The sequence below is a fragment of the Artemia sp. Qi Xiang Cuo genome, chromosome 20, assembly GCF_049724085.1.
Source record: "Artemia sp. Qi Xiang Cuo chromosome 20, ASM4972408v1, whole genome shotgun sequence".
In the NCBI taxonomy this organism is placed as follows: Eukaryota; Metazoa; Arthropoda; class Branchiopoda; order Anostraca; family Artemiidae; genus Artemia; species Artemia sp. Qi Xiang Cuo.
In genome coordinates, this window is record NC_142813.1 from 7055176 (window position 1) to 7199354 (window position 144179).

General features: G+C 33.9%; 2 protein-coding genes across 2 annotated transcripts in view; one reads left to right on the forward strand and one right to left on the reverse strand.

Annotated features, from left to right (window-relative positions):
- The first annotated feature begins 6419 nt into the window (after nt 1–6419).
- Nucleotides 6420–118278, forward strand: LOC148939823 (uncharacterized). Its single transcript, XM_089106278.1, has 17 exons — nt 6420–6524; nt 17782–18502; nt 23117–23263; nt 41693–41913; nt 45855–46607; nt 56710–56915; nt 58447–58628; nt 61681–61750; nt 72013–72214; nt 93287–93459; nt 98774–98930; nt 100548–100712; nt 102787–102908; nt 106121–106233; nt 109303–109494; nt 114943–115125; nt 118117–118278. Exons 2-17 carry the CDS (start codon nt 17792–17794, stop codon nt 118231–118233), a joined length of 3714 nt encoding a protein of 1237 aa, XP_088962404.1. The 5' UTR covers nt 6420–6524; nt 17782–17791; the 3' UTR covers nt 118234–118278.
- Nucleotides 118279–123987: 5709 nt separating this feature from the next.
- The window catches only part of LOC148939824 (activating signal cointegrator 1 complex subunit 2), a 44625-nt gene continuing 24433 nt past the window's right edge, over nt 123988–144179 (reverse strand). The window contains exons 6-8 of the mRNA XM_089105850.1: nt 135010–135107; nt 133468–133706; nt 123988–125715 (exon numbers count right to left, since the gene is read on the reverse strand). Coding sequence (XP_088961976.1) covers nt 125606–125715; nt 133468–133706; nt 135010–135107 — 447 coding nt within the window. The 3' untranslated portion in view covers nt 123988–125605. The remainder of the gene's footprint in view (nt 125716–133467; nt 133707–135009; nt 135108–144179) is intronic.

The following is a 144179-nucleotide window of genomic DNA, read 5'->3' on the forward strand; positions in this document are numbered from 1 at the left end:
ATTTTAGCTTAAAAATTACATTGCAATGTCAGATGTCAGAGAAATCCGGCAAATGAATCGAGAGGTTTTTTGGTTAAACATTAATTATCGTGAGTAGCGCGAAAAGTCAAAACCTTCTAACTGAGGAAAAGGGTTGCTTACATATTTCCCGTAGTAAAACGAGGGTTTTTCGCCAAATACTATTCAGCTTTTATGGATTTTCAAGAGTTTAAGTTGACGCGATAATGAAAAAAGGTTTGTTCTATGTACGTTAAATGACTGGGTTTGTGACTGTTTTTTTTTAAACAGTAAATACAGATAGTTAAACAAGTGTCTTTTTGAATATAAACACGATTAGAAATATTGTGTAAGGCCCCCAGGATAGCCCATCCTCTTAAAGTTTAAATCACTTTTAGAGCAAAGGAGTTACACAACATGAGACGGAAGGGACCAATGGGGATGGGTTAGTCGAATCAAATTCAAGGGGGACACAATACATATGACTTAATTCCGTATTTTATTCATTTTTTTGTTGATATTATTTTCTCCGCTGCTCCTTTCTGGTCATGTAACCTTACGAGGGAGACTATGCTGAAATTTCCTCATATTTTCTCTCTAGGCCTGTAGTGGCATACGTGGCTTTCGACAGATCATTCAAAATAGACTACCAAAATATGGTTTCAGATAATATCCGATTATATCTTTAAGTAATATTATAAAATATTGTATATTTTTAGACCTGTAGCGGCATACTTGGCCAAACAATTCGATTATGTTATATTTTGTTTTTATTGTAGATACTACATAGATAGCTTTTAAGATGATAGGACTATATGCCACTTAATATTTTGGCTTGAAATCGTCATCTTGTGGAATTATATTTGAATTTGAACTTTTATATTATATTGAACTTTTATATTATAACTTTTTTATTAATATAATTATATTATATTGAACTTTCTTATTGACTGTGGTGCATGAACATTGACTATTATCACTGGAAAGTGAACTATAATAGGTTTGATAAAAACTTATGGAGTACTACATTACGACATATGAACGGACTGGGATTTTATGACCGAGTGATTACGCCATCTAATAAAAGTGGTAAAAAAGTGAGTACTAATCAGGAAGCAGTCAGAGAAATATGCATTTTTTCAGAGTTGAAGCGCTGTATCTGAATGGTAATATGTCTACAGATAAATTTTTAATCCAAAAATGAGACCCCAGAATTCCAATTTTCAATTTAGAAGAGATTAAATGCCCCAAATTTGAAAGGCCCAAAATTGATCGTGATAAGTGCATGCGACACAGTAAAAAGTAAATGAACACATCTTTATATTGGCCAATTAAGAAACCAATGAAAGTAAGGGTACCCTTGCCACCCAAAAAGAGATCAAAAACACAACGAAGCTCTTGGAAAAGGAGCTACACTATACTAGAAAGAGTTCACGAAGCGCGAAATAAAATGTCAATGAAAGTCAAGTCCTCCTAAAGGAATTCTTCACGTTCCTTAAGAAATGACAGAGAAGATTCGTATAAAAGAAATAAATCATACAAAGATTCACTATCGTTCAGGAAGAACCCCAATTTTCAATTTAGGCCAAGTATCCTTATTCATGGCTCTTATAAGAATATTTGTTCCTTTACATACGCAATAAATAATTTTTTTCAAATTATGTCTTAGAGTTTCAATATAGCAGAGTTAAGACGTTAAAATAAATAAAAGTAATTTTTCTAATGGTCAGAGATGTAAGAGTGAGCATTTTTAGAAATATAAGCCATTACTACCGAGCTCATAGGGAAGATGTACTAAAGTCTCAGATAGGTGAACAGGTCTTATGACTCTTCCAACCAAAGTCATAAACGAGCGAATGGAATTTGTTTCAAAGAGTCACAGACATGTCAATTGGAATTGAAACAGACTTTTTCTAATGGTCAGAGAAATATGAACAGAAATTTTCAGAGACATAAGGCACTACTACTAGGGGGGATGTACTAGAGTCTGAAACAGGAAAATAGGGTTTTAACCAAAGTCTAAGAGATATGAACCGAATATTAATCTAAGATAACACACGCATAACATATTTTTTTAAATGATGGTGATCCAAATGATCATCCGTAACTAGTCGTTTTCGATGACCAAGTATACCTAGAAGAAGAAATCTTTAAGATGAAGGCAAAGACTTTTATTATACATACTTTTTATTAATAAACAAATTTACAAACATTATTAAAACATTTTATTCTTAGAGCATTGAAACCAATACTATACAGGTAGGAAAGGATATTATCCACTATGAAGTCATTCAGTCAAGGATTGTCTACATAAATGCTGAGAAATTTACTGTAGATATATCCATGACATCAAAAAATAAAATATAGGAGTATATGAAAACCCCAGCTTAGGTGCAGTGACTTGCAAATAGTAGCTGAATTTAAATTTTTTTTTTTTTTGCAAGCTATTCATACAATACCTTAAACTTTTTATATATTTTCATGATAAAGCGTAGCTGTGTCGACCTCAAATGGCTTGATGGTACTGTCAGCTGTTAGTAGTCATAGTAGTATTAGGAGATAATAGGCTTTTGAATGTTGCATATAAAATTCTCCAATAAGAGTTCCATTCTAAGCAAAATTTTCTTATAATGCTAGCTATCAAGCTTGAGTAGTAATGGTATTTTCTTGCTTTTGCAAGTCACTCATACGATATTTAAACATTTTCAGATATTTTCTTGATAAAATATAGCAGTTTTGACCTCAGGCGGCATGATGGTGCAGTGAGTTGCTAGTAGTAATTGTATTTTCGTTTTTTTTGCAAGCCATTCATACAATACCTCAAACGCTTGAGATATTTTTATGACAAAACATAGTTTTACCGCCTTTTATTTGATCTCAAATAGTACGGGACTTTTAGATCAAATTCAGCGGTAGCAACACATTTTAGGGCGAATGCAAGGACCATAGTAGTAAAAGTGATCCCAGTCCCAACTTTTCGACAAGAAATTAGAGTGCCTCCGTTCACAAATACAAAGAGTTCTTAACAACGCAGTATTGGATAAAAAATCAACTCAAAGTAAAGAGCGACATTAAAACGAAAATAAACTATTTCCTACACAAGGAGGGGCTGCCCCTCCTAAGCTCCTTACTCTTTACGCTAAAGTTTGAGCTTTTTAAAACACTTGAAAAACTTCAGCGTAAAGAGCAAGAAATTGACAGTTGGCAGCCTCTAACTATTTTCTCTGGTGCGTGGTGTAATTTCTGGTTGGTTTTGTTTTAAATCTGTTCGGAAATTAAATTCCTGATTTTTCAAATTTTTGCCGTGAAAACTCTTTTTGCTCCTCAGAGAATTTCCCTCTACAGCAAATACCACCCAGGCAATTCTCTCGTAAGATTTCTACTCACTTTCACTTGAAAAAAAATTCTGACTGTTTATCAAATTATGCCAAAAAATTCCTCTACCCCAATAGAAAATTTCTACCACGAGAAAGCCCCTAGGCAAATAACTCCCAGCAAAAATGAAAAAATGAGCAGCCAAAGCGAAACAAATATCTTTTAGTATGATTTTCGGAAAACTCGTATAGTGAAGAGTTTCCTCTAGAGAATTCCTGAGTTTAAAATTTTCCATGGAGAATTTTCCTGGTGAAAGTGTTTCCCTGCAGAATTCCCCCCACCCCCACCCCTTTCCCCGAAAAATGTACTTACATTGCTCAATAGCCAATTACAATATGCAAACAACGGGAAAACTGCATCAGTTATATCTCTTCTCCTGTGTCCTGGGGGAAGGAGAAAATTATATAATTCCCAAAGGCAGTTATTGGACTTTTCAATTATGTTGAACCAAATGGCTATTTCAAATTTTGATCAGATTTCTGGGGGAAAAGATGTAGGGTAGGAGAGGGTCTAGTTACCCTTAATACCTTTGGTGACTTAAACGGAACGGGAACTTTTCATTTTTGTTTGAATAAATAAATTCCTAATATTCTAGGACCATCGGTTAGATACGACGACCTTTGTAAATAAATAAAAACAAACATTCTGCGTGACATAATTTCGGGAAAAGGAAAAAATCCACATTGTTGTACAGAGAAACTTGAAACCTCTTCAGCAGAGTATCTGATATGCTAAATCTGATCGTACGAGTTTCATGAAGAATGCTTGACTTTTTTGGGAGGGTTTCCTCTTTTTTGCTAAAATTGGAGAATATTCTCAGCTCCTTAAATTTAGATGGGTAATATCAAACTCAATGAATTTAATATACTTAGAATCAGTACAAAAAGCCAATTCTTTGGATATATCAATTGCTATCAAAATTCCATTTTTCTAATTTTGGTTATTATTGGGTCGAGGAACTCCTTATTTATAGTAAAAAAAAAACAATGGACCACGCATGGCACAGTTCCACCATGCTTAACCAAATGGTGGGCACGGGATTTCTGAAAGTAGGTGACCCATTGTTTTCTAATATACGGTGTTCATTGATCCCTATAGGTAAGGTTCAAGGTCTTCAATTCATTTTCTCTCTTTTCCTTGAGTTTTGACTTCATATACATTGTATATGTATATTGCTTTCTAGAAACAAGTTTTTGTTTGATTGACGGATTGTTTTCAGAGCCTATTCAGTTTCAACACACCAAAGCTGAAAATGTACGCCTTCTATTTACTGAGTAAAGCTATTATAGCATATCGTTATTTCCAAACAACCTTACAATTTTAGAAATACTACCAAATGTATTCATCATGCTTATAGTGATATATAATTAAAACAAAAAGACAACACAAAAATCTTATTTTTTACTACGGCCAATGGCAAGGTTTTCGAACAAAAACTGCTTAATATAACTCAACGTCATCTAGTGTCAAAAATACAAAATCGTCATCTAGCATCAAACTACTACTACTACTACTAACAACGCACCGCAGCTCCAAGCCGCCTGAGGCCAATACAGCTACGCACGCTCCTCCTTCCCCCCCAATCTATTCAAAGCCTCTCTTTTTACACCCTCCCACGAATTTCCCATTTCCTTTAAATCTTTCTTTATGACGTCCTCCCTCCCCCAAGACAGGGACGAACTGTTTTCCATTTAGCCCTAGACGGTTGGCCAAAAAGAACAATCTTCGGCAATCTGTCATCCTTCATCCGCAAAACGGACCCTAGCCACCTCAACCTATCTTTCATTATAGCCCTAAAGAGCGGTATTGAATCATATTTTTCGTATAGCCTATTATTTGAAATACGGTCAGTCAGCCGGGTACCCAAAACAATTTTTAAGCAATTTCTCTGGAAAACATCTAGCAAATCTTCAACCGCTTTTTGGAGCGCCCAAGCTTCAGAGCCATATTTGACCACTGTCATCACTGTAGCTTCTAATATTCTAATCTTGGTTTACAGACTTATCTTCCTATTTTTCCAGACTTTTTTTAACTGTGAAAAAACACCCTGAGCCTTAGAAGCATTAAAAGTGTAAAAAATCGACATCATCTAGCGTCTGACAACATACAAAAGTTTCACTAAAAGTTTTTGCTATAATTAATAAATTTGACAAAGAATAAACAGCAATAACAATACATTAAATTCGAAGCTGATAGAACCAGCAAGTACCAGAGATGAAGAAAAGAGTAAAACCCCTAATAAATCTGAATGAAGCTTTTCGGTATAATTAGGCAGTCGAATTCTGAGCCTCAGTACTAAAGATTACCTAAACATTTAAAAAAGTGCCCTCAAAAAGCAGACAATAACCTACACTAGCTGAAAATGTAAGGTTAAAATAGGTAGTTGCAACTGAATAAGTGTCAACTGATAATGGTGTCTAAGACAAACCACAGACTTACCTCGGTAGTTGTTAATATAGATAAGAGAGATATTTATTGGCAAAAAGACTATCACAAGCCCTAGTGGGCCGAATTCGCATTTGTTAGTAAAAAAAAACATAATAACAGAATAATACAATAACAACACATAAACAGCACTGTAACAAAACAACAGGTAACCGTCAGAAAATACAAAAGTCATAAATATAGGTCATAATTATAAAATATTTTATAGGTCATATTATAAAAAGAATAACAAATAAATAAATATATAGACATAATAATTAAATAAATTAATTGAATTTATTTAATTAAATAAAACCCTCAAGAATCACGTTTAGATTGGATCTGAGAAAACTAGTTTTATAGCCTCAAAAATAAGTGACAGAATAGATGGGAAATATGTAATTTTTGATATGTATTTGCGCATTAGGAGGTGATCCTAAGCGGGTTGGCCAATATTTTAAATTTGAAAAGGTTGTTGGTACCAGTGCGAGCGATGCGAAGCATCGATAGTGGCAAATTTTTGGATAATGACAGTTTTTATACGAAATTGACACTATTTTGTCACCGAGAGTGGCACCGAAAAACCTGCTGATTGGCAACCCTGTCATAACCAACCGTAAAATTTAAACTTGGCGGATAAATGAGTTTTTAGCTTGGTGTTTTTTTCAATAGACTCATGAAAAGTGCAAGATTTGAGAGCTTAGGCCTTATAGATAGGATTTAAAAAAGTAAATGGCTTTAATTACTAGTAATGATCCTGTTTTAGGGGCTTTTTGTTATTAGAAAGTAGGTTAGGCCTAGTCTAGTTGAGTTAGGTGAAAGAAACTTTCAGGTGTGCATCCATATCCTTTATGAAGACCCTGGAGGATATTTTAAGTATTCAAAGTGCACTGACCTTTGATGACCTATATGAATGATTGTGTTAGGCTATACAAGTAAAACCTAGCAAAATAGATCTTCTGCTCAAATGAAGCAGGGGAAAAGGGTTTTGAGTCTCCTGTACTTTTGCTCAAACCCAATTTGTAAAACCATTAATATGGTTTAAAATTCAACTATAAAACTAGGTTAGGCTAGAACTGTATTTTCAAAGGTAAAATTTTAACAGGGCTAAAGGGGTTTCTCTATCTTGGAAAATATGCCTAGTTGAGTTTGATGAATGAAATTCAAGAATGCATCCAGAGCACAAAGGATCTCTTGGGAATCTTCTGTTAGGTATCAAATAGCCTAGGCTTTTCAGTCAAAACTATTAAGCCCTTTTCCTTCTGACTTTTATATGAGGGTGTTAGCCTAGAACTATTGTGGGCAATTGCTAGCTGTTAGGTCTAGTCTTGAAATGGGTTGGTTCTAATTGTATTCGTACAGTAGCCAATCTCTTTTTATTTCAGAAAATAGATGATCAAGATAAGCTATGTATTTTCAGTACAGGACAACTCTCCCCCTTGAACTTATATCCCTTATATATTCAGGGGTTACCTACATATGACAATATAGAAACTTTTTATATCTGAGTAATAGAATATTGTCATTTACTCTTATATAGAATGCAGTATAAAGTCAAACAGAAGACAATATCATGCTTTTTCCTGTTATGTAGAATGATAAAAAGTCATACAGATTACTTTATGCCTCATTCTTTTATTGAGCAAACATGAATAAAGTAATGCAGTTGAAATTTTATACCTTGTACTATTATATGGCAAACATGAACAAAGTCCTACAGATAACTTTTTAAACTTCATACTTTTATGGAGCAAACATGAATAAAGTCATACAAATGACTTTTTATACCTTGTATGTTTGTAATTATATATTTCTATTTCTAGAGAAAAGATGGAGAATGATATGAAGTCTTCTGTATGACTCTTTAAACATCAAATTATTGTAGTAGATAATTTTGGAGACCAAGCTGCCTTTCCATGATGATAAATAAAAGTTCAAATAGGGATAAAATCCTTTTAATAGACAGTGATGATGATAACAGTGATAGAAATTCACAAAAATACCAGATATTTTGGTCACATATACAGTGACCATCATCAAGGAGGCACACTTGTGCCTCTATAAAGAGGCGACCCACCACAATGTTAAGCGATTTCAGGTCCTAGAGGTCGCAGAGAGACGGCGGTAATTGCATTTTGTAGCCCAAGCTCAAACTAAGAAACTTGCAAAATTTCATCCTCCTCCGACTTTATCTTCATGGGGTAAACTGGGCCGGAAGTTTGGACCCTCTAACCACAGCTCCCCTTTAACGTTGTCCGATTGGGCTGAAATTTAGAGGTTAAGCTTTCCTAGGGACCAGGAACTTATCCTCAAATTTTCAGATCAAACCAATCACTCCTTCCCTTTTTTCAAAAAACCAAATATAGCCACTTAAAGTTCATCTCTTTTTTTTTTTGTTAGCCACGCCTACAGGCCACAGTTGGCAACGGATCCGGTTGAATGAGGACTCATTCGAAGCAGAATTTGACTTGTTAGGGCCTTTTGATATTTTCAGACCGAAAAAATTATCCCCCGAATTTACATTTACGAAAAACCTCGTTGTCCTATATTAGCCAATGTTATTTGTTCCCTCCACAACCCCCCCTTGAACGGTGTCTGATCGGGCTGAAATTTAGAGGATAAGCTTTCCTTGGGCCTGGGAGCTTATCGTCGAAATTTCAGCTCAATCTGATCACTCCTTCCCTGTTTTCCAAAAACCACATATCAAGATTTTTGGGAATTTGCTTGCGTCGAAAATACCTTCTATTTGCTAAACAACAATTACTATTGTGTTTGTATAGTCCAGCGGCTGAGACTTCAGACTTTCACGCGGAAAACTCGGGTTCGATTCACCATCAGAGCAACTTTTTTATATACTTTGAAAAGAAACTCAGTTTCTTTTTTAAATTATTTGAAAAAAATTACGTTTTCTAAAGAGTTAAAGAGGCTGAGTTACAAGGTCGACCCTTAAAACGTACAGGGATTAGGAGGCACAGTTGGGGGGCTGTTAAAGAGGCTGAGTCACAAGTTCGAACCTTAAAACGTACAGGGATTAGGAGGCACCCTGTACGACGTGATTTGAGTATTCAGGAATTAAAAGCCTTAACACAAGAATGTTCAAGAGCGGGGGTTTGGGGGCGGAAGCCCCCCAACTTTAACTCCTGACACGATCAGCTAACAGTTAGTCAAGCAATAATAAGTAATAAACTGTACAAAAACGTGCAGAAATTATTTGAAAAAAACTACGTTTTCTAAAGAGTTAAAGAGGCTGAGTTACAAGGTCGAACCTTAAAACGTACAGGGATTAGAGGCACAGTTGAGGCTGCCGCCCTCAAACTCCCGCTTTCGCAGCCTTTAAATATAAAAAAAATTTCTTTAAACTGAAAGTAAGGAGCAACATTAAAACTTAAAACGAACAGAAATTATTCCGTATATGAAAGAGGCTGTGCCCTCCTCAACGCCTCGCTCTTTACGCTAAAGTTTGACTTTCTCACAACTCTTTTTTTAAACAATAAAAACTTTAGCGTAAAGAGCGAGGCGTTGAGGAGGGCACAGCCTCTTTCATATACGGAATAATTTCTGTTCGTTTTAAGTTTTAATGTCGCTCCTTACTTTCAGTTTAAAGAAATTTTTTTTTTATATTTAAAGGCTGCGAAAGCGGGGGTTTGGGGGCGGCAGCCCCCCAACTGTGCCTCCTAATCCCTGTACGTTTTGAGGTTCGAACTTGTGACTCAGCCTCTTTAACTCTTTAGAAAACGTAGTTTTTTTCAAATAATCAGTAGTAAAACTGATGACAGTAGTAAAAGTAAAACTTTTACTACTGATGACGGTCACTGTATATGTGACCAAAATATCTGGTATTTTTGTAAATTTCTATCACTGTCTATTAAAAGGATTTTATCCCTATTTGAACTTTTATTTATCGTAAATTATTGTGGAGAAGTACAAATAAAGTTATACAGAAGACTTTTTGGTTTTCTTATTTCATATATGATCCACTAAAATGTCATACAGAAGAAATTATATTACCCCCCTGATACATAGAGAAAACAACAAAAAATCATATGTAAGAATTTATTCATTTTTGCTCTATATTATTATGAGGTATAAAAAGGCAATACCACCAGATGGCTAATTTGACAGTGTATATATATATATATATATACAAATCTTTAGATTACCCAACCAGTATTTTAAGCCTAGGAGTCCAGCTGGACAAAAGGAAACATATTAAGAAAACAATTCTTACTCTATATTATGTAAAATAATCCTAGTTGACTTATTTTGCTGGGGGAGAGCCTTTATCTCCACTTCTTTGCTTGTTTTTCCAGTTTTTCTAAGAAATTCCTGAATTTCTTAGAGCCTATATATTCACAGAATATATACCCGCACCCCCCTAATGTGTAAATATATACCAAGAATTGCATCCTCAATCTAAATATAACATCCATTTGCATCACAAATGAACTTTACTCTCATATTAGCCATGTGGTGGATGTCCTATAAAAATTCATCTGTAAGACTTTTTTTTATGTTTGCTCTATAATAGTATGAGGCATAAAAAGTCATTTGTAAGACTTTAATTTTTGTTTGCTCTATAATAGTAGGAGATATAAAAAGTAATCTGTATGACTTTATTTGAATTTGCTCTGTAATAGTATGAGGTATAAAAAGTAATCTGTATGACTTTATTTAAGTTTGCTTTATGATAGTATGAGGTATAAAAAGTTATCTGTGTGACTTTATTTATGTTTGCTCTATAATAGTATGAGGTATAAAAAGTCTTGTAAGACTTTATTTTTGTTTGCTCTATAATAGTATGAGGTATAAAAAGTCATCTATAAGACTTTATTTTTGTCTGCTTTATAATTACAGGAGGTATAAAAAGTAATCTGTATGACTTTATTTGATTTTGCTCTGTCATAGTATGAAGTATAAAAAGTCATCTGTAAGACTTTATTTATGTTTGCTCTAAAATAGTATGAGGTATAAAAAGTCACCTGTAAGACTTCATTTTTGTTTGCTCTATAATAACAGGAGGTATAAAAAGTCATCTGTATTACATTATTCAAGTTTGCTCTGTAACAGTATGAGGTATAAAAAGTCATCTGTATGACTTTATTTAGGCTGCTCTATATATGAAATCCTGTAGGCCTAGGCTATAAAAAGCCAGTTGTTTGCGCTATGTATCAGTAGGGTAGGCTAATATAATTTCTTCTGTAAGCTATGACATTTTAGTGGATCATATATGAAATAAGAAAACCCAAAAGTCTTCTGTATAACTTTATTCATACTTCTCCATAATAATTTGTTTTTTTTAAAAGTCATACAGATGACTATATCTCATTCTCCATGTTTAAAGAAGACACAATATTGTCTTTTGTTTGACTTTATAGTACTTTCTTTATGAGAGTAAATGACAATATTTGTTGCTTAGAGTATAAAGAATCAATGACTTTAATTGTCAAACATTGCTCACCCTATATTCAGACATTAAAAAAAATAACATGGTAAAACAAAAACAAATTTAAAACTTACTTTCCAGCTGTCAAATTGAGCCTATCTCTTTTTATTTTTATTGTCCTTTTCAACTAAAGAAAAATGAACTGGTTAAAAAAAAAAAAAATCACAAGGTAATCTTATCAAATTGTTTGTGATAAAAAATTAGAAGTAAAAAGTGACTTGGCCAATATTCACCAAAACTAAAAATGGATTCTTCTTGACAATTACTACATCAAGAGTATTGGCTTTTTATGCTGATTCTAAATATATAAAATTTGGTAAATATTTACCAAATCATATTATTCTTGACAATTACTACATCAAGAGTATTGGCTTTTTATGCTGATTCTAAATATATAAAATTTGGTAAATATTTACCAAATCATATTATTCTTGACAATTACTACATCAATATTCTTCTTGACAATTACTACATCAAGAGTATTGGCTTGTTATGCTGATTCTAAATATATAAAATTTGGTAAATATTTACCAAATCATATTATTGACTTATGAATACAGTGGATATACCACTCGATTCCTTTTTTTGCACTAGATGCTCTTTTCAAATATAAGAATCATTTTTGTCAGAAATGAATTTTACCCCCACCCCTATATATACCAATTCAGATTATATATTTGCACATTAGGGGGGGGGGGCAAATTTTATTTCTGAGGTAAATAGGATTTCAGTTTAGACTTTACCCCCACCCCCCTAATCTGTAAAAATAGACCATGAACTAGTATATATAGGGGGGGGGGTAAAATCTACTTCCGACAAAAATGATTATTATATTTAGAAAGAGCATAAAAAAAGGCATCGAATGGTACATTCACTTGATTCATAAGTCAGTAATATGATTTGGTAAATATTTACCTAAAATGCTTTCAGTTTACTGTTACCCACCCTAAACCAAAAATTTGCCTGATTTTTTAAAAAGGAGAAATATCTCATAAAAAGAAAGCAATCTTATTGAAAATCCCTTTATTATATACATCATGTGAGATAACCTTATTGTAGAGGTTTCAAGCTCCAATCTTCAAAATATGGAATTTTGCTTCTTTTTTTTCAGAAGAAACATCCTTGATGCATGTTTAGTTTTTTCCCCCTGGGGTGATTGTATCAAACCAAAGGTCCAAGATAATTTGGAGGAAGCTCATTCAAATGTAATTTTAAAGCTTTTTAAAGTGACCATTCAGATAGGGCCAGGGGAAAGTCTTTTTTTTACCATTTTAGGGCACCATACTATGACTTTAGCCCAAAGAGGACAAATTTGCCATCAAATTAAAATTCTGAGAAGCTAATTTATTTAAAGGTATCAATAACTATATTTTAGACTTCCAAAAATAAGTAATGCCACACAGTGGCAGTACTGGATTCAACCAAGTTTATTAGCTTTATTTGTAATGAAATTAGGCTACATTTGGGACCAGTACCTCAAATTATATCTTGGTTAGGCCTGGGTATGATGTGGAAAACAATCAGAAACTAAATAAAAAAAGAGCTTTTGAAATGAAAGCAAGGAACAGATTTGAACAGGTTATTCTTTATATGAAAGGACTTGTCTTCTCCTTAGCTCTTTACTGTGAAGTTTGGCTTTTGTTGAAATATTTTAAGAAAATTTGCAATTGGAAAAAAAAAGATTTTTCAAAGCACTAAAGAGCTTTTATTTAATAAGCAAGGTGTTGAGAAGAGGGCAGTCCCCCTTATATATAGAGTAATCTCAATTTGTTTGAAGTTTTAAATTGCTCCTTACTTTAGTTGAAAAACCTTCTCTATTTGGGTAATTAAATTTTATGAAACTGTAAAGTTTTATGAAGACAATACTTTTTGTAATGCAGAAGAAAAAATCAATATTTCAATGATCTCTGTTTCGATTTTGATGGGTAATCCAACAGTTTGTGGTAACAAACTGTAAGTAAGGAGTAACCCAGCTTAATAGTAACCTAAATCCTAAAAAACAGAATTTTAATACTAATTGATATATCAAAAGAATGGGCTTATTGTGCTGATATCCAAATAAATAAGTTTCATTAAGTTTCGTTTTACCGATCAAAAGCTACAAGCCTGAGAAAACTTGTCTGATTTTCGAAAAAAGGGGGAAAGACCCCCTAGAAGTCATAGAATTTTAATGAAAATCCCACCATCATATTCAGAGCATCAAAGAACCCTGCTGTAGAGGTTTCAAGCTCATATCTGCAAAAATATGGACTCAGAAAGATCACAGATGTGTGTTTATTTTTATTTTTTTCCCATGGGTGATTGTATTGACCCAGTGGGCCTAGAACAGATGGAGAGGGCTTATTTTAACTGAAAGGAAAAGTTCTAGTGCCCTTTTTAAGTAACAAAGAAATGGAGGGCTAATAGGCTCCTCCCATACAACGTTTTTCCCAAAAATCATCTGATGACAATTTTGATATATCTATTTTGCTCAGCATAGTTAAAAGGCCCAATAACTATGTCTCTGTGTATAAAGTGACCCCCTACTCCCCCTGGGGAAAGATTTTAAGTTATAAAATTTGCCCATCGTTTATTTATAGTATTTGTTATTGGGAAGTACACATTTATTTTTTTGGGTGGGGAGGGAAGGACAAATTTTTTGATGGGAGGACTATGCATGGGGAGAATTTTCCATGGAGAGGGAGGCTTCCAGGTGGTTGACCTCTTCAAGGGAAACATTACACTGGGTGAATTTGCCAGAATTCCTATATGAAATTTCATTATATGTCTTGCTTTCTCTTCACCAATTCAATTTTACATGTGAAGATGTTAAGGGTAATTGTCTGGGGTAAATTTTCACCAGGATTGAATTTTCCAGAAGATATTTCCGTGGGGAGGGGATTTTTCCGTGAAGGTGGAGCCAGATTTCCTGGTGTTATTTAAAAAATGAACAGAAATTAAATATAAAAAAAACAAGTTTTTTTTCAACTGAAAGGAGCAACATTAAAACTTAAAATGAACAGAAATTATTACGTAAATGAGGGGGGGTTGCCCCCTCCTCAGCACCTTGCTCTTTGCACTAAAGTTTAAATTTTGTCCAAATTCATTAAAAACGACTTCTGGAAGACAAGGGTCGTTTAATTAGAACAATAAGTAACTTTTTTTAACATACTGAAAAACTGTAGTTTGGAGAGTGAGATGTTAAGGATGGGGCAACCTTCCTCATATAAATAATAATTTCTGTTCGTTTTAAGTTTTTATGTTGCTCCTGACTTTTGCTTGAAAAAACATGTTTTTTTTTGTTATTTAATGAAGCTTAGAGACAAACATTTTCTAAAGGCAATGGAAAAAGTATGTCAATTAAAGTGAAACTTTATAAAAATGAAAAAAGTAAGTAATTACAGAAAATACACAAAACAATAGCCTACTTACAAAAACTAAGATATGAACTCCCATTATTCAGTTCTGTTGAGCAATACCAAAGCATTGGGTGTATATTTTTTAACAAAATTGACAGTTTTGAACTTGATTATCAAACACCAAAATATTTAATACCTTTGGACTCAGTATTTTTTTTTTTTTACAAAGTAATGCATTATCAAAGTAATATGTTCAAAGTAAAACATTAAAACTAAGATTAAGAAAATCAAATAAAAATTTTCGAAGTGGCAACTAGATAAATATAATCACTCCTGGAAAACAAAATGATAATAAAAAATAAAAAACGTATCCGTTAAAGGGAAAAATACAGCAATTCCCAGCATTATATTTAAGGGAAACATTTCTTATTATGATTATAGTGGCTTCATATATCAGCTCATGGGTACCCCTGCAATGCAAACAAAAGTTGATAGCATGTTTTTACAAAATTGCCCCTTTTTAATTTGCTTTCCTTGTGTTTTTTTTTTATAATTATATGAACTTTCTTATGTACTAAACAAATTTATGTCTAGGATCATCACAAAAGGCTGATTTTTGATATAATGTCATCAATAGTTAGGCTTCTATATCTTTTTTTTGCTCCAGCCAAATCATATAGAAATAATGTTTGTGGAAAACTCGAAAGGGGTCACTCAGTCACAAATTAGAACTTATATTTTCCTTATTAAGGGTCAAAATCCATTGGCAGGCAGCCAACAATGGAGCAGCATTCATTTCTTCCATGGTTTTTACCTATTCTGCTCTCTTTCCTTTGGTTTCCTTATAATTACTTTATAGTCTCAAATTTCCCGGGGGGCATGCCCCCCCCCCTGCTGGTGCCCATGTAGCCAATGGTCAATTGTTTCATCTCATATATTGCAATGTCTATAAAGTGGGGAGAAGAGGGTTAGACCAGTAGAATTTGACAGCTCATAGTAGAAAGCCTGTAGGTTTGGCCCATTTGACTGTAGTAGGTTTAGCCCTTTGTAGGTTTAGCCCAACAGATTGTTTCTATGACACATTTTGGAGTGGTACTTATTGGTAAAAAGAGATAAATTAGGTTTAGCTTTGAAGATAATTTTTAACTTTGGAAGGTTTTTTCAAGCTACTATCTCTACTTCTTTCCTGTAGTAGGATAGGTTAGGATCTAACCTGCATTAACTTTAAGGACAAGCAAAATATTTGTATTTTTTCCTTTTTTCATGGCAGTAGTCTACAATTACTAGGCCTACTCTTCTGGAAAAAAATGTTAATAAAATAAAGATAGTACCATTAGATTTCTTGTTTCTATCTCCTGCTAAATATCATGGTTGCTTTTCAAACAATGCAGCCCCTCCTCCCTGCCTTGATGATCCAGATAAAGCCCCCCCCCCCAAAAAAAATACAAAAAACACAAACTATTGAATTCAACTTTATAGTATGCAGCATGTTTCTATTAATCAGATTACCATGTTTAATTCCATTGTTATCCACTTCCTAAAATTGTTTCAAATGATATGGTAAATATTTCACTCAATCGCAGACAAAGATAGATTCCAGCTTATAGAAAAACCTAGTTTAACCTTAGAGTGTGTGACACATGAGTAGATTGAAATAATAAAATAAATTATTAATAATTTATAATGGTAAAATAAATTATTATAATATTATAATAAATTATTATAATAAAATAAATAAAAAAAGAAAAATAAATTATTAAGGGATCATTTGAAGGGGGCATGGATTTTCAGGGAAGTGAATGCAAAAGGGAATTTATTGGTAGGCTACTATATTTTTTAGGATGTTTCCTTCAGAAGAGTGGCAGTTCTATATTATTACCTTTTTCACTGGTTAGGAGTCAACTACTTTTTCTGCATTTTCTTGTTTTGTCATGCTTCACCAGTATGGTTTCAGGAAATATCTAATTTTGGACCTGATTTTTGAAAGCCTAGTCTATATTTTACACAATTTGTTAGATTTTTATGCTTATCATTTTACGAATGTAGAGCTTTTTGAAGGGGGATGAACTGGGGCAGCTACCTGGTGTCGTGTGGCTGGAGAGGGGGCATAGCTAGGGGTTGTCCATGTTGATCAAATTTTTCACTTTAATTTGGATTTTTTTTCTTATCTTTGATTTGGGAGGGGGCACAGTAATTAATTTTTCTCTTAGATCGATCAATCACAGGAACAGCTCTGTATATATGATAAATTTCTTTTTCAGTTAGTCTAGGGTTTGTTTGTTATTCTCCATTGTTTCCATTTTGTTTGATTTTGAGACTAAAGTATTGAATTGGCTCTTTTGAGCTAGTGATAAACTTTTTCAAATAATTACTATATTATCTAACAGTAGCCTCTATAAAGTTTAAATGTGCACCAGAAAATTATTCTCGTTTTAATAATAAAACATTTAGACTTCTTACATATTTTTGGTCATCCAAGAGGTAAGGGGCAATGCTTGGTCCACCCCTCTCTTGTCTGCCCTCTTTACAGATGCTCTCTTTTGAAGTTTAAAGTATTGGTAGTCACGATATGTTGAATAATACTTAGTACAGTATGCTTAGAAATAAAGACTTCTCATAGGTTTTTGTTTTTGAAGTTACCATTGTACCATCTTTTCTGTATTTGCATTTCACAATACAAAAAGTAAAGGGCTGGGCTGGGCCAAGTTCAGCCCTTAAAATTTGCAGTCCAATAAAATGTATTAAGAATGTGCAAGACCACCCCATTTTTACTTAGCTACAACCAAAAAAATAGATGCATTTTTCATAGAGGAGTGAGGTGTGTACATCAAAAGGAATATTTTTTTAATTATATTTCTCCAAATTTCCTTGGGAAGGCACATGCGTTCCTCCATTTATTTACTCTCATTTATGTGATTTATTTTATCCAGCCAGTTATGCTAATTTATAAAATGTTAGAAGGAGGGGTGAAACTATTTTTTTTTTAATTTACAGGGGGATTTTATCAACGAATTTTCCTAAAAGGAAAATTTTTCAATGAAAAACCCAAAAAGGTGCTTGGTGCCACTGGGGCCCCTTTATAATATCTGTACTTGCTGTATATGTTTGGCCCTCCAACAGGGAAGCAAATACCTGGTTTTCCCCTCCTATCTGGTGGAATGAGCATAAATTTTTTTTCTTTTTTACTTGTTTTGTGAATTACAGGTGTTCCGTAATGGCAAGTCATATTGAGATTCAAAATATTGGTGAAAGTAATATGACACACAATGGTTTATTTAATAGAATGCCTATCCAATTTGACAGTGAAATTAGTACTACAACTGTTTTAAATGACAATGACAATGAAAATGACAATCGTGAATTGCAGTCTAGAAATGAGAAAGATGCTAATATAAGTGTCCTTAAAAGTAGCTCTGTGAATGATGAATCTGAAATGTTTATGCCAAAGAAAAAAGCCAACAGGAGAATTATACTAAGTGACTCTGAAAATGAAGATGTTATCTCAGAATCAAAGAGCAAAGAAGATCATCTAAGTGATATAAATCATTTTCAAGGAATTAGGACTGAAAACATTTTGACATCACAGAATAAAGTTATATTGAGTGATTTAGAAAGTGAGGATGAAACCCTTATTTTTCATAAAAAAAGAGATAAAGCAGATAATGAAGGTGGATTATATTTTAATGCTCAAAGTGAGTCTAAACAAAGAAAAAGTAGAATACTTCAATATGAAAGTAGTGAGTCTGGAGATGATTGTGGAGTCAACTTAAAAAAATCAATGAAAAGTGATAGTTCTGATTCTGCACACAGACTGGATGTCAGTTTTGCAAAGAATAAAAAATATAGTAAGAAGGTTAGAAAACAAGCAAAAAAAGCAGACAGTCCAAATCCCAAGGATATGAACAGATCTGATGTCCCAACTTGGGTAAGTTAAATATTTTGTTAATTATTTTGAAATTAGATTTATTAAGCACATTCCAATAAAGCCTTCTGTGAAAATTTAGATGCATAGTGAATTATATTTGTTTGTCTAAGTTTTATTAAAAGGACTGTTTACATAGGTGATGCTAGATTGTTGCTGGGGATATTTATTTATTTATTTTATTCAATAAAGGAGAAAGCCATAGGCTTGTCGCAATACAAACACAAGAAATGACAGCTCAAACAGCAACACTGCAAAACACAAAACAAAAAATATTCATCAGTAAAAAAAACTATATTACAGAAACTGTTTTCTGTAGAACTCAGTTTCATTGAGAGCACTCTTAAATGTTTGCACTGTTTGTGCAGAAACTACGGTATCAGGTAACAGGTTATTCCAAAGTTTTGTTGCTCGATTAATAAAGCTACATTGACCTATTTTCTTGTGCACTCACAGCTGATACAGTTTATACAAGTTTTGTCAAGTGGCTCAGTACTGATTAAGTCCACATTATCGACACCTTTCGTAATACAGAACGTATGGATCAGGTCAATCCTGTCCCGTGGAAACTCCAGAAAAGGAAGTCCCAAACATTGCAGTCAATGCCAATGTGGTAAATGGCTCAAACTTTGACGCCCGAAGTTGAACCTTTTCAATTTGCTGCGAGTCACATTTCCATGTCAGATACCACGCAGAGGAACAATATTCTACCACTGGGTTTAGTACTGTCTTGTATTGTGTCATAAAAATGTGAAAGTTATATTTCCTGAAACTTCTCTTAATTTGAAGCAGACTGTAATTAGCAATTTGCGAAATTGTTGACACATGCCTGTGAAACTTGAACTAGTTATCAAAGTGAATACCTAGATCCCTTACTGAATCTGCAGATGAAACATGTGTAACATGAAGAAAATAATGATAATGATAATGATAATAATAATGGTAAGTCGAACTTTTCGAAAAGTAATGAAGTGCAAAACATTTTTGATGGTTTACAAACATGGAGTTCAATTTACACCAATCATTTAGGGCATTCATATCCTCTTGAATAAGGGTGACATCTACCGGGGAAGTAACACTTTTATACAGTTTTACATCGTCCACAAACAGTTTGACAGTGGAGTGACGAAATACTTCAAGCAAATCATTGACAAACAAACAAAATAACACTTTGCCCAAACACCTGCCTTGTGACACACCACTCAAAATCGGACTGCCATTTGAAAGTGCACTACTGACTATAACTTGCTGGTAACGGCCTGATAAGTAATCTGTAATCCACGCTAAATTTCTACTACCTAGCTCATACTTTTCACATTTTTCAAGCAACAAACTAACTGAAACTTTGTCAAACACTTTACTGAAGTCAATAAACAAGCAATCAAACCTGAAACAAAAATCAGCCATATCTTGGATCTTTTACAACTTCTAACAACTGCTTATTGCATGACCTGTTTTTTCATCCATGTTGTTATAGATGCCATAATTTATTTTGCTTGAAGTAGTCCTGTATCCGATATACAATAATCTTTTCAAGATCTCTTGAAAAAATTGGGGTGTTTGAAATTGGATGATAATTTGCAAATTGGGACTTAGATCCTCCTTGATGGAGTGTCTTTTCAACTGCTTTTTCCATGCTAAGGGGCATTTACCACTCAATAAACAATGGTTAAACAAAAATGCAAGAGGTTCAGCTAGATATATACATGTCAAGTTTGCCTTGGCCTAACTGAGGGAACATAGCATCAAAGAAATTAGAAAGATAGTTCACAATATTACTTTGAAAGTATAAATGTCTTGTGCTTATTAAAAAAAACAAAAAAAACAGCAGGTTCAATCAGCCTACATGACATATGGAGGCTTGTTATATCAGCTTGGCCTGAATGGATTTAGCTAATTCCCAGAACCAGGAACTGACCCCCCCTTTCCCCAAAAAACACATAATAAGCAATTGTATTTCAAGAGAGAAATACCAGAAAGTCCCCACTGTCACTGTAATGTTTTTCAAGATACAAATGAAGAAGAGAATTCTTTTTGATGTGTTCTTTTTATAATGCTAATTTTACTAATTAGGCCTATCTAATGATCTAAAGCATTTTAAATTGCTTTACTTATGCTATTTTATGTTTTGTGTGATTTTTTATCATTCAACAATTAGTGTATATTTTGGATTTTTATCAGATTACTTCATGCTTTTAACCCATTAATGCTGATTCCTGGGAGGTAACCATAGATTGATAAAGTTTCTTTACTTAATAGTGCCTGCATTAGGGATATACTTTCTTCTTGAACATCGTAGATATAGATGATAGGATGTTCCCAAGTGGAAACATTTAGCATTAGCCTACAAATATATTCAGTACTAAAAACCAATATATAACACTCTAAAGACACAAAAAAGTATTTTAGAGTGAAACTTCTCAAGGCAGATTTGTAAATAAAGCTGAAGACAATAGTCATGGGACTCACATCTGGTGCTCTTTATGCAAGTATTTTGGAGTGAAAATCCTCAAAGCAGATTTGTATATGAAGCTGCATACATCAGTCTTGGCACTCAAATCTATTGCTCTTCATACAAACCTTGCATCTCTATTGTTTCAGGGCAATCTCAAGGACATGAGTTGCCACCTTTTTTAGAAACCCTTTAATTGTACCCTAGGACACAATAAGTTTTGTTTTTCACTAATCCAATGAATATTTTCCCAAGGAAATCTTGTTGTTGGATCTTTTCTTCAGTGTTGTTTATTTAAAATTGTCTGTATATTCTCCACCCTGCTACAGCAAATGTACCAAGTAAATTTTGCCAAATGATCCAGAAACATTTCTTGCTTGTAACTATTGGCTGGTAGTTTGACAGTGCATTATCTAGGAGGTTAATGCCTCCCATTCCGCTCTATAGTTGCTTATTATTAGTTAATAAGCAACTATAAATAAGCAACCTGTGGCTGCTTGATTGTTGCTTCCTTTTTTCGGCTGAACTGTAGTGTTTCACGAGGTGAATACTATTGTGATATGTAGCAACGGAGACAGCATAAGCATCTTGCCACTTCATCACAAGTGCTATCATCGATAGTATCATCAATAAGTACTATCAACTTCTATTATCTGATTTGAAGTCATAGTCACCCCTCTGTTTTGTCTGAAACGATTTGTCCTCTTCTGATTACAAGACTTTTAGATCAGTATCCACCAGTGCGAAGTGTTACTAGAAAGTCATAGATGCTGAAGTAATTGTCAAAGTAAAGGGTGTGCTAGGACAGGGTTTGGGTCTATGTTTAGAAGATTGGTCATAATTTTTGTTCCCAAGGGTTCACTTTATCTGCCCTGTTCACTTAACCTCTAAATATTCTCAGTATTGAAAATATAGCTACAGGAAAATACTGAGACCAATACTTTATATCCAAATCTTGTCAGCTTTCCTCTGATAAAAATCTTACATCCATGATGACCAAAAAAAAGTGATCTGTTTTTCAGTAGATAAATCCTTGAGGAATGAACCAAGCTGTTGAAGTTGCATTGATTTCCTTTAGAAGTAAAGATTGAACCTTAGCCATTTTGTTGCCTTTGTCCAAAAATCATTGTTGGCAAAAAAGCAGGTATTTTTAAGATGTAATTAGATTTTTTTTATATTAGGATTATATCTATTTTTAGATGTTTAGAACTTCTTGTCTTACTGACTACTGGAACAAGCATATTGTCAGGTTCAAGCATAAAAGTTCATACCACCACTCACTTGGAAGTTGGTGACACCTGGTTACTCATATAATGGCAAGAAAACATTCAAGGTCCTCAAGACTGCATCGATACTGTATTGTTTATTTGACTATTAAGTCTCAGATTTGGTTGCTGTAGAAAAATGTAAAAATTTGGTAGTGGTCGAAATCTATTACTCTATTTAATTTTTTCTAAGTTGGTATCATCTCCACTGAATCAAGATTTCCTGAAAGCGGTATCATTTCCACTTTCTCAAGAGTACCCAAGATCGGTATCATCTCCGCTTTCTCAAGATTGCACAATATTCGTATCATCTCCACTTTCTCAAGATTACCCAAAATCGGTATCTTCTCCACTTTTTCAAGATTACCTAAAATCATCTCCACTTTCTTAATATTACCAAAAATCGGTATCACCTAAAGTTTCTCAATAGTACCCAACATTGGTATCATCTCCACTTTCTCAAGACTACCCAAAATCAGTAAGTTCAACAGCAACCAGAGAATGAAAACTATTTTTCATTGAAATATCTTTTAGCACAATCATCCGAAATTTCCCTATATAGTTCAGAAATGGAGAAGAGGTCCCCCTATTAACAACCACCCTTGGATTTCCCCCCAGGGTTATGTTGTAGAGAGTATGTTAAAGTGTAAAATATCAGGAAAGTTTGACCAGGAAAATGTACTTGTCATGTGCCAATTCCTGATATTTTTTTGACTGCACAAGACTCGAGAAATCCTCTAATTTCTTCGATACAGACTTAATTCTATGTGTGCATTTATTGACTTTACTCTTAATCTGCATCTAAAATAATTCCTTCATTGCTGCTCTCAGGAACTAAGATTTAACACCATTTTGTATAACCATAAATGCAACAGTTTGAACATATCATTGGTATTGCAGAAACAATCTCTTGATCCTGGCGTGTTTTCATCTGGTAGCTCCGAGGAAGAAATGGAAAATAGACCAAATATATCTAATGAGGAGCTTGAAGACATTAGTGCAATTAAGAATAAGATGAAAGGAAACGGAATGCCCAAGAAAAATGTTGTGAGTATTTTTATAGCTGCTTTCAATTGGGGTGGGAAACAAGATAAAATTGAAGCCCTTATATTGAAACAGAAGTGTATTGTCCATGCCTTTAATTTCATAGCATTTTAGCAGCTGAGATAATGATATGGGTGATCCCTATTGGAGCTATTATTCTGCGCAGTTTCATGAACACAGACCATCCTTGTAGCATTAGCTTCAATCAGTGTTGCAACAGTAGCTGCAACTAGTAAAGAGTTAACCACATCCTTATGTAACCGAAAATTGAAAAATGGACTATTAAGGTTGATCAATTTGAAAAAGCTTTTCGCATAAGAAGTTTTTTAAAGAAAAGTTAAGAGCTACATTAAGCCAAAGACGAGCAGAAATAAAGTCAGATAATTATTTAAATTTAAAACGACTATTTAACTATTTAAATAATTGTAATTATTTAAATAAAAATAATCATTTAAATTAAAATTATTTAAATTTAAAATTAAATTTTATTTAGATTTATTTAAATCTAAGTAAATTTAAATTTAAAAATTATTTAAATTTAAATTTAAAAATTGTTTAAATTATTTAACTATTTAAATTTAAAAACTATTTAAATTATTTAACTATTTAAATTTAAAAAGCACTATCAATAAGTTACAAACAGGAGTAGGGCTGACGCCCCCTATGTCTTAAAGACCAGAACATCCATTGCAGTCCACTGAAAAAACGATAATTTCGAGCCATGTCTTTTGTTTGTCATAAGATCAACAGAAAAGAAAGAGAATCTTCAAGATAACCAAGGAATATAAATTGACAGTTTAATATTTTGTGATGTTCATTCCTGAAAGTCTTGGCAACTTTGGATTGATTAACCTTATTTATTAATAAGGCAACTTCGCTATGGCAACTTCGGGTTTATAAAAAAGATAGGAAATCATCATAATAACCAAGGAATATAAATTTATAGTTTAATATTTACTGATATTCATTCCTGAAAGTCTTGGCAACTTTGGATATATTAACGTTGTAGCTACTTCGGGCTTATAAAAATAAAAGAAAATCCTCCTACTAACCAATAAATATAAATTGACAGTTTAATATTTTGTGATGTTCATTCCTGAAAGTCTTGGCAACATAGGATTTATTAAAGTTATGGCAGCTTTGGGTTTACAAAAAAGAACGAAAATCCTCATAATAACCAAAAAATATAAATTGACAGCTTAGTATTTTGTGATGTTCATTCCTGAAAGTCTTGGCAACATAGGATTTATTAAAGTTATGGCAGCTTTGGGTTTATAAAAAAGATAGGAAATCATCATAATAACCAAGGAATATAAATTTATAGTTTAATATTTACTGATATTCATTCCTGAAAGTCTTGGCAACTTTGGATATATTAACGTTATATCTACTTCGGGCTTATAAAAATAAAAGAAAATCCTCCTACTAACCAATAAATATAAATTGACAGTTTAATATTTTGTGATGTTCATTCCTGAAAGTCTTGGCAACATAGGATTTATTAAAGTTATGGCAGCTTTGGGTTTATAAAAAAGAAAGAAAATCCTCATAATAACCAAAAAATATAAATTGACAGCTTAATATTTTGTGATGTTCATTCCTGAAAGTCTTGGCAACATAGGATTTATTAAAGTTATGGCAGCTTTGGGTTTATAAAAAAGAAAGAAAATCCTCATAATAGCCAAAAAATATAAATTGACAGCTTAATATTTTGTGATGTTCATTCCTGAAAGTCTTGGCAACATAGGATATATTAAAGTTATGGCAGCTTTGGGTTTATAAAAAAGAAAGAAAATCCTCATAATAACCAAAAAATATAAATTGACAGTTTAATATTTTGTGATGTTCATTCCTGAAAGTCTTGGCAACATAGGATTTATTAAAGTTATGGCAGCTTTGTGTTTATAAAAAAGATAGGAAATCATCATAATAACCAAGGAATATAAATTTATAGTTTAATATTTACTGATATTCATTCCTGAAAGTCTTGGCAACTTTGGATATATTAACGTTATATCTACTTCGGGCTTATAAAAATAAAAGAAAATTCCTCTTATTAACCAATAAATATAAATTGACAGTTTAATATTTTGTGATGTTCATTCCTGAAAGTCTTGGCAACATAGGATTTATTAAAGTTATGGCAGCTTTGGGTTTATAAAAAAGAAAGAAAATCCTCATAATAACCAAAAAATATAAATTGACAGCTTAATATTTTGTGATGTTCATTCCTGAAAGTCTTGGCAACATAGGATTTATTAAAGTTATGGCAGCTTTGGGTTTATAAAAAAGAAAGAAAATCCTCATAATAACCAAAAAATATAAATTGACAGCTTAATATTTTGTGATGTTCATTCCTGAAAGTCTTGGCAACATAGGATTTATTAAAGTTATGGCAGCTTTGGGTTTATAAAAAAGAAAGAAAATCCTCATAATAATCAAAAAATATAAATTGACAGCTTAATATTTTGTGATGTTCATTCCTGAAAGTCTTGGCAACATAGGATTTATTAAAGTTATGGCAGCTTTGGGTTTATAAAAAAGATAGGAAATCATCATAATAACCAAGGAATATAAATTTATAGTTTAATATTTACTGATATTCATTCCTGAAAGTCTTGGCAACTTTGGATATATTAACGTTATATCTACTTCGGGCTTATAAAAATAAAAGAAAATCCTCTTACTAACCAATAAATATAAATTGACAGTTTAATATTTTGTGATGTTCATTCCTGAAAGTCTTGGCAACATAGGATTTATTAAAGTTATGGCAGCTTTGGGTTTATAAAAAAGAAAGATAAATCATCATAATAACCAAAAAATATAAATTGGCAGCTTAATATTTTGTGATGTTCATTCCTGAAAGTCTTGGCAACATTGGATTTATTAAAGTTTTGGCAGCTTTGGGTTTAAAAAAAAGAAAGAGACTCCACATAATAACCAAAGATATAAATTGACGGCTTAATATTTTGTGATGTTCATTCCTGAAAGTCTTGGCAACATTGGATTTATTAAAGTCATGGCAGCTTTGGGTTTATAAAAAAGAAAGAAAATCATCATAATAATCAAAAAATATAAATTGACAGCTTAATATTTTGTGATGTTCATTCCTGAAAGTCTTGGCAACATAGGATTTATTAAAGTTATGGAAGCTTTGGGTTTACAAAAAAGAAAGAAAATCCTCATAATAACCAAAAAATATAAATTGACAGCTTAATATTTTGTGATGTTCATTCCTGAAAGTCTTGGCAACATAGGATTTATTAAAGTTATGGCAGATTTGGGTTTACAAAAAAGAAAGAAAATCCTCATAATAACCAAAAAATATAAATTGACAGCTTAATATTTTGTGATGTTTCTTCCTGAAAGTCTTGGCAACATAGGATTTATTAAAGTTATGGCAGCTTTGGGTTTATAAAAAAGATAGGAAATCATCATAATAACCAAAAAATATAAATTGACAGCTTAATATTTTGTGATGTTCATTCCTGAAAGTCTTGACAACATAGGATTTATTAAAGTTATGGCAGTTTTGGCTTTATAAAAAAGAAAGAAAATCCTCATAATAACCAAAAAATATAAATTGACAGCTTAATATTTTGTGATGTTCATTCCTGAAAGTCTTGGCAACATAGGATTTATTAAAGTCATGGCAGCTTTGGGTTTATAAAAAAGATAGGAAATCATCATAATAACCAAGGAATATAAATTTATAGGTTAATATTTACTGTTATTCATTCCTGAAAGTCTTGGCAACTTTGGATAAATTAACGTTATAGCTACTTCGGGCTCATAAAAATAAAAGAAAATCCTCCTACTAACCAATAAATATAAATTTACAGTTTAATATTTTGTGATGTTCATTCCTGAAAGTCTTGGCAACATAGGATTTATTAAAGTTATGGCAGCTTTGGGTTTATAAAAAAGAAAGAAAATCATCATAATAACCAAAAAATATAAATTGACAGCTTAATATTTTGTGATGTTCATTCCTGAAAGTCTTGGCAACATAGGATTTATTAAAGTCATGGCAGCTTTGGGTTTATAAAAAAGATAGGAAATCATCATAATAACCAAGGAATATAAATTTATAGTTTAATATTTACTGATATTCATTCCTGAAAGTCTTGGCAACTTTGGATAAATTAACGTTATAGCTACTTCGGGCTCATAAAAATAAAAGAAAATCCTCCTACTAACCAATAAATATAAATTGACAGCTTAATATTTTGTGATGTTCATTCCTGAAAGTCTTGGCAACATAGGATTTATTAAAGTTATGGCAGCTTTGGGTTTACAAAAAAGAAAGAAAATCCTCATAATAACCAAAAAATATAAATTGACAGCTTAATTTTTTGTGATGTTCATTCCTGAAAGTCTTGGCAACATAGGATTTATTAAAGTCATGGCAGCTTTGGGTTTATAAAAAAGATAGTAAATCATCATAATAACCAAGGAATATAAATTTATAGTTTAATATTTACTGATATTCATTCCTGAAAGTCTTCGCAACTTTGGATAAATTAACGTTATAGCTACTTCGGGCTCATAAAAATAAAAGAAAATCCTCCTACTAACCAATAAATATAAATTGACAGTTTAATATTTTGTGATGTTCATTCCTGAAAGTCTTGGCAACATAGGATTTATTAAAGTTATGGCAGCTTTGGGTTTATAAAAAAGAAAGAAAATACTCATAATAACCAAAAAATATAAATTGACAGATTAATATTTTGTGATGTTCATTCCTGAAAGTCTTGGCAACATAGGATTTATTAAAGTTATGGCAGCTTTGGGTTTATAAAAAAGATAGGAAATCCTCATAATAACCAAAAAATATAAATTGGCAGCTTAATATTTTGTGATGTTCATTCCTGAAAGTCTTGGCAACATAGGATTCATTAAAGTTATGGCAGCTTTGGGTTTATAAAAAAGATAGGAAATCATCATAATAACCAAGGAAATATAAATTTATAGTTTAATATTTACTGATGTTCATTCCTTAAAGTGTTTGGCAACTTTTGATATAATAACATTATAGCTACTTCGGGCTTATAAAAATAAAAGAAAATCCTCCTACTAACCAATAAATATAAATTGACAGTTTAATATTTTGTGATGTTCATTCCTGAAAGTCTTGGCAACATAGGATTTATTAAAGTTAAGGCAGCTTTGGGTTTATAAAAAAGATAGGAAATCCTCATAATAACCAAAAAATATAAATTTACAGCTTAATATTTTGTGATGTTCATTCCTGAAAGTCTTGGCAACATAGGATTTATTAAAGTTATGGCAGCTTTGGGTTTATAAAAAAGAGAGAAAATCCTCATAATAACCAAAAAATATAAATTGACAGCTTAATATTTTGTGATGTTCATTCCTGAAAGTCTTGGCAACATAGGACTTATTAAAGTTATGGCAGCTATGGGTTTATAAAAAAGATAGGAAATCATCATAATAACCAAGGAATATGAATTTATAGTTTAATATTTTCTGATATTCATTCCTGAAAGTCTTGGCAACTTTGGATATATTAACGTTGTAGCTACTTCGGGCTTATAAAAATAAAAGAAAATCCTCCTACTAACCAATAAATATAAATTAAACATTAATATTTTGTGGTATTCATTCCTGAAAGTCTTGGCAACATAGGATTTATTTATGTTATGGCAACTTTGGATTTATAAAAAAGAAAGAAAATCCTCATAATAACCAAAAAATATAAATTGACAGCTTAATATTTTGTGATGTTCATTCCTGAAAGTCTTGGCAACATAGGATTTATTAAAGTCATGGCAGCTTTGGGTTTATAAAAAAGATAGGAAATCCTCATAATAACCAAGGAATATAAATTTATAGTTTAATATTTACTGTTATTCATTCCTGAAAGTCTTGGCAACTTTGGATATATTAACGTTATAGCTACTTCGGGCTTATAAAAATAAAAGAAAATCCTCCTACTAACCAATAAATATAAATTGACAGTTTAATATTTTGTGATGTTCATTCCTGAAAGTCTTGGCAACATAGGATTTATTAAAGTTTTGGCAGCTTTGGGTTTATAAAAAAGAAAAAAAATCCTCATAATAACCAAAAAATATAAATTGACAGCTTAATATTTTGTGATGTTCATTCCTGAAAGTCTTGGCAACATAGGATTTATTAAAGTTATGGCAGCTTTGGGTTTATAAAAAAGAAAGTAAATCCTCATAATAACCAAAAAATATAAATTGACACCTTAATATTTTGTGATGTTCATTCCTGAAAGTCTTGGCAACATAGGATTTATTAAAATCATGGCAGCTTTGGGTTTATAAAAAAGAAAGAAAATCCTCATAATAACCAAAAAATATAAATTGACGGCTTAATATTTTGTGATGTTCATTCCTGAAAGTCTTGGCAACATTGGATTTATTAAAGTCATGGCAGCTATGGGTTTATAAAAAAGATAGGAAATCATCATAATAACCAAGGAATATAAATTTATAGTTTAATATTTTCTGATATTCATTCCTGAAAGTCTTGGCAATTTTGGATATATTAACGTTATAGCTACTTCGGGTTCATAAAAATAAAATAAAATCCTCCTACTAACCAATAAATATAAATTGACAGTTTAATATTTTGTGATGTTCATTCCTGAAAGTCTTGGCAACATAGGATTTATTAAAGTTATGGCAGCTTTGGCTTTATAAAAAAGAAAGAAAATTCTCATAATAACCAAAAAATATAAATTGGCAGCTTAATATTTTGTGATGTTCATTCCTGAAAGTCTTGACAACATAGGATTTATTAAAGTTATGGCAGGTTTGGGTTTACAAAAAATAAAGAAAATCATCATAAAAACCAATAAATATAAATTGAACGATTAATATTTTGTGTTTTTCAGTCCTGAAATTCTTGGCAACATAGGATTTATTAAAGTCATGGCTGCTTTGGGTTTATAAAAAAGATAGGAAACCATCATAATAACCAAGGACTATAAATTTATAGTTTAATATTTACTGTTATTCATTCCTGAAAGTCTTGGCAACTTTGGATAAATTAACGTTATAGCTACTTCGGGCTCATAAAAATAAAAGAAAATCCTCCTACTAACCAATAAATATAAATTTACACTTTAATATTTTGTGATGTTCATTCCTGAAAGTCTTGGCAACATAGGATTTATTAAAGTTATGGCAGCTTTGGGTTTATAAAAAAGAAAGAAAATCCTCATAATAACCAAAAAATATAAATTGGCAGCTTAATATTTTGTGATGTTCATTCCTGAAAGTCTTGGCAACATAGGATTCATTAAAGTTATGGCAGCTTTGGGTTTATAAAAAAGATAGGAAATCCTCATAATAACCATGGAATATAAATTTATAGTTTAATATTTACTGATATTCATTCCTTAAAGTGTTTGGCAACTTTGGATATAATAACGTTATAGCTACTTCGGGCTTATAAAAATAAAAGAAAATCCTCCTACTAACCAATAAATATAAATTGACAGGTTAATATTTTGTGATGTTCATTCCTGAAAGTCTTGGCAACATAGGATTTATTAAAGTTTTGGCAGCTTTGGGTTTATAAAAAAGAAAGAAAATCCTCATAATAACCAAAAAATATAAATTGACAGCTTAATATTTTGTGATGTTCATTCCTGAAAGTCTTGGCAACATAGGATTTATTAAAGTTATGGCAGCTTTGGGTTTATAAAAAAGATAGGAAATCATCATAATAACCAAAAAATATAAATTGACAGCTTAATATTTTGTGATGTTCATTCCTGAAAGTCTTGGCAACATAGGATTTATTAAAGTTATGGCAGCTTTGGGTTTATAAAAAAGAAAGAAAATTCTCATAATAACCAAAAAATATAAATTGACAGCTTAATATTTTGTGATGTTCATTCCTGAAAGTCTTGGCAACATAGGATTTATTAAAGTTATGGCAGCTTTGGGTTTATAAAAAAGATAGGAAATCATCATAATAACCAAGGAATATAAATTTATAGTTTAATATTTTCTGATATTCATTCCTGAAAGTCTTGGCAACTTTGGATATATTAACGTTGTAGCTACTTCGGGCTTATAAAAATAAAAGAAAATCCTCCTACTAACCAATAAATATAAATTGACAGTTTAATATTTTGTGATGTTCATTCCTGAAAGTCTTGGCAACATAGGATTTATTAAAGTTATGGCAGCTTTGGGTTTATAAAAAAGAAAAAAAATCCTCATAATAACCAAAAAATATAAATTGACAGCTTAATATTTTGTGATGTTCATTCCTGAAAGTCTTGGCAATATAGGATTTATTAAAGTTATGGCAGCTTTGGGTTTATAAAAAAGAAAGAGAATCCTCATAATAACCAAAAATATAAATTGACAGCTTAATATTTTGTGATGTTCATTCCTGAAAGTCTTGGCAACATAGGATTCATTAAAGTTATGGCAGCTTTGGGTTTATAAAAAAGATAGGAAATCCTCATAATAACCAAGGAATATAAATTTATAGTTTAATATTTACTGATATTCATTCCTTAAAGTGTTTGGCAACTTTGGATATAATAACGTTATAGCTACTTCGGGCTTATAAAAATAAAAGAAAATCCTCCTACTAACCAATAAATATAAATTGACAGTTTAATATTTTGTGATGTTCATTCCTGAAAGTCTTGGCAACATAGGATTTATTAAAGATTTGGCAGCTTTGGGTTTATAAAAAAGAAAGAAAATCCTCATAATAACCAAAAAATATAAATTGACAGCTTAATATTTTGTGATGTTCATTCCTGAAAGTCTTGGCAACATAGGATTTATTAAAGTTATGGCATCTTTGGGTTTATAAAAAAGATAGGAAATCCTCATAATAACCAAAAAATATAAATTGACAGCTTAATATTTTGTGATGTTCATTCCTGAAAGTCTTGGCAACCTAGGATTTATTAAAATTATGTCAGCTTTGGGTTTACAAAAAAGAAAGAAAATCCTCATAATAACCAAAAAATATAAATTGGCAGCTTAATATTTTGTGATGTTCATTACTGAAAGTCTTGGCAACATAGGACTTATTAAAGTCATGGCAGCTATGGGTTTATAAAAAAGATAGGAAATCATCATAATAACCAAGGAATATGAATTTATAGTTTAATATTTTCTGATATTCATTCCTGAAAGTCTTGGCAATTTTGGATATATTAACGTTATAGCTACTTCGGGCTTATAAAAATAAAAGAAAATCCTCCTACTAACCAATAAATATAAATTGACAGTTTAATATTTTGTGATGTTCATTCCTGAAAGTCTTGGCAACATAGGATTTATTAAAGTTATGGCAGCTTTGGCTTTATAAAAAAGAAAGAAAATTCTCATAATAACCAAAAAATATAAATTGGCAGCTTAATATTTTGTGATGTTCATTCTTGAAAGTCTTGGCAACATAGGATTTATTAAAATTATGGCAGCTTTGTGTTTATAAAAAAGATAGAAAATCCTCATAATAACCAAAAAATATAAATTTAAAGCTTAATATTTTGTGATGTTCATTCCTGAAAGTCTTGGCAACATAGGATTTATTAAAGTTATGGCAGCTTTGGGTTTATAAAAAAGATAGGAAATCATCATAATAACCAAAGAATATAAATTTAAAGATTAATATTTAGTGATCTTCATTCCTGAAAGTCTTGGCAACTTTGGATAAATTAACGTTATAGCTACTTCGGGCTTACAAAAATAAAAGAAAATCCTCCTACTAACCAATAAATATAAATTTACAGTTTAATATTTTGTGATGTTCATTCCTGAAAGTCTTGGCAACATAGGATTTATTAAAGTTATGGCAACTTTGGGTTTATAAAAAAGAAAGAAAATCCTCATAATAACCAAAAAATATAAATTGGCAGCTTAATATTTTGTGATGTTCATTCCTGAAAGTCTTGGCAACATAGGATTCATTAAAGTTATGGCAGCTTTGGGTTTATAAAAAAGATAGGAAATCCTCATAATAACCAAGGAATATAAATTTATAGTTTAATATTTACTGATATTCATTCCTTAAAGTGTTTGGCAACTTTGGATATAATAACGTTATAGCTACTTCGGGCTTATAAAAATGAAAGAAAATCCTCCTACTAACCAATAAATATAAATTGAAACTTTAATATTTTGTGGTATTCATTCCTGAAAGTCTTGGCAACATAGGATTTATTAAAATTATGGCAGCTTTGGGTTTATAAAAAAGAAAAAAAATCCTCATAATAACCAAAAAATATAAATTGACAGCTTAATATTTTGTGATGTTCATTCCTGAAAGTCTTGGCAACATAGGATTTATTAAAGTTATGGCAGCTTTGGGTTTATAAAAAAGAAAGGAAATCATCATAATAACCAAAAAATATAAATTTACAGCTTAATATTTTGTGATTTTCATTCCTGAAAGTCTTGGCAACATAGGATTTATTAAAGTTATGGCAGCTTTGGGTTTATAAAAAAGAAAGAAAATCCTCATAATAACCAAAAAATATAAATTGACAGCTTAATATTTTGTGATGTTCATTCCTGAAAGTCTTGGCAACATAGGATTTATTAAAGTTATGGCAGCTATGGGTTTATAAAAAAGATAGGAAATCATCATAATAACCAAGGAATATAAATTTATAGTTTAATATTTTCTGATATTCATTCCTGAAAGTCTTGGCAATTTTGGATATATTAACGTTATAGCTACTTCGGGCTTATAAAAATAAAAGAAAATCCTCCTACTAACCAATAAATATAAATTGACAGTTTAATATTTTGTGATGTTCATTCCTGAAAGTCTTGGCAACATAGGATTTATTAAAGTTATGGCAGCTTTGGCTTTATAAAAAAGAAAGAAAATTCTCATAATAACCAAAAAATATAAATTGGCAGCTTAATATTTTGTGATGTTCATTCCTGAAAGTCTTGGCAACATAGGATTTATTAAAGTTATGGCAGCTTTGGGTTTATAAAAAAGAAAGAAAATCCTCATAATAACCAAAAAATATAAATTTACAGATTAATATTTTGTGATGTTCATTCCTGAAAGTCTTGGCAACATAGGATTTATTAAAGTCATGGCAGCTTTGGGTTTATAAAAAAGATAGGAAATCATCATAATAACCAAGGAATATAAATTTATAGTTTAATATTTACTGATATTCATTCCTGAAAGTCTTGGCAACTTTGGATAAATTAACGTTATAGCTACTTCGGGCTCATAAAAATAAAAGAAAATCCTCCTACTAACCAATAAATATAAATTGACATTTTAATATTTTGTGATGTTCATTCCTGAAAGTCTTGGCAACATAGGATTTATTAAAATTTTGGCAGCTTTGGGTTTACAAAAAAGAGAGGAAATCCTCATAATAACCAAAAAATATAAATTGAAAGCTTAATATTTTGTGATGTTCATTCCTGAAAGTCTTGGCAACATAGGATTTATTAAAGTTATGGCAGCTATGGGTTTATAAAAAAGATAGGAAATCATCATAATAACCAAGGAATATAAATTTATAGTTTAATATTTTCTGATATTCATTCCTGAAAGTCTTGGCAATTTTGGATATATTAACGTTATAGCTACTTCGGGCTTATAAAAATAAAAGAAAATCCTCCTACTAACCAATAAATATAAATTGACAGTTTAATATTTTGTGATGTTCATTCCTGAAAGTCTTGGCAACATAGGATTTATTAAAGTTATGGCAGCTTTGGCTTTATAAAAAAGAAAGAAAATTCTCATAATAACCAAAAAATATAAATTGGCAGCTTAATATTTTGTGATGTTCATTCCTGAAAGTCTTGGCAACATAGGATTTATTAAAGTTATGGCAGTTTTGGGTTTATAAAAAAGAAAGAAAATCCTCATAATAACCAATAAATATAAATTGACAGCTTAATATTTTGTGATGTTCATTCCTGAAAGTCTTGGCAACATAGGATTTATTAAAGTCATGGCAGCTTTGGTTTTATAAAAAAGATAGTAAATCATCATAATAACCAAAAAATATATATTTAAAGATTAATATTTTCTGATCTTCATTCCTGAAAGTCTTGACAACATAGGATTTATTAAAGTCATGGCAGCTTTGGGTTTATAAAAAAGATAGGAAATCATCATAATAACCAAGGAATATAAATTTATAGTTTAATATTTACTGATATTCATTCCTGAAAGTCTTGGCAACTTTGGATAAATTAACGTTATAGCTACTTCGGGCTTACAAAAATAAAAGAAAATCCTCCTACTAACCAATAAATATAAATTTACAGTTTAATATTTTGTGATGTTCATTCCTGAAAGTCTTGGCAACATAGGATTTATTAAAGTTATGGCAGCTTTGGGTTTATAAAAAAGAAAGAAAATCCTCATAATAACCAAAAAATATAAATTTAACGATTAATTTTTTGTGATGTTCATTCCTGAAAGTCTTGTCAACATAGGATTTATTAAAGTCATGGCAGCTTTGGGTTTATAAAAAAGATAGGAAATCATCATAATAACCAAGGAATATAAATTTATAGTTTAATATTTACTGATATTCATTCCTGAAAGTCTTGGCAACTTTGGATAAATTAACGTTATAGCTACTTCGGGCTCATAAAAATAAAAGAAAATCCTCCTACTAACCAATAAATATAAATTGACAGTTTAATATTTTGTGATGTTCATTCCTGAAAGTCTTGGCAACATAGGATTTATTAAATTTATGGCAGCTTTGGGTTTATAAAAAAGAAAGAAAATCATCATAATAACCAAAAAATATAAATTTACCGATTAATATTTTGTGATGTTCATTCCTGAAAGTCTTGGCAACATAGGATTTATTAAAGTCATGGCAGCTTTGGGTTTATAAAAAAGATAGGAAATCATCATAATAACCAAGGAATATAAATTTATAGTTTAATATTTACTGATATTCATTCCTGAAAGTCTTCGCAACTTTGGATAAATTAACTTTATAGCTACTTCGGGCTCATAAAAATAAAAGAAAATCCTCCTACTAACCAATAAATATAAATTGACAGTTTAATATTTTGTGATGTTCATTCCTGAAAGTCTTGGCAACATAGGATTTATTAAAGTTATGGCAGCTTTGTGTTTATAAAAAAGAAAGAAAATCCTCATAATAACCAAAAAATATAAATTGGCAGCTTAATATTTTGTGATGTTCATTCCTGAAAGTCTTGGCAACATAGGATTTATTAAAGTTATGGCAGCTTTGGTATAAAAAAGAAAAAAAATCCTCATAATAACCAAAAAATATAAATTGACAGCTTAATATTTTGTGATGTTCATTCCTGAAAGTCTTGGCAACATAGGATTTATTAAAGTTATGGCAGCTTTGGGTTTATAAAAAAGAAAGAAAATCCTCATAATAACCAAAAATATAAATTGGCAGCTTAATATTTTGTGATGTTCATTCCTGAAAGTCTTGGCAACATAGGATTGATTAAAGTTATGGCAGCTTTGGGTTTATAAAAAAGATAGGAAATCCTCATAATAACCAAGGAATATAAATTTATAGTTTAATATTTACTGATGTTCATTCCTTAAAGTGTTTGGCAACTTTGGATATAATAACGTTATAGCTACTTCGGGCTTATAAAAATAAAAGAAAATCCTCCTACTAACCAATAAATATAAATTGACAGTTTAATATTTTGTGATGTTCATTCCTGAAAGTCTTGGCAACATAGGATTTATTAAAATTATGGCAGCTTTGGGTTTATAAAAAAGAAAGAAAATCCTCATAATAACCAAAAAATATAAATTGACAGCTTAATATTTTGTGATGTTCATTCCTGAAAGTCTTGGCAACATAGGATTTATTAAAGTCATGGCAGCTTTGGGTTTATAAAAAAGATAGGAAATCCTCATAATAACCAAAAAATATAAATTGACACCTTAATATTTTGTGATGTTCATTCCTGAAAGTCTTGGCAACATAGGATTTATTAAAGTTATGGCAGCTTTGGGTTTATAAAAAAGAAAGTAAATCCTCATAATAACCAAAAAATATAAATTGGCAGCTTAATATTTTGTGATGTTCATTCCTGAAAGTCTTGGCAACATAGGACTTATTAAAGTCATGGCAGCTATGGGTTTATAAAAAAGATAGGAAATCATCATAATAACCAAGGAATATGAATTTATAGTTTAATATTTTCTGATATTCATTCCTGAAAGTCTTGGCAATTTTGGATATATTAACGTTATAGCTACTTCGGGCTTATAAAAATAAAAGAAAATCCTCCTACTAACCAATAAATATAAATTGAACTTTAATATTTTGTGGTATTCATTCCTGAAAGTCTTGGCAACATAGGATTTATTTATGTTATGGCAACTTTGGATTTATAAAAAAGAAAGAAAATTCTCATAATAACCAAAAAATATAAATTGACAGCTTAATATTTTGTGATGTTCATTCTTGAAAGTCTTGGCAACATAGGATTTATTAAAATTTTGGCAGCTTTGGGTTTATAAAAAAGAAAGAAAATCCTCATAATAACCAAAAAATATAAATTGACAGCTTAATATTTTGTGATGTTCATTCCTGAAAGTCTTGGCAACTTTGGATATATTAACGTTATAGCTACTTCGGGCTTATAAAAATAAAAGAAAATCCTCCTACTAACCAATGAATATAAATTGACAGTTTAATATTTTGTGATGTTCATTCCTGAAAGTCTTGGCAACATAGGATTTATTAAAGTTATGGCAGCTTTGGGTTTATAAAAAAGAAAGATAAATCCTCATAATAACCAAAAAATATAAATTGACAGCTTAATATTTTGTGATGTTCATTCCTGAAAGTCTTGGCAACATAGGATTTATTAAAGTTATGGCAGCTTTGGGTATATAAAGAAGAAAGAAAATCCTCATAATAACCAAAAAATATAAATTGACAGTTTAATATTTTGTGATGTTCATTCCTGAAAGTCTTGGCAACATAGGATTTATTAAAGTTATGGCAGCTTTGGGTTTATAAAAAAGAAAGAAAATCCTCATAATAGCCAAAAAATATAAATTGACAGCTTAATATTTTGTGATGTTCATTCCTGAAAGTCTTGGCAACATAGGATATATTAAAGTTATGGCAGCTTTGGGTTTATAAAAAAGAAAGAAAATCCTCATAATAACCAAAAAATATAAATTGACAGTTTAATATTTTGTGTTGTTCATTCCTGAAAGTCTTGGCACCATAGGATTTATTAAAGTTATGGCAGCTTTGGGTTTATAAAAAAGAAAGAAAATCCTCATACTAACCAAAAAGTATAAATTGACAGCTTAATATTTTGTGATGTTCATTCCTGAAAGTCTTGGCAACATAGGATTTATTAAAGTTATGGCAGCTTTGGGTTTACAAAAAAGAAAGAAAATCCTCATAATAACCAAAAAATATAAATTGACTGCTTTATATTTTTTGATGTTCATTTCTGAAAGTCTTGGCAATATAGGATTTATTAAAGTTATGGCAGCTTTGGGTTTATAAAAAAGAAAGAGAATCCTCATAATAACCAAAGATATAAATTGACAGCTTAATATTTTGTGATGTTCATTCCTGAAAGTCTTGGCAACATAGGATTTATTAAAGTTATGGCAGCTTTGGGTTTATAAAAAAGAAAGAAAATCCTCATAATAACCAAAAAATATAAATTGAAAGCTTAATATTTTTTTATTTTCATTACTGAAAGTCTTGGCAACTTTGGATTTATTAACCTTATATATTAATAAGGCAACTTCGCTATGGCAACTTCGGGTTTATAAAAAAGATAGGAAATCCTCATAATAACCAAGGAATAAAAATTTATAGTTTAATATTTTGTGATGTTCATTCCTGAAAGTCTTGGCAACTTTGGATATATTAACGTTATAGCTACTTGGGGCTTATAAAAATAAAAGAAAATCCTCTTACTAACCAATAAATATAAATTGACAGTTTAATATTTTGTGATGTTCATTCCTGAAAGTCTTGGCAACATAGGATTTATTAAAGTTATGGCAGCTTTGGGTTTATAAAAAAGAAAGAAAATCCTCATAATAACCAAAAAATATAAATTGACAGCTTAATATTTTGTGATGTTCATTCCTGAAAGTCTTGGCAACTTTGGATTTATTAACCTTATATATTAATAAGCCAACTTCGCTATGGCAACTTCGGGTTTATAAAAAAGATAGGAAATCATCATAATAACCAAGGAATATGAATTTATAGTTTAATATTTTCTGATATTCATTCCTGAAAGTCTTGGCAACTTTGGATATATTAACGTTGTAGCTACTTCGGGCTTATAAAAATAAAAGAAAATCCTCCTACTAACCAATAAATATAAATTGACAGTTTAATATTTTGTGATGTTCATTCCTGATAGTCTTGGCAACTTTGGATATATTAACGTTGTAGCTACTTCGGGCTTATAAAAATAAAAGAAAATCCTCCTACTAACCAATAAATATAAATTGACAGTTTAATATTTTGTGATGTTCATTCCTGAAAGTCTTGGCAACATAGGATTTATTAAAGTTATGGCAGCTTTGGGTTTATAAAAAAGAAAGAAAATCCTCATAATAACCAAAAATTATAAATTGATAGCTTAATATTTTGTGATGTTCATTCCTGAAAGTCTTGGCAACATAGGATTTATTAAAGTTATGGCAGCTTTGGGTTTACAAAAAAGAAAGAAAATCCTCATAATAACCAAAAAAATATAAATTGACAGCTTAATATTTTGTGATGTTCATTCCTGAAAGTCTTGGCAACATAGGATTTATTAAAGTTATGGCAGCTTTGGGTATATAAAGAAGAAAGAAAATCCTCATAATAACCAAAAAATATAAATTATCAGTTTGATGTTTCCTGATATTCATTCCTGAAAGTCTTGGCAACTTTGGATGTATTTATGTTATCGCAACGTTGGATTTTTAAAAAAGGAAAAAAAAATAGTCTTAATAACCAAGAAATGTAAATAGACAGTTTATTTAGTGATATTCATTTCTGAAAGTCTTGGCAACTTTGTATTTATTAACGTTATGGCAACTTCGGGATTATAAAAAAGAAAGAAAATCCTCATAATAACTAAGAAATATAAATTGACAGTTTAATGGTTACTGATATTCATTCCTGGAAGTATTGGCAACTTTAGATCTTTTAACATTATTTGTTAACGTTATGGCAACTTCGGGTTTATAGAAAAGAAAGAAAATCCTCATAGTATGCAAGAAACGAAAATTGACACAAACAATCTAAGTAGTACCCTTAGCCGTGCCTTGGATTTTGTACAGTACCCTGTTGACAATCTGGATATACATAAAATCTATTAATTTAAATCTCAACCCCTCTTTTTTTCCTCTAGAATTTCAATTTAATAATTTATTCCATTTCTGAAATGTTGTATCTATACTATTTTTACAACCAGGGTACGCATAAAACTCTCTTTGTATAGTTCAATGATTGAAAATTAGTAGTTGCAGTAGCATTAAAAGTAACAGTATCATTTGTAGTAGTAATGTCACTCTAGTAATGTCACTGTAGTCACTGTTGTAGTCGCCAGTTGTTGCATTCGTAAGAAGTTTCTCTTTTCTTTCGCATTTAGTTGCAGTCGTAGTCGTAAGAAGTCACATTTATATGTAGTTGCAGTCACAGTTACAAGTAGTTGCAACCACAAGTAGTCACAGTTGCAATCGCGAGTAGTCGCACTCGCAATCACATTCGCAAGAGATCGCAGTCGTAAGTAGTCCCAGTCGCAAAGAGTCACAGGAGTATTTGCAAATAGTAGTAGTAATACTCGCTATATAATTGTAGTAACGGTAAGAGAAGTAGTAGTCACAATTGTAGTTGCAAATAATCTCTGTCTCACCTTTCTACTATTTTTAACAAAATGGCTATCTAAACATTTTGGGCAATGTTGAGAAGGGGGTATCTAAAAAGAGAATGGGGGGCTGGTTGCTCTATAATCACTTTTGACTCTTTCTAGGACAGCTCATTCCGTACGAAGTGAGCTTGGGGAAAAAGAACAAAATGAATAATACATAGCAATTAGCTCTTTACTTAGGCAGCACTCTGCTGCCTATGATCTTGTGCCAAATATAGTTTAAGATTTAACTTAAGTGTAATTAGTAATTGCAAAAATAACTGTTTTTGTATTTTAAAAAAAAGTAACAAAATTTGAATTATGAGTAAAATTTGCTCTGTAAAATAACACAACACATGGTAACGTCTTAAGTTGTGCTAGTGTGAAAAGTTCTATAGCACAGATTGAAGCAACCTGTATGCCTGTACATTGGTATCTAGCTGAGGTTGTGTGGGTATTGTACATGGATGTGTGGGTATTTTGTAGGTATTGTAAGGATGTGTGGGTACAGGGTTACACCACAGTGTGTTTGCTTTGAAGTATTATTTTTTTTAAGGGTCTTCCTGGGACGAAAAAACAATTAGAAAAAAGAAAGGAAGAGACTTTGAAAGTCTACAGTGAGTCACAGAAGCTGCAAAGACAAGCTCCATTGTCTGTGCCTTACCACAAACCAAAACAGAGGACTCTTCAGGAATTTCTCAGTATGAAAACATGGAAGCTTAAGCCTAAGCTTGGCACTTCATTGAGGCTTGATGAAGAAGATTTGCGACCAGTGTTGTAAGTATTATATTCTTCTTCTTCTTGAAGAATGACTAGTGTTTTATCCATTTGTCATAACTGCTGAAAGCCAACTAAATAACGTCTCTTAAGGGATGAATGTAGCTAGTGCTTCAAATCTGAACTTTTAGTTTTTAATGGTAAAATGCTAGTGTTTCAACCCATTTCCATAACTGCTGAAAACGCCAAAAAAGTGTCTATTAAGAGATGAATGTAGCAGGTGTCAGTAGCAAGAAGTTTAATGTTGTATTAAATTTGAGTTGTCTTTCTAATGATAAAATGCTAGTGTTTCAACCATTTCTCATAACTGCTGAAAGCCACCAGAAAATGTCAATTAAGGGCTGAGTGTTGCTGGTGCCACAAGTAAGACGTTAAGTGGTGTTTTAAGTCTAAACGTTTTGTTTCTAATGATAAAATTCTAGTGTTTCAACCATTTCTCATAACTGCTGAAAGCCACCAGAAAAATGTAACTTAAAGGCTGAGTGTTGCTGGTGCCACTAGCAAGAGGTTAAGCAGTGTTTTAAGTCTGAACGTTTTGTTTCCAATAATGAAATGTTAGTGTTTCAACCATTTCTCATTACTGCGGAAATCCGTCAGAAACGTGTCACTTTTATGGACTGAATTGGATTAATCACTCCCGTTTGTTATTTGAGCCCGAATAGATGACCAAAAGCCACACTCTTGTAAATGGTATAACGTATAAAATTGGTATAACGTGGCCTGGCCATCTTAATTTTTCTTTCATCACTTTCAGCCCTAAAAAGTTGTTTTTGTATATTTTGCTTTGACAGCCTTTTTTTAAATCATAGCTTAACTCCCTAACCTGGTGTATTTATGCGTTTTTTTTTTTTTTTTTTTTTTTTTTTTTTTTTTTTTTTTTTTTTAAGGGCGTCATTCTTACCTTCTTATTTCTTTTCGTTAATCAAATTACTGGCTTAGCTTTTGATGAAGACTACTAAAAACTGATAAGACATAAAACTGTATCCAGGAGGGGTACGGGGTTTACCACTCCCCCCCCGGAAATTTTGTCTGACTCGTAAAAACGTAACAAAAATGCATTTGAAAACATTTTTAGTCGTTTTTAAAAGTCTTTTTTTTTGTAACTCTAGATTTTTCTCTTCACTTTATTGCCGCTAATAATAATTTTAGAAAGCCATTCGTAACTAATAATAATTCAGTTGATCTTTCGTATTTGATAAACTCATTTTCTTATATTCCATGTAGTTTGGTTTTCGAGAAGTCTGAGCAAACCGGAAAGCCGCTCCACTTTAGTCACTCCCGATCCCTAGTCACGTCTATAAACTGTATTATAGTCACTTCCGATTCATATTCGCCTTTAAAAACTGTTTTACAGTCACTCCCGTTTCATACTCACCTTTTAAAACTGTTTAATTGTTATTTCTTTAATCATACCCAGCTCATTTATTCATGAAACCCGGTTCTGAAACCGAGTCTATACAACTTTAAAAAAGTACGCTTAAAGTATGTAAGCTATTAGGGTTATTCTGACTTAGAAGTCAAGGAGGCACACTTGTGCCTCTATAAAGAGGCGACCCACCACAATCTTAAGCGATTTCAGGTCCTAGAGGTCGCAGAGAGACGGCGGTAATTGCATTTTGTAGCCCAAGCTGAAACTAAGAAACTTGCAAAATTTCATCCTCCTCCGACTTTATCGTCATGGATTAAACAGGGCCGGAAGATTCGACCCAACCACCACAGCCCCCCATTAAATTTTACCAAATTGGCTGAAAATTATAGGTTAATCATTACAGGTGCCCCGGAGCATCAAAACCAAAATTAAGCTCAATCCCATCACTCCTTAACTGTTTTCAAAAAACCAAATCTCGCCACTTAAAATTCCTTTCGTTTTTTTTTTCTTAGCCATGCCTACAGGCCACAGTTGGCAACGGAGCCGGTTGAATTAGGACTCATTCGAAGCAGAATTCGACCTGTTAGGGCTTTTTGATATTTTAATACCGAAAAAATTATCCCCCCAATTTACATTTACGAAAAACCTCGTTTTCCTATATTAGCCCATGTTAATTTTTCCCTCCACAACCCCCCTTTAACGTTGTCTGATCGGGCTGAAATTTAGAGGATAAGCTTTCCTGGGGCCTGGGAGCTTATCGTCGAAATTTCAGCTCAATCTGATCACTCCTTCCCTGTTTTCCAAAAACCACATATCAAGATTTTTGGGAATTTGCTTGCGTCGAAAATACCTTCTATTTGCTAAACAACAATTACTATTGTGTTTGTATAGTCCAGCGGCTGAGATTCAGACTTTCAGGCGGAAAACTCGGGTTCGATTCACCATCAGAGCAACTTTTTTATATACTTTGAAAAGAAACTCAGTTTCTTTTTTAAATTATTTGAAAAAAATTACGTTTTCTAAAGAGTTAAAGAGGCTGAGTTACAAGGTCGACCCTTAAAACGTACAGGGATTAGGAGGCACAGTTGGGGGGCTGTTAAAGAGGCTGAGTCACAAGTTCGAACCTTAAAACGTACAGGGATTAGGAGGCACCCTGTACGACGTGATTTGAGTATTCAGGAATTAAAAGCCTTAACACAAGAATGTTCAAGAGCGGGGGGTTTGGGGGCGGCAGCCCCCAACTTTAACTCCTGACACGATCAGCTAACAGTTAGTCAAGCAATAATAAGTAATAAACTGTACAAAAACGTGCAGAAATTATTTGAAAAAACTACGTTTTCTAAAGAGTTAAAGAGGCTGAGTTACAAGGTCGAACCTTAAAACGTACAGGGATTAGGAGGCACAGTTGGGGCTACCACCCCCCAAACCCCTGCTTTCGCAGCCTTTAAATATAAAAAAAAATTTCTTTAAACTGAAAGTAAGGAGCGACATTAAAACTTAAAAAGAACAGAAATTATTCCGTATATGAAAGAGGCTGTGCCCTCCTCAACGCCTCGCTCTTTACGCTAAAGTTTTTATTGTTTAAAAAAAGAGTTGTGAGAAAGTCAAACTTTAGCGTAAAGAGCGAGGCGTTGAGGAGGGCACAGCCTCTTTCATATACGGAATAATTTCTGTTCTTTTTAAGTTTTAATGTCGCTCCTTACTTTCAGTTTAAAGAAATTTTTTTTTATATTTAAAGGCTGCGAAAGCGGGGGTTTGGGGGTGGCAGCCCCCCAACTGTGCCTCCTAATCCCTGTACGTTTTAAGGTTCGACCTTGTAACTCAGCCTCTTTAACTCTTTAGAAAACGTAGTTTTTTTCAAATAATATTCCAAAAGGGCTATGGAGCTTCGTTCTAATAGCTATTAAACCGAACTGAGGGTTCCTGCTTGATCATTTAACGCCTTGGGCAAATTCTAAATGGGCATATGTATTTTTTTTTTGTTGGGAGTTTTAGTTCCAAATATGAAATATGATCAGTAAGGGCAAACTTCTTGTAAGGGAAGTTGTGAGGGTTTAAGTTTTCACCTAAAATTGAGTAAGCCACCTAAGTTTGCTTGCTTTTCGTTTTTACTCTCAAATATTTTCTACTATGATTTAATATTAATTCTTTGCTAATGTTTGCACAAAAGATGGATCAAGGGGATCCACCAAGGATGGATGGATCAAGGGAATCAGTAAGAGCAAACCTTAGATTAACTTCTGCTACGGGAAGTTTTGAGGGGTTGAAATCTTCACCTAAAATTGAGTAATTTCGGCTTGCTCTTTGTTTTACTCTCAACTATTTAATTTAAAGTTTAGATTTTCTTTGCTAATGTTTACACACTATAAAGATTCGTTTCTGTGATAGAAAGCATCAAACTTTATGACGGTTTTCACATAAACCCATACAGCAGTTTTTATCAAGCTATTTGTGCTTTATAATTTAGACATAATATAATATTATACAAATATTCAGTACATTTAATACAGAAATAAAGTACTAAATCACTAAAATAAAATAATATAAAAGACTATAAAAGATTTTATTTTAGACAGCAGCTTCAACAAAGAGATAAGGAAATAGAGCAATTTTTCAAACCGGATATTGAAGAAGAAGAAGACGAACCAAACGAAGTTGCAAACGTTGTTGAGAATCCAAAACTCAATATTGAAGTTAAAGATCCAAAACCTGGCAACCGTGCTGATATAGAATTGCAACTAAACCATGAAGAAACTGAAAACAGTCCCTTCGATGTTGATACTGAAGTGGTTAAGGGCATTAGTGAGAGATCAAGCCCAAATGTTGCTAACGATCTTGATATATCCCCTGATAAGAGTTCACTTCTTAACTCGAATGGAATTGGGGTAGAGAGTCTTGACCTGTTTCTTGACACAGATGACCCTACTATCTCAAACCAATTAAATGGGTCTAATCTCGAAGTTTTACCCGAAGCACAAAACACAAACGATGGAAGTAATTTAAATACAGATGATCTGGACAAAGTTGTAGATAATGATAGCAATGATGATGATTTTCGTCTTGTGATAGAAAGCGAAACAATAATCCCTGACTCAAGTTTGAATGAAGAGTCATGTGTTCTCTTAACGCCAAGCTTAGAACCAAACTTGTGTAACGCGAAAAATAGGAAGCTTAATTTAAGTTCAACAAAACCCAAACTGAGTGGGAGACCTGGTGAGGAGATTGATTTTGATGAAGATTTTGTAGATTTGAAGGAGCTACAAGAACGCTTTTTAAAACATGCTTCTGCCAAAACGTCTCCAAAGAAGAAGGAAGTTGTTTTGAAGTAAGTCTGGTTTTCTGTTTCTTCCTTCTTCTTCTTTATTAAATCTTTTCTTACTGTGAATTTGAAGGAGGTACAAGAGTGCTTTTTAAAACATGCTTTAAGATTTTTAAAGATAAGTCTTGATTTTTTTTTCAAGTTCTAGTTTATTTTCAATGAAAGGTATCTCATACCTTATAAAACGTAAAATATAACATAACACATAAAATAAAATAATTAGCATAATATAAAATTGAATCAAACAGTTCGTGGTAACGAACTGTAAGTAAGGAGCGACCCGGCTCAATGGTAACCGAAACTCTAGAAAACGGGTTTTTGATACCAATAGATATATCAAAAGAATCAGATTTCAATGCTGATTTCAAATATATAACTTTCATCAAGTTTAGAGCTACCCATCAAAAGTTACGCGCATGAGAAAATTTGGCTTATTTTCAAAAAAAGGGGTAAAGACCCCCTAAAAGTTATAGAACCTTAATGAAAATCACAACATCATATTCAGCGTATAAGAGAACCCTACTGTAGATGTTTCAAGCTCCTATCTGCAAAAATGTGGAATTTTCTATTTTTTGACAGAAGAAAGATCACGGATGCGTGTTTATTTGTTTGTTGGTTTGTTTTTTTGTTTTTTTTGTTTTTTTTCCCAGGGGTGATCGTATCGACCCAGTAGTCCTAGAATATCGTGGGAGGGCTCATTGGAACGGAAATTAAAAGTTCTAGTGCCCTTTTTAAGTGACCAAAAAAAATGGAGGGCAACTAGGCCCCTCCCACGCTTATTTTTTTACCAAAGTCACCCGATCAAAATTTTGAGATAGCCATTTTGTTCAGCATGGTCGAAAATATGATAAATATGTCTTTTGGGATGACTTAATCCCCCGAAGTACCCAGAGGGAGGGCTAAAAGATATGAACTTTACCCAATGTTAACATATAGTATTGGTTATTCGGAAGTATACAGAAGTTTTCAGGAGGTTTTTTTCTGCTAGTGGGAGGGAGGGGTGGGTCGGGGGGTATGTTGGAGGATCTGTTCATGAAGGAAGTTTTCATGGGGGAAGGGAAAGCGCCATGAAGGGGGCGCCGGACTTGCCAGCATTATTTATTGGTTATTGGGAAGTATACAACCATTTTCAGGAAGGATTTTGTCTGGAGGGGGGGGCTAGAGGCGGGAGTTACTCTGGAGAATATTTCCGTGGAGGATGTTCCTTTGGGGTAAGGGACATTTCTATGAAGGGGGTGCCGGATTTCCAAGCATTATTTAAAAAACGATCAGAAATTAAATAAAAAAAAACCAAGTTTTTTCAACTGAAATGTAAGAAGGAATATTAGAACTTAAAACGAACAGAAATTATAACGTATGTGAGGGGGTTCTCCCCAAGTCAATACCTCGCTCTTTACGCTACAGTTTTTTTTAGTGCTTTCAAAAGAGCTATCTCTTATTATTAAATGGACTTTGTGATTAAGTTTTTTGTAAATAAATTTTTTTTTTAACTTTTAACGTAAGTAGCGGGTCTTTGACTAAAAACTGACCCCCCTCATATACGTAATAACATATAAGTAATAAAAAAAACAATAAAAAAGCAAGCGATACGGCTCAATAGTAATCGAAACTTTTAAAAACGGAATTTTGATGTCAATAGATGTATCAAAAGAATGTGTTTATAATGCTGATTCTAAATATATAAATTTTATTAAGTTTAGTATTACTCATCAAAGGCTACAAGCCTGAGGAAATTTACTCGATTTTTTAAAGAGGGGGAAACATCCCCTACAAGTGAAAGAATTTTAATGAAAATCACAACGTCAGATTCAGCGTATCAGAAAACCCTATTACATAGGTTTCAAGCTCATATCTGCAAAAATCTGCAACTTTGAATTTTTGCCAGAAGAAAAATATACGAATATAGAAGTTAGTTACGTAAGTTAATTTGTAAAGACATTCATTTAGCAAAAGAAAAGTAAAATTTTTATGCAAATAAAAGCTGCATTAACTAAAAAACGATCAGAAATTAAATAAAAAAACAAGTTTTTTAAACTGAAAGTAAGGTGCGACATTGAAACTTAAAACGAACAGAAATTATTCCGTATATGAAAGGGGCTGTCCCCTCCTCAACGCCTCGCTCTTTATTCCGTATATGAAATGGGCTGTCCCCTCCTCAACGCCTAGCTCTTTACGCTAAAGTTTTTTATTGTTTTAAAAAATAAAGTTGTGAGACAGAGTCAAACTTTAGCGTAAAGAGCGAGGCGTTGAGGAGGGGACAGCCCATTTCATATACGGAATAAAGAGCGAGGCGTTGAGGAGGGGACAGCCCCTTTCATATACGGAATAATTTCTGTTCGTTTTAAGTTTCAATGTCGCACCTTACTTTCAGTTTAAAAAACTTGTTTTTTTTTATTTAATTTTAATATATAAAAATAATATAACATAACATATAACAAAAATAATTTCGTAAACCAGGTTGACCTGCCATCATAAAGAACAAAAAACAAAAGCGAGAATGGGGCTTTATGAGGTCAAAGAACATACTGGATGAAACAAAACGTATATATCGGGAGCAGGGCCGTACCCAGGATTTTTTTCGGAGGGGGTTTTACTAAAAAAAAAAATTTTTGAGGGGGGAGGGGTACACAAAAAAAACGTCAAAAAACGCGTACAACATTTGTTTATGTCCATTTTTGTTACGTTTTTACGAGTCAGACAAACATTTCGGGAGGGAGGGGGGTCCAAACCCCCTACACTCCCCCCCCCCCCTGGATACGGCCTTGATCGGGAGGAGAGCAACTTCCATATTTCAGTAATGCTAGAGAAATATCTTAAGCAATAATGTCAATATTTCCACATTGTTATGTTTTTAACTCTTTCAATTTAAATTATTATTGAAATTTTTTTTCAACGTAATACCTTTAATTAGGTGTTGTTTTCTTAGACCACACTGCCGTTCTACGACGAACAAATAAACTTTCAATCGGGGATAAATCCATTTATTTAGATAGTGAAAAACAGGTACAAAAGTCCAGATATTTCGATCACATATACAGCGACCGTCTTCAGTAAAAATAATAAAATTGAAACTAGCATATTTATATACAAAAAAAATAAATAACTTTTCGGATCGTTCACAAAATAACGAACTTCCGGATTATTCACTAGATTATTTTCAGAGAGTTCATTGACAAAGTTCATTCAAAGTCTTGATGTAAATTTCCTTCTTTAATCTTGTCCAAATATAAAACAAATTTCCAATGAAGGTGGCAAAGACTTTCGTGTCTTCTAATTGCAAACCAAAAAAGTTACTTATTTTGTTTTGTATAAATATGCTAGTTTCAATTAGATTATTTTAGTATTTCTGCTGAAGACGGTCGCTGTTTATGAGATCGAAATATCTGGACTTTTGTACCTGTTTTTTTCACTGTTTTTTCACTGTTTTGTACCTGTCATAAATGGATTAATCCCCATCTGATTGTTTATTTATTTCATTTATTCTTCACATTGTCTGTTTTTTTTTTATCTGGTCTATATCGGTCACATTTTCACTCAGAAAATTTGAACTTGATTTTTTTAAACTTTCCCTAATACTGCTGAAAAAGGGAAGCAGCTGTCCTCCCGAAATATCCGTTTTGTTTCATCTAGTATTTTCGTTGGCCTTATGAAACCCCATTCTCTCTTTAAGGTAATATTAATCTAATCTAATACTGATTAAGGTAAGTATGCTCACCTATTTCAACGCGTAATACAAACTTTTCACCCTTTAATACAACTGAGGTTAGAAAAAAAACAGAGGGTCCTAAGTAGAATAAGCAGGGATAGTAAGAAGACATGAAATTTCATGGGATTGAGTAAGAGTAAGCTTTGAATAGAATGGGTCGAAGGAGCAGTGCACGCGGGTGTGCTAGTTTTAGGTGGCATAGTGCTGTGTTGTTTTGCAATGAAGTGTTAGTACTAGCGGTAGTAGTGTGTGTGTTATCGAAACTAGATTTAACAACTCTGTCTTTTTCAATGAGCTAATTTAGGTGCTGCTGCTAATTTAGGGGGCTGCTGCAAATTGTCACCTTTCAAAAATTTCTACTATTTAAAATATTCTTAAAGAAAAAGGACACTGCCTAAATGAAAATTTGATGTTTTAAATTTGGATATAGATACCTATCAGCTGTAATAGTAGCCAGAGCCCCTCCAAAGGGTTAGATTTCTTCATATTGTTCTGCTGTGTTGTTCTGTAACGAAGTGTTAGTACTAGCGGTAGTAGTGTGTGTCTTATCGAAACTAGATTTAACAACTCTGTCTTTTTCAATGAGCTAATTTAGGTGCTGCTGCTAATTTATGGGGCTGCTGCAAATTGTCACTTTTCAGAGATTTCGACTATTTAAAATATTCTTAAAGAAAAAGATCACTGCCTAAATGAAAATTTGATGTTTTTAATTTGGATATAGATACCTATCAGCTCTAATAGTAGCCAGAGCCCCTCCAAAGGGCTAGATTTCTTCATATTGTTTTGCTGTGTTGTTCTGTAATGAAGTGTTAGTACTAGCGGTAGTAGTGTGTGTCTTATCGAAACTAGATTTAACAACTTTTGTCTTTTTCAATGAGCTAATTTAGATGCTGCTGCTTATTTAGGGGGCTGCTGCAAATTGTAAGCTTTCAGAAATTTCGACTATTTTAAATATTCTTAAAGAAAAAGGCCACTGCCTAAATGAAAATTTGATGTTTCTAATTTGGATATAGATACCTATCAGCTCTAATAGTAGCCAGAGCCCCTCCAAAGGGCTAGATTTCTTCATTTTTACTTAGCGTTATTGTTTTAGATTGATTTGTTGGAATTGCAGCTTTGCTTAGTTCTATTTTCACTTTTCTTTTCACAGCTATTTTACTTTTTAGTATTACTACTCACATTTCGTTTTATAGTTTGAATTATTTGCCTAGGTTTAAGTTGTGTAACTTTAAATTTATTTTTGCCCTGTTTATTTTACAGGGTGAAATCAAAAATTTAAAAAGTTTTTTTGGGTTTTAGGGATAATTGACCTATTGGATGTTGTACAGGATGTTCCTCTTATTCCAGGATAAAAATTGTGCTTTAATATCATTTATTTAAATTTGTGTTGTGTATTTGTAAGTCAATCACATTATTCGTTAGTTCACATAACTCTGCCCTTTTAAAATGTGATTAGTTTAAAAATCTCTGGTATGAAACTTAAAGCCATTAAAAGAGCGGAAATATTCTCCGTTTCAAGATTCTATACGAGTAGCCCATCTTGTCACTGCAAGGCATATTTCTTTGCAGTCGGTTGAAATATAAAAACTTCAAGTCCAGTCTTCAGTGGCTAAAATTTGTTTGTGTGTGCAATCTTGTTATCTTCATCATAATTAAGCTGCAATTTAAGTATTAAGCTGCAATTAAGCTGCAAAATGGTCCAAAATTGGTGTAATTTTGGTGTAAACTGACTTAGCAGTCTGTTGAAATATAAAAACTTCAAGTCCAGTCTTCATTTGTTTGTGTGTGCATCTTGTCAAATTCAAAATTCAGTGTGCATCAATCAAAATTCAAAAATTTGTTTGTGTGTGCAATCTTGTTATCTTCATCATAATTAAGCTGCAATTTAAGTATTAAGCTGCAAAATGGTCCAAAATTGGTGTAATTTTGGTGTAAACTGACTTAGCAGTCAGTTGAAATATAAAAACTTCAAGTCCAGTCTTCATTTGTTTGTGTGTGCATCTTGTCAAATTCAAAATTCAAAATTCAGTGTGCATCAATCAAAATTCAAAAATTTGTTGGTGTGTGCAATCTTGTTATCTTCATCATAATTAAGCTGCAATTTAAGTATTAAGCTGCAATTAAGCTGCAAAATGGTCCAAAATTGGTGTAATTTTGGTGTAAACTGACTTGCCAGTCAGTTGAAATATAAAAACTTCAAGTCCAGTCTTCATTTGTTTGTGTGTGCATCTTGTCAAATTCAAAATTCAAAATTCAGTGTGCATCAATCAAAATTCAAAAATTTGTTTGTGTGTGCAATCTTGTTATCTTCATCATAATTAAGCTGCAATTTAAGTATTAAGCTGCAAAATGGTCCAAAATTGGTGTAATTTTGATGTAAACTGACTTAGCAGTCAGTTGAAATATAAAAACTTCAAGTCCAGTCTGCATTTGTTTGTGTGTGCATCTTGTCAAATTCAAAATTCAAAATTCAATGTGCATCAATCAAAATTCAAAAATTTGTTTGTGTGTGCAATCTTGTTATCTTCATCATAATTAAGCTGCAATTTAAGTATTAAGCTGCAAAATGGTCCAAAATTGGTGTATGAGGGTTTTTAGAGGCGGTATGATTTTAAGAGGCCGTATATAGGCCTACAATAGGGTGCTACTAGTGGTTTTTCATATCTAAGCCTCAATTTAAGTAATATTTATCAAGCCCTTGGAGCTTCTGTTCTAAAATTGGCGAATGAGGGTTTTTAGAGGCCTTGTGATTTTAAGAGGCCTTAATAGGTTGACACTAGGGGTTTTTCATAGCTAAGCCTCAATTGAAGTAAGATTTATCAAGTTCTTGTAGCTACTGTTCTAAAATTGATGGATGGGGTTTTTAGAGGCCGTATGATTTTAAGAGGCCTTCTTTAGGCCTACAATAAGTTGCTACGAGTGGCTTTTCATATCTAAGCCTCAATTTAAGTAAGATTAACAAGTTCTTGGAGCTGCTGTTCTAAAATGGATCGATGAGGGTTTCAAGAGGCCGTATGATTTTAAGAGGGCTTATTTAGGCCTACAATAGGTTGAAACTAGAGTTTTTTCATAACTAAGCCTCAATTTCAGTAAGATTATTAAGTTCTTGGAGCTACTGTTCTAAAATTGATGAATGGGGGTTCTTAGAGGCTGTATGATTTTAAGAGGCCTTATTTAGGTCTACAATTGGTTGGCACTAGGGGTTTTCATAACTAAGCCTCAATTTAAGTAAGATTTATCAAGTTCTTGGAGCTACTTTTCTAAAATTGGCGTATGAGGGTTTTTAGAGGCCGTATGATTTTAAGAGGCCTTATTTAGGCCTACAATACGTTTCTACTAGTGGTTTTTCATATCTAAGCCTCAATTTAAGTAAGATTTATCAAGTTCTTGGAGCTACTTTTCTAAAATTGGCGTATGAGGGTTTTTAGAGGCCGTATGATTTTAAGAGGCCTTATTTAGGCCTACAATAGGTTGCTACTAGGGGTTTTTCATATCTAAGCCTCAATTTAAGTAAGATTTATCAAGCCCTTGGAGCTTCTGTTCTAAAATTGGTGGGTGAGGGTTTTTAGAGGCCCTATGATTTTAAGAGGCCTTATTTAGGCCTACAATACTAGGGTTTTTTCATAACTAAGCCTCAATTTAAGTAAGGTTATCAAGTTCTTGGAGCTGCTCTTCTAAAATTGATGGATGAGGTTTTTAGAGGCCGTATGATTTTAAGAGGCCTTATTTAGGCCTACAATAGGTTGACACTGGTGGTTTTTCATCACTAAGCCTCAATTTAAGTAAGATTATCAAGTTTTTGGAGCTACTGTTCTAAAATTGACGGATGAGGGTTTTTAGAGGCCGTATGATTTTAAGAGGCCTTATTTAGGCCTACAATAGGTTGAAACTAGGGGTTTTTCATAACTAAGCCTCAATTTAAGTAAGATTATCAGGTTCTTGGGGCTACGGTTCTAAAATTGATGGATGAGGGTTTTTAGAGGTCAGATGATTTTAAGTGGCCTTATTTAGGCCTACAATAGGTTGAAACTAGGGGTTTTTCATAACTAAGCCTCAATTTAAGTAAGATTTATCAAGTTCTTGGAGCTACTTTTCTAAAATAGACGTCTGAGGGTTTTTAGATGCCGTATTATTTTAAGAGGCCTTATTTAGGCCTACAATAGGTTGCTACTAGTGGTTTTTCATATCTAAACCTCAATTTAAGTAAGGTTTATCAAGCCCTTGGAGCTTCTGTTCTAAAATTGGTGGATAAGGGTTTTTAGAGGCCGTATTTAGGCCTGCCATAGGGTGGTACTTGTGGTTTTTTCTAACTAAGCCTTACTTGTGGTTATAAGTAAGATTTATCAAGTTCTTGGAGCTACTGTTATAAAATTGGCTGATGAGGATTTTTAAAAGCCGTATGATCAGTCTTGAGTTTGATTTTGAGTGGCACACCAAATTTTCAGATTTCTGCCTCCAAGTGCTATCTCAAAGACATAGTCTGAGAAGATTCTGAGGACTAATTTTAGGCTCGATGAAGCCATCACAGAGGACATAATAGTCTTTCCTTAGGTGGTGATTGACTTTATATTATGCTGCAAGGAATTTATGGAGGTGAATTAAGTTTAATTAATTAATTAAAGAATTAAATTAATTCTCAACTAAAAGTTTAAGTCTCCAATTTAGGCTTGTAATTCTAGTCAGTTAGGCTTCCAGTTAGTAAGTCTGAGTCTCAATAAAAATTAAAGTTTCAATTTTAGGCTTTTATTTTTATTCATTTAGGCTTTCATTATTTTGTTTAGTCCCCATTAAAAACTATCCTGTACTTAGTCGGTCTTGGCATGAACGAATCAGTTTTCAAGTAGAATTGGGCCCGGCCCACAAAGATTGAAAAAATATCAGCACTATCCATGAGAATCCATTGTCAATGATTCTTAAATAATCAAACTTCCTGTATGCTTTAGGAAGTCTTAATTTTCTATGCCAGTCTGAGGGGTTCTCTCTAAAGTAAGGGATTTACATGTTTATATGAGTTTCGTGCTTTCACACTAAGTCATTTTGTATGGATCTTTTTCGTTTTCATTATATGTGGTGTTAACTGGTCGCTTTGAAAGGGGCTTACAAAGCGCATTCTGGTCAATAATACAACTTTTTTTTTTTTTTTTGTATGTGGAACATTGTATTTTATGATTATTTTTTTTCTCTTGTTTATTTTTTTTTTATTATTTTTATTTTATTTTTTTTTCTTGTGTTGAGTCTCTTAAAGGTGTGAATGTATGATGTTGAAAATGTTTTTGTTTTTATGTATTTGTTTCATTTTTGTTTCTCCCCTGTTTTTTTCCTGGCCATAGAGCCTTACGGGGAAGTTTATATTGAAGTGTATTTTGTTACGTTTGTTGATTGAATAAATTGATTAATTGATTGATTGGTGAAAAAAATAAACTCTGGTTTTTAGATATCAAGATGGACATATTTTACGTAAAAATGACACATTTTTCGATGCTCAGGGGACACATTCATAAACCAAAAATTTGGCAACTCTGGTACCAAATAAATAAAATTATGACTCCCACAAGAGTTATTATGTAACACATTTTATTACACCAACATTTACATTCATGGTCTTTCATATGGTTTAAAGTCGTCTGAGTACATGCCTGGCCCTTCTTACTCGTTAGATAAGATACTACCAGCCTCTATAATGACTGCAGTGTATGCTTTAGCAAAAGCTAGAACAGGAATGCCTTCTTTTAGGGGAGGGGGTTTCAAAGATTTGTGTGCAGAAGCGGGGGTAAATTCGAAGCAAGGGTTAAGTTCCTATATTTCAATGTTTCTAGGTCAGGAGGACTTTCAAACTAATCTTAGTTGCCATTCGTGGTTTGATATCCTCCGCCAGTAGAACTCAGTGTGTTTTTGTTTCCTCCATGGTTTTTCTCTGTTGTTTCCTCTTTTGTTTCCTCTACCAGTCTTTTCTTGCTAGTAAATATTACATTATGTCTAAAACTTGTATTTTTATGAAATTTGTTTTGATCGTGTATATTTGTCTTGTTTATCTTTTTCTTGTTGTATTCCGTCTCTTCTGTTTGATTTTGACGGGTAATAAAGTATTATTATTATTATATCTGTCTTTCCCCCTCCCTGTATAAAGACCATGGTAACATTTTTAAAGTCTTGGTTAGCATTTTTTAATTTTTTTGGGGGGGGGTCCTGGGTTTTCTGAATATTTTCCTTATATTTTGTCTAGGAATATGATATTTCTAAATAATGTTTCCGCTTATTTTCTAATGTCTATAAGATGTGACATTTTTTAATTTGGGGGGGGGGGGGGTCCTGGGTTCTCTGAATATTTTCCTTATATTATGTCTAGGAATATGATATTTCTAAATAATGTTTCCGCTTATTTTCTAATGTCTATAATTTAAGTATCGTAAAGAAAGAGGTGACATCCGACGGGAAGGAAGTATTGCTGCGAGATGTTGTCACATTCAAGCCAGAAGAAAACCAGGAGACTCGAACCAACTTATGGCAATTAAAAGGAACGCTAAGAAGACAGCTTGATATTAAAAGGGAAATAGAAATGAAGAAACTGTTAGAAGAAAGGGGAAAAGAAATGGATGAAAACAATGAAGGTAAAATAATCAGCGTTAATGTATATGTAATCAACCTGTATCTACGAGGAAGGGCTACCCGAGAAATGAGCATGGTACATACCTCTAAAAACTTCAGTTTTAGACAAAATATCTTGTTTTTTACACTTTTTATGTGTTTTTACTAAAAGCTCCAGAATGGTCGGGTTTTCTTCTGACGGGCCAGAGGGAGATTCATCATTTTAGGGCTATTAACATAAGCAGGCCGAGAAACTGGAGAGGACTCCCGCCTTCTCTTCCAATATTTGTCCCAAGGGCTGTCCAAGGAATTCAAGGTCTGTCCGGGGACTCTAAGGTCAATTGTAAAGTTTACGTGTACCAGAGCATTCACCTTTTTGCCATAAGAGCCAGATAATTCTATCTTTATAAGGGATTTGACAATCTTTTTAATCTTTTCAAGTATTTTGGAGGGTCCTGATGCTTGAAAAAGTCAATCATTTGGCACAACAATGTGAATTTTAGTCCCATAATCCCCCCTCCCCCAATTGTCCACAGATCTTCCATGGGATGAATATTATTCTTTGGCCTAATATGGGGGGGGGTCCAATATCACTATGCATTTACGAGTAATGTGGAATTTGAGTTTACAATTTAAAGCACACATTGAACAGTCTTAATATTAGGGGAAAGTTCTGACAATTTTTTTTTTAAATATTTTTTTGTTCTCAAAGCTTATTTTTAAGGTAAAATATACCTGAACACAAAGAAAGGAAGGAGGATAAGGGAATCCCCTGTCTCTGAGTTTGATAGAAGGCATTTCTGCAGAAAATCAAACGTTGGTTACTTAAAATGCACCTTTAACATCCACTCTCTCTCTCTTCCCCCCAAGGGCTAGAATTCTATGCCCGCATGGATCAAAACCTTTTGATTTTTTTTTTTTTTCATTCTTGGATGTTTAATTAATTTATTCAGAGCTCAGTATAAGGATTTTTTTTTTTTTAATTATTGCTTTTCCTTCAGAAATTGTCGATTTAGCAAATCGCAACTGTATTTCCATGAACAAGATATATGGCTTTACTTTTATATTTTAGAAAAGATAATGAGCATGGTTGTTTTTTTTTTTTGGGGGGGGGGGGAGGGGTGACGTTTACTAGCTCACACCTTTAGAGGAGAAATCATAAGAAGTTTTCGAGAGAGATGTTTGCTGTATATAAGTCGGTTTTTAGACCCTAATATTTGGATTCCTTTCAACTTTTAGACGTTCTTACTTACTTTTAGGGGGAATAGCCCCTTCATTGAATCATTTGGGGGGGGATTTATTCCCTAAGTCCTCTGTCTGGTCTTTAGGAAATACTTGGTTATTCAGTGGTTTTCTTTAGGTAGAAATTATTTTTTTTATTATTATGATTATTATTTCCATAACAGTTTAAACGCATGAAATGTGTTTTATATAGAAACTTAGTGTTTAGGGATGTCTAGAATATTAAAATTATGTTTGAAGAATTTCTAGTCTGAATAAGAAAAACTCCAAGCTGTCCTATTTGTTTATTTTATAAGGTTTGTTCTATTCTAGGAGGGAATACTGAGCCGGAAGATAATATTCTTGATCTCGACGAAGAAGAAGAGTTTTCGGATAAAGACTCTTCAGAAGAAGAGGAAGAAGAGAATGAACATAAAAATGATTTTATAGATGGTGAAGCTGAAGAAGACGAAGACATAGAAGCTAAAGAGGGGAAAGAAGATTCGCAAAGAGAGGTTTGATTTTACTCTGATACAAAAGGCCAGATGTGACGAAGTAGGTTGGAACAAGGTTACAAAAGTAAATCTAAATTTTTTGAGTCGCTTTGATAGCTGTTCTAAGCTAAACTTGTAAATATGGGTAGATAGAGGAGGGGTGAACACAGAACACACTTCGATGTTCTATTCTGCAAATTTGATTTGCATAGCCATAAGTTAGTAGGTGATGCAGTGCTCCATATTTTTATTTTGTTGGCTATAATGACCATTAATGGCTTTTAATGCGCGTTGCTGTCAGTTTTTCCGTTTTAAATTAATTACTTATTAGTCATTAATTCGTCATTTACATTAAATTGTCATTAAATACTCAATATTAATTTATGCTCAATAACATTAATTGCTCATGAAACTAATTTTTGTTTTGTTTTAATGATGGAAAATCTCTTTAATGATCAAATTATTGAATTAAATTTATTTTTAAAGATTAAAAATGATCAAATTAAATTTAAATTATTTTTTTTTAATACCTTTCCTAAAAGAGTTAGATGTACCTATTCATAAACGTTCAAATGGGGATAAGTCCATTTATTTAGACAATGAAGATAGTGAACAAAAGTCTAGATATTTCTAGCACATATACAACAATCTTCATTAGCAGAAATACTAAAGTGTTAAACCATACCTAAAGTATACCTAGTTTAAGGCATTACGTCGAGAATGCGTCGTATATATGGTTGATGGTTCGGTTACACTGTTTGGTCCTAGGTAGTTGGATAGATGAGTAAGGTCAAAACCTCGTTCAAGTGCACGTTTATCTCAATTGCTGGATTAGGATGACAGTCTTTTTCTTCTTCTTCTCTCTCTCTCTCTCTCTCATTTTATTTTTTTTTTCTTGCCAAGTAATTACCTCTAAAACATTATATGGGGAAATGAGACCAAACAAGTATACAATTTTAAATTCAACGTTTATTTAGCAATTAGAAGACATAGAACACTTTGCTACCTTCATTGGAAATTCATTTTACATTTAGTCAAGATTAAAGAAGAAAATTTACATAGACTTTGAACTCTTTTTTACTCGAGACTTTGAATGAACCCTGTTATTGAACTCTCAGAAAAATCTAGTGAATGACCCAGAAATTTATTATTTTGTTTTGTATATAAAATGTTAGTTTTAATTTTAACACTTTACTTTTTCTACTGATGACGATTGCTGTATGATCGAAATATCTAGACTTTTGTACCTATTTTCACTGTCTTAATAAATGGACTTCTCCCCATTTGAAAGTTTATTTTTTTATCGTGAAAAGGCAGTGTGGTCTGGAAAAAGCATACCTAATTTAAGGTGTTATGTCAAAAATTAGATATACCTTTGCTGGGAAGTGATTCGATACAGTGGCTCCACTTTTGAAAAAGGCCTAAAAGTCTTGGGAAGATGAATGAAATACCGATGTTACATTCAGGGAAGAAAAGGAATAGGTATTCTTAGCCATAATGTACAGCACACTTTTTAACTAGTGAATTTACACGTTTGTCACCACGAAACTTGGAAAGTTGTTGATTGCACATTTGAATTACACTGAAATAAGAGGCCCCTCAATACAAATACAATTTTCTGCCACTATGTCGCTCTTTGGCTCAAAATTGATTGTACTGTCGTATTGTAAATGACGCGACGCCGTTTTGAACAATAGCAGAAAGAAGTATTGACCAAAGAGTAAATAAGATCTAGGGAAGAATTCAAAAGGAACATTTTTTCCTTTTGAAACAAACGAACATTTTTTTCCAAACGCATATTTTTACCGAATATGAGTTGAAAAGACATAGATATGAGAAAAGATATGAACAACCCCTACAACAAAGAAGAGAAAAACTAACCCCTACAATACCATTGAAAACAATATTTTTAATTTTTTAATTTTAAATTAAAATATATTTTAATTTTTTTATGTTTGTTATATCCAGTATATCGAGTTCATGTTTCTTATGCGCTTAAGAACGCTTAAGAGTTCTTGTTCTTAAACGCTTTTGTATGCTAAAGCATTAGAAAAATTTATACATTTCAAAATTTAATGTAAATTTAAATTTAATTCAATTATAATATAAAATTTAATGCATTTCGAATCTGATTTGTGAGATTCCCTTATTTTTTTTCGGGGGGGGGGAGGGGGTATACGGATGTTTCGTATTTAGTATATGCCGATAACTTCCTCCTTTTAGTTGTCCTAAATGGCTAGAACAGAATGTCAGCTTGGTGGGATCTATGCTTAACAAAATAGGTCTATCGTTTAATACTTCGGAATATGAATGTTAACTTTTTGGCGCTGTTAATCGTGCTATTTTCCTAGTTTGCAATACTTTAATGAAACCTAATGTCAGGGCCATTCAATGGCTTGTTCTATATGTGAACCCGCTGGCAGCATCTAGCATAAATCTATTTGTGATTCCGAGGTTTTACGTCAGTTTTCTGAGGGTAAGCGGAAAACCGGTTACCGGCTTTACCTGACCGGTTACCGGCTTTATCGGTTACCTGATTCACTGCTTTCAGCCGGGAGTTCAGTGTGTGGTTGGGGGGTAAATTCATCTAACGTTTCCCTTAATTTCCCCCCAGATTTTTCCAGGTACAGATTTTTCCAGGTACAGATTTTTCCAGATCATTAAGTTCTGGGTAGACTCTGGCTGAGCTTGCAGAGTCACACCATTACCCCCATCCCAAACCAAATAACCAGTGACACCAGGACTCGAACCTTTGTCCTCAAAGACCTTTGAGTGACCTCAAAGACTCTTTCAAATCTTTTAATTTCCAATCAAATGAGCCCTCCTGAAGTTTATACGAGCGTCCCTTCCATAAGAGCCATATATGCCCTAAGGGCATAACTTACAACGCCTGTCCAGGGGAGTGTGTCGACATCGGAGTTTTTGTTATCTTACTTGAACTATTTAAAACAGTGAAAACAATGGCCCTTACAGCATCATTAAAAACAAGAATATGGTGCTCTTTCTTAATTTTCTTTGATGCGTGTCTTTATCACATCGGGCACTAGAAAGCTTAATATTAATTTTTTTGCAGGTATGGGATATTGAAAGCCAACCTCTGACAGATGAATCTTTCCGCCTGACTCTGGAACCACCTAGTCCAAGTATGTATTAATTTCATACGTTCAAAAAACGTTCAAAGAACGTTTAAAGCTGAACAAAGTCTGAACTTGATGCACTTGACGTAGAGATCTAATCAGACTAAACAATACCAGTACATTAAACCAGGCCGATACGAAGTTAGAAAGGGTGAGATTATTTGGGGCCTCACTTTTATATATATATATATACATATATACATATATATATATATATATATATATATATATATATATATATATATACATATATATAAATATATATATATATATATATATATATATATATATATATATATATATATATATATATATATATATATATATATATATATATATATATATATATATATATATATATATATATATATATATATATATATACATATATATATATATATACATAAATCCCACCTCCTCTTCTCTCGGTGACATAATAATCTTTTTCACTTAATTTCAAACTTTAATGCCACCTACACGAATTTAAAAACATCTTTTATTTTTTAATTTGGGTAGCCAAACATAGTTGATGAAGACATGGTATCCTACTATAAATTTAAAAATCACAAAAAAATACGATTCTTGGTTTTGCAGGGTGCCCTTCCGCCATAGGGCGGAAGTTAAATCTTTCAATGTTAAATCTTTCTTGCGAGGAAAGCAGGTTGGAAAAATTGATAGGAAGACGAAAGTTTGTACGAACTACGCATCTATGTCTCTTCCGTTGGAGCTGCTGAGAAACGGACTTCCCGCAATATATGAGAGGGCTTTCCGCTTTAAGATAGATGTAATGTCACAGTAGCCGAATTTTCTCCGTTGGCAGACGATTCTTTGCAAATCCTATTAACAAAGGGAATTTATAGGCCATTATTAACAAAGGGAATGTTGAATTTATAGGCCAACCAATGAAAATGGTTTGTTATTAAAAATTTTCCCACCGCCCTAACAAATAACTGTGGCCTAAGAATTTTAATAATAGCTATGCTATTAGTGTAATATTTTAAATACGTTCATCGAAGCACCAAGACGCAGCAAAAACATATGGACCTGCTCTCCCTTCGAAATATCAGAATTTTTATAGTTTTCCCCGGAGTTTCGATAATTATCGTTTAATTCATCTGTTATTTTTGTAGGTTTAAACCCTCCCAACAAAATAAATATCTAAAATAAATATCTAAAATATAATATTAATATATAATAAAATATAAATATTTTATATTATATAAAATATAAATATTTTAAATATATAAAATAAAATATAAATAAAATGTAAATAAAATATAATAAAATATAAATATAAATAAAATATCTAAAATATATAAATAGGCGCCTGACTTGCACCCAAGTTGCCATAATAAGAGGGTGTTCACATACCTGTCTATTTTTTTATTTATGACAACATTCATGGCACCAGGCTACTAAAACTTGGGACCTGACATGCCACAAATCAACCGTTTACCTAGGTTTTCTTTCTAGACATGTTATTTCCTAGACACAACGTTGGATTTCTTTTTAAAGGAATCATCAGATGGGTTTTCAGGGATAACATCCCTCGGAAGGCCATTCCAAATGGAGATACAGTGTCTAAACAGTGGCCATTTTTTTTTATAACAAAAGTAACTTTTGCAGCTTTTATGGGAGAAATAATATATAACAAAAGTATATTAAAAATATATTTTTTTATAACAAAAGTAACTCTTGCAGCTTTTATGGGAGAAATAATACATAACAAAAGCATATTAAAAATATATTTTTTATAACAAAAGTAAGTATAACGACCCAGAGATGTGGCATTGTCTGAAAAAAGAGATGGAAAAATAGAAAATTAAATGGCTAAGAGCGTTACTATGATCACGACTAGCACCCCTTTCACTGTGGAAATACATTAATAATACACAAATATTTTTCTTAAACCCTTATTCTCAATCAACTATACATCATCCTCCATCCTCCCAACCTTCCCTCAACCCCATAACAAAACTAGGAGGAGTAGAAAACTCCTCCTAGTTTTGTAGATTACTCCTTCTAGTAGGAGTAGATTACTCCTCCTTACAATACCTTTAGCCACGCCATTCTAATCCTTCTTTTATAACACATAAATAAACTACTAAATTCTTTTTAATACCCCTTTGGCTACTCAAAATTCATATATTAACCAATAAAATATAATTTAAAATCTTTTATCATAATGCTAAATTTATTTCCTCATTTTTTTTTTTTTTGAAATCTACAATTTAAAACTATTTTTACTTTATAAGATTTAAGTCAAAATTTTCAAGTTTAAAACTCAATTTTACTCATCCATTCGACATATACTCTCTCCCTCCATACTCGACTCCGTCTCAAGTCATCCACATAACTTTCAAGCCAAACATTCGCCAAAAGAATTTTGACTTGCTTTTGACGTTTTTGCATTTTCCACACATGCATGCTAACACTTTTCACTAACAAATATAATGCATAATTCCTTGGCTTATCTTTAACACAAAAGGACAGCTTTAGAGCTGTCTTCTTTTCTTCTACAGACGTTGTTTTATTCCTTTATTTTCTAATATTTCCAATAATCTTTGGGGTAATCCACCGTTCGAGGAGCATTGAATCAATTCGTGCATCAGTCCGTCAAGCACTTCGTCTCCACACATTGACCAAGTAGGCGTTTGGGTTTTCGATATGCGACTCACTCTGTCACTAAAGGGCAAGAAATCATGAATCATGCAGTACACAAACTCTTTCTGTTCATAACTAAACAGCAATTCACTTTGGTTTTTAAAAGATAACTGAAAATCAATCGGTTATTTCTCATTTCTAAAAACGTCCCGCGATACCTTCTTTAGTTCTTCCTTTCCCAAGTCACATCTCAGTGCTCCCAATTCCTTTCATTTCTTCAGGGGGCTGACAATCCACCGCAAAGGGTTAGGAATTTTTTTGCTTAATTTTTTTTCACCTTCTCTTCTGCATCTTCATTCACTATAGGGAGAAACCACTGCCTCATAATTGCAGTTGATGGCTCCTTTTTAACCACAAGTTCACAAATGTTTCTCAGGAAGAGCGTCTTACATATTACCCTGAAATCTGCCACCCCAGTTCCGCCCGATTCCACAGGAAGGTATAGCATTTTCATCTGTAACTTTTCAAGTTTCTCCGTCCAAACAAATCTCCAGATGGCTCTTTCAATTTGTTTGGTAAGGTTTTCTGGTAATACGAAAACAGGAGTAGTGTAAAATAATAGCGTGAGGCAATAATCTCCCATATTTTTTGCTCGCTTTTCTCCAGTGTTTTAGACCATACTTTAGTACATATTCTATTGTCGCAGTTTGTTTAGGAAATTGGTCGTCAGTTTTGCAGGTCTTTTCAAGGTCCACCCTTGTGTAACAGGAATATAATTAACACTACACTTTTAGGGTATGGTGTTGACCCAAATTTATTTAGAACTTTTATTAAAAACTCTCCGATTTCGCTCCACGTTAACTTATAAAAATCACAGCTTAGCCCGTCAATTCCTGCCGATACTCCATTTATTAACCCGGATATCACTTTTTACTTCATGTCTCGTAATTTCTTTTCCTATTTGTAAATTTTCTTCTTCTTTAACCTGGTATCTAGGTTTTTTATACAACACCCTGTAAAAGGAGGCGATTTCTTTTTATATTTTCGTTTGATCCGATGTTGTTTCACCGTTTTTGGTTCTGATAGTCTCAATTTGGTATTCGATTCTCTTTGCATGCAAATTAACCTATTTTGACATCATAGCCTGTCTTAATCTTTCTAACTATTGTAGTCTGTTTTATATTTTGCACGTCTAGAACTCTTTTTCTTTAATATGTCTTATTTTCTATTTCATTTCGTAATACTTTCGTAATAATTTCGTAATATTCGTAATGCTTTGCCCCAAATCCATTTCTTCCTTTAGGTCTGTTAACGTCCTATACAGATGGCGTTTGTGAGCTTCTGTCTCTCTTCTCTGTTGCTTTTCAAGACCTCTAATGAAATAAACAATTTTTGCTTTGAACGTAATCCAAAACTGACATACTTCTGTTTCTTCAGCGTAAACTTCTAGTAATTCTTTTACTTTACTTTGAATTATTGTTCTGGTCTCTTTTTCTCGTTATATATTTGGGCCCATTCTCCATAATGCTTGTTTTTTTTACGTTGATTCTACGATCTTTTCTGGATCGAAGTTGACAGTCGTAACTAAAGCCGTGTGATCTGTGAAAGGTGCCACAACGTTTCAATCTTCGTCACATTTTTCATGAGGTCTGAAGTGCAGTAAATCCCGTCTATACGGCTTACACCTCTTGCGTCAAGACGTGTCTAAGACGTGTGTAATACACAAGGCGTGTGTTCTTCTCGATCCAGACATCTTTCAGTTCCCAAACACGTACAAATTCTTGTAGTTCTTCGCTTAGTTTCCTCTTGTCATTGTTTTTGGCTTTACTTCTGATGTCTGTTTGCTGTAATACACAATTGAAGTCACCTAAGACAATCATTGATTCTGCAGTGAGATGCTTGATAATTTTCCTTCTGAGGACTTCTTCGCGTTGCTCAAAATTATTTGTGCCAGAATTGTGCCGGTAATTCTATGTGTAATAAGTGTAAGACGGTAGGTGATATTTTGCCACTTGATGCTGCTCACTTTTCCATCGGTTTCATATTTCAGGCTCTCTTTATTTATGTTTTCATCATTTCGAAAAACGAAACCTCTGTCAAGTACCAGCCCTGCTGATATAAACTTATAACCTTTCTCTCGAAGGTACCTTATATTCGTAGTTTCTACCTCCTGGGCGCACAAAACATCCAATTAATTTGTTAAAATAAAATCTAGTAGCATTTTTTGCCTTTTATCCTGTTTTAGACAATTTACATTTAGAGTTCCTATTCTGAAAGCCATATTTTTGTTAGGGTCTCTTTTAAAAAAATTTCTGTTTTAATTCCCATTTTTCTTTTCGCTTGGCTTCGCACCTTTTTTCTTCTCACTGTTTGACTCCACCGAATCTTGCGAGACATTGCTATACTGTCTTTTGGGAGTGTCTCCCGGCTTTCTTGTTTCTAGCTTTTTCTCGAAAGCCGTGCCTGGAGTTGGTATCTGTGACTGTTTGCTTTGCTGATCGACGCTCCTTCATTTACTTTGTGCCGAGTACTCCCCTCTCAATTCTTTTCATTGTTAGCGCACTGAGTTTGATCCAGTTGGTTGGTGGCTTCTGTTTCTGGATTATTTACGAGCGGAGATGTGGTATATTGTTTCGGATTCTCTGGTTGATAAATTTGTGATGTGGCTGTAAAAACTAAGTTGACTGCTTCTATGCTGCTAAGCGATACAATAGCCTGTAGTACTGATTTTGGTTTATCTGGCATCGCTGGTTGCGCCGGCGTGGCTAACCCGGCCGTTCCCCAAGGATAGTGACTTTTTCCTGTTATACCCCTTCTCTGGTTTGGATTTTTTATCGGGCAGTTTGCAGCATCATGGTCGTCGTTGTGGCAGATCAAACAAATCATGGGTTGGCCATCGTAGGATATAACAATCTTTTCTTTTTGGTTTGTCATAATCGCCGGTGGAATGTGGAATTTGATATACATAAGCGCTGAAGCTTGGTCTGTGGCTACCTCAATAAAATCTTCCCCTTCGAACATCTTTCGACGCCTGTTCAAGACCTGCCCTTAGCGTCGGAATTTTATCGGCTGAACATTCGCCGGGGATTTTTCGGAGATAAACGACAATTGGGCATTTGCCATATTTTTCCACAAACACTGGGTAAACAACTTGATCAAAATTTATCTTCAGCTCCATTTTCTTCCATTTCTCGACAAAGTCATCGGTGGCGACAGCAGAACTAAGTGTAACCTGCACGATTACAAATTTCCACAGATCGTCTGTATATATCGATCGGACATGTGTTGCATTGAGATTCAGCCCTTTTAGGAAACGATTGATGTCTATATCTCGAACGGTTTTCAGAATATCCTCTGGGATTGTTCTGAAGTTGAAGTTAACTGTACTCCTCATTTTTTTTTTTTTTTTTTTTTTTATACCCAAAACTACACTTTTTCAAAATGAACCAAAAATGTTTTTGCTGCCCTTTCAGGGTGAGGCATGCACAATTGTGCATGCCCCTAGTTTAAGTTAGTCTACTCAGAGTGTCACTCCTTACACCCTCCCATGAAGTTTCAATTTTCTTTAAATCGTTCTTTATGGCCTCCTCATATCTATTCAGGGATGACCTGCTTTTCGTTGCTTTTGACCTGCTTTTGGTCTGACACATTACCCTCCCCTCCCCTCTTACCCTTCCCTCTACAATCTGTAAATATGGATGAAGAAATTGTTCACTAGCAAGGCATCAAGAGATTCTGAATGTAACAATATCATTGTAATTTCACATACGTGGCATTGGCTTAGGACAATAATTTGTTTGTGATTTTAGTTTGACGAAAGACAAAAATTTCGCATTGTAATAAGTTTTGGCAATGTTCTCAAATTTGGCAAATATTTTCAAATTTAGCTTATGATAGTTGTTTTTAAATAATAATTGATCTTGTCTTATTAGTTCAAAAAAATAATTTCATGACCCCGGTCTTCTACTTCCAGATAGTATGTCTTTATGGAATATATTAATTAAACAATGGTTTTTATGCGTATATTTACAGGCAGATTGTAAAGTAACTCCTTATATTAAAGTTAGTATAATTGATAAATAAATCGATTTCAGGGTTGCCACCTGTAGCATGGAATTTCTATTTGTTGACATCAGAGCAATAATGCAGTCGACCTTTCCCCGTTTAAAAGACTGAAGATTAACAAAAAAAATCACAACACTCTAAGCGAAGTTTTTTCTAGTTTTTTACCCCTTGTCTTGAAAGTCCCCTTTTTTCTTTAATATTTTTCTAAGCATCGACTTTATAACTAACGGAGTAAAAGGTTTCAAGTAGTAGCAAAAAGATCTCTTAGTCTTTACTCATGCATTGATATCTTGATCAACTATATCTAGCCACCTCCCCCCATAGCTCTGATAGCCGCCCAACTTATTATCCACGGTTTGGAGGGACATCCCTGTTAACGGAATACCTTCCAACAGATTAGCAGCTTGACTCCCTAAGAAACGGAAATTTTTGGCCTCAAAAGACTACTTTTTCTTCTGTAAGGCACCACTTGGTAAAAAAACAAAAAACAGTGCGCAATGTATGTAGCCTATCGTTGCATTTTTCAATTTACTGCTATGAATAACTCATTGCAGCATCAAATCATTTAAGGCCAGCACAATTACGCATACTTCTCCTCCATCCTATTGAAAACCTCTCTTTGTATACCCCCCTTTTAGTTTCAGTTTTCCTTCAATATTCCTTATGACCTCCTCCCACCCTATTTGCGAACGACCTGCTTTTTTTTTGTTCTACATGGTTTGTTGAAAAGGATGATCTTTGGCAATTCGTCATACTTCGTCTGCAGAATGTGTCCTAGCCATCTCAACCTTTCTCTCAAGATAGCCCTGGAAAGCGAGATGGAATCACATTTTTCGTACAGCTTTCTGTTTGAAATACATCTAGTTTGAAAAATATCTAGCAAATCTTCAACCGTTTTTGGAGCGCCCATGCTTCAGAGCCATATTTGACCACTGTCATCACTGTAGCTTCCAATATTGTAATATTCCTCCTCCATCCCAATCTATTCAAAGCCTCCCCCTTTATATCCTCCCAGGAAGTTTCCATTTCCTTTAAATCTTTCTTTATGACATCCTCCCAGCCCAACCGCGGACGATCTGCTTTCCGTTTAGCCTTAGACGGTTGGCCGAAAAGGACGATCTTTGGCAATCCGTCATACTTTGTCTGCAGAATTTGTCCTAACCATCTCAACCTTTCTCTCAAGATAGCCCTGGAAAGCGGAATGGAACCAAATTTTTCGTACAGCCTACTGCTTGAAATACGGTCAATCAGCTGGATAAAGTCAGTCAGGAAGTACGGTCAGTCAGCTGGAAAACATCTAGCAAATCTTCATCCGCTTTTCGGAGCGCCCATGCTTCAGAGTAAATCCTTCTGTTTGAAATATGTTCAGACAGGCGCGCACCGAAAAGAATCCATAGACAATACCTCTGGAAAAATCTAACCAGTCCTACGTGTGTCGGAGCGTCTACATTTTAGAGTCACACTTTACCGCTGTTATCACTGTAGCTTCCAATATTCTAATCTGGGCTCGCAAACGTATCTTCCTATTCTTCGAAACGTTTTTCAATGGTGAAAAATATACCTTGGTCCTTGTAAAAGAGGCGTATCTGCGATTTGTCTCTTACTATGCCTCTGGCTGTTACTATAATTATTCTACTTGCTATATAAGTATTTTGAATTTACTGTAAAAGGCAACAATTGAAACATTTCTGAATAATTTGTTTTATAATCCAAGTAATAGTATTTCATAAAAGTATGGACAAATATATATATATATATATATATATATATATATATATATATATATATATATATATATATATATATATATATATATATATATATATATATATATATATATATATATATATATATATATATATATATTTATATGTGTATATATATATATGAATCGTGATTGATATTGACATATCAGTCATGATTCTGTAGATTTCTTTAACTTGGATTTAATGAGTTTGATTAAATATCCTGAAAATTATTGTTCGAGAAATGATTATTTTACCGTGCTCAAATTCAGAATTAGAAATTAGAAGCCCAGGGCGTATCCGGAATTTTTTTTTGTTGGGGGGGTGGGGGCTACAAACAAAATTATTGAACGCATCAAAAATCTATTTATATGAATTTTTGATACTGTTTACGAATTGGGATTTTTTGGGGGGGGGGGGGGCAAACTCGGTAGACCTTTCTGGATTTAATTTAGATAAGAAGAAACTGAAAATCGTACGAGAATTGAATAGGATCCAGACGACCAGTGTCAATTAACGAAAATTTATTTTTCGGGGGGGGGGGGGGCAAAATTTATTTTTCCAAGAGGTTGATGTTTTTTTTTGTAATGAAACCACTATGGAAAATGCACTATTCATTGAAAACACCACGAGAAAAGTTTTTTCAAAATCTGGGGGGGGGGGGTCAAATATCCAGAGTGGCACATGCCCCTACCCCTCTCCCCCACCATTTGATGCTACTTCTTTAAAGCTTTGGATGTGAATCTAGAGCTCAATACGAATCAGAATACTTCATTTGTTCATATGATAACAAACTTACTACGAATGTGGAGCCAAGTTTAATGTTTAATGAAGTTCAATTTAATTTAATTTTACGAATGTGGAGCCAAGTTTAATGTTTAATGAAGTTCAATTTAATTTAATTTTACGAATGTGGAGCAAAGTTTAATGTTTAATGAAGTTTAATTTAATTTAATTTTACGGATTTGGAGCCAAGTTTAATTTAATGAAGAATTATGAAAATAGGGGCCTTTATTTGATATAATAAGATTTAGTTTTGCACACAAATTACTTTTTTGCCTCTGATCATGATATCTAAGCAAGAGAACTGCCTTATTCATCTTATTTAGTGTATTTTTTATACAAGTTTTCTTTTTTCATTTAATTTTTGTAGCTACTATTATTACTTAACTATAGTTAATTTGTATCATAGATAGTATAATTAATATATAATTGCATATTATTTAGGTAGAAGGGCTTCCGCTTGGCACGCTTTCAGAGACCCAGGGGGAGGGTTGGTGTAGTTATAACAGTATGAAATTTAAACCTAGGGGCAAATAGCCCTCTAGTTTCCAATATGCATAAAACCTCAAAACTTTACTTACTGAAGAATGCTAAACCTTGGCGGTGAATATGCTCATCTATCAACCAACTGCTACCTAACTTGTTGCCTCGCTAGCTACTGTCTCATCTCCTTACTAGAATGTAAGGAAATATATAACACTCACGTCTCTATTCGACGCCCAATTACTAGCAAGTGAAAAATACGTCACCGGGAAAAGCTACCACGCTGGGAAGATAGGTGAAGTGTGTCTAAGTCCTTGTAGCCAGTCCTTGTGACCAGTCCTGTGAGTCCTAGTGGAGTAGCCAGTCCATGTGACCTTTGTTGGAGTAACTCATCAGTCAACTACACAGGCAATTCTTCAGAGGCTGACAGTTTGGATGAAAAACGCTTAACACAAAGGTCATCTATGTGCTAATATGAGTCCACTCTGGGCCACGTTAATACGTGGTCCACCACCTTGTGATTTCCTTCAAGGAATTTATGGATTTTTTTTCTGAAACTTATGGGATTTATAGATTGTCTCCTTTCAGTTATTCCTGGATTAAGTCAACTGGTTGATAAGTCAATGAATGAAAATGTAAATGATGAGGAGCTTATGGCCTTATGCTCTGGTAAGTTTGAAACACAGAAAGCACTTCTCAACAATTCTCAAGAGGAGGAAGACAACAATTCTCATGAGGAGGAAGACAACACTTCTCATGGGGAGGAAGAGTATAAATCTTCCATTTCAAGGTAATTATGTTATTAAACTGTTTATTTAGTGTGCATTTTAAAATTGTAATAAAATTTGCAACTCTGAAATAAAACTACAGAGTTGCAAATATAAATTCTAGCCCACTTACTCCCCTCAGGTAAAAAAAGTAAAGAATATGGCACTGGACTTTACAGTCCCTACCTGCGGTGCTGATCTCCGTTTCCGTTTTCAGCTGATGATTCGTTTTGGCCAGTTTTTATTGTCTAGTCCTGTACATCGGACAATATTACCACCTGAAATGCCTGTCCGCGCTAATACCAGAAGCAAGAGCAAGCTTATGCCCGTCTCGTGCCGCACAAACAGACTCAGTAACTCCTTTGTTCCTTTCCTTGTAAGTGCTTTTAATAAAGTGTAGTGAAGTGTTTTTCATGTAAAAAACAGCGCCTTTTAGTGCATTTTTTTAGTGTGTCTGTGACAGCTGTTTTCATTAAAGTGATTCTGATTCATGGCCCTTCAGCCAGGATATGTCATGGGAGGCTACGGGCCAGCCATCCTGTGCTTTCACACACCCTTCCTGTTTACCTTCCCCATATTTCTCCAGGTACCCATATAGAGCTGGGTTGACTCTGGATGAACTTAAAGAGTCACGCCACTGAGCCCCATTCCAAAGAAAATAACCGTCGACACCAGGACTCGAACTCCTGTCCTCAGGGGCAAAGGACTTCAAGTCTACTATGCCAACCACTCGGCTAGGAAACTCTAAAAACTGAGGGTTATCACTGAAAAGGACGATAAACAAGTTCGCAAAAATAAACATAAAGAAAATAAAAAAATAAAGAATCTTGTACAAGCAACGCTTAAGTGTACCTGGGCATATTTTCCGTAAATGAATTGACAGACTTCGTCTTTTCTTCCTGTGTTTTAGAGCATGGGAGCTAGAGGCCAGAATTTTTGTCTCCGGTCTCCGTAAAAAGGACTCGGCGACTGAAACTTTGATTCAAAGCCCTCTGCACCATCAGTGGCCCTGGATGTTCTTATTCTGTCCTTTTGTCCTTTCTTATATGACACAACCATTTCTCTTTTGCAATTTAACATGACCCAGTTAGAAGTAAAATCGCTTTGGTCGCTTTACATTTCCTGACATTTTAAGTTCAAAGTAAATACGGAATATTCAACTTTATGCTTCAGGGTTTGGACTCGCCTATAAATTCCAATAAATTCCTATATTTTAATACACTCCTATAAAATGTCTATATTTTGGCTAAAATCCTACCTATATTTTCGGCTTAAGAGCACCAAGAACATTACTCAGGATTTGCAATTTTCACTGCTCGTTAAGTAAGCCAAGATGTGCTTTTCTTTGCTTTTGACTCTGCTTGTAGACTGTGCTGTCTTTCGCTGTAGATCGATAATTAATTACAACTGTTGAGCTGTTTGAACTTAACTAATCTTTTGTGCTGGGATTAGCACGCTGTTTCTGCTTGGCTGTGCTGTTGTGTTGACTTAGTAGCCTATGTCTTGTTTTTTGTCATGTTGGGCCTGTCCGAAATGAGCAAAGATCAGTATATAGGCTAGCAGTCTCCGCTTGATGAGACTGTGAGTTCTTGCGACTTATGCGTTTCCTGGCTGAACGCTATAAAAGGCTGATGCAAATACGGCCCAGTTTTGGATATATCCACATTTTTTCTTTTTATGGCCTTTTAATCGCGGGATGCTATTCTGCAGGTGATGCTTGGTAATTAAGCATGGGGCATACCAAGTTCAATAGTTCATGGCAGAAAGATTGGCGAATGGTGTAAGACTGGGAACGACCAGTACTCGTTCTTTTGCAAACTCTGCTTGAAAAATCTTGGTTACACAGCTGGGGTTGCTCAGCGAAACCAAGATGTGCGATCTGCAGAACAAAAAGCCGCAGTTACTGCTCAACTACATCCACTACAGCTTCATCTGATCGGACAATCTCGAGTTTATGAAACAACCAAGGATAAACCATTAGTTGGTACAAACATTTTTTGTGAGCGTGATGTCGCTTATAAAGCTGAGTTAATATGGGCATTTCAGACGGTACAGAGTTCCATGTCTGCTAACTCTTCAGACCATATTGTCGCAACCTTCCTTGCGATGTTCCTCGGTAAGATTCCCGACGGAATGTCCCTATGTGCGAAGAAACTCACGTATCTGATCACCGATGCGCTGCATACTTAGTGTAGGCAAGTGCTTGTGAAGGACATTCAGTCATATTTTGTACTAGAACATGACGAGACAAACAACAACGCTGGTATGAAGGAGTTACAGATATATTTTTAATATTGGTCCTCATACGGAAACAAAATTCAGAGCAGACATGTATGTACTATTTGTATTGGCCATGTGACAAGTGATGACAAGTATTGGAAGGTCATATTAGCCATTGATCAGATACAGTTACCACTTGAAAAACTAATAATGCTGGGAAGTGATAGACCAAACATCAACAAAAGCCTTTGGAAAAAGTTTAATCCCAAAAAAAAAGAAAGTGACAGGAAAGGGAATGTTGAACGTTGGTACTTGCAACATCCATATAATTCATAACGCTTTCTTGAAAGGTCTTCAGGTGTTCGGAGAACTTTGTTATTCTTGTGCTTTCATTTTTTGACGGCTGGCCTGCAGGTTGTGAAGACTATCGGAAGTACCAAAAGAAAGTGGGAGTGCCAGAGAATGCTTTTAAAAATCATGTCCTAAGCCGCTGGCTGACCATCGGACGTGCCCTCGCTAGAATCATGCAGCAGTGGCCGGCAATCTTAGAGCACTTCCTGAACTTCGTGCCGAGAGAGAAAAAACTGAATAATCTTCTGTCCACTCCCAATTTTATGAAGATTGTGGCTTATATCAAAAGTGCGACGATAAAGGCCCAACTCGAGTTTTTTCTAGCCTCAGCAGAACTGTTCATGAGTTTCACACAACTGTTCCAGAAAGAAGAGCCTCTCATTCATATTCTGCACTAAGAGATCAAAAGACTAGTTGTGACGCTTTGCGGACGGGTCTTTACTCCAGATTTCGTGACCGAGACTGAAATTTTCTCATCAGAAATGTTGAACCTTGCTGAAAAATTTGAAGAAAAGCCCATAGTTTCTAAAAATGTGGAACGAGCTTTCGGTGAGAAAGCACCACTGAAAGACAAGGCCATTTTCTATGTCAATGTGCAAAAACATTTTATCGAGGGTATTCGCCATATTTTGAACAAATGTCCTCTGGAAAAGGATGGTTTTCTAGAGGCTATACGGTGTTTGAGTCCGATCAACATGAAGGATTCAAGAAGCATTGCAGACATAGCGGTTGTGGCACGCATGATTGGGATTGGAGTAAGTTCAGACGTCGCCCATGCTGAGTGGCTGCTTTTGCGAACGAAAACTGGACCCCATGAGGACATTACTCGGATCGATCATTTTTGGAGCCATAATTCGGGACTGATGAATGAGTGTAGGGGTAGCAAGTACCCGGCATTTACCAAGCTTATCAAAGCGGTGCCGATGTTATCGCATGGCAACACATATGTTGAGCGTTGCTTCTCGCGTTCTGGTAGGATTCTCGGCGAAGACCAGGGCTTGATGTCTGAACGCGTCCTCGATGCGAGACTGATGGTATATGACACGTTGAGACTTTATGGAGGAAAACCAGAACGGTTTGTTATTACAAACGAGCTGTTGAGTCTTGCATGTTCCACATGGTCTCCGTATCAACAATATCTGGATGAAAAGAAAAAAGAAGAGCTATCCGAGAAGGAAAAAGCAGCTTTCGAAGAGGACAGCAAGCGGAAGTTGCAGGGGGTCCATGACAAAAAGAAAGAAATAGAAGACCTGGAAAGCAAAAGGAAAAAACTTACAGTATCAGAGCAAGAAAAGAGAACAGTAGCAGATACTCAACTTCAGGAAGCGACGGACAGAATGAAGAAGGCTGCCGAGTCCAAGAGTTCCATATACATTGCCCTAGCTGTTTCTTTGCTCGAAGGAGCTGTGAAGTACAGAACAAGTGAAAGAGAGTAGATGGTGGGATCTGCGAGAATGGAGCAGTCTCTGAAAAACTGACCTCATATCGAAATTGATGCCCAGGAAGCAGCAAGAGTGATTCCAAATGTTTTACCTGTATCAGTCAATCGTGGGCACAGTATGTGTATCTGATTTTTTACTGTTTTTTAATATTTGTACAGTTCGTATTTGATATAAAAAAAAATAATTGAATGCAAAAACTCGGGAAATGACGAATTTATGTGACCAGGCATCCCACGCCATCTACCACAGATCTGATCCCGAGTACTTCCGAATTCTATATTTGGCCTATATTTGGGCCCGGGAAATCCTATAAAAATAGGACATAGCCTATAATTTGAAACGAACCGACCTGTCCGAACCCTGATGCTTTTGTAAGGAATTTCCCCCCCAAAAATAGAAAAATAAATATTTTTCTACAAAGAATAAAAAACATAAGTTACAGAAAAACGCGTTCTGTATAATGAACAAAAAATATAATATAAAAACACGGAAATACATTCTTGAAAAAGAGCTTCTTGACAAGCAATATAAATAGGCTTTTTGAGAACACATCTATAAGATCACAAAACACATTCTCTATTCAGGACTTAATTATGCATTATAGGAACACATCTATAGGATTACAAAACACATTCTAAATTAAGAACATATGAACACATTTATAAGATCACAAAATACATTCTCTATTAAGAATATAGGACCGCATTATAGAAACACATCTATGTGATCATAAAACACATTTTTTATTCAGGACGTAAGTATGCATTATAGGAACACATCTATAGGATCACAAAACACATTCTTTATTAAGATTAATTAAAAAAACTTTTTCTACAAAATAAGTTTTTCACAGAAAAGTAAAGAACTCCATTAAGCAAAAAAAGAGCAAAAATAAAGTCAAATAATCTACCAAGCGTGAAACTACCTCAAATCAGCATTGATAAATAAATGAAACCCAGAACGAACAGAAATTAAAATAAATAACCGAGTCAAACTCAAAACGAGCAGGAATTAACATAATTTGGGAGCAAAAACCCTACGCCTTCCCAAGGCCAGAACATAATTTGCACTTTCCTAAAAAAATGCAAATGAATGTGTATTGTCAGTTTAATATGCATATACTGATATTTAGTAATCAAAATGTTAATATTATTTGATTTATTAAAGTTATAAAAGTAAAAACATTTGTTTTTTCAGTAAAGTGCAAATTTTTTTCTGGCCTTGGGAAGGCATACGGGTTTTGCACCCAACTTATGTTAATTTCTGCTCATTTTGAGTTGTAATCGGTTATTTATTGTAATTTCTATTCGTTTTGGGTTTTATTTATTTATCGATCCTGATTTGTAATAGTATCACGCTTGGTAGATTATTCGATTTTATTTTTGCTCTTTTTTTGTTTAATAGAGTTCTCTACTTTTCTTTGAAAAACTCATTTTGTAGAATTTTTTTTTAGATTAATTTCTGTTCGTTTCATATTGACATAATCTTTTCAGGGAGAAAGAAAATAATACTTTAAATCTTTTCGTTTTTTAATCCTCTAAAATATAATAGATTTTAGGCAGCGCTAGCGCGCTGCCTAAAATATTGATTGGATGTGTTTGGAGAAATGATGGTCGTGAGAGTGGGGTTAGTTGCCTTCAAATCACTTTCGACTATTGAAAAGGGCACTAGTCCTTTGAATTTCCAGTCGAATGAGCCTGTTTTGAAGTTTCTACGACAACGCCTTCTATAAAAACCTTATATGCCCCCAGAGCATAACTTAAAACCGTTGCCCTGAGGGTTGTGGGGGAGTATCCTCCTCAAAAACATATTTTATATCTGGAAATCAACTATGCTGAATAAAATGGCTATCTAAAAGATTGCTTGAATTTGTTTGCGGAAAAGGTGGGTTCGAGAGGGGGGTTAACTGCCCTTCAATCCTTGATAATTCCTAAAAATGGTATGAGCCTTTTCAATTTTCAATCACGTAAGCCCACTTTTAAGTATCTGCGACAAGGATTTCATTATAAACCTTATATACCCCCAGGACACAACTTATAACCCTTGCCCTGAAGACTGTGGAGGGAGTGTCCCGCTCAAAGGTATAATTGACTGAACTTTGAACTGCGTGTAACAAAATGGCTATCTCAAAATCTTTATTGGATGTGTTTGGGGAAATGGTGGGCGTGGAAGGGGTGTTAGTTGCCTTCCAATCACTTTCGACTATTAAAAAGAACACTAGCCATTTAAATTTCCAGTCGAATGATCTCTGTTTGAAGTTTCTACGACAACGCGTTAAATAAAAACCTTATATGCCCCCAGGGTATAACTTACAACCCTTGCCCTAAGGGGGACTGTCCTCAAAAACATAATTTATATCTGGAAATAAACTACGCTGAACAAAATGGCTATCTCAAAATTTTGATTGGATGTGTTTCGGGAAATGATCTGCGTGGAACGGTTGTTAGTCAATTTCCAATCACTTTCGACTATTAAAAAGGGCACAAGCCACTCCAATTTCCAATTGAATGAGTGCTTTTCGAAGTTTCTACGACAACTTCTTCGATACGAAGTGCCCTGCTCTAAAGGAAAAAATTAATAAATAATATATTGTGCCAACATCGTTCTTATATGCCTCCAGGGCATAACTTAAAACCCTTGCCCTGAGGACTTTGGGGGAGTGTCGTGTCCTCCTCTTTACTTAGTCCCTGTTTCTTGTCTCGTTCTAGAGTCTCCCCGTTCTTTACTTAGGCAGCGCGATCGCGCTGCCTATGATTTATGCAACCATTTTCTATATAAACTTTATATGCCCCCAGGCCATAACTTACAACCCTTGCACTGAGGGTTCTGAGGGTGTTATCACCCTAAAAGACCTAATTTCCAGAACGTTCAACTACGTTGAACAAAATGGATATCAAAATTTTGATTGGATGTGTTTTGGAAAATGTTGGGCGTGAGAGGGGCGTTAGTCGCTATCCAATCACTTTCAACTATTAAAAAAGGCACTAGCTTTTTCAATTTCCAGTTGAATGAGCTCCTTTGAAGTTTCTACAACACCGCTTTCAATAAAAATTTTGTATGCCCCAGGGCATAACTTACAACCCTTGTACTGAGGGCTCTGAGGGGAGGGCAAGGGTTTTAAGTTATGCCCTGGGGGCATATGAGGTTTTTAAAGAAAGTGTTGTCGTAGAAACTTCAAAAAAAGCTCATTCGATTGGACATTCAAAGGGCTAGTGCACTTTTTAATAGTCGAAAGAGACTGGAGGGCAACTAGTCCTTCCCCCCCCCCCACACACATCATTCCCCCAAACACATCCAATAAAAATTTTGAGAACACATCCAATAAAAATTTTTGAGGAGGACACTCCCCCAAAACCCTCAGGGCAAGGATTGTAAGTTATGCCCTGGGGGCATATAAGGTTTTTTATTGAAATGTTTGTCGTAGAAACTTGAAAAACAGCTCATTCGATTTGAAGTTCAAAGGGCTAGTACCTTTTTTAATAGTCGAAAGTGATTTGAGGGCAACTAACCCCCCTCTCACGCTGACTTTTTCCCCAAACACGTCCAATCAAAATTTTTAGATAGCCATTTTATTCAACGTAGTTGAAAGTTTTGGAAATTAGGTCTTTAAGGATCACAACCCTACCCCCCCCCTCCCACAGCCCTCAGGGCCAGGGTTGTAAGTTATGCCCTGGGGGCATATATAGTTTTTATTGTGAGCATTGTCGTAGAAACTTCAAAAGGGCTCATTCAATTGGAAATTCAAAGGGCTAGTGCCTTTTTTAATATTTGAAAGTGATTGGATAGCGACTAACGACACTCTCAAGCCCACCATTTTCCCAAACACATCGAATTAAAATTTTGAGATATCCATTTGGTTCAACGTAGTTGAAAGTTCTGAAAATTAGGTCTTTTAGGATGATAAGCCCCTCAGAGCCCTCAGTGCAAGGGTTGTAAGTTATGCCCTGGGGCATATAAAATTTTTATTGAAAGCGGTGTTGTATAAACTTCAAAGGAGCTCATTCAACTGGAAATTGAAAGGGCTAGTTCCTTTTTTAAGAGTTGAAAGTGATTGCATAGCGACTAACGCCCCTCTCACGCCCACCATTTTCCAAAACACATCCAATCAAAATTTTGATATCCATTTTGTTTAAAGTAGTTGAACGTTCTGGAAATTAGGTCTTTTAGGGTGATAACACCCTCAGAGCCCACAGTGCAAGGGTTATAAGTTATGCCCTGGGGGCATATAAAGTTTATATAGAAAGTTGTTGCATAAATCATAGGCAGCGCGATCACGCTGCCTAAGTAAAGAACGGGGACACTCGAGAACGAGACAAGAAACGGGGACCAAGTAAAGAGGAGGACACTCCCCCAAATTCCTCAGGGCAAGGGTTTTAAGTTATGCCCTGGGGGCATATAAGAACGATGTTGGCACAATGTATTATTTATTAATTTTTTCCTTTTGAGCAAGGCACTTCGTATCGAAGAAGTTGTCGTAGAAACTTCGAAAAGCCCTCATTCAATTGGAAATCGGAGTCGCTTGTGCCCTTTTTAATAGTCGAAAGTGCTTGGTAGTTGACTACACGTTCCACGCAGACCATTTCCCGAAACACATACAATCAAAACCTTGAGATAGCCATTTTGTTCAGCGTAGTTTATTTCCAGATAGAAATTATGTGTTTGAGGACAGTCCTCCTTAGGGCAAGGGTTGTAAGTTATGCCCTGGGGGCATATAAGATTTTTATAGAAGACGTTGCCGTAGAAACTTTAAAAAGGGCTCATTCGATTTGAAATTGAAATGGCTTGTACCCTTTTTAATAGTCGAAAGTGATTGGAAGGCAACTGACACCCCTTCCACGCCCACCATTTCCCCAAAGACATCCAATAAAGATTTTGAGATAGCCATTTTGTTCCATGCAGTTCATAGTTCAGTCAATTATACCTTTGAGCAGGACACTCCCCCCCCCCCCACAGTCTTCAGGACAAGGGTTATAAGTTATGTCCTGGGGTTATAAAAGGTTTTTATTGAAAGCTTTGTCATAGAAACTTGAAAAAGGGCTAATTCGATTGGAAATTCAAAGCGCTAGTGCCCTTTACTATAGGATCACAAAATATATTCTCTATTAAGAACATAGGAACGCATTATAGGAACACATCTATGTGATCATAAAACGCATTTTTTATTCAGGGCGTAACTATGCATTATAAAAACACATTTATAGGATCACAAAACACATTCTCTATTAAGAACATAGGAACACATCTATAAGATGATAAAACAAATTCTTTATTCAGGACGTAAGTATGCATTATAGGAACACATCTATAGGATCACAAAACACATTCTTTATTAAGAACAAATGAACACATCTATAAGATCACAAAACACATTCTCTATTAAGAATATAGGACCGCATTATAGGAACACATCTATGTGATTATAAAACACATTTTTTTTCAGGACGTAAGTATGCATTATAGGAACACATCTATAGGATTACAAAACACATTCTTTATTAAGAACATAGGAACATATCTATAGGATCACAAAATACATTCTATATTAATAAAAGATGAACACATCTATAAGATCACAATACACATTCTCTATTCAGAATATAGGACCGCATTATACGAACACATCTATGTGATCATAAAACAAATTTTTTATTCAGGACGTAAGTATGCATTATTGGAACACATTCATAGGATCACAAAATACATTCTCTATTAAGAACATATGAACACATCTATAAGATCACAATACACATTCTCTATTCAGAATATAGGACCGCATTATAGGAACACATCTATGTGATCATAAAACACATTTTTTATTAAGGACGTAAGTATGCATTATAGGAACACATCTATAGGATTACAAAACACGTTCTTTATTAAGAACATATGAACACATCTATAGGATCACAAAATACATTCTCTATTAAGAACATATGAACACATCTATAAGATCACAAAACACATTCTCTATTCAGTATAGGACCGCATTATACGAACACATCTATGTGATCATAAAAACCCATTTTGTATTCAGGACGTAAGTATGCATTATAGGAACACATCTATAGGATCACAAAATACATTCTCTATTCAGAATATAGGACCGCATTATAGGAACACATCTATGTGATCATAAAACACATTTTTTATTCAGGACGTAAGTATGCATTATAGGAACACATCTATAGGATTACAAAACACATTCTTTTATTAAGAACATATGAACACATCTATAAGATCACAAAACACATTCTCTATTAAGAATATAGGACCGCATTATAGGAACACATCTATGTGATCATAAAACACATTTTTTATTAAGGGCGTAACTATGCATTATAAAAACACATTTATAGGATCACAAAACACATTCTCTATTAAGAACATAGGAACACATCTATAAGATGATAAAACAAATTCTTTATTCAGGACGTAAGTATGCATTATAGGAGCACATCTATAGGATCACAAAACACATTCTTTATTAAGAACAAATGAACACATCTATAAGATCACAAAACCCATTCTCTATTAAGAATATAGGACCGCATTATAGGAACACATCTATGTGATCATAAAACACATTTTTTATTCAGGACGTAAGTATGCATTATAGGAACACATCTATAGGATAACAAAACACATTCTATATTAAGAACATATGAACACATATATAGGATCACAAAATACATTCTCTATTAAGAACATATGAACACATCTATAAGATCACAAAACACATTCTCTATTCAGAATATAGGACCGCATTATAGGAACACATCTATGTGATCATAAAACACATTTTTTATTCAGGACGTAAGTATGCATTATTGGAACACATCTATAGGATCACAAAATACATTCTCTATTTAGAACATATGAACACATCTATAAGATCACAAAATACATTCTCTATTCAGAATATAGGACCGCATTATAGGAACACATCTATGTGATCATAAAAACAAATTTTTTATTCCGGACGAAAGTATGCATTATAGGAACACATCTATAGGATTACAAAAGACATTCTCTTTTCAGAATATAGGACCGCATTATAGGGACAAATCTATGTGATCATAAAAACACATTTTTTATTCCGGACGTAAGTATGCATTATAGGAACACATCTATAGGATGACAAAACACGTTCTTTATTAAGAACATATGAACACATCTATAGGATCACAAAATACATTCTCTATTAAGAACATATGAACACATATATAAGATCACAAAACACATTCTCTATTCAGAATATAGGACCGCATTATAGGAACACATCTATGTGATCATAAATAAACATTTTTTATTCAGGACGTAAGTATGCATTATAGGAACACATCTATAGGATTACAAAATACATTCTCTTTTCAGAATATATGACCGCATTATAGGGACAAATCTATGTGATCATAAAAACACATTTTTTATTCAGGACGTAAGTATGCATTATAGGAACACATCTATAGGATTACAAAACACATTCTTTATTAAGAACATATGAACACATCTATAAGATCACAAAACACATTCTCTATTAAGAATATAGGACCGCATTATAGGAACAAATCTATGTGATCATAAAACACTTTTTTTATTCAGGACGTAAGTATGCATTATAGGAACACATCTATAGGATTACAAAAAACATTCTTTATTAAGAACATATGAACACATCTATAAGATCACAAAAAACATTCTCTATTAAGAATATAGGACCGCATTATAGAAACACATCTCTGTGATTATAAAACACATTTTTTATTCAGTTCGTGTTTATTCATTATATGAACAGATATCTATAATTACAAAATACATTATATTTTCATAACATAGGATAGCATTATAGGGACAAATATCTTTGATCATAAAAACACATATTTTATTCAGGACATAAGAATGCATTATAGTAACCCATCTATAGGATAACAAAAAACATTCTCTATTAAGAACATATGAACACATATATAAGATCACAAAACACATTCTCTATTAAGAATATAGGACCGCATTATAGGAACACATCTATGTGATCATAAAACACATTTTTTATTCAGGACGTAAGTATGCATTATAGGAACACATATATAGGATCACAAAAAACATTCTCTATTAAGAATATAGGACCGCATTATAGGAACAAATATATTTGATAATAAAACACATTTTTTATTAAGGACGTAAGTATGCATTATAGGAACACATCTATAGGATTACAAAACACATTCTTTATTAATAACATATGAACACATCTATAAGATCACAAAACACATTCTCTATTAAGAATATAGGACCGCATTATAGAAACACATCTATGTGATTATAAAACAAATTTTTTATTCAGGACGTTAGTATTCATTATTGGAACACATCTTTAGAATCACAAAAAACATTCTCTTTTCAGAATATATGACCGCATTATAGGAACACATCTATGTGATCATAAAACACATTTTTTATTCAGAACATATGAACACATCTATAAGATCACAAAACACATTCTCTATTAAGAATATAGGACCGCATTATAGGAACACATGTATGTGATCATAAAACACATTTTTTATTCAGGACGTAAGTATGCATTATAGGAACACATCTATAGGATCACAAAATACATTCTCTTTTCAGAATATAGGACCGCATTATAGGAACACATCTATGTGATCATAAAACACATTTTTTATTCAGGACGTAATTATGCATTATAGGAACACATCTATAGGATTACAAAACACATTCTTTATTAAGAACATATGAACACATCTATAAGATCACAAAACACGTTCTCTATTAAGAATATAGGACCGCATTATAGGAACACATCTATGTGATCATAAAACACATTTTTTATTCAGGACGTAAGTATGCATTATAGGAACACATCTATAGGATCACAAAACACATTCTTTATTCAGGACAAATGAACACATTTATAAGATCACAAAACCCAGTCTCTATTAAGAATATAGGACCGCATTATAGAAACACATCTATGTGATTATAAAACACATTTTTTATTCAGGACGTGAGTATGAATTATTGGAACACATCTTTAGGATCACAAAATACATTCTCTTTTCAGAACATATGAACACATCTATAAGATCACAATATACATTCTCTATTAAGAATATAGGACCGCATTATAGGAACACATCTATGTGATTATAAAACACATTTTTTATTCAGGACGTAAGTATGCATTATTGGAACACATCTATAGGATCACAAAATACAATCTCTATTCAGAACATATGAACACATCTATAAGATCACAAAACACATTCTCTATTCAGAATATAGGACCGCATTATAGGAACACATCTATGTGATCATAAAACAAATTTTTTATTCAGGACGTAAGTATGCATTATAGGAACACATCTATAGGATCACAAAATACATTCTCTATTCAGAATATAGGACCGCATTATAGGAACACATCTATGTGATCATAAAACACATTTTTTATTCAGGACGTAAGTATGCATTATAGGAACACATCTATAGGATTACAAAAAACTTTCTTTATTAAGAACATATGAACACATCTATAAGATCACAAAACACATTCTCTATTAAGAATATAGGACCGCATTATAGGAACACATCTATGTGATCATAAAACACATTTTTTATTCAGGACGTAAGTATGCATTATAGGAACACATCTTTAGGATCACAAAATACATTCTCTATTCAGAATATAGGACCGCATTATAGTAACACATCTATGTGATCATAAAAACACATTTTTTATTCAGGACGTAAGTATGCATTATAGGAACACATCTATAGGATTACAAAAAACATTCTTTATTAAGAACATATGAACACATCTATAAGATCACAAAATACATTCTCTATTAAGAATATAGGACCGCATTATAGTAACACATCTATGTGATCATAAAACACATTTTTTATTCAGATCGTAAGTATGCATTATAGGAACACATCTATAGGATCACAAAATACATTCTCTATTCAGAATATAGGACCGCATTATAGGAACACATCTATTTGATCATAAAACACATTTTTTATTCAGGACGTAAGTATGCATTATAGGAACACATCTATAGGATCACAAAATACATTCTCTATTAAGAACATATGAACACATATATAAGATCACAAAACACATTCTCTATTCAGAATATAGGACCGCATTATAGGAACACATCTATGTGATCATAAAAACACATTTTTTTATTCAGGACGTAAGTATGCATTATAGGAACACATCTATAGGATAACAAAAAACATTCTTTATTAAGAACATATGAACACATCTATAAGATCACAAAAAACATTCTCTATTAAGAATATAGGACCGCATTATAGACACACATCTATGTGATAATAAAACACATTTTTTATTCAGGACGTAAGTATGCATTATAGGAACACATCTATATGATCACAAAATACATTCTCTATTAAGAATATAGGACCGCATTATAGGAACACATCTATGTGATTATAAAACACATTTTTTTTCAGGACGTAAGTATGCATTATAGGAACACATCTATAGGATTACAAAACACATTCTTTATTAAGAACATATGAACACATCTATAAGATCACAAAATACATTCTCTATTAAGAATATAGGACCGCATTATAGGAACACATCTATGTTATCATAAAACACATTTTTTTTTAGGACGTAAGTATGCATTATAGGAACACATCTATAGGATCACAAAATACATTCTCTATTCAGAATATAGGACCGCATTATAGGAACAAATCTATGTGATCATAAAAACACATTTTTTATTCAGGACGTAAGTATGCATTATAGGAACACATCTATAGGATTACAAAACACATTCTTTATTAAGAACATATGAACACATCTATAAGATCACAAAATACATTCTCTATTCAGAATATAGGACCGCATTATAGGAACACATCTATGTGATCATAAAAACACATTTTTTATTCAGGACGTAAGTATACATTATAGGAACACATATATAGGACTACAAAACACATTCTTTATTAAGAACATATGAACACATCTATAAGATCACAAAACACATTCTCTATTAAGAATATAGGACCGCATTATAGGAACACATCTATGTGATTATAAAACACATTTTTTATTCAGGACGTAAGTATGCATTATAGGAACACATCTATAGGATCACAAAATACATTCTCTATTCAGAATATAGGACCGCATTATAGGAACACATCTATGTGATCATAAAAACACATTTTTATTCAGGACGTAAGTATGCATTATAGGAACACATCTATAGGATTACAAAACACATTCTTTATTAAGAACATATGAACACATCTATAAGATCACAAAATACATTCTCTATTAAGAATATAGGACCGCATTATAGGAACACATCTATGTGATAATAAAACACATTTTTTATTCAGGACGTAAGTATGCATTATAGGAACACATCTATAGGATCACAAAATACATTCTCCATTTAGAATATAGGACCGCATTATAGGAACACATCTATGTGATCATAAAAACACATTTTTTATTCAGGACGTAAGTATGCATTATAGGAACACATCTATAGGATTACAAAACACATTCTTTATTAAGAACATATGAACACATCTATAAGATCACAAAACACATTCTCTATTAAGAATAAAGGACCGCAATATAGAAACACATCTATGTGATAATAAAACACATTTTTTATTCAGGACGTAAGTATGCATTATAGGAACACATCTATAGGATCACAAAATACATTCTCTATTCAGAATATAGGATCGCATTATAGGAACACATCTATGTGATCATAAAACACATTTTTTATTTAGAACATATGAACACATCTATAAGATCACAAAACACATTCTCTATTCAGGACGTAAGTATGCATTATAGGAACACATCTATAGGATTACAAAACACATTCTTTATTAAGAACATATGAACACATCTATAAGATCACAAAAAACATTCTCTATTTAGAATATAGGACCGCATTATAGGAACACATCTATGTGATCATAAAAACAGATTTTTTATTCAGGACGTAAGTATGCATTATAGGAACACATCTATAGGATTACAAAACAATTTCTTTATTAAGAACAAATGAACACATTTATAAGATCACAATACCCATTCTCTATTCAGAATATAGGACCTCATTATAGGAACACATCTATTTGATCATAAAACACATTTTTTATTTAGGACGTAAGTATGCATTTTAGGAACACATCTATAGGATTACGAAACACATTATATATTAAGAACATATGAACACATCTATAGGATCATAAAACACATTTTTTATTCAGGACGTAAGTATGCATTATAGGAACACATCTATAGGATCACAAAATACATTCTCTATTCAGAATATAGGACCGCATTATAGGAACACATCTATGTGATACTAAAAACACATTTTTTATTCAGGACATAAGTATGCATTATAGGAACACATCTATAGGATTACAAAACACATTCTCTAGTAAGAACGTAGGAACACATCTATAAGATCATAAAACACATTCTTTATTCAGGACGTAAGCATGCATTATAGGAACACATCTATAGGATTACAAAACACATTCTATATTAAGAACATATGAACACATCTATAAGATCACAAAACACATTCTCTATTAAGAATATAGGACCGCATTATAGAAACACATCTATGTGATCATAAAACACATTTTTTATTCAGGACGTAAGTATGCATTATATGAACACATCTATAGGATCACAAAATACATTCTCTATTCAGAATATAGGACCGCATTATAGGAACACATCTATTTGATCATAAAACACATTTTTTATTCAGGACGTAAGTATGCATTATTGGAACACATCTAGAGGATCACAAAATACATTCTCTATTTAGAACATATGAACACATCTATAAGATCACAAAATACATTCTCTATTCAGAATATAGGAACGCATTATAGGAACACATCTATGTGATCATAAAAACACATTTTTTATTCAGGACGTAAGTATGCATTATAGGAACACATCTATAGGATTACAAAACACATTCTTTATTAAGAACATATGAACACATCTATAAGATCACAAAACACATTCTCTATTAAGAATATAGGACCGCATTATAGAAACACATCTATGTGATCATAAAACACATTTTTTATTCAGGACGTAAGTATGCATTATAGGAACACATCTATAGGATCACAAAATACATTCTCTTTTCAGAATATAGGACCGCATTATAGTTACACATCTATGTGATAATAAAACACATTTTTTATTCAGGACGTAAGTATGCATTATAGGAACACATCTATAGGATTACAAAACACATTCTTTATTAAGAAAATATGAACACATCTATAAGATCACAAAATACAGTCTCTATTAAGAATATAGGACCTCATTATAGGAACACATCTATGTGATAATAAAACACATTTTTTTTCAGGACGTAAGTATAAATTATAGGAACACATATATAGGATCACAAAACAAATTCTCTATTCAGAATATAGGACCGCATTATAGGAACACATCTATGTGATCATAAAAACACATTATTTATTCAGGACGTAAGTATGCATTATAGGAACACATCTATACGATTACAAAACACATTCTTTATTAAGAACATATGAACACATCTATAAGATCACAAAAAACATTCTCTATTCAGAATATAGGACCGCATTATAGGAACACATCTATGTGATCATAAAAACACATTTTTTATTCAGGACGTAAGTATACATTATAGGAACAAATATATAGGAATACAAAACACATTCTTTATTAAGAACATATGAACACATCTATAAGATCACAAAACACATTCTCTATTAAGAATATAGGACCGCATTATAGGAACACATCTATGTGATTATAAAACACATTTTTTATTCAGGAGGTAAGTATTCATTATAGGAACACATCTATATGATCACAAAATACATTCTCCATTTAGAATATAGGACCGCATTATAGGAACACATCTTTGTGATCATAAAAACAGATTTTTTTATTCAGGACGTAAGTATGCATTATAGGAACACATCTATAGGATTACAAAAAACATTCTTTATTAAGAACATATGAACACATCTATAAGATCACAAAACACATTCTCTATTAAGAATATAGGACCGCATTATAGGAACACATCTATGTGATTATAAAACACATTTTTTATTCAGGACGTAAGTATGCATTATAGGAACACATCTATAGGATCACAAAATACATTCTATATTCAGAATATAGGACCGCATTATAGGAACACATCTATGTGATCATAAAAACACATTTTTTATTCAGGACGTAATTATGCATTATAGGAACACATCTATAGGATTACAAAACACATTCTATATTAAGAACATATGAACACATCTATAAGATCACAAAATACATTCTCTATTAAGAATAAAGGACCGCATTATAGAAACACATCTATGTGATCATAAAACACATTTTTTATTCAGGACGTAAGTATGCATTATAGGAACACATCTATAGGATCACAAAATACATTCTCTATTCAGAATATAGGACCGCATTATAGGAACACATCTATTTGATCATAAAACACATTTTTTATTCAGGACGTAAGTATGCATTATAGGAACACATCTATAGGATCACAAAATACATTCTCTATTAAGAACATATGAACACATATATAAGATCACAAAACACATTCTCTATTCAGAATATAGGACCGCATTATAGGAACACATCTATGTGATCATAAAAACACATTTTTTATTCAGGACGTAAGTATGCATTATAGGAACACATCTATAGGATTACAAAATACATTCTCTATTCAGAATATAGGACCGCATTATAGGGACACATCTATGTGATCATAAAAACACATTTTTTATTCAGGACGTAATTATTCATTATAGGAACACATCTATAGGATTACAAAACACATTCTATATTAAGAACATATGAACACATTTATAAGATCACAAAATACATTCTCTATTAAGAATATAGGACCGCATTATAGGACACACATCTATGTGATCATAAAACACATTTTTTATTCAGGACGTAAGTATGCATTATAGGAACACATCTATAGGATCACAAAATACATTCTCCATTTAGAATATAGGACCGCATTATAGGAACACATCTATGTGATCATAAAAACAGATTTTTTATTCAGGACGTAAGTATGCATTATAGGAACACATCTATAGGATTACAAAACACATTCTTTATTAAGAACATATGAACACATTTATAAGATCACAAAATACATTCTCTATTAAGAATATAGGACCGCATTATAGGAACACATCTATGTGATTATAAAACACATTTTTTATTCAGGACGTAATTATTCATTATATGAACACATCTATAGGATCACAAAATACATTCTCTATTCAGAATATAGGACCGCATTATAGGAACAAATCTTTGTGATCATAAAAACACATTTTTTATTCAGGACATAAGTATGCATTATAGGACCACATCTATAGGATTACAAAACACATTCTTTATTAAGAACATATGAACACATCTATAAGATCACAAAATACATTCTCTATTCAGAATATAGGACCGCATTATAGGAACACATCTATGTGATCATAAAAACACATTTTTTATTCAGGACGTAAGTATACATTATAGGAACACATATATAGTACTACAAAACACATTCTTTATTAAGAACATATGAACACATCTATAAGATCACAAAACACATTCTCTATTAAGAATATAGGACCGCATTATAGGAACACATCTATGTGATTATAAAACACATTTTTTATTCAGGACGTAAGTATGCATTATAGGAACACATCTATAGGATCACAAAATACATTCTCTATTCAGAATATAGGACCGCATTATAGGAACACATCTATGTGATCATAAAACACATTTTTTATTAAGGACGTAAGTATGCATTATAGGAACACATCTATAGGATTACAAAACACATTCTTTATTAAGAACATATGAACACATCTATAAGATCACAAAATACATTCTCTATTCAGAATATAGGACCGCATTATAGGAACACATCTATGTGATACTAAAAACACATTTTTTATTCAGGACTTAAGTATGCATTATAGGAACACATCTATAGGATTACAAAACACATTCTTTAGTAAGAACGTAGGAACACATCTATAAGATCATAAAACACATTCTTTATTCAGGACGTAAGTATGCATTATAGGAACACATCTAGAGGATTACAAAACACATTCTTTATTAAGAACATATGAACACATTTATAAGATCACAAAACACATTCTCTATTAAGAATATAGGACAGCATTATAGAAACACATCTATGTGATAATAAAACACATTTTTTATTCAGGACGTGAGTATGCATTATAGGAACACATCTATAGGATCACAAAATACATTCTCTATTCAGAATATAGGACCGCATTATAGGAACACATCTATGTGATCATAAAACACATTTTTTATTCAGGACGTAAGTATGCATTATAGGAACGCATCTATAGAAACACATCTATAAGATCATTAAAGACATTCTTTATTCAGGACGTAAGTATGGGTTATATGAACACATCTATAGGATCACAAAATACATTCTCTATTAAGAACATAGGAACACGTCTATAAGATCACAAAACACATTCTCTATAAAGAACATAGGAACGTATTATAGGAACTCATCTCTAAGATCATAAAACATCTTATTTATTCAGGACGTAAGTATGCATTATAGGAACACATCTATAGGATTAGGAAACACATTCTCTGTTAAGAACATAGGAACACATCTATAAGATCACAAAACACATTCTCTAATAAGATCAGAGGAACACATCTGTAAAAACACAAACACTGTTTCTCTTCTAACTTAGGGGAAACACATTTTCCATCCATGCTCAAACTCCCAAGTAAACAAAACAGGAAAAAAAAACTCCACATGCATGTGATTGTTGTAAGCAGGAATTTATCTTCTTCTTCTTTTTATGTCAGTGTTTTCCTTTTGTTGAGCTAAGCGACAAGGAATCTTGGAGTCCTATGTATATTGAAGGAAACTGTATGTTTTTCAGAGTCAGAAGGAGAATCACCTTGGATGAAGACGATTCAGATGGAGAAAATGTCGAAGAGGTTAATAATCCCGGGAATGATGAAAATGAAGAAAAAATAATATCAGCTCGAATTGATTCTGATGAAGAAGAAGAGAAAAAAGAAAGTAGAAAAAGTAGAAGGATTGTTCTCTCTGGTTAGTTTGTCTTTCTTTTATTTTTAGATTGATTAATTGTCGCCAATTGTATTATAAGCTCTTTTCCTCTTGCATTGGAATTATTTTGTGGTTTTAACTGGTCCATAATCAGCCAGCCAGTCAAAATAGCAAAAAGAGAAGATAGATAAATAAAGATAAACATAATAAATATAAAATAAACATGAAATAGATAAAAAGAAAAAGAAAGAGAGAAGTGAAAGACATCAATAACCAGAAAAAAAACCCAGAAAATTCATACATACACAATCATTCCTCACTTATAAAGATAGTATAATATACAACTGAGTGTGTGTATGTTTTTTCTTCTTGGAGGAGAAAGATGATTAGTGTTTTTGTTATTATATTGTAATGTGGCTAGATATTAGTTTTACGTTAGTTTTGCAAGCTAATGTTGAAGTGAATCATTAAATTAGGCTAGATATCGGTTTTATATTAGTTTTGCAAGCTAATGTTGAAGTGAGTCAATAAAATAGGCTAGATATTCGTTTTACATTAGTTTTGCAAGTTAATGTTGAAGTGAATCATTAAATCAGGCTAGATATTGGTTTCACATTAGTTTTGTAAGCTAATGTTGAAGTGAATCAATAAATTAGGCTAGACATTAATCTTACATTAGTTTTACAAGCTAATGTTGAGGTGAATCAATAAATTAGGCTAGATATTAGTTGGCCTCCCCCAGGCAATTCAGCGTATCCCCAGGTGGCGATTGGGGAACGCCCTACAAATATGTAGGGTACCTCCACAGGAGGCACGCACCAAGGGGGGGACCTTGTCCCTGGGGGTCCATAATAGAAACTGGGGCACCGTCGCCCGGGTTCATAAATACAGGCGGAGGAGGAAGAAGGCCCCTCGAATGTACACTCAAAAGGGCCCACTGGTTTTTCCACAAGTCCCATAAGTCACAAACCTTCTCCCAGTAATGGGTTAAATTGCATGGTGATGGAGAACACCATCGCGGGAGGATCCTCTATAGGAGGACAACTGCAGCAGGGCGTAAGATCCAGGTCTATGGACAATGGCCTCTGCAAAGGGCTGTCTCGACGCTTTCGGGGTACCTTCAAGACTGGGGACCTTGCGGTCAACTCTATTTCTACTTGAGGAGTGGCGCCCCTCGAGGAAATTATAGCCTAGTAAACGACTCAGCATTCGCACGGGATTCTGACTAGTGGATAATTCTTCTGGGCTTGGTATGTTTTGACGGGCGGTTTCTGGCTGAAAAACCTCTTCCTAGCTAATTTATCTGTTATGGGCTGCCTCCCCATAATAGCATAATATTTGTAGGCATGAATATATAATGAGTCGGAGGTAATAGGCTTGAGATTGTCTGTGCAGGATTTTGACTCTTGTTGATAGAAGAGCATCGCCAGGTGCTGAAAACCATGTTGTGACCAAGATGAACCCAGGATTGCACAAAGCCCCCATTTATGGAGGTCCCAGGGACTTCTTGCTCTCCGGTTCTAACCCAGCTTAAGCACTTCGGTGTAGACTTGAGAAGATATGTGATCCCCGTCCCGAGACGAAAATAATTTTAATTATTTAAAGAACATGAAAATTGGAACTTGGAATGTTACGACGTTAAAAAATGACTGTCGTATCGCCATTTTGACTGACGAATTCAGACGATTCGAACTGGATTTATTAGGAGTTTCAGAAACTCATATCCAAGGGGTATGAAGTATGAAATTAGGTGATGTAGAATTTTTTTACTCAGGCAGGACGTATGGGGTACATAGACAGGGAGTAGGGCTCATGATGAATAAGGAAGCTGCTAAGTCTTGTTTAGGCTCGGAAGGTATTAATAATAGGATAGTACTTGATCATTTTGTGACGAAAAGGGTATCAGTTAAAGTAGTATATGCCCCTTTAGAACCGACTGACGGAGATACTAGTGACTCAGATGAGTCTTACTTACAGTTACATTAGCAAATAGACAGGGTCCCAGGTAGAAATATGATGTTTTTTCTGGGAGATTTTAACGCCCAGGTTGGTAGAAATAGGGATAGATGGTACCCTAGCCTAGGTAAATTTGATGTAGGAAAAGAAAACAGTAATGGATACAGACTTTGCAATTTTGCAGGTAAACCAATCTAGTTATAACCAATACAGTATTTGGTCATAAATCATAAGTTTACATGGTATTCAAGTGAGGGTAAGACAGATAACCTTATTGATTATGTTTTAGTAAACAGAAGACTGGCAGGATTAATACAAGATACTAGGGTATATAGGAGTGCCGTTATTGATGTTAAGAGTAAAGATCATCATCTAGTAGTGTCAAGTGTTAATTTAAAGATGAAATATCAGAAGGGTAGCTACCTCCCGGGAAGTTATGATGTTGGTAGACTCCAGGATAAGAATTTGAAAGAAACTTTCCAGGAACAGTTGCATACTAAAATTTAGAGTTTAAAATTTGATAATGTGGAAGATGGTTGGAATAATATTGAAATAATAACTTGTGAAATTGCTAAAGGTTCATTAGGGAAGAAAGCTGGAACTGCAGCTAATAGTATTGCTGAAAAAGCTTAATTTTTGCTTGACAGGAGAAAGGACTTGCACAAAAATGACCTTAGTGAAAGACCATACGAAAACAATAGGAATATCAAGAAAGTGGAGAAAGCATTAAAATATGAACTAGGAGGTGTGAAGTAGAGGCCATAGATAAAATTGCCCAGGATCTGGAAGATGCAGCTAGACGGCATAATGGTAAAATATTGTACTGGCATGTTAACAAATTGAGAGGGAGTAGTCAATGCGGATTTGGCCCAGTTAAAGATAGGAATTGGGCCGCAATTAGCGATAAGGAAAAGAATAAAGCGAGATAAGTTTAAGATTTTGAGAATTTTCTTAACTGAGATAGAGCTCAAGGAAGAGATATAGAGAGAAATGCAGAAGTCTTTGATGTATTGGATGTGAGGGACAATTTATTTTTTGAGGAGGAATCCGTGACAGTACTAAAAGGATAAAAAAATAATAAGGCTCCAGGTGCTGATAGGGTGGTAAATGAGTTTCTTAAATATGGTGGCTCTGAGGTTACAAATTAGTTACTGAAGATTATGAATATGATTTTTAAAAAAGGGGAAGAACCTAACGATTTTAGGAGAACCTAATTATCGAGGAATTAGTCTTGTCTCTGTAGGTAGTAAATGACTTAGCAATATGATACTTTTTAGACTCAGAGATGCCGTAGACAAAGTTTTAAGAGAAGAACAGTGCGGGTTTAGAAAAGGTAGAGGATGTGTCTACCAAATTTTCACTCTTAGGTTAATAAATGAGAAGTGCCTGACTTTTCGAGCACCTTTTGTCTTCAGTTCTATAGATTATGAGCAAGTCCTTGATTTTGTAGATAGAAAAACTTTAGCAGAAGTTTTATCCTTGTATGGTATACCAGACAAATACATTAAAGTGATTAGTGCTATGTACGAGAATAACACCGTTGCGGTTAAGGTAGGAAATGAGTTTAGCATCTAGTTTTGTATTGGCTCCGAATTGAAGGAAGGGTTTGTTTCATCCCCCTTTACATGGGCTTTTCTGAAGAATCCTACCTTCAGGAACACTAGGAAGGCAATGGGTAGGCACAGAATCGAACGAGAAGGAAAAAGTCTTATTGCATTATATTATGCATAAAATTTAAGCATCTTAGATGAAACGTTCAGCAAAATGAATGAACTTTTAGAGGTTTTGCAAGTTCAGGGTGCTAGAATAAGTTTAAAAATTAATATAAAAAAGACTAAGTTACTAAGGCTAGGAATAAGTGAAGATGAAAAGGTGACGTTGGGTAATAAAAAGATTGATTAGGTGGGCAGCTTCACTTACCTTGGTAGTATTATTAGTAAAGATGGTTTGAGCAGCGAAGATGTCAAAAGTAGAATAGCCAAGGCTCAGGGTGTTTTTTCACAATTAAAAAAAGTTTGGAAGAATAGGAAGATAAGTCTGCAAACCAAGATTAGAATATTAGAAGCTACAGGGAGGACAGTGGTCAAATATGGCTCTGAAGCATGGGCGCTCCGAAAAGCCGATGAAGATTTGCTAGATGTTTTCCAGAGAAATTGCTTAAGGATTGTTCTGGGTACCCGGCTGACAGACCATATTTCAAACAGTTGACTATACAAAAAATGTGGTACAATGGCGCTCTCTTGTGTTAAAATGAAAGATAGGTTGGGGTCACTAGGCCACGTTGTGTCGTTGAAAGATGGCATATTGACGAAAATTGTTCTTTTTGGCCAACCATCTAGGGCTAAATGGAAAACAGTTCGTCCTTGTCTGGGGTAGGAGGATGTCGTAAAGAAAGATTTAAAGGAATTGGGAACTTCATGGGCTTTGAATAGATTGGGATGGAAAAGGAGCATGCGTAGGTGTGTTGGCTTCACTTGGCTAGGTGCTGCGGTGAGTTGTTAGTAGTAGTAATATTGTGATGTATATTATAAAATATTGTTTTGTATGGCATTATTAGGCTTATAATGAAATTTATTATTGTTATCATTACTTTCCCCTCAATTTTTTTCTGACTTAAACTTCTATGTCTTTTTTCTTCTATATCTTCTCGCTTTTCTAGGCCTTGCACAGCCGCTCAGTGTATTTTTGTCTGTTTCAAAGTTCAAGCTATTCATTTTGGCTTGTAAAAATTCAACTGGGTAATCAAGTACACAAAGATTAACATAATACAGAAATTTAACTCAATACAAACAAAAATCTTACAATCAGTCCAATTCCCGCTAATCGTTTTTGCCATTTTGGCTACTACTACAACGAAAAACTCATTGCAGCACTAAGCTGCCTAGGGAAAACACAGCTGCACACGCTCCTCTTCCATCCCAATCTGTTTAAAGCTCCCCTCTTTACACCCTCCCAAGAAGTTCCAATTTCCTTCAAATCTTAATTCCAATTTCCTTGTGACATCTTCGTATCCCATTCAAGGACAACCTGCCATCTCCAACTTATATGCCATCTATAACCTGCCTTATAGATGGCCTTGTGTTCCCCTGACGGATGGCTAAGAAGAATTATCTTTCCCAATCTGTCAGCCTTCGTCCCTAAAACGTATCCTAGTCGTCTCAACCTTTCTTTCATTATAGCCCTCAAAAGTGGGATAGAGCCATATTTTTCGTACAGTCTGTTGGTTGACTTATGGCCAGTCAATCAGGTATCTAGAACTATCCTTAGGCTATTCCTCTGGAAAAAATTAGTTAAAAAAAGAAAAAAACGGCAACCATGATAGCCAATCCTTGCATCGTTGGCTTGAGTGGTATAGCAGTAGTATCAATATATATGTATAAATAATTTATTTCCCTTCAAGATGACGATGATGATAATGCCGAAGTTGAGGAATCTGAAGTCTCAGATGATGAATATGAGACTAAAGAAGATGTTTCCGAAGGAGGTGCGGAGATCGAAGATGTTGCCTATGATAGTGATGAAAATGAAATTCCCACCCAGCTTGTCAACAATAAAGGGTAGGCTATTGTTAATTTTGTATTTCATAGTCGCAGTGGTAGCTTCACCCTAGTAAAGAATGAACCACGGCCCATAGTAACCAGAAACTTTTTTTAATACATTCAAAAAACTTACTAGTGAGAAGAAATTGACGTTTGTAGCTGATTCAGGAGTGATAACTGTTATTTTGATTAGTCTTAATAATAAAATTTTATTTCGAAAACAAATTTTTCAGAATTTTTTCCCATAAATATTCTATAAAATAGAGTTGACCTGAAAACTCTGTAAAATGCAGTTGGAACCGAAATAAAAGTACACCACTGGGATTGCCAAGGCCGAAAACCCTGACCAGGAAACTTATAGTCTACTGGTCTCAACAACAAGGAAAATCACTTTTTGCTTTCTCAAGAGAAAGCAGATTGTATTGGCAGCACTGATGCGTCCTCATTTTTTTTCTTCTTTTTTAAATTAGAAAGGGGCTGGCTTTTTATTTTTCATTTATTTCATAAGTCGAGCTAAAACGTGATACTGAAAAAAAATCAGCTGAAAGAAGATATCCGTAAATCAAGTGATTTTTAATTGCACACTTAAAAGGTTAAAACTAAGGAGTTTTATTAACATGATGACAGATATCTCCTAAACTAATTTGTTCATTATTCTTACTAGCCGCTGATCTTCACATTACTATTCCCAGGTAAAGATAAGCTCAGGGGTCGTGAAATTAGGACGAAAGTAATTGTAATTATTTTTGTTAATCGAAAAAGCGATCAGCTGAAACGACTGTGAGACGCATTGCCCGCCCCCCTCCTATTAAGAAAGCTCTTGGCTTTTTTCTCCTCCCCCAAAAAGCTGAAAATGACGGTTCTGCGACCTGCCGTCTGGTTTGCACGCATTCCTCAGGTCACTAGCCCTGATTTTTTTTTTTTTTTTTTTTTTTTTTTTTTTTTTATGATGATGATAAAAACAGTATAGCAAAAGAGAGGAATCAAAATTCCATGAAAAAAGAAAACAAGGATCAAAGAAGTATAAACGCCTTTTTAAAGTGAGATATTACCAATAATGAAACTTTGTCTTTTCTGATACCTGTTATTAGCTGATGCTAGTGATCAGATTTTACCACTCAGTAAATCTCAATTCTGATCTGAAAGTCGGTGAATATGAATTCGGTACGCTACTTTATTTACATTTCAGATAATTTAAACAATTAATTATTCAATTAAATAATTATTACTTAATAAATTAATTAAACAATTAAGTAATTATTCCACGTTATGTCTTTATCTCAGATCTGAGCTCAAGTAGCTATTCCTATTATTCCTCTTTCCTGTTATATCGCTATCCCATTATTTCTCTATTTTACTTATTTTTTATTCCATTTTTCCATATTGTTGGTACTTTTTCCTCTATTTGGATAAGGTTCGGATATTAGCTTATCACAATATTCTTCGAAATTGGCTTGGCCCAAAGGTCAAATCGATGTATTTTAACTGATTCTCGAAATTAGCGCTAATTAAATCTTGGTATTCGCAAACATCTCATAGTGAATGGGCCTTAATGAGAAATAAATAAAATCCCAAGTGTTTAACTACATTATTTTGACTACATTATTGGACCTTTAATAATATGTTTTATCTTAGGAAATTAAGGAAAGAGTTTTTGGAGAATGAAGCCGAACTCAGTGGCTCAGAATTAGGAAGTGGTGATGAAAATGAAGATGGTCTTGATGATTATGAAGAAGATGAAGGTGATAAAGAGGAATTTGATGAAAATCAGCTTCGTAATGAAGTAGAAAAAATCCATATGTAAGTGAACTTGTGGAGTTAGTTTTATATCTCTTCTTTATTCTTTATTCTTTTTTTCGATCCATTTTTGAACAATTTCTTTTGTTTAAGATTGCGAGTGATAGAAAACATTGGATTGGATTATTTTATTTTGAAAAAAAATTCTTAAACTTATTACGTAGTAATACAGTTGCCATTCTGAAATATACTTGAGACCTTAATCCACATAAGCAATGCTGACGCATATAATAAGTCCTAACAGATTTGGGACATTTTGTCCGCCAAATGATTGATCTGCTCATGTCAAAACTGGTGATGAATGTGCATTTTAGACTTTCCATTAGTTGTATTTTGTGGACAGTTTAGTTAAAGCCCCAATCCTAGTTTCTTATAACTTTTTGTTTATACATTTATCTATCTTTTAATTCTGTACAGAACTTTAATATGTGTGGAATTCAACATTGTATATATGTATATGTATTTTAAATGTTTAGGTTCCTGTTAACACTTGTATCTTCTGTCAGGATGTTTGCTTTATTTCTTAAGAGGGAATTGTGCGTTAAACTTATTTTGCACGTTTTTTCTTAATTACTATCTTTGCCAGAAACTTACCCCTTATCTTACTACCTTACCCCCTTAACCAGAAGCACAACCTTAACCAGAAACACAAATAGCAAAAAAAATCCATTGAAAATCAAATTCGAAACACAAACCCCCTTAACCTTAACCAGAAACACAAATATCAAAAAAAGTCCATTGAAAATCAAATTCGAAACACAAACCTCCTTAACCTTAACCAGAAACACAAATAGCAGATAAATCCATTGAAAATCAAATTCGAAAGTGTTTGCTTTGAGTAGAGTGCCGGGGAATTGGCTGGACACTAAATAGAGCAGCAACTTGAAGTGATTTTCGTTGAAAAGTTTGAAACTGCGTTTTTCTTTGGGTTTACTTAGGACAATCGTTCTAAGACTTTTTAATTACATTTTAAAGATAGACCGGGGGGATTAGTTTGACACTATAAATACATAAACAGCTAAAGTGAATGGTAGTTTTGAAGAAATCCTTACCAGGGTCTTATGTTAACCTGGATAGACACATTTAATTGACATGGACTGCTAAGAAATGTATATTAGTCACACTACAGAGTAATTTCATACATAAGTATGAATTCATTTAATTAGAAACTAACCGAGCTAGCCTAGCCTGAATAGTTGAGGGTTTTATTACATTGTGGAAAATAGTTGATTGACTATTGCCAAGGCAATAGTCAAGGGCATGGAGAACTCGGTATTAGTAAGAGTCTCAACTCAGTTGCTCAGAATTAGGACGTGGTGATGAAAATGAAGATGGTCTCGATGATTATGAAGAAGATTTTTTTTGTTTAACTTGCAAGAGTATGTGAGGTTAAATTTTTCTAATGAGCGGGTTGCCGGGTAGTGCTGTTTTTTGGTGCGGATCTCTTCTGTATTAGTGGAAATTAAATTACGAGTAAGAAATTTACCTCAGTAGACTTTAAATACCCCCCCTCCCCCTCCAATAAAAGGATGGACATGCATTCCCATTAATTTTAAGTTTAGGGATATGGAACACCAATGGAGATTTTGGGTAATCCTATTTTAATCCTATCTACAACGCTTTTGTTTATTCTGATCTTCGTACTAAAGACCCATGCATATCATTTATTTCGCAATCCATTAAAAATGCCGATACCTCGAAATTTGTAAAGATATTAGCAGATAAAAAATCCCAGCGCAAAATTAATTCTCAAATAATTTTGGTTCGATTTTCTGTTCCGAAAAATCGGTTCAATTTTCTGTTCAAAATCGGAGTTTGTTATTGAGTTGGCTTGTTGTTGCTTATCTTAGAAGGTAAATCTTCGTTTTTAATTTAAGCTTGCATTATTTTTTTTTTTCTAAAAAAAATTTGTTTTAAAAGAAGAATGCAAGCAGTAATAAATTATAGATACAAAAGCAGATATTCAATAGCAGCGTTTCCAAAACGCTGGACCTCTAATAGTAATTTTAATCAGCCTCTCTCCCCCCCCCCCCTGTTTCTCTTTCTCTTTTCATAATTACTGCGAATTTTAATTTAGGAAAAATCTTTTGGACGAAGATCAAAGGGACGTACGCCTATTTCAAGAATTTTTCTTAGAAGACGGTGAATTACATACGGACGGTCCAGGAAGGCAGAGACGATTCCGTTGGGCTAACCTAGGTAAATAGGTTTTGACCTAACTAAACGATAATATCCATTTTTAATCTTTACTAATCTTTCAGTAATAACGACCATGCTGATTCTTTTGTCCGTCATCTGTGTATGAAATATGTATATATTATTTATAGAAAATAATAATCAACACAGTTTAGCTTCACCAAGCAAAAACATTAAGCTATGTATAAAAACATTAAGCTACGCTTCATGGGCTGAATAACTTTTTTACGTTTGTAATAGTGTTTTAGTATTAATAAAATGATTAACTTATGATTGATGATTGAAAGCACAAATAAAAAATTCCTTGGATTTAAAAGTTTTTCTTGTAGGGTTCAAAAATAACATTTTTGAAGAGTAAGTAATCTTCAAGAATAAAAATGAAGCGTAAGAAAAATACATCTTGACTCCTCTTAACCCTTCTTTACAGCTGTGGCACTTATTTTGCACTCTACTTATAGCCATTTTTGTCGGTAATATAAACATGAAGACTAAGAAAAATGTATCTTGACTCCTCTTAAACCTTCTCCACAGCTGTGGCACTTATTTTGCACTCTACTTATAGCCATTTTTGTCGGTAATATAAACATGAAGACTAAGAAAAATGTATCTTGACTCCTCTTAAACCTTCTCCACAGCTGTGGCACTTATTTTGCACTCTACTTATAGCCATTTTTGTCGGTAATATAAACATGAAGACTAAGAAAAATGTATCTTGACTCCTCTTAAACCTTCTCCACAGCTGTGGCACTTATTTTGCACTCTACTTATAGCCATTTTTGTCGGTAATATAAACATGAAGACTAAGAAAAATGTATCTTGACTCCTCTTAAACCTTCTCCACAGCTGTGGCACTTATTTTGCACTCTACTTATAGCCATTTTTGTCGGTAATATAAACATGAAGACTAAGAAAAATGTATCTTGACTCCTCTTAAACCTTCTCCACAGCTGTGGCACTTATTTTGCACTCTACTTATAGCCATTTTTGTCGGTAATATAAACATGAAGACTAAGAAAAATGTATCTTGACTCCTCTTAAACCTTCTCCACAGCTGTGGCACTTATTTTGCACTCTACTTATAGCCATTTTTGTCGGTAATATAAACATGAAGACTAAGAAAAATGTATCTTGACTCCTCTTAAACCTTCTCCACAGCTGTGGCACTTATTTTGCACTCTACTTATAGCCATTTTTGTCGGTAATATAAACATGAAGACTAAGAAAAATGTATCTTGATTCCCTTTAAATCTTCTCCATAGCCTTGGTGGCACTCATGATGCCCCCTAACTATAGCCCTTTTGTGGCGGTAAGATATTTGAATGTAATCCTTTATGTTGCCCAAAAAACATCTATATAACATAAGAGGGGAGCTATGACCCCGGAGTACCCGTATTACGCGCTTAGCTAGCCGCTAAGCCCTACGCAGTATTATTTAAAAACAATAGTAGTTAACTTTGTAATATAATACTTTAAAGTTAACTAAACAATCACGAAAAAAATAATTGTTTTTTTTTCTTTTACTTTTGCTTTACATTGGGCCAAAATTAACAATTTTTGTTTTTCGTTTTTTTAATACTTCGTCATTAATAACGTCCATAAGGATTATCTACTTCCTTATACATACTTTTTCTTATTCTTTATACATAATATCTTATTTCTTATCCTCTTATTCCTCACTCTTTTATCCCTTTTATTATCCTCAAGTCTAATTTTTCTTTCATTGCTATTTCTCACTGATTTCTTATTATTCTTTAATGGTAATTCTTTAATTGATTAAGATGGTTAAAATGTGAATAATGTAAGACGTTGAGAAACTCATTGTGTTTGAAAAAAGATAGATCGAGGAAAAGTTAAAAAAAAGGCTAAAGGTAAAAACGGTAAGAAGGATAAAACCATCCAATCTCATGGATGAATGTATTTTTTTTTTTTTTTCTTCTCAGAATCGAACTTGAGTATCTTCAATTATTTATTTCCTTTGCTCATTGGTCCTTCCCTTCCGCAATGATGAAATATTATGAGGACATGCTGTCCAGCTAAAAAATTAGAGCCCCACATGCGAGTTCATATCCGGAGGGAGGAAGCTACCGGGTTTGATCCCCCCCCAAAAAAAAATCCGACCTGTAAAACCGTAAAAAGAGAGTCACACTTACTCCCGCCATTTACCCGTGCAGTCATTTGAAAATTTGCCTCTCAATTACTTGGACTATCTGTCTTGGGTTTTTTTTTCTACAATTTAGCCATGTCTTGATGCCTACTGCAAAATGTTTGATTTTCAATTCTTAATTGAATGATTTTTCAAAATCAAGTATTTTGCAATCGGCATCAAGACATGGCTAAATTGTTAAAAGAAAAACCCAAGACAGATAGTCCAAGTAATTGAGCGGCAAATGTTTAAATGACTGCACGAGTAAATGGCGGGAGTAAGCATGACTCTTTTATTGGAAAAATACTTGTTTGTTAGTTTTTGGAAAGGCACGCCAGCCTGCCTAGAGTCTCAGGCAGGTTACAAAATTTGAACAAATTTTGATATTTTTTTTTTTTTTTTGTACTTAACCCAGTATACTATAGCATACTCAGCTTGTAGAGTTCAGTGTTGATAGATCCCTACTAAACTCCTGACTCCGCCTTATGGTCCCTGCTCCACTACCTTAACTATGTTTTAACCCCTGTTTCTTGATGCCTTTTATGTATGTTCTTTATGATGTTGAGCCTGATCGAAGTCATTAACTCCGTTCTGGCTTGCACTCTCTGTACGTTTATCAGCCGTGACTTTCCTTGAGGGGTCCCCTCAAAATCCCGTTTAATCAGCCGGGCGTATCAAGCATTTTCTAGTCACACGTACCTTAGCTGTGCGTATTTCATATATTACCCAGTTCAGCTTAGTTTTATTAGAATAGAACTGTAAATCAGTATAAAAGGTATAAAGAACATGCTATACACATAAGCTTACCTTTGTAGGGAATATACTGCTTCAAATATATTTTATTTCCTTGTAACTCCTTTACACGTTTTTCTTTCATTATGTCCTCTTCTTCTTTATCGCATTATCCGTATGTCGCTTTCTATTCGGAATACCAAATTTTCCGCTAGTCGGAGGTTCATCTTAACGCCGCCTTTCTCGTTAAATGAAAACTTCTGGCATTAATCTAAAATTTTAATAGAAAAGTGGATATATTTTTTTGGTTTTATTTTCTTACTGGATTTTTTGGTTCTAGCGGATGATGATAATGATGAAATTAGAAAACATTCAGACGATGAAGTTTTTGAAGAAGAAGGAATTGACGTAGAATCATGGAGAGTACAGCGACACGAACGTGAAAAGTTTTTAGTAAGCCGAAAAGAAAAGCATTCTATCTTACGCTATTTGTCTCCCCCCCCCTCGAAATTCTATCTGACTTGTAAAAACGTAACAAAATTAATTAGAGAACAAAATTAGAAATTTCGATATATATTTACAAAATGTTGATATATATATATATATATATATATATATATATATATATATATATATATATATATATATATATATATATATATATATATATATATATATATATATATATATATATATATATATATATAATTTTGTCTGTGGAGTAAATATCTCTCTTATTTCTATTTGATATATTCTATAGTTATTTTTCTATTGTGTTTGGTTTTTTTGTAACTTTGTTTATTTATTTGTTATAATTCTCGATTTCAATCAATCAATCAATTTATTAATACTAAAAACAAAACAATTACAAACTTAAAATTTATACACGCCCAAGAAGCTCAGCTTTTAAAGGTCCAGAAAAAAAAAAAAGACACTATTATAAACCACATAAAAAAAAAAAAAAAAAAAAAAAAAATGGATGAGACATTTATTAAAATATGATAATGAAAAAGAAAATTAAAAAATAACTTAAAAAAAATATGTAAACTAATAATATATTGGAAATTAGGATTAAATAAAAAAAAAAAAAAAAAAATCAGAGAAATATATTGAATGAAAAAAAAGACATATAAATGTGGATGGAATGCAAAAAAAAAGAAGAAAAAAAAGGGGAAAAATACTATACTGGAATTACCCAGTGAGAAACTACCTTTGCAGAAAGAGATAGAGGGACATCAGGAGGGATGGAGTTCCGTAGTTAAATAGATTGATAAACAGGAGACCTCTGACCGTCTGTCGATGATCGCTTAGGTAAAATGAACCTGTGATAAGAGCTACGTAAAAAAGAAGAGTATCTACCTGAGCCTGACAGAAAGAAAAACTGCTGCAGAGATGGTGGAAGTGTACCTAGAAAAGCAGAATGTGCTAAATAAAGGTAACTTTTACCCACAATACGATCCAGCGGAGCTACTCCAGTATCATTATAAAGATCAGAGGAAGGGTAAAAACGAGGTAGAAGAAAAGTAGCCTTCACTGCCCTATTTTGGGCTCTTTGAAGTGAGCAGAGAAGAGATTTATTAGTACTACCCCAGACAGAACAGCAATAAGAAAGGTAAGGAAAAATAAAAGCATAATAAAGAGAAAGCATAACATCTGGGGGAAGAAATGAGTTAACCCTGTATAACATTGAAGATTGGCGGAGGACAAGGGAACAGGTATGAGCTATATGGGGTTTAAAATAAAGAAAACAGTCAAGATACACACCAAGAAATTTCACTATAGTAGCTTGCGGTATAATATCATTCCCATATGTCAGGATGGTTGGTTCCCTTACGTTTCTCATACGATAAGGGGTTCTAAAGTGTACAATGGCACTTTTTTGGCTGTTGAGAGTCATACCATTTGACCAGCACCAATCTTTTACTTTATCAAGAAGACCTTGAGCTAGGGAAGTGGCAAATGGCAGGTCCACTGCAGCAATGAAAAAGTTACTGTCATCAGCAAAAAGAATAGGGTGCACAAGGGGATGAAGACCATCAACGAGATCATTAATGTAAATTAAACACAAAAGTGGTCCAAGCACAGAGCCTTGTGGGTCACCCTTCAATAGAGGCAAAGTAGTGGAAGAATTACCATTAACTGAAACATACTTATATCTCCCCAACAGACAAGACCTTAACCTTTCTAGTGAGACTTCAAGTACTCCAAATGAAGACAGTTTAGACAAAAGAACAGAGTGGTCAACCATATCAAATGCCTTTGAAAAGTCAAGAAATAGACCCAAAACACAAAAGCTCTTGTCAATATTAACACGCATAGATTCTGTTGCATCTAAAAGTACATGCAAGGTAGAAAAACAGGGACAAAAACCATACTGATAGTTAGTTATGAGAGAATTTACCTGCAGTCGTATTAGTACTAAATACAAATGAAGAGAGTCTACAATACACTACTTTTTCAACAACCTTAGAGATTACAGGAAGGAGAGAAATAGGTCTATAGTTTGAAATTAGAGATGAATCACCTTTTTTAAACAAAGGTACAACACTAGCAACCTTAATTAAATAAGGAAAAACACCAGAAGAAAGAGAGAGGTTAGTTCTGTGTGAGATGGGGTTGGAAACAAACTGACCAATTTGTTTAAGATCATTACAGCTCAAACCAAAACCATCAACTGAACGGCTACTGGATTTGAGGGAAATATATAAGTAATTAAATATGTTTCCAAGCTCTATGTAAATGCAAAGTACTTAATCTCCTAGTTAAAGCTAAGGATTTTAGTTTATCTGTCAAAACAGCTGTTTCTACGTATCATATAAAACAATATTTTTTTTTTCTAAAACGTTTTTCTTAGAACTAAGTTTAAAAACCCGGTCGCCTAAATATATAACTATCCCTCACTTTAAAACGACTAATTTGGCTTAAGCCTTGTCTTGATTGACGTTATACACCCTGCCAGCAGCAGGACCGGCTTTACTTGGGCAGCCAATCATCGTCTTCAAAATTCTGAAAGGCTGTCCAATCATATTGGTTGTCAAATCATAGCCGGCTGTCCCAAAATGATCCACTTCAAAAAAATGCTGCAATTTAAAAATTGAATTCCCGTTCCGAACTGTATTTTTTTCATTCAGTTATCCTTTCACTGTTAGATGGAAAGAGTCTTCAAACTTTCGTTGTGCTTTATTTTAAGGTTTAAATTTTTTTATAGTATCCTTGGATTTCTATTAGTAATTTTTATTAAAATCCTCATTTTTCTCTTTTTTACTATTTTTTCGTTTTTCCTTAAACTGAAATGCAACTTTGTCTTTAGTCCAACGCCGTATCCAGGGGGGGGGGGGGTACCCGTTTGACCCCCCCCCCCGAAATTTTTGACCGAGTCGAAAATTAGTAAAACCTAGGTAAAAATCAGTAAAATTAGTCGAAAACTGAGTCAAAAATTAGTAAACCCCCTCCCCCCCCCGAAAAAAAATCCTGGATCCGCCCTTGCTTTAGTCGTTAGTAAAATCGTTGAATTCGTTCCAGACGGAGAGTCAAGAATTAGCGGAGACAGAATTTATATCAATGGACGACAGTCAGCTCTTAATGCTTGGAAAAAAAGCGATAATGAAATCTAGTAGAAAGTCAGATGGGAAAGTAGTAGAAGAAACAGTCGAATCAACAAACATAATCTCAACGGTGCCGGAATCACCTGATTTCAAAAAGACCAAAGCTGTGGTAAGATGATGCTTCGACTATTATCGTTAATCTTATTCTTGATTAATTATTATAGATAAGTAATCGATAGTTATTAGCTAATTAATAATATAATTTTAGTACTAATCATTATTATTACTTTAATCGAAATATAACTAGGTATTTTAACCTCCCAAGTGGTTTGAAATACGGAAATAATTGTATAAGGTTTTATTTAATTTCAATGTAAGCTCTGGAACTTATCTATAAACAAGGGTGAGTTCTGGGTTATAACAAGCTAGATCGTAAACTTCTTAGATCGATATTTGTATCTTTAGAAGAAGTAGTAGAAACTGACTGTCCATATTTAAAAAGAAACTTAACATTAAAGAAGAAGAAGAAGGAACTAAATCTGCAAGTAATTTTCAAAATTTGCAAGAATTGGCGAATAATTGCTAATGCGAAGAATGTTATTTCTTGTACTGACTTACTTTAATCGAAATATAACAAGGTATTTTAATCTCAATAGTAGTTCGAAATATGGAAATAAGTGTACAAGGATGCCTATCACTTCAAGCGTTTTAATTTTAAAGTAAGTTCTGGAACGTATCTATGAACAAGGGTAAGTTCTGGGCTATGACAAACTAGATCATAAGCTTCTCAGATCGATATCTGTATCTTAAGAAGAAGTAGAGATTGGAAGAAGAAGAAGAAGTAGTGATGGGAGTACATCAGAGAGAATTTAATTTTGAATGTAATATGCTGACGTCTGCACAACACACCTTGCTTTGTAAACTGTTAAAATGCTTCAAACACCACAAAATCTCACTATCAGCCAAGAGCCTAGCCAACTATACCTGCTCACAGAGCACAGAAATTGATATCTATCATCTTATAGTTGAACTCCTTGAGTCGAAAGATCTACTGAAAGATATCTGAGAATATCTAATAAATAAGAGACAACCAAGCCAGTAGCTCTGTTGCCCACAGAGTGAAGCAAAAAGAAAAGGGCTAAATAGTATCAACTGAATAGCCCGTCTGCTGTGAATTAGAAGAATAAGAAGAAAAAGCTTTTATGACAGTAGTATAAACCTACAGACGCTAGTAAAATTAAAATCTTTGAGAAAGTAATAATTACTAAATTAAATGAGGTAAAACATGAGAAGGGGGGGGACAACCAAAACACTATATGACAAGAGGGTGGGGAGCTTCCTCGCCCAGTGACAATTCTTAAACAACCATTTTTTTTTATTCTGGTGCCAAAAAAAAGGGGGTTTTAAGGTATTTTAGAAGATTCTAGAGCAGAGCCGTAATTTGTTATGGGTTCGAACCTCTCCCGAGATTTTCTCGGGGGCGTCGGCGCCTTTTTGCCCTCCCTAAACTCCACACGTATGCTCCGACACACTTCAAGTATAACAAATTATTTTTGTTTTTTAGCATTCGGTTACAAGACCTTTAAAGTAGGATATAAAAATACAATATTTTTTTTACTCTTGAACTCATCTTAGAGATTCTTTTGTTTTTTCAAGGTTATGAAGTTTTTAGAGCAGTATTACGTTTTCGTAGGTGTTGCCATGCAAATACATAAGTGAAACTAATTAATTAGGTTTGACAACACTTTTTATCCGTAAAATTCAGACATTAGCAGTTTGTTTATGCTCAAAGACGACTACACTTTTAAAGGGAACAGCGCCCTCTTCAGCTATTTGGTGCTGTAAGTTCTTTGCTAATTTTTCAATCATCTTTCTTTTTTTTGCGCCCACTACTACAATAACTGCATATTGGTATAATTTTGTGCCGTCCTAGCAGAGTGGTTAGCGCGCTAGACTTGGAATCCTTTGTCCGAAGGGTGGGGTTTTTATTCCTGGTGTGGCTGGTTATTTAGTTGGAACGGGGGTCAGTGGCGTGATTCTGCAAGCTCAGCCAGAGTCGACCTGGCTCTAAATGGGTACCTGGAGAAATTTGGGGAAGGTAAGCAGGAAAGATATGTGAAAGCACAGGAAAGGCTTACCTTCAACCCCTCTTAAGGGCCATGAACTGGAACTCAGCACCGCTGGTTTGGACTATAGATTCTAGTGCCTTATCCCTTTCCCACCTAACCAATTCAAACAATCGGTTTTCATCTTCATTGTACTTGCTTCTTTGCCCTGGCACTATACGTGCACTTTTCTCTTATTAATGATTCCTCTATAGGGGTTTTGGACAAGGTAGTTCTAATGGTGTTCTTTTTGTTTTGATCTGACTCTTTTTTTGGAGTTATGGGTTTTATATTTCTTAACATTGGACGTGATCGTCTCTTACTAGGTTTTTAAAAATGCACCCCTAGGACTTTTAAAAATGCACCCCACCCTTTATCTTCGTGAATTGTTTTGATGAGAAAAATGTTTTTCTTTTTTGTGTGTAAAAAATCATACTGGTATATGCCTTAAACTTTGGAGCGTTAGTGGACTCAAACATCTATGAATTCTTCAATTTATTTACCTGTTCCGGGCAAGATTTTAGCCTGTCGAACTTCGTTGGTTTCGTTTTCAAGTTGTAAGAGAAGATGCAAATGCCAGGTGAGATTACAAATTAGAGATCCAAATTACAGGAAACTATGCTAAATTTCACTGTCTGATTTCGTCGTTAACCAAGGGCGTATCTTGGGGGGCTAGGGGATCTCCCCCCCCCCCCCAAAAAAAAAAAAATTGTCCGACTCGTGAAAATATAACAAAAATGAATATAAACAAATTTTTGATGCGTTCTTAAAGCTTTTTTGGTCACCCCCCCCCCCCGAAAAAAACCTGGATACGACCCTGGTCGTTAACCCATAGTCACGCTAAAATAAAAATGCTTAATTATATTTGTAATCTCAAGACTTTTGATTCTTATTGTTTCTGTTCTTGCAGCAGGACATGACGTTTTTCAGTCGCACCTGGCATCTAAGACACAGACATTACTTGGTAATATGTTAAACCGTAAGGTCCCCAGGCTGGCTTCTGATTGTTCTGGTTTAATATGAAGGAAAGAAGGAAATTAGGAATTTTCTACCTATATTGCAAAATAAAGCCAGGATGTATGGTGCAGAACATCTTATAGTATTTCTTTTTACATTTTATTTGTAAAATATTGACGTCAAATAGCCCTCTCTCGATCTTTTAGGACGTTTGGTTCAAGGTTCAATACGATCACCCCTTGAAAATATAACAGAAAAACAAAAAAAGTAAACTTGCATCCTTGATATTTCTTCTGAAAAAAAAATCATACAAAAGTCCACAGTTTTGTAGGTAGGAGCGTGAAGATCTCCACAACAGGGTTCTCTAAAATGCTGAGTCTGATGACGCGATTTTCATTTAAGTAACTTGCCATTTTGGGGGTGTTTTCCCTATTTTTTGAAAATAAGACATATTTTCCTAGGCTCGTACCGTTTGATGTGTATTAAAAATATCAGTATATAAAACTAATTATTTTGATGTACTAATTGTTACCAAAATTCCTTTACTGGGAATAGGTTCCTTTTTCTAATGTTTTTTTTTAAGGAAGAAATTCCTTTTTTCGGGTAAAACTTTTCTTTATAGAGAAAAGATTTCTTTTTTTTAAGGAAAAAAATTCATTTTTGTTTAGAGTAAAATTCCTTTTTTTAAAAAAGATTCCCTTTTGAAATTCCCTTTTTTTAAGGAAAAAATTCATTTTTTGAGTAAAATTCCTTTTTTTAGAGGAAAGATTCCTCTTTAAAACCCCTTTTTTTAAAGGGAAGAATTCCCTTTTTTGGAAGGGAAAATTCTCTTTTTTAGAAGGGAATACGCCATGTCCCTTATTAGAGTTAGTTTGCTAAACTCTTGAAATTACGGCAATTATTTTAAAATGTACAACTTATTAGGACTCCGGATTTTTCCGGTATTTTTCAGAATCTGAAAAAATACCGTTTTTTTTTCAGAAAAAGAAAACAGCGGTATTTTTCAGAATCTCGCTTGTATTCTTTTTTCCATCTTCAAATTTCCCGAACATTTTTCGATTCCAGTTCATCTAGGGTCTTTGGTTAATCATCGCAACCCTGTCTACGAGCATAGCCTAGATTCCTTTTGCTAATACAGCTCGAGCTAAATTTTACGATGGAAATGCTTATGTTGGTCGTCTCTTTTAGTAAAATTACTTTAAGGACAAGCGCCTTTTTCCAGCGTTGTCTTAGTGTTTCCCTATCCTTTTTTATAATTTAACAGCAATTTGGGTTTTGGTGCCTATTTTTGAAACAATGTTGTATTTTCTTTCGGTCTTGATGTAATCTTTTCGTTTTTTGATAATCAAACTTTTTTCAGGTTGTTGTAGTTTTTCCCTTTCTTTTTTTTTATAACTAAACGGCAATTCGACTTTTGGTACATATTTTGAAACAGTATTGTTTTCCCTTTGAGTTTTGTTGTAGTTTTTTCTTTCCTTCTATTTTTTCTCACACTCAACTCTTTTTTCAGTGTTGCTTTAGTCATTGCCTTTCTTTTTTAATAATTGACGGGAATTTGGCGTTAGATACATATTTTGAAATAATGTTGTCTTCTCTTTTGGTGTTGATGTCGCTTTTTCTTTTTCTGCTAATTAATCTCTATTTTGCGTTGCTGTAGTTTTTCTCTTTCTTTTTTTTATAACTAAACGGCAATTCGACTTTTGGTACGTATTTTGAAACAGTATTGTGTTATTTTTCTGTTTTGTTGTAGTTTTTTTCTTTCTTTCTATTTTTTCTCACACTTTTATTTTTTAATAATTTTTTTTCGGGTTGTTGTAGTTTTTTCCTCTTTTTTTTTAAACTAAACGGCAATTCGGGTTTTAGTACATATTTTGCAATAGTACAGTTTTCTCTTTCTGTTTTGTTGTAGTTTTTTCTTTCTTTCTATTTTTTCTCACACTTTTCTTTTTTTTAATAATTTTTTTTAGGTTGTTGTAGTTCTTTCCTTTCTTTTTTTTATAACTAAACAGCAATTCGACTTTTAGTACGTATTTTGAAACAGTATTGTTTTTTTCTGTTTTGTTGTAGTTTTTCTTTCTTCCTATTTTTTCTGACACTCAACTCTTTTTGAAAGGAATTCGGCCTTTGGTACATATTTTGAAATAGTATTGTTTTCTCTTTCAGTTCTGTTCTAGTTTTTTCTTTCTTTCTATTTTTTCTGGCACTCAACTCTTTTTTAGTATTATTGTAGTTATTCTTCTTTTTTATAATTGAAAGGAATTCGGCCTTTGGTACATATTTTGCAACAATGTTGTCTTCCCTTTCAGTGTTATTGTAGTTTTTCTCCTTCTTTTTTTTAATATGTAGACGGGAACTCGGGTTTCAATACATATTTTGAAACAACCTTATCGTCTCTTGCAATGTTGTTGTAGTTTTTGCTTTCTTTTATTCTCTCGCCCAAATCTTTTTTCAGTGTTGATGTAGTTTTCCCTTGTTTTATAAATAAACACGAATTCGGCTTTTGATAAATATTAAAAAAAAAACTTATATTAGCTATCATATTGTTTTCTTTACAGATAAAACGAGGGTCATTTCTGTCTTTCAAAGAAGACGTACTAACACGACTCGCTGCAATTTCCAAAGGTAATCCAACAAGTGATCAAGTTGGTAAAAAGGGAGGCACATCCAAAGCCAGTTGTGTTTTTGCTACTGTCACGCCACCTGCCGCCAAAGAAGCAGACAAAAGGAAACAAGTATATGTTAGTTGTTTTCCATCCAAGCCCTTATACTATGGTTACTCCTTCCTGTCAAGGCTGTATCCAGTGAAGGAGGTACTCAGTTTGACCCCCTTCCCCAGAATTTTTGTCTGACTCGTAAAAAAAGTAACAAAAACGAATTTAAGCAAATTTTGATATGTTTTGAAAATTTTTTTGCAACCCCCCACATATCCTCAAAAAAGATACCCCGCTACGAACAAAAATCCTGGATACGGCCTTGCCCCAGTGTAAGTTTTTGTTGATTTTTCTGCTGTCCTAAGGTTTAAATATTTTGTCTAATTAAATTATTTAATAACCCTCTTCAGCTAATATTTTAAATATCTCTTTTTAAAATGTATTTTTTAAATATAAAATTTTAATATAATGATTATACAGTTATATAAAATGATAATTATTATATATATTAAATTTATTATGTCACATAAGATTATAGAATTATGTACTAAAACTTATATTATAAATTATATAATATTAAATAAATATAATATAAGTATAACTATTTTTTTTAAATAAATTTCTTATTTAAATTTAAAATATAAATAATAAAAAAAAAAAATTAATACGCACTAAACCCAATTCCGTCACTTCAGTTAAATAATGATTAACTAAAAACAAAAAAGAATGTAAAAACCTGTACAGAGCCTAACCTTCATTACCTTATAGGTTTTATATTAAAATTTATATTAAAAATTGTATAATGTAAAATAAATATAATATAAAGATAATTTAAATTTTAAAAATGAAATTATTATTTAGATTTTAAATATAAAATATTAAAAAAGGAGATTTACTACACGCTAAAACAAAGACCAAATAAGATACTAACTCCGTCACTTCAGTTAAATAATCATGAACTAAAAATAACAAAGAATGTAAAAACATATAGAGCCAAACCTTGATTACCTTATATAGATTTTGTATTAAAACTTATATTAAAAAATTGTATAATGTAAAATAAATATAATTTAAATTTTAAAAATAATTTTTTATTTAAATTTTTAAATATAAATATTTAAAAAAAGAAAAAGATTTTAAAAGTTCACACTAAATCAAAAACAAATACGTTACCAACATTGTCACTTCAGTTAAATAATGATAAACTAAAAGCAGCAAAGAATTTAAAAACTCGTACAGAGCCTTACCTTCATTACCTTATATAGGTTTTATATTAAAACTTATGTTATAAAAATAGAAAATAGAAGGAAAGCCAAACGAAATGTGGCGAGGTTCAAAAGCAGAAGTCATAAGGACGGATTTAAAGAAGATTGGAATTCTATGGGAATCAGAGGCGGTTTTAGGGGGAAAGAGAGGGGGCACTTGCCCCGGGCGCTGAAATTTTAGGGGCAAAAAAATTCCAAATAAATAATTTGCCGGTTATAATCATTTTGTAACTTTCGAAATTTTATTTTTATGAAAATAAAGTAGAGGGCGCAGTTTGCCGTAAGTATAAGTAAATTGAATCTGAAATTTTCATTTTTTCCATATATTCATCACCATTCCTTAAAAAATAAGAGTAAGAAAACTAAATCTAATTAATTTTAACTTTTTTTGTGACTTTAATGTTTTATTGTTTAATGTCATTACTGTGATATTTCATATTTCGACTGTCTCTCAAAAGGAAACTCTCCAATTTTTGTGGGTCGTGATTAGGTAAAATAACTGAGGTATTGTAATTGGTGCAAGTCGCATTGAGACAATAAAATATTAAAAAGTCATTTTAAAAAAAAAGTCATAACATTCTATGTCATAACATTTTATACATTTTACACGTCACATTTTATACGTCATAACAAAAAAGTCATAACATTTTATTTAGTCATTTAAAAAAGTCATAACATTTTATGTCATAACATTTTATACATTTTACACGTCATAACAAAAAAGTCATAACATTTTATACATCATAACAAAAAAGTCATAACATTTTATACGTCATAAAAAAAGTCATAACATTAAAAGTCATAATATTTTATGAAATTTCCGGGTCCTTTTTGTCCAAAAGCCAGCTAATTTGTCCATCAAAAGTTATATGTACAACTTAATCATCACATATTATGAAAGCCAAATAAGATTCTTCGAAGCTCGATCTTCTAAATATTTCTGTGAGCAAGAAAAGAGGATATAGCACATTTGAAAGCGCGGAAACATTTAAATATCTTGAGAGCCAAATAAGATTGCTTTAAGCTCGATTTCAAGAATTTCGGTCTCATAAATATTTCTGTGAGTAAGAAAAGAGGATATAATATATTTTAACAAAAGAGCGTAAACACTTAAATATCTTGAGTTCTAAATAAGTTTGCTCGAAGTTCAATCTCATCAACATTCCTGTTGGAGCTGAAACATTTAAATATCTGGAATGCCAAATAAGATTGCTCGAAGCTCGATCTTATCAACATTTCTGTGAATGAGAAGAGAGGATATAACATAATTTTAAAGAAAGAGTGGAGAGATTTAAATATCTTGAGAGTCAAGCCCCAGAAACACCAATGGAGGGGTAAATTTTAAATTTAAAAAGATCCATAGATTTGCACAAAAATTCTTGCTTGTCTGTTTCGGTAAAAATTTGTATCATATAATTGACCAAATATAAAATAAAAATAGTAAAATATTGCTGATACACCTTTTTGACAATTTAAATGCACAGAGTATGTTTTGGTTTCGTTCAATATCCCCTACATTTTGAAAAATGTATTTTGTCCCCCTCTCCCAGCATTTTCGTGAATTGGCGTAACTGCTTTTGGATCACCAAACCCAAAGCGTCCTCGCACGGTAACATTATTCATACCTGCAGAAATAACAAAAGTGCAATTTTAGTTTTTACACTCTCTCATTTACGCCGCGTTACATAATGCTGTTCGAATTGCCGCAACCGAGTTGAATATTGGTGTTGGCGTAATCTCTCTTTGTATACCTCCGCTTTTTTACCAGAGTTATTGTGATGCAAATTTGAATGTTTTTTCTTCTTTTTTACAGGATAAAGAAGAAGCAACTGGCTCAACGCCAAAACGTGCCAGAGTTGTCAAGAAGACTGAAAAGCCATCTCAAATAAAAGGAAGGCTTAGTAGTATATTTAAGCACATTCAAACATAGTATTATGTGAATTAGCATTAGCATAGTATTGAAGTTTTGACAAGATTTTTTTTTGCAAAAACTAGATTTCAGCCGGGGGAGGGGGCTAACTGAGGGGGGCGGGGGGGGGGCAAACTTTGGTTTGGAGGAGACGGTTGCCCCCTGTCCCATAGTAAATTACCCCCGTTTTTAGGTATAGAACTGAATCAATTAGATTATGATCACAATGGTGATGGTGATGGTAGCAAACACGAGTACACCATCGTGATTATTATTTCATCTTTGCCGTCACCGGTGTCTATGTCAACCAGTGTAGTTCACTTAGTCATAGATTTCGGCGTTGTCAAAGTCTCAGTCTTCGGTCAAAATTGGCGTGGTTCTCAGTTGGCGTCGTTCATGGTTTATGGCCAAAAACCGAAACTTCTGTCATAGCCGAAAGCTGAAACTGAAACCAAATAGCCGAAAACTGAAACGTCTATCTCAGTATTCATCTTCGTCATCTCCACACATCCTCTCAACAAAGACCTACAAAACTATCCACCTCCCTTCGGCATAACAGTGTCTTGACGTGCTGTTTCTATAATCAGCTTCCCTTACCATTAAATCTCCTAAATCCTATTCGGACTGCCGACAGGTTATATTTGATAAAAGAAGGTTGCGAGATTATTCTTTAAAATAAATTTTTGACGTGCAATTTTCTTTAAAAAAAGGTGAAATTTCTTCTATAAATATAGCACATAGTTGTTTTTATTGGATGGGCGAGGGAATGAATACTACTACTACTACTCAACATAGCACTAACCCACCTTCAGGGATGTTTCCAGAGCTAAACATGGCCTGGGAAGGTCTTTTGAAGCACAAATAAAATAAACCATGCGCAGGTGTTTTCTAAGACTGATCATGATCTTTTTTAGGTAAGTTTTAAGGTTAGTATACATGTTACGGACTGATTTTAATCATTATAGGAGAATTCGGCAAAAGAAGTTTCGATATTGATTTTTGCACATCTTATAGGTTTTATAGTATCATCTACGAAATATAACTCGTTAATTCTAACTTATTTTAGTTTTAGATGAATCGAAGGTTGGCAAAATATTAGACCATATTGAACAAATTGTGGTGAATTGTAATTTGAAATTATATTCTTTAATCCTTAAACTGTATATTCGCTTGGTACTTGTATGATATACCCCTGACCTTATATTCTTCATCTGAGCAGAACCTGTTTCTATGACGCTCAATCCTAACGAAATATACCCAAGTATGATAAAAATAACATACATTAGAATATAATACATTGGACTATATATTTGCACATTAGGGGGGTGGGAGTAAAGTATAGCGGGTCTGTATGCCTAATGTGTTAGGTACACTTATTATGCATATTATATCACACTGTCCAAATATTCCACCCCCTCCCCCACCTAATGTGCAAATATTTCCCACCTATTCTGTCACTTCTCTTTGTCTTGTCTCGCGCTAAACTGTAAGAAACTAACGAAAAAAACGGTTCTACAATGCGTCAATGAATGAACAACTTGGGCGGTCGGGGTAAATCATAAAAGTACCATCCGCTTTTTAAAAAAAGATTCGAGAGTGAGAAAGTGATGTAATTTAATCGGATTAACGACGCATCTTAACCACTAAGGTCCGTCGGCTTTGTAGTGTGCTGCTACAGCAAGGTTCGATCTCTGGATACCGTATTACCAAGCTAAGGTCAAACCCACTGCGCCATTACAGGACTAAAAATCCTCTCCGGCAGGAATCGAACCCGATTCCCGCCGATCACTGGATACCACTGGTTCGATCTCTGGATACCGTATTACCAAGCTAAGGTCAAACCCACTGCGCCACTACAGGACTAAAAATCCTCTCCGGCAGGAATCGAACCCGATTCCTGCCGATCACTGGATACCACTGGTTCGATCACTGGATACCGTATTACCAAGCTAAGGTCAAACCCACTGCGCCGCTACAGAACTAAAAATCCTCTCCGGCAGGAATCGAACCCGATTCCTGCCGATCACTGGATACCACTGGTTCGATCACTGGATACCGTATTACCAAGCTAAGGTCAAACCCACTGCGCCCCTACAGGACTAAAAATCCTCTCCGGCAGGAATCGAACCCGATTCCTGCCGATCACTGGATACCACTGGTTCGATCACTGGATATATTACCAAGCTAAGGTCAAACCCACTGCGCCACTACAGGACTAAAAATCCTCTCCGGCAGGAATCGAACCCGATTCCTGCCGATCACTGGATACCACTGGTTCGATCACTGGATATATTACCAAGCTAAGGTCAAACCCACTGCGCCACTACAGGACTAAAAATCCTCTCCGGCAGGAATCGAACCCGATTCCTGCCGATCCCTGGATACCACTGGTTCGATCACTGGATATATTACCAAGCTAAGGTCAAACCCACTGCGCCACTACAGGACTAAAAATCCTCTCCGGCGGTAATCGAGCCCCGGTTTCCCGTGCGATAGGCGAGTATTCTATTTTACGACCTGAGAGAGCAAGAAAGTGCTTGAAGATGAAGCTAGAATAATTTCTAGCTAGTAATAATTTCTAAATGACTTTGTGGTAAAAAATTATACTATCATATAGCATTTTAGGCTATATTACCACATATTATAGCCATTTTATACTATATTTTGTAAACGGAACTTACTTCTGTATATTCTTTCCAAGCTCTTTTTTTACGAAACAGAAAAGATCACAAAAGCCACAATATTTATACAAATATGTACTTTTAAATCACATTAGTTTAAAGCATTAACATTTATAATAAAAATTCCATGAGAATATACCTAGTCTAGAGATATAAAATAAAATTCTTCTTCAAGGATTGTATAATAAGAACCTAATATGTCTAGGAACAATAATTGGAACCCCCAAGAACAATATGTTTATAACCAGTTCAGGCAATGTCCATGCACTCCGTTATCGTTTCATCTATACTTGTATGGGGTCTATAATGCTAATTAACTGGACGGTCGACAAGGCCGTATCCAGGTGAGGTAGGTGTTCACCACCCCCCCCCCCCACGGAAATGTTTGTGCAACTTGTACAAACGTAACCAAAATACATATAAACAAAATTTAGGCGCATTTTTTAAATTTTTTGTAACCCCCCCCCCCCTCCTTCTTCCAAACAAAAAACCTGGATACGACCTTGATGGTCAATATGGATAAGATGCATTTTATTTCGTGTTTAAGGTACTAAGGACAGTGAAAATAAATTCTGAATGCCTCAATTGGATACGTGAAAGTTACCTAGCCATGTTCTGGTAGCCTACGTCTTAGAAAATAAAGTAAAATTGGGACTTCAATTCAATAAACCTCTGCTCGCAACTATGCGTTTTTTAGTAGTAGCGGGTGCCAGTTTAATAAAATAAACGTACGTAAAAAAATCAGGAAAAAACATCCTGAAGTAATATGGCACCAAACTGCTTAAGAAGGTGTATCTTCCCATTGAAGATGTAACAGTCTTTGCGCGTCAAAAGGTGGTCAATGTTTGAATTTCTCCGGGCAAAAAGCGTTGCCAAATTTAACTATTTGGCAATCTACATTTACTCCTTCTTCCATCCAAACAAAACAAAAAAACAACGAAATTTCAGATTTTTGTAGATAGGGGGCTTAAAACCTCTACTACAGTAGGGTTCTTTGATATGCTGAACCTAATATTGTTATTCTTATTAAGATCGCTGAACTTTTTGGTGGTGTTCCCCTCCCCCTTTATCCCCCTTCCCACTGAAAAGTCTCCTAATATCGAAATTTAACCCCAAGGTTGGGACCCGTGTGCAACTACGGGTCCCGTGTGCACTAAATTATAATACGAAGCTTCGAAGTATACGGACGTTTTCTGGAGGGGGGTCGGAAATTATGTAGGATGATCTTTCCATGGAGGAATTTTTCATCTGGGAAGGGAATTTTCTATGAAGATGGCGCCGGATTTCCCAGCATTATTTAAAAAAAGATCAGAAATTAAATAAAAAAAACAGTATATCTCATTTTTGTACCCCCCCCCCCCAGCATAAACACTCCCAAAACGTGATGCTGCCTTAAAAGCTTCGTAATTTATAAACAAACAGAAGCAAATTTGAGAACAAAATGTCAGTTTCAGGTATGGATAGACCATATCCATTCATGTTCTTGGCACTTTAAAAGTTTTTTTTTCCAGAGTATGGGCAAATTATAAAAATTTGAACTGGTGCTAGTGTCAACAGAAAAACCATCAACGCCATCTAAAGTCAGGCGACACTTGGCATTTTTAGTTTAATAGAATGAATAATTATTTTAATAATTTTCACAGGTAGTAATAAGTGTCTGATCCCAGTTCCTGACGGAAAAATGATCACAGAGCTTAAAAAATGTCGATTGGCAGCAAACGCTAGATGGCGTTGATAGTTTTTTGTCGACACTGGTGCCAGTTTCCACTCTCTTAAGTTATCCATACTCTTTGAGTTTTTTTTCTATTCTCCTTCTTCCTTCTATGTTCCTTCTGAAACATGCGATTTTGCGACTAGTCAAAAGGCAACAAAAGGACAAGGTACATAGACCTGATTTATTGTTTCAGATCCATTTATAGAGTCAGAACTTTGAAAAAATTAATAATTTTTCTTGAGAATCTAAAGTTGTTAAAAAGTTGATGTTCCTGTTTTGCATGTTTTTTTTTGCCTTTTCAACGTGATTTTCCACATAAAAGAAAGCAGTTTCGAAAATATAATTCGGTAGAATATGTGATAAAGCAGAATCTGTGCTATCGAATAATAGCATAATTGTCGAGTGAAATTGAAATATTGAAATCAGGAAAATAATATGCCAAAACTTGTATAAGGAACATAAACCCTAAGCCTATTGGTGTAACAGACTCGATCTATTAAAAATGTAATCCAACCTGTTGAAAATACTTAAGAACTAGTGCAAAGAATATGGGTAACTTACAAGAGGAAAAACTGGCGCTAGTGTTGCAAAAAAACCTCACCACCATCTAGCGCTTGGCGTCACTTGGCATTCTTTCAAGCTTCGTAATCGTTTTTCTATCGGGAACTGAGACCACAGCACAGATTTTACCAACTTCCGAAATTAAATTAATAATTCTCATTATCACACTGAAAAAACTCCCAGATGCTAGATGGCATTGAGGCTTTTTTCACCGACGCTAGCACCGGTTTTCACTCTTGTACCCATACCCATAGATAGTTGAAATACCTAACACCCGGTTTTGGAGCAATCAGAATTCTCCATTTTGCTTCTGGTTCGAATATATTTCTGCTCCCAGACTCTTAACACCCCTTTCTTCAAGCCACTTAAAGAGAATAATTTTATTTCTTGCAAGCCAACAGAAGAAACTGACTTCATTTCTCAAAGTCAATGAAATAAAAAACATTTCTTTAAGTCAATTAAATAATCAACTTTATTTCCTCAAGCCCATTGAAGAAAATGACTTCATTTCTTAAACCCAATTGAAGAAAATAACTTCATTTTTTCAAGTAATAAAAAAAACTTCATTTATTCAACATATAATAACATTTACTATACATGAATATTTCTGCATTTGGACCAAATACAGAAAAGTAACTATATTATAAACTTTTCTTCATGAATATATGTAACGATACATAAACACCCTGTATATATGTGATAATATTCTTGTAAAAAAAAAAAAAAAAAAAAAAAAAAAAAAAAAAAAAAAAAAAAGAAGAAGATAATTTTCGAATTACAAAACGATTTTTAGGTTATGGTTCTTAATTATTTCAAAAGGGAAGAGCTTTAATAGGACAATTCCTATTAATAGGGACAACCCCTTCCGCTTCTTCCAAAAATATGACTTTTATTTCACACTCATATTTTGGCAATGAGTCCTCAACGACTCAGGATACCTCACGCTTAATCCAAATATTACGCCAATATCGCTTTTAATTTATAATGTTTATTACACTTATTTGAAATCATGATGATTAGATTAATACACACCAGACATAATACGAATAGTGTGTACGAGGATAAAAGTTGTGATAATTTTCGTTGTCAATTTTCAAATTGACATTTTTTATTTCATTGACATTTCAAATGAATATTTTGAAATTTAAATTTTTATTGTCAAATTATGACAATTATCGTTGTTTTCAATTAAACTGAAAATAATAAAACAAAGTATAGTTAATTTCCTGTTGCTCTAAAAAGAAATGGAAGTAAGATATTCCCGGAGCACTAAAGAAATTGGTGCAATATCGTCACTTTCAAACCTAAAGGTCGTATCTGACATTTTCACGATTCTGAGATAATTTCCAAACCTATTTGCTAAGTTGCCTGTAATGCAGAATCCACAGATCGGTGTAGATCAAGATGCCCTGCTGATCCTTACTTTCAGAACTGCTTGGAAAACAGTTTTTGGCAATTATCTTAAGGGCATGAAAAATGTCAATAATAACCTTTTGGCGTGCATTGCCCTGCTGATCCTTTCAGGACTGCATTGTGAACGGGTTTTGACAATTATTTTAGGGGCATGAAAAATGTCATATGCGACCAGGTATGCACTGCTCAGCTTATCCTTCCTTTCAGAACTGCTTAGCCAACAGTTTTCGGCAATTATCTTATTAGCATGAAAAATGTCATTTATGACAATTGGACACGACAGCGACAGTATATTGCCTAATCCGCAAACTATATTTGAGTTCGCGAAAGCACAAACAAATTTTGAGTTTTAGTTATACCGCGGAATATTTAACTTGAATGCAAGTTCAGTTAGTTTATTGTTGTTAAAAAAAAGGAAGTAAGATATTCAAGGAGCACTAAAGAAATTACTGCAATATTGTCGCTTTCAAACCGGAAGGTCGTATCTGACATTTTCACGATTCTGAGATAATTGCTAAAAGACATTTGCTAAATACTCTCTAAGGGGAGGATCAACAAACCTATGTATATCAAAATAATTAAAGTACGTTTCGGAGGATAAAATATCACATACAACCTTTATGCATGACAATGGTGATATATCGCCTAATTCATGAATTTGATTTGAGTTCGTGAATCCATAAAACAAATTTTAGGTTTCAGTTATGCAGCAAAATCTGTAATTTGAAATGGCAAAACTGGACGTGGTTCGCTTTATTACTGAAGCCAGGGTTGCCAGCTATGGCATTAGTGCATCATTTGTTGTACCTTTTTATGGGCTTTTGTAGGTATTTATGCAGATTTTTTTCTATGATACAGAATGTACATTACTATTGGACATTGACGATAAATTTAACTTCCATTTAGTATAAGGCACATTTTTTGACGAATTTGGTTTATTGTGTGTACTATAGTACAAAAAACTTGCCTGGGTGGCAACACGGACCTCTATTCACATAAAAAGAATAACCTAGTTTTTCATCAATCAGAATCCCCGTTTTCTATCTGATTGACCTTTGTAGCTGGTTTTGTTCATCATTTTACGTCTCCGATTGATAAGGACGTCTTTCTCTTGACCCTGGCCTTTCGCTTTCCCTAGAAAGAAATACCATCTAAGTTCAAAACCAAAATTATCGAAGCTCTTCATTAGTCTGTCAAACAAACTTAGACAGCTATGTTCGTTCTTTAAGAGTTGGGCTTTGATATCAGAGAAATGATGATTGGACCTGTTGTATCAATTTGTCATTAAACAGCGACGAACACCACACTGCCTTTTCATCATAAACAACAAATAACAAGTAGAACAATAGGTAATTTTTTCCGTGAGACAGTGGAATTCGAAACGGCCCTCGACTATGTCCGAGGGTCGTCCTCGGCATAATACAAATGAAAATATAAAATAAAAACTTACATTAAAATACGAACAGTAAAACTAGAAAAATAGAACAACCCTAGCATTCTTACATCAACCAAGTTCAACCAGGGACTCATATTGGTAAGTAATCAAGTACATTTTACTTTCGGGGACGTGAAATCAATTTTCCAATTCTCAATTTCCTAATAAAACTTTGCACAATCTTTAAGCTATATATTCGTGCATTTCTAATAAATGAGTTGGGTTACTAAGCAAAAACACATCGTTTGACAACACTGGCAAAATAGTTCTGAAAACCGCCACTGGATTGCACGTTGTTGTAGTTGTGTTTTTTTTTTTTTTTTTTTTTTTTTTTTTTTTTTATTATTATTATTATTATTATTATTGAGACATAGGTACTTTCATATATAATCTTTTCCAGTAGTTTTTAAATATTAAATATCATTGTAGCATGAGCCGAAACTTGGGGCCCTCGACCTTTAAAAATGTATAGTGCCTATCCGACACCAAAAACATTTATAAGTTATTAAATAATTAATTAATTTATAAAAGCTTATAATAAATATAAGTGAGTTGCAAAACGAAATGAATGGAGAGTGTAGGTTTGATGAGAGATGGCTGGTGAATGTAATGAATGTTTGGCAAGCGGTAACAATTTTGGACGATTTCTCAGGCTGGCAATCGAACACAGAAGTAGATTTTTCTGATTTGAGTTTTTCTTTATTTATGTAATGTCAAATATTTCGAAGTAAATTTTCTTTTTGGTTTTGTATTGCCATGGCACGTTCCTAGGGGTTTTAACAAAATAGAAGTTGTTATTATTATTACTCATTATTATAGACGTCTCGCATCACGAACGTGGAAGTAATTCCTCACACTCATACATCACACGACCTACACTCTCATCCATACTTCCACATAGACGGCACAAGACCATATGGTTCTCGTAGTGTTACAGAGTAATCTCATCTCGACAGCTAAATGTTTTCTTTCGTATTCGGTTTTGAGAATCCATGTTTGCATCCATACATGACTATGGGGATGACTAGACTATGGAGTAGGTGCATTTTGTGGGTTTTATAGAGGTTGGACATGGTTGCACCCATATGAGGTTGACTAGGCTACGGAGTAGGTGCATTTTGTGGGTTTTATAGAGGTTGGCCATGGTTGCACCCATATGAGGATGACTAGCCTACGGAGTAGGTGCAATTTGTGGGTTTTATAGAGGTTGGCCGTGGTTGCACCCATATGAGGATGACTAGGCTACGGAGTAGGTGGAGTTTGTGTGTTTTATAGAGGTTGGCCATGTTTGCACCCATACATGACTATGAGGATGACTAGGCTACTGAAAAGGTGCAGTTTTGGGTTTTATAGAAGTTGACCATGGTTGCACCCATATATGACTATAGGGATGACTAGGCTACGGAGTGGGTGCAGTTTGTTGTTTTTATAGTGGTTGGTTAGCCTTCGGAAGCTATTGTTGGCAATTTCAAGTAGCTGTTTGACACCAGAGCTATGGTAATTATCAGAAGAGAGTAGGCTATCCAGATACAAGAAGTGGTTCCCTGTTTCAACTGGTCCCCAAACTATGGAGATATTTGTTTATCTGTTCTGTATCACCTGTATCATCTGTTTCTGATTGTTTTGTTTTTTATTTTGTTTGTGTCAGATGAATTAGGGTATTGTGCTTTTTTTGCTCCATCTGTTTTCCCACTGATGGGTATTAAATACATTCATTCATTCAATAGGGGTTGAGGGGTTGATTTGCTAAAATTGAGAAATCTTTGTTTGAAAAAAAAAGAGGATTAAAAATTAGATCAAATTAATTTACAAAGAAGAATGTTGACCATCAACGATAATATAAAAATCTGAAATGCTCTGTTTAAATGAGAGAGAAAAGAAAATAATACTTAGCAACATAGGAATAGCCTAAAAAATAAAATGACAAAAGACATTTACAGAAAAGACATAATAAAAAGCTTAAATAATGCCAATTTTAGTTTGATATATTTTTCTCTCCTTTTTTTACTTTGACACCAGTTATTAGTGCTGACGGATTGTTTTTATTTACTTTGACATCAGTTATTGGTGTTGATGGATTGGTGTTTTTTTTTATTTTGACACCAGTTATTGTTGTTGACGGATTGTTTTTTTTTTATTTTTACATCAGTTATTGGTTTTGAAGGATTAGTGTTATTTCACTTTGACACCAGTTATTGGTGTTGACGGATTGGTGTTTCTTTACTTAGACACCAGTTATTGGTGTTGACGGATTGGTATTTTTTTCTTTGATATCAGTTATTGGTGTTGAAGGATTGGTGTTTCTTTACTTAGACACCAGTTATTGGTGTTGACGGATTGGTGTTTCTTTTTACTTTGACATCAGTTATTGGTTTTGAAGGACTGGTGTTTTTTTTACTTTGACACCAGTTATTGGTGTTGACGGATTGGTGTGTTTTTACTTTGACACTAGTTATTAATGCTGACGGATTGTTTTTATTTACTTTGACATCAGTTTTTGGTTTTGACGGATTGGTGTTTATTTACTTTGTCACCAGTTGTTGGTGTTGATGGATTGGTGTTTTTTTTTATTTTGACACCAGTTATTGTTGTTGACGGATTCTTTTTTTTTACTTTGACATCAGTTATTTGTTTTAAAAAATTAGTGTTTTTTCACTTTGGCACCAGTTATTGGTGTTGACGGATTGGTGTTTCTTTACTTAGACACCAGTTATTGGTGTTGACGGATTGGTATTTTTTTACTTTGACATCAGTTATTGGTGTTGACGGATTGGTATTTTTTTACTTTGGCATCAGTTATTGGTTTTGAAGGATTAGTGTTTTTTCACTTTGACACCAGTTATTGGTGCTGAAGGAATGGTGTGTTTTTACTTTGACACCAGTTATTATTGCTGACGGATTGTTTTTATTTACTTTGGCATCAGTTTTTGGTTTTGACGGATTGGTGTTTATTTACTTTGTCACCAGTTATTGGTGTTGATGGAATGGTGTTTTTTTTTATTTTGACACCAGTTATTGTTGTTGACGGATTTTTTTTTTTTTACTTTGACATTAGTTATTTGTTTTGAAGGATTAGTGTTTTTTCACTTTGACACCAGTTATTGGTGTTGACGGATTGGTGTTTCTTTACTTAAACACCAGTTATTGGTGTTGACGGATTGGTATTTTTTTACTTTGACATCAGTTATTAGTTTTGACGATTGGTATTTTTTACTTTGACACCAGTTATTGGTGTTGAAGGATTCGTGTTTTTTTTTACTTTGACAGCAGTTATTGGTGTCAAAGTAAAAATTGGTTGGAGGCGGATGGAGATCGTCCGGAATGAGGCAGACTATCTCTGCTGACCACATGCCTCTGGATATGGGGTTTCCCCTAACTAAACACTCCATGTTAATGGGCAGCCTCAACCTGATGAGGTGGGTGGAGCCCACCCCAGGGAATCTCAGTATGTAGGCAAGTCCTAGCTCTAATTAGATCCCAGACCTAGGGTCGGTTGGTCCTGCAACTCTTCACTCGAAAATTTTACCGCAACGAAAAACGATGATACTGCCTCGGATGACCTACCCCCTTTTACCTTTCACGACCCCAGCATGTCCCTGGACCAATTTCAGACCATCGAATGAATCTTATTGACTGAGATGAAAGACGACTCATCACCGGGAAAGCACTCATACTCAACTTTCCTGGAGCTAAATCAATGCTTGCCTATGAGCAAAAACGCTTCAATGTAGCTGTGGTTGGTCCGCCTTGTCGGAAGAGAGTCCGAGGATATTGGTGAAGGATATCACCTGATCTGGTCTGGTGACCCAAACAGCAAGAAAAATTGTGTAGGCCTGGCGCTGAACGCCAGAGCTAAGAGATGCGGTTTCTCTTCTAAATAAATTACAGGTTTAATACTGATGGCCCAGCCTCAGTTTAAAAATGGATAGTGCACAATTATTGTATGCTATGCTCCCACGAATCTGAGTCCTGCGGAATTAAATAGTCAGTTATACATAGAGTTGTCAGAGACCCTGTCCAGAATTCCACCCCACGGCATCATCACTCTACTGGGAGACCTTAATGCGACGGTAAATGACAGGGAGGGCGTGTGGAGAAGTGTTCTTGGCCCTGTGACTCCGGATCCACCGAATGACAACGGACAAAGATTCCTCCAGCTCTGCAATATGCATAATCTGGTCATATCAAACACGCTCTTTGAGAGACGAGATATACAAAAATACAGTTGGTATAGTAACGACGGCGAGACAAAGAAGATGCTCGATTATGTTATGATCTTGGGTCGCTGGCGCTCGTCAATAACAAATTGACGGACTTATAGGTCGGCCGAGCTTGGAAACACAGACCATAGGATGGTAGTCGCCACACTGAGGCTACGCCTGAGAGCACAACGATAAGAAAGACGGCCTCCCATGCTCGATCTGAGTAGTCTGGCTGCATCCGAGAAGCAACAGAAGTATGCTCTCGATATCTCTAACCGGTTTAGCTGCCTCCAAGTTCTGGACGACCCTGAAGTAGCATGGAAGTCTTTCAAAGATAATATACTCGATTCTGCTGGCAGTACCATTGGCTGCAGCAGACACAAGAATAAACCCTGGATATCCCAGGAGACTCTGTCTGTGATCGAGCTGTGCCGGAAGGCCAGCTTAGCAAAGAATATACCATAGTACAGACGACTCAATTGCCTGCGCAATAGCCTACAGCACAGTGATAGGAAGACCTTTGGTGACAATAAAGCCAGCGATCTTGAAGATGCTTCAAGGAAAGGAGACACCTGCTCCCTGTACAAACACCTCCGCAAGCTGACGGAAGGGAAGATTTCCACCGTGAGCCGTGTTTCGTCTGCTGACGTTAGCATGCTGGATAACGACGCAGGCCAACTCTCCGCCTGGAGCAGTCACTTCTCATCGCTTTTGAACGCCGAGGCAGTTGCTCATCCCGACCCAGATCTGATTCAAGCAGCCATGGCCACACCCGAGGCTACTTCCGACCTTGTATCGCAACCGTTTACAACCTCTGAGATCTAAAATGCTGTAAAACGGTTAAATAATAATCGAGCCCCCGGGGTCTGTGGTATTTCTTCAGAATTCCTCAAGTACGGGGTGCGGCGATGATTCTGTGGCTCCAGCTAATCTTCTCAGCTGTATGGACGACAGAATGCATACCGAATGACTGGCGTGCTGGCATCATATTGCCGCTCTGGAAACGTAAGGGCAGCCGTCAAATCTGCTCCAACTGTCGTGGGATCACGCTTTTCTCCGTTCCTGGTAAACTCTTCGCCATGTCACTCCTGGAAAGGTGTTCCATTTTTTTGCGTAGAAAGATAAGAGTCCAGCAAGCCGGATTCATGCCCGGCAGGTCGATGACAGAGCATATTTTCACTATGCGCCAGTTGATCGAAAAGACGCGAGAGTTCCACCGAAAAGCGTACATCGCATTCTTGGACTTTAAGGCTGCCTTCGATTCTGTTGATCGCCATTCACTTTGGCTGATACTAGGAACTACGGGTCTACCCAAAAAATATTGCTCACTTTTTGAAAAGCTGTATGAGGATACGGAAAGCTGCGTGCAAGTCAATGGAAGACACAGTCCCATATTCTCGGCGAAGACTTGCGTCCGGCAAGGTTGCGCCGCCGCTCCGAAGCGTTTCAACTGCGTCATAGACCATATTATGACCAGCACGACAAATCGCCTTCAGTTCGAAGACCGGCTACTCTCTGATGCTGACTTCACCGACGACAGCGCTAGTTGCGAGCACCTTCAAAAGGTCACCAAAGCTCTCCAGGTGCTCTCAAAAGAAGCCTCGAAAGTTGGACTGAAGATCAACTGGAATAAAACCAAAGTTATGCTCCTTGAGCCCCCCCCCCACGTCCCGTTCTACTGTAAAGGAAGTCAACATAGGAAGCAACCGAGTAGATGTGGTTGAAGACTTCACGCACCCGGGATCTATTCTGTCGAAGGATGGCTTGATCACTGATCACAAAAGAGCTTACATCTCGAATAGCCAAAGCGTCAGCACTTGTTGGGAGGCTTAGCAGCACTTGGCGAAAGCCAAACATAAGCCGCTTTACCAAAATGTGCATTTACAATGCGTCAGTCAGCACCGTGCACCTGTATGGAGCGGAGACTTGGCCAGCTGCAAAATCTATCCTCAGCGCCGTCAATGCCGCACAGACAAAACATCTCCGAAGAATCGAGGGACTTTACTGGACTGACTTCGTTAGCAACCAGACCCTCCTGTTACGTACCGCTCAAACCCCTTTCTCGACGCAGCTCGCCCCGCGTACTGTTCGGTGGTACGACCACTTCCTTCGTATGTCATGCGACGCCCAAGCACGGATTGCATTTGACTTCGACCCCACCATACACGGATGGAAGCGACCCAGAGGACGCCCCCCCCCCCACTAGATGGAAAGACAAAGCCGATGAATTCTTCACCCAAGCCCACATCCCAGTGGAACAAGCTACGAGCCCGGCAAGCGATAGGTCAACCTGGAGGCGCCTGGTCTCATCGTTCTCTACGCCGAACCCCCGGCAGGAGTCTTAAGTAAGTAAGTAGTTATTGGTGTTGACGGATTGTTTTCTGTTTTTTTACTTTGAAATCAGTTATTGGTCTTGACAGATTTGTGTTTTTTTTTACTTTGACACCAGTTATTGGTGTTGACGGATTGGTGTTTTTCTACTTAGACACCAGTTATTGGTGTTGACGGATTGATGTGTTTTTACTTTGACACCAGTTATTGGTCTTGACGGATTGTTTTTTTTTGTTTTTTTTTTCAATTTTACATCAGTTATTGGTTTTGACGGATTGGTGTTTTTTTACTTTGATACCAGTTATTGGTGTTGACGGATTGGTGTTTCTTTACTTAGACACCAGTTATTGGTGTTGACGGATTGGTGTTTCTTTTTACTTTGACATCAGTTATTGGTTTTGAAGGACTGGTGTTTTTTTTACTTTGACACCAGTTATTGGTGTTGACGGTTTGGTTTTTTTTTTTTACTTTGACACCAGTTATTGGTGTTGACGGTCTTTTTTTTTTTACTTTGACACCAGTTATTAGTGTTAACGGATTGGGTTTTTTTACTTTGCTACCAGTTTTTTCTGTTGACGGATTGGTGTTTTTTTGTTTTTTTTTTCTTTGACACCAGTTATTGGTCGTGACGGATAATTTTTTATCCATGATGTTTTTTTTATTATTATTATGATTACTGAACAGTAACGAGCAGATTGGTTGTATTCGTATGAATGTACGGAGAGTAGATTTCTTATTTATTTTCAGTTTAAGTTTTTATTATGAATAACAGAATGGTGGACATATTTTTCCCAGTCAGCAGGCGAATATGCCCTATATCTCAGAGGGCTAATAAGCTTTCTATACTCTATATATGTTGAGATATCTACCAAAATTTAACTGTTATTTATAAATGAAATGAAAAAAGATTGAACTCACCAACTACATCCCGTTCTCGAGGAGGTCCAGCTCCGCCTCCTGCTCCTCGGCCCCTTCCTCTTCCTCTCATTTGACTCTGTCGCCTCTCTTCCATTCTTTGGCGAACCACTTCAGGGTTCTCTACAAAGGCCTCAGTTCGGAAACTAGGACCAGCTGCCTGCTCTTCCTCATTTTCATCAATATCGTCTTCTGCGCCTATTTGCCGTCTTGGTTGCAGTACTCGAGGAGTGACAAAAGATCTAAAAATGTATGACATTTTGTTCTGATGTGGGCCTTAGATACAACTCATAAGTTAGGGTACCTTGCCGATCAGCCACTGCCATACTTCAAACTCTTTGTACCAAGGACAGTGAACTTCGAAACCTTGATTGTGTAAATTGGTTAAGTGGAAACTTGATCAGCGATAAACATCTTAAAAAATTAGGAAAAGCCGGGAATTTGATTTTTAAAGGAAAAAAAACTCCATATGCAATTACGCAATTTTTGGTAGTGGCGTGCACCAAATTTACAGGAAAGAAACAAGGTGAAAAGTCAGGGGAAATAAACAAAAACATGTAAAATAAGCAAAAATTCAGCGAAAAATGGCAACAAACAGCTTAAGTTTGAAAATAGCTTTCATTTGAAAGCGTAATTTCCATTAGGCCTATTCTTTTACTCACCTTTGTGCTAAGATCTTACATCTTTTGACGAAGAACGCTTAAAAGTGAAATCTTAGCACGAAGATCTTACAGCTTATGGCGTTCTTTTGCAAACGTCTTTCATCATTCTGCTTTGGTCAGTGATCTAAGAACAATGATGAGCATATCATCAAAGTTCTCTCATCATCGTTCTGTGTGGCAGAAAGATGGTGTTCTTCACACTTTTCGGTCACAACATTGAGCCGTAAGATCTTAGAACAAAGATGAACAAAAGAACGGAAATCCTTGCAAAAAGATATGAGGTCTTAGATGTAACATCTTAGAGCAAAAGAACGGCCTTATCGGCATATTAACTGATTGTTGATTTTTGAAATTTTACGGGCGAAAAGCGTTGTCAAATTTCACTAAGTTTTGCTTATTTATTTTCACGTATCAACGTGGCAGCACTAACGAAAATATGATACTGCCTTAAATTCTTCATAATTTTTAAATAACCAAAAAAAAATCGGTTATCAGATATGAATATATGTAGGACTACAAGGAGCGAAATGTTTTTATTTTAATGCCCTTGGGACATTAAGTAAGAGGAAGCAGGAAAGAAAGAGGAAGCAAGAGGTAAACTAAAGGAAAGTAAAGTAAAGAATAAAAGAGTGAAGTAAGAGATTGAAATATATGATAAATTAATAAACAATATTATTATATTATTCTATATACAGATAGGAATTATTCTAAGACAGTGAAGAATTTTTATAGTTAAAAGAGGTATAGTTAAACCAAGTTCACTTCCTTAAAGTGATGATTCTAGGAATATTTATTTTTTTTTAAATAGTTTTAATAGTCACGTATTTATTGGAAAGGCCAGTGTGGCCTTCGTCGTTATTTACGGTCCCAAGGGAAAGTTTACCTGTTATAAGCGCTTCCTTGAATCTCAGGATCAGGAGCATTAGGTTCCAATTTTCCAATTGTGTAGGAATCATAAGTATCATCGTATTCATCATCATACTAAAATAGATTTGAAGCTGTTAGAATCTCGCCGCATGTAAACTGTATATGAAATATAAGAATTCTCAATGAGGATATATACAAAATGAGACTAATAAATCATAAGTACTATCATATTCATCACATTAAATTACATGAAAAAAATCATAGAACCTTATTTTTAGTTAAAAACCTGTTCAAAATAAGATACACGAATCATACAAGAGATATAGGCATGAGCTATAGAAATTTAAAATGAACAAATACATATAGGAATTAAAAGTACCATCACATTCATCATCATAATAAAACAAATTACAAAATACAGAACCTTACTGCATATTGATGCCCACTCCAGATGAAAGTACCATCTTTAATAGTACCATCTAGTGCATATACTGAATCAGTTGATCCAAATCCGTTCACAATAAAGGCTTAGCTAGTATTCAGACAAGGATCAAGCCCGAACCGTATTGAACTGACTTGAACTCAGTTAGGTTGTTTTAATTCTCAGTTGTTTTGAGTCCAGTTAGCTTAAGTTAGCATTCTAAGAACATGCTTTGTTTTGGAAAACACTGCCATCTTCAATGCTATAGAAAGAAATCACAGCATTGTCACGCAAAAAAAAAATCAAGCCATTATTTATGTACTGGCAGCTATATTTTCAAATACAAGGAACTGGCAATAGTGTACTTTTAAGAACAAGATGCCAATCAGAGGCAACGCTATAGGGTTGCCTATAGTAAAGGCCATACGGCTCCAATGTTTTATTATTATTTTTTTTTTCCAGAGGCACTTCAAATGGAAGAGGTCGTCGTAGAAGCTTCAAAGGGGGCTCATTCGATTGGAAATCGAGAGTTCTAGTGCTCTTTTTAATAGTCGAAAATGATTGGGGGGCAACTAGCCCCCCCCCCCCAACGCCAATCATTCCCCCAAACACATCCAATCAAAATTTTGAGATGGCCATTTTGTTCAGCGTAGTTGATTTCCAGATAGAAAATATATTTTTGAGGAGGATACTCCCCCAAAACCCTCAGGGCAAGGGTTTTAAGTTATACCCTGGGGGCATATAAGGTTTTTATAGAAAGTGTTGTCGTATAAACTTAAAAAAAGGCTCATTCCATTGGAAATTAAAGGGCTAGTGCCCTTTTTAATAGTTGAAAGTGATTGGAGTGTAAGTAGCCCCCCGCCCCCCCCCCCACGCCCATCATTTCCCCAAACACATCCAATCAAAATTTTCAGATAGCCATTTTGTTCAGCATAGTTGATTTCCATATAGAAACTGTATTTTTGGGGAGGACACTCCCCCAAACCCCACAGGAAGAGGGGTTTATGTTATGCCCTGGGGGGCAGATAATGTTCTTATAGAAGATGTTGTCATAAAAATAACAGAACAGACTCAATCAATCGGAAATGAAAGGGCTGGTTCCCTGTTTCATAGTCAAAAGTGATTGGATGGCAAATAGCCCCCCCCCCCCCCAAGCCCATCATTTCCCAAAACACATCCAATCAAAATTTTGAGATAGCCATTTTGTTCAGCGTAGATGATATCCAGACAGAAAATATATTTTTGAGGAGGACACTCCCCCACAACCCTCAGGGTAAGGGTTTTAAGTTATGCCCTGGGGGCATATAAGGTTTTTATAGAAGGCGTTGTAATAAAAGCTTCAAAACAGGCTCATTCGATTGGAAATTAAAGGGCTAGCTCCGTTTTTAATAGTCGAAAATGATTGGAGGGCAACTAGCCCCCCCCCCACGCCCATCATTCCCCCAAACACATCCAATCAAAATTTTGAGATAACCATTTTGTTCAGCGTAGTTGATTTCCAGATAGAAAATATTTTTTTGAGGAGGACACTCCCCCAAAACCCTCAGGGCAAGGGTTTTAAAATATGCCCTGGGGGCATATAAGGTTTTTATAGAAGGCGTTGTCGTAGAAACTTCAAAACAGGCTCATGCGATTGGAAATTAAAGGGATAGTGCCCTTTTTAATAGTCGAAAGTGATTGGAGTGCAACTAGCACCCCCCCCCCCTCCTGACGCCCATCATTTCCCCAAACACATCCAATCAAAATTTTGAAATAGCTATTTTGTTCAGCATAGTTGATTTCCAGATAGAAAATATGCTTATGAGGACGACACTCCCCCACAACCTTCAGGGCAAGGGTTTTAAGATATGACCTGGGGGCATATAAGGTTTTTATAGAAGGCGTTGTCGTAGAAACTTCAAAAAAGGCTCATTCGATTGGAAATTCAAAGGGCAAGTGCCCTTTTTAATATTCGAAAGGGACTGGAGGGCACCTAGCCACCTCCCCCCCCCACGCCCATCATTTCCCCAAACACATCCAATCAAAATTTTGGAGATAGCTATTTTGTTCAGCATAGTAAATTTCCAGATAGAAAATATGTTTTTGAGGACGACACTCCCCCACAACCTTAAGGGCAAGGGTTTTAAGATATGACCTGGGGGCATATAAGGTTTTTATAGAAGGCGTTTTCGTAGAAACTTCAAAAAAGGCTCATTACGATTGGAAATTCAAAGGGATAGTGCCCTTTTAATAGTCAAAAGAAATTGGAGGGCAACTAAGCCCCCCCCCCCACGCCCATTATTCCCCCAAATGCATCCAATCAAAATTTTGAGATAACCATTTTGTTCAGGGTAGTTGATTTCCAGATAGAAAATATACTTTTGAGGAGGATACTCCCCCACAACCTTCAGGGCAAGGGTTTTAAGCTATGCCCTGGGGGCATATAAGGTTTTATAGAAGGAGTTGCCGTAGAAACTTCAAAACAGGCTCATTCGATTGGAAATTAAAGAGCTAGTGCCCTTTTTAATAGTCGAAAGTAATTGGAGTGTAACTAGCCCCTCTCCCCCCTCCCCACGCCCATCATTTCCCCAAACACATCCAATCAAAATTTTCAGATAGCCATTTTGTTCAGCGTAGTTGATTTCCAGATCGTAAATATATTTTTTAGGAGGACACTCTCCCACAAACCTCAGGGCAAGGGTTTTAAGTTATGCCCTGGGGGCATATAAGGTTTTTATAGAAGGCGTTGTCGTAGAAACTTCAAAACAGGCTCATTCGTTTGGAAATTAAAGGGCTAGTGCCCTTTTAATAGTCGAAAATGATTGGAGGGCAAATAGCCCCCCCCCCCCCCACGCCCATCATTCCCCAAACAAATCCAATCAAAATTTTGAGATAGCCATTTTGTTCAACGTAGTTGATTTCCAGATAGAATATATATTTTTGAGGAGGATACTCCCCCACAACCCTCAGGGCAAGAGTTTTAAGTTATGCCCTGGGGGCATATAAGGTTTTTATAGAAAGCGTTGTCGTAGAAACTTCAAAACATGCTCATTCGATTGGAAATTAAAGGTCTAGTGCCCTTTTTAATAGTCGAAAAGGATTGGAGTGTAACTAGCCCCCCCCCCCACGCCGATCATTCCCCCACACACATTCAATCAAAATTTTGAGACAGCCATTTTGTTCAGCATAGTTGATTTCTAGATGGAATATATGTTTTTGAGGAGGATACTCCCCCACAGCCCTCAGGGCAAAGGTTTTAACTTATGCCCTGGGGGCATATAAGGTTTTTATAGAAGGCGTTGTCGTAGAAACTTAAAAATAGGCTCATTCGATTGGAAATTAAAGGGCTAGTTCCTTTTTTAATAGTCGAAAGTGATTGGAGTGCAACTCGCCCCCCCCCCTCCTGACGCCCATCATTTCCCCAAACACATCCCATCAAAATTATGAGATAGCTATTTTGTTCAGCATAGTTGATTTCAAGGTAGAAAATATGTTTTTGAGGAGGACACTCCCCCACAACCTTCAGGGCAAGGGTTTTAAGATATGACGTGGGGGCATATAAGGTTTTTATAGAAAGCATTGTCGTAGAAACTTCAAAAAAGGCTCATTCAATTGCAAATTCAAAGTGATAATGCCCCTTTTAATAGTCGAAAGTGATTGGAGGGCAACTAGCCCCCCCCCCCACGCCCATTATTCCCCAAACACATCCAATCAAAATTTTGAGATAGCCATTTCGTTCAGCATAGTTGATTTTCAGATAGAAAATATATTTTTGAGGAGGACAATCCTCCACAACCCTCCGGGCAAGGGTTTTAAGTTATGCCCTGGGGGCATATAAGTTTTTATAGAAGGCAGTGTCGTAGAAACTCCAAAATAGGCTCATTCGATTTGAACTTCAAAGGGTTGTGCTCATTTTAATATCCGAGAATGATTTGAGGGTAACTAACCCCGTCTCACGCCCGAATTTTCTCCAACACACTTCAAATGATAGTTTTGTGATATCTATATTATTAAGCGTAGTTTTAATTCCTGGAAATCCATTCTTTGGTGATGACAAATCTCCCACAGCCCTCAGGGCAAGAGTTGTAATTTAAGGATTCTCCAAATCCTTCCATTATTTCTTATGGAAGGGATGCTTGTATAAACTTTGGAGAGGTCTCATTTGACTGAAAATTGAAAGTTATTGTTCACTTTTTAAGAGTCAAAAGAGATTGGAGGGTGACTAGCCCCCCCCCCTCCACGCCCTAAATGCATCAGATAAAAATTTTGGGATAGAAATTTTGGTAAAATAGTTCAACGTTCTGATAACAAAAAACTCCGGTGTCGACACAGCCCACCAGGGCCCAGGGGTAGGAATTGTAAGTTATGCCCTGGGGCATAACTTATTAAAGGGGCTTTATAACTTATAGGAAGGGGTTTTGTATGGGAAGAACACATAGGAAATCTATTATAATTACCCAATTATAAGGTTAAAATACATACTCTGAGATAGATGTAAAATTGCTTTGGCACACAAAATCCTAATGAGGTCAATTCTAAACAGTCGTGATCTCTTTGTGTCAGCAAGTGTAATGGTCTAAACCCCCTTATTGGAGCTATTTTTTTAATCCATTCATTGTTGTCAATCGCTGTCCAGAAGTTATGCAAGCTGTCTATTGTTCATATATAAGGTTTTTATCAAAGAGGTAATTGTATAGACTTTGAAAAAAGCCTCATTTGATTTAAACTGAAAGTTCTAGATACGTTTTTTAAAGTAAAGAATAATCGGACAGTAAGCACCCCCCCCCCATGCCATAAAAACTTGTAACTTGTTGCAATCAAAAACGAACAAAAATTAATTAAAAAACACTTTCCAAAAAATAAGTTTTTCAAAGAAAAGTGTAATGGTCTAAACCCCCTTATTGGAGCTATTTTTTTAATCCATTCATTGTTGTCAATCGCTGTCCAGAAGTTATGCAAGCTGTCTATTGTTCATATATAAGGTTCTTATCAAAGAGGTAATTGTATAGACTTTGAAAAAAGCCTCATTTGATTTAAATTGAAAGTTCTAGATCCGTTTTTTAAAGTAAAGAATAATCGGACAGTAAGCACCCCCCCCCCCATGCCATAAGAACTTGAAACTTGTTGCAATCAAAAACGAACAAAAATTAATTAAAAAACACTTTCCAAAAAATAGGTTTTTCAAAGAAAAGTAAAGGCCATTTTAAACTTGAGATCAGGAAATACAAATACCTGTTAAAATTCAAACTCATAACGACCAGAAATTACTTATAAGGATTAAATTAAGCCCAAAGTAATAAGACATTAAATAAACAATGATAGCAAATAACATCCAACAAGTAATAACATAAATGAATAAATACATCTTAAAGCGAGTAATTCTTGAATTGAATATGACAATCAAGTTTAAAATGAAAACAAATATTTTGCTATTAAAGTATATATGAAACTTAAAAACCAACAGAAATTAAATAACAATCAATGCAAACAAACATACAACATATATTAATGTAAATGAATAAATAAATCTTAAAATGAGTGAAACTTAAATTGAATATACAAATCAAGTTTGAATCGAATAAAAATAGCTACAAACAAGAGTTTGTATATGGCCACACTGTAGAAGCCTAAAATCTACTGCGTCATTGGCGCTTTACAAAAAAAGAATTATATTACAAATGTTTTCTTTTGTACTTAATATTTAAAACAAATGTTTAAATTACAGTAAAATTTTGATATGATGAGCTTTTAGCAATTAATATCATTATGCATCAAATATTCAGTTTAATTTGTTAGTTCTTTTCAAGATTGGTCAAGACAAATAAAGGTCAAGACAAGACAAGGCAGTTAAAGAAGGGGACAAGCAAAATTTGGATAATGCCCCCTTCTTTAACTGTAAAAACCTAAAGCCTTCTGCGTCATTGGCGCTTCACTGAAAACGAATTACTCGTATATTACAAATTTATTATTTTCCAGTTATTACAGCATTGAAAAGGAAAATAAAATTACAGTAAAAAAAAATCTTGAACTGATGGATCTTTCAACAATTAATATCATTATATATCTAATATTTAGTTTGATTTTGTTTATACTTTCTAAGACTGTGCAAGACTCATATAGTTTTGCCATTTTTTTTAATTCTGCCATTTTTTCTAACTAATCGTGTTTGTTTGTTATGAAAACATTCTATAGCTACTAGGCATTTCTATTTGAGCGGAAAACTGCACCTCAAACTTTGTGGAACATGCATTTTCTTGCATGAAACACCAAAATATAATAAAATGTGAAGTTTTGGAGTGTTCCACCACTCGCAAGCAAGTACCATTGGTATTTTTGAATCCAAATGGTCAATTTAGGGGGTGAAGGTTAGGCTAATTCTCGTAGCAGCCCCATTCCGTCATGGTATGATTCACACTTTCAACACCTGGCGTCCGGACTATCATATAATCTACCAAGCATACAACTACCCCAAATCAGTATCAATAAATAAATGAAACCCAAAACGAACAAATATTATAATAAATATTAGAGTCAAACTCAAAACAAGCATAAATTAATATGAGTAGGGTTCAAAATCCCTATGCTTTCTAAAAGCCAGAATATAATTTTTACATTACTGAAAAAAAATTCAAATGAGTTTACTGAAAAAAAAAATGTGCATTGTCAATTTAATATACATATGCTGATGTTTATTCCCTAAAATATTAATTAATGAAAGAATTGTTTTCAGTAAAGCGCCAATGACGCAGTAGGTTTTAGGCTTCTACAGTGAGGCAATACCCAAACTCTTGTTTATAGTTATTTTTATTTGATTCAAACTTGATTTGCATATTCAATTTAAGTTTAAGTCGTTTTAAGATTTATTTATTCATTTACATTAATATATATTGTATGTTTGTTTGCATTGATTGTTATTTAATTTCTGTTGGTTTTAAGTTTCATATATACTTTAATAGCAAAATATTTGTTTTCAGTTTAAACTTGATTTTCATATTCAATCTAAGAATTACTCGCTTTAAGATCCATTTATTCATTTATGTTATTACTTGTTATATGTTTTTTTCTATGATTGTTTATTTAATTTCTGTTCGCTTTGAGTTTCATTTATTCTTTAATAGTAATTTCTGGTCATTTTGAGTTTGAATTGTAACAGGTATTTGTATCTCCTGAGCTTAAGTTTAAAATGGCCTTTACTTTTCTTTGAAAAGCTTATTTTTAGGAAAGTTTTTTAATTAATTAAGTAAAAAAGCCAAAATAAATTTTCGAGCTATAGTTGCAGATACTGTTAACTGTACTCTTGAGGCGTAAGGGACTATTGCTAAACTACAAAGTATTTGTACTTTTAAGAACCAGTTTCCAAATACTAATTAAGTGAAAATGCACTAGAATACAAAATGTTTGCACTTTTAAGAAAAAGTTGCCAAATGACAAGTAGTAATGCTATCATTTCAATTTTCATATCATAATTTTAAGTGCTGGTAATTGTTCTTAGAAGTATAAGCAACTGGCACTACTGAACAAAATACTTCAATTAAAATACTTTTAGGGACAAGTTTCCAAATTCTAATTAAGTAAAAATGCCAAAAATTTATTTGTCAATTATGCACAAATGCCAAAAATGAGTTTCCAGGTCATGTTTTCGGATCAAGTAAAGTGCAAAATGCTTTTACTTTTAAGGAGAAATTGCCAATTAAATAGTATAAAGGCCGAAAATGGATTTTCAGGTCACAATTTCAAGTGCTGATAATTGTAGTCTTGTATAGAAGGTCCTGTATCAAAGCAAAAAAAAAACTAATGCTTTTAAAACAGACTGCCAATTAAGTACGAATTTTCAACTATTAAGTGAGCTAAAAACTGTATGAAAACAAAAACTATACCAGATGTGTATTTTCAAATAAGTACTGGCAATTTTACTCTGAAGTACAAGGAACTGGCACAAATTTTACCGGTAATTTTACTCTGAAGTACAAAGAACTGGCACAAATTTTACTGGTAATTATGCTGGTAATTTAAATTATACTGGTAATTTTTACTCTGAAGTAAAAGGAACTGACAAAAATTTTACTGGTAATTTTACTCTGAAGTACAAGGAACTGGCACAAATTTTACTGGTAATTTTACTCTGAAGTACAAGGAACTGGCACAAATTTTACTGGTAATTTTATTCTGAAGTACAAGGAAGTGGCACAAATTTTACTGGTAAATATGCTGGTAATTTTTATTCTGAAGTAAAAGAAACTGACACAAATTTTACTGGTAATTTTACTCTGAATTACAAGGAACTGGCACAAATTTTACTGGTAATTATGCTGGTAATTTAAATTATACTGGTAATTTTTACTCTGAAGTAAAAGGAACTGACACAAATTTTACTGGTAATTTTACTCTGAAGTAAAAGGAACTGACACAAATTTTACTGGTAATTTTACTGTGAAGTACAAGGAACTGACACAAATTTTACTGGTAATTATGCTGGTAATTTAAATTATACTGGTAATTTTTACTCTGAAGTAAAAGGAACTGACACAAATTTTACTGGTAATTTTACTCTGAAGTACAAGGAAGTGGCACAAATTTTACTGGTAATTATGCTGGTAATTTTTACTCTGAAGTAAAAGGAATTGACACAAATTTTACTGGTAATTTTACTCTGAAGTACAAGGAAGTGGCACAAATTTTACTGGTAATTATTCTGGTAATTTTTACTCTGAAGTAAAAGGAACTGACACAAATTTTACTGGTAATTTTACTCTGAAGTACAAGTAACTGGCACAAATTTTACTCTG

Bases quoted from the DNA above. Each gene is read 5' to 3' on its own strand.
- LOC148939823 (XM_089106278.1), top strand. From the start codon at position 17,792: ATGGCAAGTCATATTGAGATTCAAAATATTGGTGAAAGTAATATGACA. The intron at 61,751-72,012 runs GTATGTATTAAT...GTCTCCTTTCAG, and splicing joins TCTGGAACCACCTAGTCCAA to TTATTCCTGGATTAAGTCAA. The intron at 98,931-100,547 runs GTAGGCTATTGT...GTTTTATCTTAG, and splicing joins CAGCTTGTCAACAATAAAGG to GAAATTAAGGAAAGAGTTTT.